At 41.1% G+C, this 143,867-nt stretch overlaps 8 protein-coding genes across 13 annotated transcripts; 5 read left to right on the plus strand and 3 right to left on the minus strand.

Annotated features, from left to right (window-relative positions):
• Positions 1-1,781: 1,781 nt before the first annotated feature.
• On the minus strand, positions 1,782-13,217 carry LOC128741752 (exostosin-3). The gene is made up of 3 exons (XM_053837766.1): positions 12,860-13,217; positions 10,202-12,793; positions 1,782-3,044 (listed from the first exon to the last, which is right to left on the minus strand). Exons 1-3 carry the CDS (start codon positions 13,010-13,012, stop codon positions 2,940-2,942), a joined length of 2,850 nt encoding a protein of 949 aa, XP_053693741.1. The 5' UTR covers positions 13,013-13,217; the 3' UTR covers positions 1,782-2,939.
• Positions 13,218-19,206: 5,989 nt separating this feature from the next.
• LOC128739854 (serine-rich adhesin for platelets-like) lies at positions 19,207-23,443 on the plus strand. Its single transcript, XM_053835355.1, has 6 exons — positions 19,207-19,396; positions 19,448-19,620; positions 19,676-20,628; positions 21,590-22,579; positions 22,773-23,086; positions 23,155-23,443. Exons 1-6 carry the CDS (start codon positions 19,263-19,265, stop codon positions 23,441-23,443), a joined length of 2,853 nt encoding a protein of 950 aa, XP_053691330.1. The 5' UTR covers positions 19,207-19,262.
• Positions 23,444-23,544: 101 nt separating this feature from the next.
• On the minus strand, positions 23,545-24,212 carry LOC128743266 (U6 snRNA-associated Sm-like protein LSm1). Its single transcript, XM_053839811.1, has 3 exons — positions 24,112-24,212; positions 23,863-24,047; positions 23,545-23,799 (listed from the first exon to the last, which is right to left on the minus strand). The coding sequence occupies exons 1-3, from the start codon at positions 24,158-24,160 to the stop codon at positions 23,629-23,631; spliced, it is 405 nt and encodes a 134-aa protein (XP_053695786.1). The 5' UTR covers positions 24,161-24,212; the 3' UTR covers positions 23,545-23,628.
• A 1,560-nt stretch (positions 24,213-25,772) lies between these two features.
• Positions 25,773-31,562, plus strand: LOC128740140 (mitochondrial proton/calcium exchanger protein). Of its 5 annotated transcripts, none has more exons than XM_053835657.1 (6): positions 25,773-26,132; positions 27,513-29,212; positions 29,274-29,516; positions 30,315-30,419; positions 30,512-30,787; positions 30,989-31,562. In XM_053835657.1, exons 1-6 carry the CDS (start codon positions 26,066-26,068, stop codon positions 31,175-31,177), a joined length of 2,580 nt encoding a protein of 859 aa, XP_053691632.1. In that variant the 5' UTR covers positions 25,773-26,065; the 3' UTR covers positions 31,178-31,562. The 5 variants fall into 5 exon arrangements, with proteins under 5 accessions (XP_053691632.1, XP_053691633.1, XP_053691636.1 ...); XM_053835658.1 differs by having other exon boundaries at positions 27,516-29,212; XM_053835661.1 differs by having other exon boundaries at positions 30,512-30,818; positions 30,989-31,100.
• A 4,083-nt stretch (positions 31,563-35,645) lies between these two features.
• LOC128739855 (dynein axonemal heavy chain 6) lies at positions 35,646-63,548 on the plus strand. Its single transcript, XM_053835356.1, is given in 15 exon segments — positions 35,646-35,842; positions 35,900-36,351; positions 36,489-36,918; positions 49,627-49,722; positions 49,782-50,087; positions 50,146-50,378; positions 50,440-52,285; positions 52,346-53,622; positions 53,681-54,278; positions 54,339-56,702; positions 58,659-58,800; positions 58,862-59,598; positions 59,658-59,924; positions 59,994-62,478; positions 63,222-63,548. Coding segments are annotated over 15 exon segments (11,757 nt in total).
• On the minus strand, positions 63,190-64,429 carry LOC128742379 (uncharacterized). Of its 2 annotated transcripts, XM_053838723.1 has the most exons (4): positions 64,169-64,429; positions 63,769-64,111; positions 63,598-63,707; positions 63,190-63,473 (listed from the first exon to the last, which is right to left on the minus strand). In XM_053838723.1, the coding sequence occupies exons 1-3, from the start codon at positions 64,359-64,361 to the stop codon at positions 63,599-63,601; spliced, it is 645 nt and encodes a 214-aa protein (XP_053694698.1). In that variant the 5' UTR covers positions 64,362-64,429; the 3' UTR covers positions 63,190-63,473; position 63,598. The 2 variants fall into 2 exon arrangements, with proteins under 2 accessions (XP_053694698.1, XP_053694697.1); XM_053838722.1 differs by having other exon boundaries at positions 63,190-63,707.
• Positions 64,430-66,677: 2,248 nt separating this feature from the next.
• On the plus strand, positions 66,678-71,877 carry LOC128741135 (uncharacterized). Its single transcript, XM_053836730.1, has 7 exons — positions 66,678-66,978; positions 67,071-67,229; positions 67,288-67,613; positions 67,812-67,935; positions 69,204-71,093; positions 71,296-71,425; positions 71,512-71,877. The coding sequence occupies exons 1-7, from the start codon at positions 66,824-66,826 to the stop codon at positions 71,536-71,538; spliced, it is 2,811 nt and encodes a 936-aa protein (XP_053692705.1). The 5' UTR covers positions 66,678-66,823; the 3' UTR covers positions 71,539-71,877.
• A 42,150-nt stretch (positions 71,878-114,027) lies between these two features.
• On the plus strand, positions 114,028-116,648 carry LOC128739857 (peroxidase skpo-1-like). Its single transcript, XM_053835357.1, has 6 exons — positions 114,028-114,082; positions 114,135-114,561; positions 114,632-115,661; positions 115,949-116,140; positions 116,233-116,422; positions 116,482-116,648. The coding sequence occupies exons 1-6, from the start codon at positions 114,028-114,030 to the stop codon at positions 116,646-116,648; spliced, it is 2,061 nt and encodes a 686-aa protein (XP_053691332.1).
• Positions 116,649-143,867: the final 27,219 nt, after the last annotated feature.

Genomic DNA, 143,867 nt, shown 5'->3' on the forward strand with positions numbered 1-143,867 from the left:
TGTCACCTAGGTGACTCGCTTTGTCATTTAGGTGACAAGGTTTGTCACTTAGGTGACAGGGGTTTGTTACCTAGGTGACACGGTTGTCAACTAGGTGTTCCCCTGTTCGGCGAAGCTTCCGTTTGATATTTGATGTCGGAACAGGAGCATTGTATAGCCCTCATGTCAACTTTGCGAACGCATCTCTTGATTCTACCAATCAAATGTTTGTATTTCGTACCTCTCTAGTTAGTTTTGTACACCAAGGAGCTCATAATCCCAAACAAATCTTCGATTGGGCGGCACCGAAGCAGATTTGTGCAGCAGGCTGCGGTTTTTGAGTACAAACGGGATCGAATGGGCATTCAGGAACGATTGTGTTTTTTGGCGTAATGATGAAGCTTCATCCAGCCAAAACACGTATTGTCCATTTGCATTATGTTTTTGTAGAAACGGGATCACAATTTTCTTCAAACATTCGTTCTGGTACACATCTTGATTGATAGCCAAACCAGAATGCTTGAATCAGGGATTAGAAAGAACCTCTCTCGGAAATGGCAATGGACAGCATCACTTTCTGTTCAAACTTATGATTAAACTTGCATTTTATGTTCGGAGATGCAGTACAACTATGCATGTATAGTATTGATCATTACCGAACATGTGCGTCTTCGAAAGAAAGAACGACTGTCGTCGTCCAAAACAAAGCATTTTACGGAATAATTTTTTGTCAACCAACGGTATTGGAATTTCAGTCGGAATCTGTTCCTTAGTGTATTCCGGGGCTCTTGACTTCTTTCGGCTGACTTTTATTCCGACTCTTTTCAATGTTTTGCCAATGTACTGGTGGGAACTTTTTTGCGGTATCCCGTTGGCTCACGGAATCCTTGTTGTTGAAGGCACGAGAAAGAGAACAAAGTCCTTATAATTTTGGCTGGCCTTCCACGACCTTGCTGGTGAGTAGTTGTTGGGGATCTTAGGATATGGTTAATAGTCGAAGCCGCAACATTTTCCCTTTTAAAGTGTTGTGCCGTACACTTTTGCCGAAATCTTTGTTCAATTCGCTTGTGTACAATGCGCTTGCGAGCGAAATGCTTCTTGTTTTGACACCATTTTGAGCGAAACTTGGTATTCATAAACAAAACAAAAAATACTGGCAGAAAGAGGAGAGAGAGAGAGAGAGAGAGAGAGAGAGAGAGCTTACACATATACACTCTCATTTCTCTCTGAGCTTCTAATTTTTTGTTGCCACCCGTTAAAACTATAGAAAGTGACTATGTTGAAGAATAAAAACGGATTTTAGAAAACAGATTTTTATTATTTTCCGGGACTATATGGCTCACGTTTTGTTTTTAAATTTAAGCCATAATCTTTTTTTTTCAAACTCCATAAACATTTTAGCTGAATAGGAACTAAATTATCCAACTGTTAATGGGCTAATAATACTCAGGCAACAAGTATTTGACAACGTTTTGGGATGTTTCGGTAACTAAAAGTCATACTACGATTTTTATTGGAATATTACTTCAGGTCAGGAATTTTGAATTTTATCGTCAATGATGGAAGGGATACTTGTTTAAAATAGGTTAATTTTCGAGGCAAATTCTACAAAAAAAATCTTATCCTTAGAAAATGTAGCAACAAATGCTTCTATGGGAAACTGATAAGCCATGGGGTGTTTTTAATTTACAGACTTATTTTATGAAGTGAAAGGCACAAATCATGGAAAGTCTTCTGTATGAGAAAGACAAAACAGTTCGATGTTTTTTCGGACAGAATTTTATTTACCTGTCTCAGTCGATAGCTTAATTGTTTATTACAATTTATATAAATGTACCTATAAAACTGGTTTAAGTGCATTATTAAAACAATTATACATTTACCCTGTTCAGGATTATACTATACCAATGGCAATTACATACATTGAAACAATCGATGTACGCGGACTTTTTAATGAAACATTTACCCCGCATATAAGTTAATACGTTATTTCTTTCAGAATGATCATATTTAAAATCTAAAACCTGTGGCTCAATCATGACTTTCAAATGTTAATGTGTGGAAATTGAATTGAATCTTACATTCCACTCAAAAACAAAAATTAGGCTTTTTAGCATAACTTCAAATACAGTATAAGGAAAAACGTTCTACGACAATTATCAAATATATCAGGCGATATTTCATCAGAAGCAGAAAACAATAGGCAGGTACAACAGAACATTTATTTGTCTGCCATTACGAACTTTGTGACTAGTACTTTATTATACCTCATTCTGAATGTCTGTTGAAAATATCTTCGATTGTTTCTTCTAGTTTGATAAGCCTATTCCCTAATGTAACCGAAGAAATTAAGCAAACTTATTGACTCACGATTATCGGTATTCCATACCTTTTTACTTGTATTATTATGCAGAGTAGGGTTGAAAATTATTTCTGTCTTTTGGTCATACATTACATGTAATCTCTTAATATGTTCAAATTTAAAACTAATCTGGCACCAGGCGAAAGGAAGCGATTAACTTTCATGAATTAAAAATGATTAAAATTTAAAATTAAAAATAATTGCCACGAGTAAAATCATTTTCTTCGTTGAGTTCTATAACGAAACTTCCTAAATTAATCTTGTACTTAAAATAATACAAGCTATCTGCGGTAAAATTATGATCGTATCTACATAGTGGATAGATACAAGATGAGTACAACTGTTTCCAACTAGAAATTAAGCCGCCATTCGGAGATACATACCTTCGTTATTTTTTGTATTTTTTTGGTAGAAATGTGCAGGCCTGTGCTCAGCATTTGGTATGCTAAAAAACGGTGTGCTAATGCTATTGCAACGGAGATCAACAAAAGAGGATCCCGATGATAAAGTGCGCAGAACGATCGTCAAAAACGGAGACGCTGTCCATGCTATGATGCTTCTAGTCCGGTCCATCGTGCGAGTGATGCTGATTGGATTCTTAGATGAATTTGAAACATTTTTGCTTGTCGTGTGGTATTCGCGTTTTGAAGAGGATGGAATCGGCCCGGTACTGTGTGTTCAATAATGGCGTGTAACCAAATACCTGCAATCGAAGAGGAATATGGTGAGTTATTTTCAATTACACTTGAGTCGCTTTTTGCGCGAGGTAAAGGTTTTAAGTTTACTATGAAATCGCGTAAAAAGCGACTTTTAGGCGACGTTTCTTATGGAAAATTATGTTAAAATTTATTTTTCAAATTTGTTGATTATTTTCGGTCAAATGATGACAGCTTTGCATTAGTTAGTTTGTATTTATGTATGTTCTGGATGGGGTTTTTATGCCCACGTGAGGATGACCTCAATTGGGCTTTTCCCCATCCAGTCCTATCCATTGAGACCATTCTGGTTGGATGAATATAAATAAATATAAATAAATAAATAAATAAATTTCTTTTTTAGTACGTGACGTTTCAGTCTACTATCCTTCCACTATCATCAGACGCTAATTAATCGGCAGGAATATTCTCCTTTGTCACATCAGTTTGCTTCTGGTGAGCTACATGCAAGTTCTGAACACATTTTTCATATCGTCCATTCAAAACAAATTTCATATGTGGCTCAGAAGCACTCAAAGTGAAGGCCGTATACTGACCGCCTTACCCATTAGAGGGTGAATAAACAGAAAATAGAAGATTAGGTATTCATTAAACTGACTAAAAAATCGATTGAAAATCCTGCTGTACGTTCCAGCAACAACGCGCTATGTTTTAAATTGTCCTGCCGGTAGGCCGGTCCTAGTGTGAATATTTCCAATACTTCACTGAATTTACACGTCAGTTTTAGTTCATGTTATCGAACACTAATTGGTAATTTTGGGTGTAATTGGCCCCATTCGTTGCGGTAATCCATTTTGTAACAAGAGCTCCTATCCTAACCTTTTTGCGGTATCAGCTTGGGTATGCGCAACCAAAGTAAAGAGGGGCTAACCAATTCCGGTAGAAACAAACGTAGCATAAGGCGCCCATGTCAGCGTCCGTTCTGTTCTAGACGGTGATTTCAATGAAACATCGTTTCCTCAATCTAGTGAGCGTCTGCATTCTATCTTGGGAGCACCTCACGACTGCGTCTAATCTGAGACCTAAAAAAGCCAAGATACCAGTCCCATCCAGTGTTGCCACATATTCATCTGTACTGGAAGGTAAAAAAATCTTTTTCATCTGTACTTTCGCTTTCAAAAATCTGTACCAAAATCTGTACCACTAAGTTTAGTTGTTGCAGGCAAAAACCTGGTTTGATAGTTTAAAAAAATACATAAATCGCAAATTACTTATTTCTATGATGATGTTTGTACATATTCTTGCTAAACTTAAACACAGACACGTTTTGTTTTGTTTGCATCCATGTCAAAAGGTGCTCCTCTATTGATTTCGAGTAATCAACCTGAAAGAACAAAAATGAGCTTTTGACACCCAAAGAAATCTGGACCTTTCTGTACTTTATGACAAAAATCTGTAAGCTGTAACGTACAGAATCTGTACCAAAAAGAATCGGAAAAATCTGTACTTTTCCAGATAAATCCTTACATGTGGCAACACTGGTCCCATCAGGAGATTCGTAGGTCTGACTCCGAAAGTTCAACATTATGTGAGATCTGTCACGAAGGCGAGAAGAGGCCCGCATTTTGCCGGAACAGTGAACCTCCACCACAGGTCGGAATGGAAATTACCCTAGGAAAGCCTAGGGAAGATAGTAATGTCCTAGCACCTTAGCTTCAAGATTTCAAACGAGAAATCGAGTTGCCAAAAACCAGCTAAGCCCCGCCGAATGGAAATGTACAAAAATCATCCCGCTACTTAAGAAGAACCATCTTAATTATATCGACCATCTTCGTTCGATTGGTCGAAAGTTTTTGAAAAGCTGTTAAAAATGCAAAGTAACTCTTTTCTATCTTCAGCGCAACTTATTTCCGAGTATCAAGCTGGATTCCGACAAGGGCAATTAACTGCTTACTAACCGCATTGCTAAGGGTATATGACGATATTGCTGTTGCGGTGGACAAGAAAGACAAGGCTGTTCTTCTGCCGATAGCAATTTCGGCAATGCGTTTGACACAATCTCTCATCATTGTCTATGTGATAAGCTTCGAACTTGTTTTTTTTTTTTTTTTGAACCGTCAGCTGTTTGCCTAGCTCAATCGTATTAGACTGGTAGGAAGCAAGCTGAGTTACGTGTGGATCTGTAATGGTTACTTCTGACGTTCCTCAAGGATCCGTTCTTGGTCCTTTGCGTTTTTCCCTGTATATCGATGATCTTCCGGGAATGCTTAGACATTGTCGTATTCAGATGTTTGCTGATGATGTCCAACTGTACTGCATCCATCCCGAATGCTCCACAGCTGTTGCTCAACTAAATGGTGATCTACAACGCGTCTCTCGGTGGGCATCTAGAAACTCGTTCATTATCAACCATATGAAGACAAAAGCCATGCTGTTTGAAACACGTCAGCATATAGATTCAACGAAATTATTAGTCTCGCTCGAAGTTTGGAAATCATCTTCCAAAGCAACCTGCGTTCGGCCAAAGCAGTATCGTATCAGTGTGAGAAAATTTGTGCTGTGCCAACGACAGGGTCTATCATACCTCTACGACAAACTGATAGCCTTACAAGGACCTCGAGTGCGAAATGTTATGGTTCCTACACACCATTGTATGGCGACATTTTCTTCGTGAGAGATGTGGTATTTTGGAATGCGCAACCTACTGAATTAAAACAAGTAGTCTCGGAAGCATTGTATAAAAGAGCTGCAAAAAGTTAATTTGAAAGTTTATAGATATTGAAGTGACTAGTTGCTAGAACTATTAGAATGTATAGTATTAGAAAATAGTTTCTTCCATTAATGACACAAAAAGACTTGTATTACGTCATGTATTGAATAAACAAACAAAGAAACATAAGGACCACCTACCAGCAGAGCATTACAATCATGGCTTTGCGGTCATCATACTTTCCATGTAACGTTCACTTGAAGTCTTAATAGCTTGCACTCATATGAAAAATCTGGCGAAAATCGGTAGGCTACGATGAGCTGGATTGTAAGGATGCCGGACGACAGTGCAACGAAAACGGTTCTCTTCAACAATCCCACCAGCACCAGGAACAGAGGCCCAACGTGCCAGATGGCTCGACCAGGCCAACAGCGATTTGCGACTTCAGAGACGCTTAGGAAATTGGAAAGAGTGACCTTAGATTGAGTTGAATGGAGACGGTTGCTTGAAACAGCACGATGCTTCAACCCTGGCTTGGGACAGTTTACGCCAGGCCATCTGGGAGGCAGATACACTAGGTGAAGATTCACTGGTTTGATGGGAACAACAACAAGCGGAGAAGAAAAGGGTTTGGGAAAATTATCTAGGCACCGCCACTTGAAAAAATCGGCCAAATAGCTACGAGTACAGAGGCAGATCTTGAGAAGGAAAAAGCGGATGGAAAAAAGACGTCGTAAACAATCCGATCTAATGACAAATGCAATTTGTATGAGAAGGTAAACCAACTTCCAAACTATCATGTGTAAGCATGAAGAGAGAATATTGATCACAAACGAGCGCGAATTAGTGGACAGTTGGAAGAAGTTCTTCCACGAACACCTGAATTGTAAGGGATGCGGGGCGGAGGCTAATCTACAAAAGGCCTATGGAAGACAGTAGTGTCCAGAATCATATCTCTAAAAGAGGTAAAACGAGAAATCGGGTTGCCGAAGCTCGGTAGAGCCGCTGGTCAAGACCGACTACCAGCAGAGCTCGTACATGACAGAGAAAGACTGAAAACGGCACTACACCAGTTAATTTTTAAAATCTGGGAGAAGACGTCATCGAAAGAGTTGTTTGTCTCATTTACAAAAATGGCTAATAAATGCCAGAGGTCTCTCATGTCTTGGAACGCAATAAACTATCACCGATAGACCATGGATTCGTAGGGAACTACCAAGCGGGTTTCATTTCAGTTGCTGTTACTACGAACCGAATTTTCTCCACTATGTAAATTCTTCAGAAATATCGGATAACATTCAACGAGTATCGTCGTCGATCGGTATCACTTACATAATATAGGAATACGGATTTCCGGACAAACTAATCTGATTAATAGAAGCCACTTTGGATCGAACCGATACTAAATACATGAAGACGAACACGTGCGCCTCCCATGGATGGTGTCCACTGCAAGGATCCTTGGGGAACCCAGTATTCTCCACTAGTCACGGCCATGACTGCCAACTTTACAACCGCTCGCACAAGTCAACTCGTCGCTGTTCGCACGACTAATTGCCGCACTTTTCCATCTCATCCTTTAATCACTTCCTCTTCACTCACTACTTCAAATATCACTCACCAAATCCCCATCTTTCATTCACCTGCTTTACTGTTGGGTGTGCGCCTATACCTGCGCTCAAGTAACAGGAAGCGTTTAAGAGCGATGTAGTAGAGAGTGGTAGTGCTCACGGCAATTCCTAAGATTGCAATGGAATCGTGACTTACACCTCGAGTTACCTTGGTCGTAAGCAGGGCTTAAAAAGGGATCGCAAGTTGAATGTGACTGCCGTGAATGCGAACTTTCCGCATTCAAACTCCGATTTTTGAACGATCATTTGCCCGTTTTTTTTAATCCAGTCAAACTGCCGCTTGCGCTGCTGCCGTCGTACAATTCATGCGGCATCTCAGCAAAAGCAAACAGTCGATCTCCCGTTTTGCTTTGCGCTTTGAGAATATAAACTGCAAACTGACTGGAAGCATACGGTGACGTATTTTTTCGATTCTCTTTTTGTCTCCAAATCGGCTGCTCACAGTAAAAGTTTGTCACCCAGACGTCGGTCCGACGCAAGCAAAATATTCGTTTGTATTGGACGGAGTCCGACCGACTTCTTCCATGCACATGTAGTGGTTGTTTTTTTGTAGTATTGAATCATACGATTGTGCGGTTGCTTTTCGTAGCGTGGTGATTGCCAGTCATTTGACTGTTTTGCAGTCATTCGCTGCTCCAAACGGTAAAGGCAACTTGATCGAAACGAAAATGTCAAAAAGTTTTAGAAGCCGTTCGTTCTGCAGCGTGCAGTCGGTGTTTGACTGAGCAAAATGCCAGTTGTGTTATGCATAGCATTCGTATTCCACCTCTAAACGGACGGTGTGAACTTGAATGCGCGTTGGTGTGACTGCGGTAGAAAAAAAGGATCGGTCGAAGCCCTGGTCGTAAGGGCCAACTTCGCACAGCTTGTATTGCTTGACTACTGTCAGCCAGTAATTCAACGCCCTCACAGTTCCGAACGCAATGATCAACCCTGCCGCATATCGGAGACGGCTTTCTGACAGGAACGTCCTGAGAACCCTCTGAATCACTGTGTGAATGGATATGTCCCGTCTGTGTTGACCCGCCTTTTTGTATTGCTCACATCCACTTTAGGCGCCACTAGAGTGGTAACTTTGCTCGCATCTGTCATCAAGTTATCCATTAACATTCCGAATTTCACAGACGTTTCCACATACGCTCTCTTCCATCGCACCAAGTCTAACTTAATCATTGCCGGCAGTTTTTTCACTAGCTACTTCAAAAGCGCTGGATTAGCAACGTGGCTTCGAAGGTTGGCAGCTTCAAGATTGTCGCATAGCTGCAGCACTGTCATACCGAAGTTGAGCAACGTATCCAGTCGTTCTGGCTTCGGCGCGTGCAAACGATGATCTTCCTCCAACAAATGTTTCTCCAGCAATTTCGGCCGTCCGTATAACCGTCCCAACGTCTCTACTGTTGATGAAACACTGTTCGGAAACATCAGCTTCGTCACCACAGCTTCTCATGCTGGGCCTTTTAAACACTTCTGGAGTCTCACAATATTTTCTCCATTCGAAAATCCACATGCAGAGTTCCCACTTACGAAACTGTTGTAAAACACTGGCTGTTTTTCTGGCTCTACCGGAAAGAGCGGAAGCTTTCTCGACCATACTTGTCGCGTAGTATAATTGACTTTTTACGGACATGTGCACAGTCAGTTAAAATATGATCACTTAGCTAACGTCCTGTGAACCTTACTAGTTCTTTTCGACACGCTACTTTTCAGTTACTTTCATACTTGCCAGCAATATAATTGAAACTATGTAAACAACTGCAGACAATCAACTGATGTAAAGCAGCAAACTGAACGCCCAAAACCTATTTTCGGATAAGACAGTCACTGATTCTTCCGTGCTTTGAGACAAGTAAGGCATCAGTTTGGAATAGTTTCTTGCAGTATATGGATACCATCAGGCAGTATCGTCTCAGCCGAGCAGAATTTGACAACGTTATATATGGGACATTTCTAGAACTAGTTTTTATCTACACACTTAAAAAATAGTACCGAGTTCGGCAAAATTTTGCTGAAATCTCAACAGCCGAACGTTCGGTAAAAATGTAGATCAGGTATCAGGTATCAAAATTTTGCCGAGCTCGGTGCTTTTATTTAAGTGTGTACAATTTTGCTGAATAAAGTTTTGCTGTAGTACCGTAACTACAAAAGATACAGCAAAACTTTATTCAGCGAAATTGTAGATAATAACTAGTTTTACAAATCTCCCTTATGTATAACTTTGTCAAATTTGGCTCGGCTGAGACGATACTGTCAAATGTATCAAAATTGAGTGCAAGTGATCGAACCATCCCTGCAATCAGGTACGAGGACAGAGTAGTCGCACACTTTTCTATAACAAAATTGTTAAATTTTTGGGACATCATATTGGTCTAGATATAGTCGAAACGAATAACCGAATAATATTGGACGGGTAAACTGTCACGTTTTTCTAAAACCTGTCGTCACGGTCCCGGAAAGTAAAAGTGTGCTTGCATGTGATTAGTTAATCGGTTAATTGTTAACAGTGCTTGATATTTGCGCCTATTCCAATTCCGACTTGCTAAATAGGATTTTGTTCCTTGCGGATCAATGCGTACAAGTTTTTTCAATCGATGGATGTAAAAATATTGAAAATCGCCCAAAAAATCACGTTCAAAAGCTGACCACTTTTCGTGTAAAGATTATCTGGATTTACATCCTATCTTGACGTAAATCGTAATCCCAAATCACAATAGTACAGAAATAATACTAAAGCGTTGCAATTTTTATGCTTTGTGTGGCGATCAGCGTAATATTGCGTTAGTTTCATTAGTAGCTCGCAATAATCTTTGAATTCAATACTTTCAAGTATAAATGAGCTCTCAAAAATTACTATAAAAATAATTACCTTTGTAAAGAAGTTGATGCATTTGTGCCGCTCCTGGAAATGTGTGTCGTCCTCACTGAGTGACACTGGACAGCCAGGACAGCGGAACGTCCATCGTGAAGTAACCTTTACCGGTGGCTTACGGGTAACATGCGAAACTAGAAAGTTCATAGCAATATCCTCGCAGTTCATATATTCATCAACTTTGTCCCGAATCGCCTGCGGCAGTGCGTATGTATACAAGTACGTGTAGTACTTATGAATGAATGCAGCTCCCGTAAGGACCATGCTCAGCTCACAGCTGTAGTTGGAATTGTAGTTCCATGCATCCAGCGTGTTAGTGTCCCACGCATGAAAACGTCCGGGAAAGCCTACAACGCGATCCCTGTGCTCACGCCAAACACGGAAGCCAAACAGAATCTCATCGTGCCTCAGGTGAGCATCGTCGTCGACAGATAGAACAGCTTCCGTTTCGATTGCGTCGAACGGAAGAAAACGATTGTTCAATGAATTTCGTGGAGCTCGAACGACATGTACTGGGACGCCAATATCAGGCCAACGCAGATCTTCCAGTGGCGGTTTTGGCGAATTCCAAACAACAATCACCTTATGTAAATAGGGCAGTCCATAAAGACGGCTGAGAGAATCCATTAAAACCTGTTCACGTTCATAAGTAAGGATCACAATTGTAAACTGCTCTCGAGGGTAATTTCCGCCAAGAGCCTCTCCAAATTCTTTGCCGGCTCCACCAGCTCCTTTGCCAATCGGTCTAAAACCCATATGCGAACCAATGAACTTTGCATCTGAGGGAAGGACTGGATCGAACGGCAACTGCGGATATAATGCGAAGGGATCTGCCCAATCGTTCCAAGCCTCACGTGATTGTATTAAAAGTGCTGTATAATTTCGTCTAAACGCGGGACTTGGATATGGTGGCTCAATCGGTCCTAACGACTCCTCCGGTTCTGTATCGAGTACTGGATCAGACTTAAGAGGGACGAAGCTTGTGTTGAATACACTATGCGCAACGATTGCAGGAACCGGCTTCGGTGGTATGCCAAGACGATCCCTCAAACTGGCAATAACCGTGTCAACTGTTGCCTGAACTGAACTTAGGTATCGTTCCCAAATAAGCCGACACTGTCGTCGCATGCTCAGAAGATCCGCATCCGGAATGGCTCGCAGCAAAAAGTGCAACTCGGTAATTCTTGCCTTTGGCAACAAAATCGCAACACGACGCCACTCAATGGTTTCAGCATACGGCAGTTCCACTTGATCGCCACCCAAAACGACTGGTATGGCCCCAGCTCTCAGTGCTTCATATAAACGTGCATTAAACAGCGTTGAACTTATACTGTTCCCACCTGGAGACAATAGTAAGGTAAACGTGGAATCTTTCAGTATAGATTTTCGAGAATTGTCTGTTCCACATAACGACCAATCCCGAACTGCCGAAGGGTTTCGTTGTTCTGTGGCAGGAATGCACTCAAACTGAAGAAGAAAACGATCCTGTGTATGTCCGGATGACATCTCTTTAAGGTGTTCAATTATAAAGTCGTCTACCGTCTCTGCTTCCTCGTCTACATGATTGAGGCTGGATTGATTTTGTTGAACATTCATTTCTCCTTGAAAACTCAACAGATATTTTCTTCTAGCTGGTAGCATAGCGCTACATTCCTGCCAGACATCACCGCCTGGAGGTCCCAAAATGGGCGGTACAATTATATCAAATCCACGTCGAAACTGACTTTCCTCAAAGCTTGACTGCACCAACATCGCTCGGCCGGTATTTATTTGACGGAATACGTTGCCCGTTCCTAAACTCAAATCGCGCCGCGCGAAGTTCAGGAGAACATGATTTCTACCATCTCCTCCCCAAAATGGCAATTGTTTCAATCGTGTGACATTTAAACTCGAGAAGGCAGGAGTCCGGACAACATTTTTTATACTACTGACACCATACCTATTATTACGTTGCATTTCTTGTTCGGCAAGGGCTTCTCCAACGAGCACCATGAATACACAAGCCTTCTTGGGGTCATTAGTCAAATGGGCATTGTATCCAAGCGTCTGTTTGATAGTTGTTTTCAAAAACCCGTCAATATCAAATCCTCGATTAACTACTGAATTCGTGTCCGGATCATACAAGAACACTGGGAATCCGGATGTCAAACTACATCGAGAATGGTCGAAACATGTACTCATCTTGCAGTCGCGCACTTGCGATGACGAAATAGGTTGATTTCTTTCCGGAATGGATACCGAAAATAACGGCTTCGGCAGTGCTAATTCAGGTGTATTCCGAAGGACTGCTTCCTGTTGAGCCACTTGAGCCTGCTCTACCGATATTTTTAGCCTTTCTAGTTCCGTTTGCTGGCGGCCCAGCTCCTGTTTGAGTTCATCTATTTTTTGATTATACAACCCAATATCGGATTGTAATTTTTGTCGTCGTGCTTCAAGGTCTCGAAGCTCGAGCGAAACCGTTCCCTTTATTCTTAGCATTTCATCTATTCTCAGCTTTAAATCTGCGGCTTTCAAGGGACTAATCTCTTCGAACGCTTCGAGCTGAGATCTTGTTCGGTGGATATCATTGTTTTGTGTATTTGTTTCGTCCTGAAATAAGACAAATGATACATAATATGTTACAATTATTCTACGATGCAAAAATAAGTTACTTACGTTAAGCAGTAGGCAGTAGAATATAAAAGATATCAGAAGCAAGCAAACTGCGATCACGATCCCTATTCTGTATAACTTCATGCGCTTCAACCAGTTACAAATACTAGTTCCGGATGTGGAACCACCTCCCATCAGTGATTCGTAATTGGCCATAATATTCTAGCTAAACTTAGAAATCATATTTAAATATAAAATTTAGCCAAGTTGTTTCGGTCGCACAAATTGCCGCTGACTACATTCAACAATTGAGCGTGTTGAAACTCCGTGATCTAGTTGAAAGAAACTAAATATATTACTACTGCAACATTTATAGATAAACACTTTTAAATTTAAAATTTTTCTGCAATTTTCAGAGATTTTCCAGCACTTTTTTATTTTATTTACATTTTTTGACAAAAGCAACCCCAACAAAAAGCATATGTGTGCACGCTGATTTTGAAAATGAATAAACCCTGGAGTAAACCCAACATTTCTAGATAGAATTAACAAAAGGGCGAATCTCGCATGTAAACACGAAAATTAGAGTAATTATAGGGCCCTATTCTGTATGTCACGTCGAGTGTCACTTTGCTCGACTAGTCGACTTTTGGTATTATGTAAGTCACACGCGACCCGACTTTGTTGAGTAACTCGACTGAGTCCACCGCCAAAAAGCTAGTGACTAAACGGTTAGCAAGTGACGCCTGAGCTAGTTTTGTTTTGGTCGTGCATTGAGCCGCTATGCTGCCCGTTTTTCTTGCACTCGACACTCGACAGTGACTGAGTCGAGCCGAGTTTCTCGTCGTGACTTACAGAATAGGGCCCATAAATATATGTCGACTAACATTTGAAAGGGGCGTATAAGCCAACTGTCAAACAGAACGAGTGAGAGTTCATTTTCCTATGCTGCTCCAGCAAAAAATAACTCTCACTCGTTCTGTTTGACAGTTGGCTTATCCGCCCCTTTCAAATGTTGGTCGACATTTTATATGACAAGCGACAAGGTAACGTGCTGATATTGACACTGCGCTTTCCCGTGCTGGTACGTTGACAATCCACAGATGACCCTACGGGAAAGCAATATCAATATCAACAATGTTGTTAGTTCGTAAAATGGTCTATGCGTATTTTCTTTCTCTTTCCTGCAAACGCGTTGGATTGGTCGTCTGCTCGATTGGAATGACACTGGCAGATAATTATCATTTCAATTTTGACATTGTCGTCTATATATATATAGTCGCTCTACAGAGAATGTAAACAAAACGGGTGAGAGTTACTTTTTGCTGGACCAGCATTAGAAAAATCAACCATCACTCTGTTTGTTACGCTTGTGACATTTGCCCTTTTGGTAATTCTATCTTCATTTTATATCTTACTTCATTAAGAGCATCTTGACCGGTGGTCTTTTTAGACGCGGATTACTTTCCACGCATTCTTTTTTATGCGTAACTATTCTGACCATCCCAAAACCCTACCTTGCGCCTCCATAAAGCCATACGACGTAAAGTTCTGTCCTTAAGTAGCTAAAAATTAAAAGTAAATAACTGCTCGGGAAAAAATAATCATAACATGAAAGTTTTCATTTGCAATAAAAGTCTCGATCAATGTGATTCTTAGGCTGTGAACCATTTCGTGAAATTTTTAACTTTTTGGTTAAAATGTGACAGTTCGATAGTTTTTTACCTTCTGTCGAAAATAACCCTGCTCGGGAGCATGGTTAGTTTTGACCAAGGTTTTGACAGTTCGATGGTTCGCTTCTGAGAGCCAATGAGATATGTACATGCGAGAAAGAGAGCTTCGACGTGTTTCACTGATTTTTCGTTGGATTTTTTTTACATTGGGATGGATGCTTATCGCATAATAAATTTGTTCAAACAACCCGGGTTGAAATGAGATGAATTTTATCTATCAAATATAAGCAAATGAACATCAAAAATTCATCCAATTTTAACTCGGACAGACTAAACCTAGGACTAAACCACCCCATCGGCAGGCAACCATGTTTTCGCTGCCAACATCTCGTGTGTGCGAAAATGAGATAGCGTGTCAGCACTGCGTTTCACTCAACTGCCAGCAGTCTGATTTGGGCCCGCTGTCAAATTTTGAGCCCAGGACATGCTGTCGCTGACGTTCACTGCAGCTCGTTATAGAGATGTCAATGGGCTGGACTAAACAATATTTTCATCCTCACCTTATACACTCTCATTGAGCAAAAAAACTATCAATCCGTCAAATATGAAATAGTTCGCATAATACATTGCACGCAGATGTCAGTGCGATTTTTTTCCTCCCAGGTTTGACAGTGTTGTGTGGTTTGTTTTGATTACTTATTCGCAAGACCCAGAAGTAAAAAACTGCAAAAAGGACAAAAATATATATTGTACAGATTTGTTATCATTTTCCTGCTTCGGAAAAGTCGGGTATTTCCGTTTTCCGCAAACAAGTGGTACGAATTACCAGTGATAAACCCACTAGCAATAAAATTAGGTTACAAAGGGAATCAAAACAAAACACACAAAAACGTCAAACCAAAGTTGAGGTTAGGCACCGTGCAAAGGTTTATTCTGAACTGATTTTAACCACTCAAGGAGAAATAACTAGAAAACTTTTAAATTTTAACCAAAAAGTTAAAAATTTCGCGAAACGAGTCACAGCCTTAGTCCTTCTAACAGTGATTTTTTAAATGAAGAAGCAAAACACAGCAAAGATTCGTTAATCGATGGTTCGTTAGTTGGGTGTTCACTAATTGGGCTATGTGACAGCTTGAATGTCAAAATTGTATGGAATTTTCGAGTTTAGAAATTTCTAACAACTGTCAGTCGGCCCAATTAGCGAATCAGCTGAAGTTCAGTCGTGACCCAATTAACGAATTCAGGCTGTATAAATAAAAAAATAGTAAATTTGTTATTAAATAAGACTAATTCCATTGTATTAAATATGGAATAAAAATATGAATAAAATTTAAATTTGTTGCACTTTTACAAGCAATAGAGCAGTGACGTGAGCAGAGATATGAAGTATACCACCACAGAGAACAGACATTTATGCTCATATAAAATATCATGTAAAAGGTGTGTAAACTTTTTAATAAGACACTAGCGACATCTCACTTCAGGTGCACCAGTTGTCCAATATCCTCGTTGCCAAATTTAATATATTGTCTTGTTATATTCTGCATATTCGAAATACTGGCTACTCTATGTAAGTTACTGTAGCAACGGCTGTAACTTTGTTTATGTTATTTATTGAACCTGGCTGAAAATCGAGAATAGAAACCAAACGACATCTCAAGATTTTATTTTATTTGATAATTACCGGAAATAGCTGTCATGTTTAGAGTTGTTCAATAATTGAACGTACCATTCGTACCGCCTGACACCATCGTGACGGCACCTGCAGCAGCCTTCTCAACTTTGAACACCTCCCAGAAACCCTTACCGCTATGAAGACTTTCGTATAGACGAACGGGTGCGAAAAGCCGCACAGAATCACTTGGAACCAAAATGCGAAAAACTTGGTTTATTTACGCAAAGATGGTTTCACAGAAGAATTAAAAAGGAATAACTCAAGCACTACTATTTTTGATAAATGTTGTTTACTTTTATTTTTGGTTCGCTATAGATTGCATAAACAACATGCTAGTGCTAGCAACGTGCCAGACATTACAAATCAAAATCAATCCTTTTAGTGATGTAAGCGCCACGTAGCGGGAGCATTACCACTTACTGTCAAAATGGCGGCTGAGCTTTTACACATGTTGCGAGATTAAGATGAATGTCTGTTCTCTGTGATACCACCACGCACACTGAAACTGTTTGCAGTAGGAATAATATCAACAACATCAATGTCCATTCATTCATTCATTCCAATGTCATGCAATGTCCAGCTAATGCCATTCTCGTCTGTGACGAAACCGCAATTTACTTTTTGGTAACTTACTGATATTGATATTGCGCTTTCCTTGTACCGTGCTTGACATTATGCAGTTACCCTACGGGAAAGCAATATTAATATCAGCCATGTCGTCAGTTCCTAAAAATGCGCACTTCTGATATCTGATAAGTTAAAGTTCCAAACACTGTGCTGCGTCACCACGTCCGTCAGCGACAGTTTTCCCATGGGTTTACTGTCAAATTGACGCTGACGGATGCCTTGACGCAGTATTCTGTTTGGGCATTATAACACGGGAATGACACTTCCTATACAAATCTGTACAAAAAAAACGCAGCCAACATAGAGCGGACCCAAGCTGACAGCTTCATAGATGAGGTCAAGCTGACAACTGAGTCGGATGTGTAAATTGCTGAATTTTGTTAGTTTTAGTTTGATTTTAAGTTTTGTATAAAAAAAATATCAACGGGCCTACGGTTTTAGCATCACATATAGCGAATTCATAAATTAACCTGGCTCAGGTCGATTAGCACTCAGTTTTAATCGAAGTGCTGGCAAAGCGTTCATAAATTAACCGAGATTGCATTTCGGTTAAACTGACAGCATTCAGTTTGAAGCACAGGTTAAAACTGTCTAGCATTACGGTTTACGGGTCGATCTGTCCGTATCGTTCATAAATTTCGGGTTCGAGTTAGCACGAACCTAGGATAATTTATGAATTCGCTAATAACCAATGCCAGGCAAGCAATAGATGCCAAATACGTAAAACTCACGACTCAAATATACATATCCAGCTTTCCACGAACGATAATGGCGGTGATTGAGCACAAGTGGGCACAATCTTTTGACATTCATTGGAGGAGCGTCGAGTTCACCCTGACGGAGTTACTATGGAAACATCCATGATTGTTTGTTGTTCGACTGTAAAAATGTAAACATCGTTAAGTTTTGCAGATCAGCGGAAGAGGAACATAATTGAACGGAAGCAAACTTTTGTGGTTTGTGGCCATAATTTCCTGAAAGCACCGGCTCAAAAAATACCCTTTTGTATTGTGCGAATTGAATACTCGCGTGCACTCAGACAAGCATTAACTTTATATTGGTCGAGCCGTAGCCAAGTTGGCCAGCGTCTCGGTCTGATAAGAAACTTTCCGTTGCGCATTTTGACGTTATTTCCGAAGTATGCGCAAACTACGAAGCCACAATCCATAAAACTTCTTATCTGTTCAATTATTCATCGTACACGAAAAGGTGGAAAATTAGCAATACGTTTCGCTTCATGTGCGAAAATTAAACAATGTTTATATTTTTACACTTGAACAACAAACAATCATGGATGTTCCCATAGTAACTCCTTCAGGGCGAACCTGATGCTCCTCCAATGAATGTCGAAAGATTGTGCCCACTTGTGCTCAATATCCGCCATTATCGTTCGTGGAAAGCTGGATAGGGTCTTTTTCTAATTCCCGTCGTAATAAGCAAAGCCATTCTAATTTTCATCATTTGCTGGATGGATTTAGTGAATACTCCAAAAGTTCTTGTGCTGGTTTGACTAAAACGCACTTACGTTCCGATCCGTGAACTTTGAAATCACTGAAAAGCGACTATTAAAGCATATTATTGAAATTACGCAACTGACTTCATTGCTAAAATTCGTCGTACCGTTTTAAAATCCGTCCAACAAAATTTTTTATCGTCCGAACTAAAAATCACAACAATGTTTACGAAGCTTACGCGCATGTGTTTGTGTAGGACGGCATGACAAATGTTATTCTACAAAATTTCTGCAGGTCAGGCAAGTTTTTCTGGCTGTAGAATAACGACAATGCAGCAACATACCCTATTTAAGTACATTTAAGTCGTGCGCAAAACTGTGAAAATGGTTAGTTTAATTCGTTTTGTGACATAGTTTTGCGTTTGCCGATTTTTTCATGTGAGCAAACGAAAATACGACGTCATATCAGCCCCCTGCCTTATAATGAACATTTTTGCTAGAAATTACTGAATTCATGGATGATATATTTGACCTAGAGTGACTATATACAGAGTGGCGCCAAGTCATCCCAAATGTATGCAATGCGGTTTTTCCAAGGTTTTTCTTTCTCTTTCCTGCATACGCGTTGGATAGGTCGTCTGCTCGATTGGAATGACACTGACAGATAATTATCATTCCAATTTTGACATTGTCGCCACTCTGTATATAGTCACTCTAATTTGACCGTGTATTTTGGGACATGACTGCTGTCAAGTAAAAATTTACCGCGGTCTGTTTTGAATTTGGTGATAGGCCTTTTGGAAATGCTGCTGTTTGACGTTTTTAATACCGTCGGTTTTTAAACCGTTTTTGAGAATTATTAATTTTTGTTTTATTACGGCTACAGTAAAAATTAACCTTACTGGTTTGAAAATATTTTATCTAGTCTTTAGAGGACTTTGTTATAATCATGCTTGTTTTGCTTCGTCGTTAAACGTTTAGAATTTATAATACTGTAAGGCTTTCTTTTTTACTTACTGTTCGACGGTTTTGTAAAATATGCTCGAAGCAGAGGAATCAGTAAGGTTGGACCAAGAGATTGCATATAAATTGCAACATGAACATCCAGAGCAGTTTGTTACACTTGTTCGAATGCATTTGTCATTCGAATTGGATTTAAATACAGATACGGAGTAAGTTAAAATTAATTAAAAATAGTTGAAATTCAATAACATTATTTTCAGGAACGATCCAACCGGCGTTGAGAAACTAAAAACAAAGAAATGGAAAGCTTTTCACAAGAAAGGAAAATCCTGTACTGCAAAATCCATCTCGCCGGAAGCCGCAAAATCTGTACTTACGAAGCAAAACATTCGCGATGTGAAACAACTTATTAATTTTCTTATTCAAGAAAAAAGTATGTTTATTTGATACTGAATTGCTTTATTGATTATAGTAATTTATTTTTGCAGATATAATCCAAGAAGGAATTTTTCGAAAAACGGGCTCTCTCAACAGACAAAATGAACTGAAAAATGGTCTAGTCCAAGGCGTAACCATTTGCCTTGAAAAAGGTGATTTTACAGCTCACGATTGCGCTAGTGTGCTCAAAAGCTTTCTAGCCGATTTGTCGGAACCACTTTTGACGGAGCATTATTACTCAGCTTATTGTCAAATGGCGCAGTTTTGTAATTCTAAAGAATCACTGGCGGTGCGGGAAGACCGTCTCCTGACTATTCTACAGTTGCTAGTTCTACTGCTGCCAAAAGAAAATAACGTTCTTCTAAAAAATATAATCGATATGCTGCACAAAACCATTCAACATGAAGCGACCAACAAAATGTCGGCAGATAATTTGGCCACCTTGTTCACGCCGCACTTGATATGTCCTCGGAAATTATCTCCAGAGGCACTGCATACCACTGCTCAGCAGATGTGCGGCATAATAAGCTTTATGATTCGAACAGGTCTCCGACTGTTTCACATCCCGCCAAGATTAGCCACAGATATTCGAGCATTTTTCGTCGAACGGAAGCGGCGAAAAACGATGTCGCCCGATCATATATTAAATGAATCAATAACCTCTGATTCAGTGGCCAATACTGTGTACACCTTCGTAGACCGGGAAAAAACGGCCGAAGCACATGTAATGAATTCAACCGATACCGCGCTAGCACAGCTCTATGCACACATTCAAAGTCTTCCTGAATCTTCACGCAAAAAGAAACTGATTAAGCAGTTCAACCGCGAGAACGGTCACGGTACCCCGCTGCAGGTACTGATGTTGAGGGAGAAAAATTCCAGCGGTTCAGCCACGTCCAAAGGACCGAAATCGATAGGGGACTCGATCAAGCGACACATCTTCCACAAGGGAATGGTTTCCAAGACACCGAAGCTAAAAAATCAAACGCCAACGTACTTTCAGGTGAGGTTTAATGTAATGGTTTTAATATTTATGTTGATTGGGTGGCCACTTGATAAGAGCAGTTGCACGTGGAAGGTGCTAACAAAAGCACATTTTCTATTCGAAATACTTGTAACCCTTAGAAAATTGACACCATCAATTATTGCTGATTGCAAGGAAAATTGTGCCATCCAAAGTGCGAAATTGCTCATAAAACTGCGATCCAGCATTAAATCGTTTCGGTATCTTCGGCGCACTTTTTCGTTACATTCCAAGCAATAACTGCGCTGAAGATACCGAAACGATCTAAGCCAAAATAGCACTTTTATGAACGATTGCGCACTTTGGATGGTAAAATTTTCCTTGCAATCTGCAATATTTTTTGAGCTTTCAGTAGAATTCTATTACTGTTTGTAATAGAACTAAACGTATTAGATTTCTCACTTCAACGTGTCATGTTTAAAATAATCTCATTTTGAGGGTTTTATACAGCGCCTCACAAGTCACAACTTATTTTCAAACAAAAATTCTTTTGACATAACATCAGACTTTTATCTTTTGACATAGAAAAATCAAGTTTTGATGCTTCATAGGAGAAGCTAAGAAAGGTTACGGTTTGAACAAATTTGCTATTTATTCTTTTTCTACCAAAAATATGTTGAGGATTTAATTGGTTTGTCACAATCTGAAAATCGTAAGTTTCAATTTATTTCCTTTCCTTTCTATGCAACAAGCAGAATTATCATGGAAATGAAAATTCTTAATATAAGAAATCATCATATGCAATATTTCCGGTTAATTATTGTTACTAAATAAAGTAACAATGTGATGAAAAGTAAGAGAAGAAAGTGGCCACCTTTTTTGATGTGTTATTTTGCTAACATCATTCTTCTATTCGCATGGCGCTCATTACGATGTCATCATTGTCACTAAAATGCATGCACCATTTCATGTCACCATCGCTTCTGTCATGCTCATCCAGACTCCAAATGGCACAGTGTCGCAAATTCCCAAGCAACGTGTTTTGTTTCAAACTCCGGTTTCCTCAGCCTCCAGTTCGCCAATTACGCTTGGCAAGCGTTGTTCCGCTGTATCCTCATCTTCGTCATCTTCTGACGGAGGACTAACTAGTTCTGAATCCGGGACGTCTTCCCCAAATAAAGGCGAACCAAGAAGTAGCAACAGCAGCATTGCCAGCACATCCACCAGCTCTTGTCGTTACGAGTCAAAGCGAAACGTTGAGTTTTCTATGGAAGGAGAAACGAAGACAAAGAAAAGTCGTATAAACTCAGATGAAACAGACGAGGAACCCTCACCTCCGGAGGATGATGAAGATTTCGTGGAACAAGAAGGAGATCATATTGGCGACACTGACGAGGATGAGCTGCGGGATGAAGGGACAACATTGAGCGATATAGAAGAAGATCGCTACTGCTCGCCGAATCTAAGTGATAGTCGATCCAAATTTAAATCAGAACCAAACTTGAGCACTATTGTGTATGAGGAAACCCGAGAACGTCCAGCCACTGGTAAGGAAAGAAAACTGTCCTTTCTTAAGAACAAACTAATAAAAGGTGTATCGATGGGTAGTTTGAGGTTACCTTTTGGCCAAGAGCATAGGTCAGGTAAAAAATCGACGAGCTCAACATCTTTGTTAAAGTGCTGCTTTGAGGATCACTTGAAAAATGCGAAGAGATCAATAGAAGGCTCATCTAGCTCAATGGCCTCTATAGCTTCATCAGACTATCGTCGGTCTAGAGAAAAGCAAAGCTCTCTGTCATCGCTGCTCTGTAAAACTCCTTCTACTGGAAGCGAAGAGTACGATGGGGCAAACATAATTAACGAGAACCATGCCAACATGGATGCAAGTGGTTGGAACGTTGGCTGTCTAACGAACACTCCAGCACTTAGTGGACGAGAATCAATGTCTCCGATAACGAAGTCTACACAACGGATGCCGAAATCGATGCAGGTTAGTAGTAACAAATGCTTTTTCATCGTTGCTTTAATGTCGATTCCTGCAAAAGTATTCATCCATACTTTTCAAAACAAAGCATAGCTTTTTCTGAGTTTTTATTTAAATGTGCTTAATTAACTAATTAAAAACGTATGTAAAAATGTTGCATGCACTGACACTACAATTCCATTTTTCCGTATATCATCAGGAATCAATTATGACTCCACGCTCTCGAAAACCCGTTATGTTGCTGGCTGGCATGAATGTCGGAGAACATCAACAAACGACCTACACCAATCATAGTAGTTTCTCTAGTTTGCGTGAAGAAGATGAAGAAGAAATAACCGATGCGGTAAATAACGTTTTGGTGGCATCTCAAAATGAACCAAATTGCATTCAAATGACCGTCGGCTCTGAAGGGAATACTGCTCTCATTCAATCATCCAATAGTTCGTCCAGCATGACTGAATCAGGGGCTTTGAATTTAAATGACGCATCAACCTCGTTGACCAGTACATTCCGGTAAGGCTTATACTGTAGTGTAAGATATTTTTTATGGAAAAGTTATAATAGGGAAATGCTTTTTACAGCGACTATCTACTAAGTCGTAGTGTTTTAACCGACAGCCCCGCTGATCTTTCGTTCTCAAGCCAGCCAGACGATTTCGACACAAGCACCGAATTGGATGATTTGAGCGAATCAAAAATGAGTGAAAGCCTGCTCTTCTGTTTAAACGGAAATGAACCTGCTAACGATGAGACTCTTATGAATCAACACAAAATTGATTCGACTGTTGATTGTTCTAACAGCAACAATAGTACGTCTGTTAACGAAATTGTGCTGTCGAGTAGAACAGCACTGGATGAAACGTCCCTATGACGTGTAACAATTTATATTGGAAATTGGTCAAATCAATTTCATTTCTCATAATTAGCAATTAATCAAATTACGGATAAATACAAACATTTATGTTTCTGATACAAAAGAAGTATATAATAAACAAAAACAATAGAATTATCCATGTTAAATGCTGTCACTTTCTAAACTATGCATCTTAAAACGTATTAAAACTCATCTTGTGTTAGTTCAGAATTCACATTGAGACCTCGTTCTTTCAATGCTTTTGCGATTAGTCGATGCTTTTCCTGCTTGGCCTCTTGCTCACGGCGTTGCGCATCCAGTATATCATCGACAGAAATCTCTTTCAAGGGTAGATTATTCTCCTTTTCTCTGTCCTAGAAAGATATATTAAAATTTAATCCATAAAGTTCAGCTAATTGCAAAACATTGTTCAGTACAATTTCGCCCAGCAGCACAACATTCTCTCCTCGTATAATGAAAACGCCACGCTGGATGTCTCCGTACTCATTGCCAACATGTATTCGCTCGATGGTCCGATGGAGCACCAGGTTGGCGAATTGATCAACGCTTCTCAAATACCCGATAAGCGTTCGACCGTCCCGCAGCAAAACCATTAGTTTTTCTGTTGATGTTTATATTGTACTAATTAGTGTAAAGATTTAATATATAACGTAAGAGATACTTGCTATCCACTTCATCCAGTAGATGAGCTGTGCCGAATAAAGGATTTTCCATTTTAATTCTGTGTTAAATTTTCCAAGATTACCGGTACCTAAATGTAAATTGTAAACAAAGTTCACAAATTTTTTACTGGAACTGGCGAAAAAAGCCTTTTACACGCAAATCGAAAACTGCTTGGTTCTTGGCAAACATTTGAAAAAGGCCAATCAAACGAGTCGGAACTACAGACGGTAGATAATCTACAGACGCGCAAAGAGAAAAATTACCAATTCGGCAACACTTTTTTTTGTTTATTTTATTTAAACAGTTTTGGCAACCAGTCAGAATTGGATCAATCTTCCTATAATCAGCAGTAAGTTGCGTGAATCGTGAGGTATGTTCCATGGAACTTCGCGAATTACGACGCATATTTTGCAAATTGAACAAGCCAATTGAATTTTTCAAAGCATTATATGATATATCGAGTGTAACTAATCCATATGTTGTTAGTAAATCAATAGTTAAAGTTTTAATATTTCAGGTAGATTACAAAACTTAGTCTTCCCTGCCTATACGAAACACAAGTTTGTTTACTTTGCTCATTTGGTGTCTCGATTTGACGGTTCGATTGGTGTTTTATGCCACGCTCTTTGCGCGTCTGTAGATTATCTACCGTCTGTAGTCGGAACCAACTTTTCAAAAGGGCTACCGAGTGAAAATATGTACACACTTAACAAAAAGCACCGAATTCGGTAAAATTTTACCGAAATCTAAACAGCTGAACGTTCGGTAAAAATTTCGATGGTGCCAATCGACGTTTACAGATCATAAGTAATGTTTGGTGCAATAAAAAATTTTACCGAACGTTCAGCTGTTTAGATTTCGGTAAATTTTACCGAATCGTTTAAGTGTGTAATATGTATGTATAAAATATATTTAAATTTGAAGTGATTAGCTTCGTGGATTGAACTTAGTTTCGCTCTGGGTTGAACTTTTTAGACGACGGGCTCGCTCGCTCTGAGTATTTTGACAGTCAACCCCGCCGCTATTAGCAATACACGGATCCAGACGAAAACGTTTGTTTATTCTTTCGATAGCATTTTTGTTTATGCTTAGATTCAACCTAGGTTCGCCCTAGTTCCAATCGAACGGCTGTCAAAACGTTTGTTTTTTCACTCAGGTTGAACTTAGTTTCACTCTGGGTTGAACTTTTGAGACGTCGGGTTCGCTCTAGGTTTTTTCACACTTTCAACCCAGCTGCAAGCAATACACGGACATCCCGAAAATGTTTTTTATTCTCCCGAAAATGTTTATTCAGTGGTCAAGTTGGAACTAACCCAAGTTAACTAACGAAAACAGTATAGACCATTTTACGAACTAATAACATTGCTGATATTGACATTGCATTCCAGTGGGGTCTTCTGTGGATTATCAAAGTACCAGCACGGGAAAGCGCAATATCAATAGCAGCAGGTTACCTTGTCGCTTGTCATATAAAATGGTCTAGCGAAATCGAGGAGATGGGTTAGGCCCTTTTGTAAAGTTGTTGTCGAATTAATTTTAACCCATTTTCGACGTAACTGCCTATCCACCGTGTACATATTATTTTGGCAGTGGGACGAAAGTGACATGTTGTACAATCAGTATTCTTTTTTCATCATGTCATCATCGTCAGTAATCTGTTCAATTTACTAAGCGTGATTCGAAGTTAGTACAGCCTAAGGAAATGGAAAATTCCTTTCGCGTTTCCTTGGAACCGAAGAAAAATTTAAGCCCCCTAAAACCACAAGAATAACTAAAACACCGTGCAGTTGAAAAGATTTATTGTTTGTGATCGATACGCTCAAACGAATTTGTTCTTTGGTGCACAATAGAAAGTAATCCAAGCAGCGTTCTTGTTTTCCCAAGGAAAGAGGAAGATTTCAGTAACTTTGTTACATGAAACAAAAGCAGTGAACTAACAAAAGCAGTATATTCAAAATGAGTGCATTTCTAAAAGCTCCAAAAACGGTGCTTGCAGTTAGCCGGCATTATCGTTACGTGGATGGTGAGTAACTAATTTCAATTTTCTAGAATGATTGCGACCGACATCTGATTTCATTTGTTTACGTAATATTTATTGGCAAGATTAAAATAAACAGTGGCATCACTTAAATATTAAGTTGGGGTTTGGTATCATTTGACCAATGTACCATCCAGAAGTACCATACCATTAAGAAACTGTAGCAAAGCAAAGGTCTGTTCTGACGTTGACACGGAACTTGGGTTAGTTAAAACCGTGCTTAAAGTTGATTGGTGCTAGCTGTGATTGTATTTGCAATCGCTTTTCCCTTTCTATGAATGTGTGGAAGTGATCTTGCGATCAGAGGCAGATTGAAGAGAAACGCTAAAAAATCGTACGATACTGTAACTGTTTTATGGTTTTGATTTTACATGATGTGATTAGTATTGTTACCACTGGTAAATGCTACGATGCCGGAAGACTAGTTCTCTTATCGTAGAACTAGTTGCGAGAACACAGCTTCAATACACATTCATTCAAGGTATAAAAATGAGTTATAAATAAGATAAAGCACAAACAGCTGAAGACAAATAAATTTAAGCACTAGTTTAGCTTCTCTTGTTCGATTGTTTAGAAATATAAGAGTGTTAGTAGACCTTTCGATATCAACCAATTTCAAGTTAGGTAAAATTTAATATTTAACTTAGAGTACCAGTAATTGTGCAACAGTTACTAACTTTTAAACCCGTGTGATTATGAATAGCAATATTTTCATTCTGTAAACGCTGAATGGGCGGTGTTCATGATGTCACTAGGTGCTATTTTACGAGTATTATTTAAATGAAATTATAAGTATAAAAAACGAAAAATTACTTTTAACTGGAAATCATACTAAGCTACATATTTTATCGTGTTAATTGCTTAGAAAACCCCAGGCCGTACCGTTATGTGAGTTAAACAGGTTTGGTTTTAGTTGATACGTTCATGACAGTCCTGCTTTACATTGCTATATCAACAGCTGTTTAGCATCAGCAAGCGAGTTTGCTTGGCGTGATGTTAGTAAACTGAGGCGATCGCGCACGCCGACGATGTATGTGAACTTTTCTCGCTTGGCAGTCAGTCAGTTGAAATAGTGTCGCCCGTGTCGCCGTAAAGTCTGTCAATCGTTGTCTTTAAAAATAATTTTTGTCGGCTAAGCGCGAACAAGTCCGAAGCAAGCTCTCAGTGATTCTTGGCGTCTACTTTAGGATGAAAGCATTTGTTGTTCTTGGCCATTTTGCCGCACCAGGAAGCTTTGGTAATCGTTTTATATTTCCCTTTAGTACTGGTTCCTAATTGGCATCTCCAATTGATGTTACTTCAAATTAACACTCATCAAAAGAATCATACTAACTTAGCTAATTCTACTTTCTATTTCTCTTAAAGCAGGTGTGCGGAACCGATTTGTCAGCTATCGAACGAAAAGGTCAGGATTATATCAGCTTAGTTATTCTGCCCTTCCTGCAAGCAGTAGGAATATTGCTGTATTGAGTGTTTCACCAACCAATACAACGTTACTAGATGCATTAGGTTATAGCTATAATAATGACGGCGCTATTAGGTGTATTTCAACGACTGCGGTGCACTTCGATCAGCCCTCGTCCAAGGTGGAGGCTACAGTACAAACAATCAAACAATCTAAAAAAGAACAGGAGCAAACCAATGAAGCTGCAACTACTGCATCTACTGTGACGAGCGCTGCTCGTGAAACGGCAGGTGCTGCTGCATCTGCTGCTGCTGTACCCTCCAGTCAGAGCCAAGTAGTTCCAGCGGCGCCGGTGAAGAAAACGCTCAAACAGCGAATATGGGCTGAAATGGTACATTACTACCATGGCTTTCGGTTATTGTTTATAGACATTAACATCAGTCGGAAACTACTTTGGCGAGTACTTAATGGTAAAACGTTAACGCGTCGCGAGCACCGGTTATTGGTGCGAACTACTTCGGATCTGTTTCGATTACTCCCATTTTCGGTGTTTATAATAGTGCCCTTCATGGAATTATTACTACCATTGGCAATCAAACTGTTTCCCGGAATGCTCCCATCGACATTCCAGACTGCAACCGAGCGGGAGGATAAAATCAAGCAGAACCTCAAAGTGAAACTAGAAATGGCTAAGTTTCTGCAGAAAACATTGGATGATATGGCTGTGACGAATAAAGAACATCGGTCACAGGCTGCGAAGGATTTCAGTGAGTTCTTTGCCAAAGTTCGTACCAGTGACAACTTCACTGTTGCTAATGAGGATATTATAAAGTACTCCAAATTGTTTGAAGATGAAATAACTTTGGATTCGTTATCCCGTCTGCAACTGCAGGCACTTTGTCGTGTGCTGGAAATGTCTCCGATTGGCACTTCAAATCTGCTTCGTTTTCAGCTTCGAATGAAATTAAGAAGTTTAGCTGCTGATGATCGAACTATTCAAAAAGAGGGAATAGAATCGTTAAACCTCTCTGAGTTGCAGGCAGCTTGTCGTGCGCGTGGCATGCGTGCTTATGGTACAACCGAAGAACGACTTCAGTCGCAATTACGCGAGTGGATCAATATGAGCCTGAACGAAAAAGTGCCACCCTCGTTGCTCCTACTTTCGCGAGCTTTGATGTTGCCGGAGAATGTGACAACTAGCGATAAGCTGAAGGCAACCATCTCATCTCTTCCTGACTCCGTGGCAACCGTCACGAAAGCTGCTATCGGCGAACGTGAAGGCAAGATCGATAACAAAACTAAAATTGAAGTCATCAAAGAGGAGGAACGCAAAATCAAAGAAGAGAGAGAAGAGGAAAAAGAAAAGCAAAAGGAAATTGCTGAAATCTTGGTGGACAAAGCGCCAATTGTTACCGAAGATACGGTCATCCATCTAAGTGAACCTGTAGTGCAAGCTAAGGTAGCTCCGGAACAACCAGCAACAGCAGCAACAGCAGCAGCAGCAGCTGAAGAGATTACTAGTAAAGACCTGGAAGCTATCGGTGATGCGTTGGGAAGCTTGAGTAAGGACAAGAAAACGTTGTTGGTCGAGAAGGAAGAAATTAAGGACTTGAAGGAGGAAATCGCTGATTACCAGGAAGATGTCCAGGAGCTACAAGAGGTAGAATTGATACTGTGAGTGGATCTTTTTCTTAACTTTTTATTTATTTTGTTTTCAACAGGTCATCACTGCTGCTCCGGGTGAAGTGAAGGTGAAGGAATCACGGGCAGCCAAAATGCTGTACAAGAAGGTTAACTCGATGATCAGTAAAATGGATACGGTGCTGGCTGATTTGGAGAAGAAAGAGCAGGAGCTGAAAGAGCAAGTAAGCGCCGCTGAAGAACAAAAATTGGAAAGCGATCCTGCATGCCAGGCTAGCGAGGAACTCGTTAGAATCGACGAATTGATGTCTGCCATCAAGAAGGTAACAACTTTTAACTTTTTAGGACTACATTGTTAATTTACTGTATTAGAATAACTTTAGGAAGTACGAGAAATGAACATGTAACGAAGAGTAGTTATTTTTTACATGCTTTTAACTGCTAATGCTAATTTTAAATGAATTTTAGAGACATTTGCATCAATTGATCAGAAATTTTTCTGATCATCAATTGATATAAAATTTTTGGAAGAATCTCCTCGTTCAAGAGGATGATTAGTTGTGTAAATCCGTCTCTTCCTTTCAATCGATTTATTCATTATTCCATTACATTATATTTAATTCATATTTAAAACATTTATGTCTTAAGCTACTGGAAAATGAATAATGAAATGATTTAATCATTATCAATACAATTTAGTGCACTTTAACGCATTCTGCATCCAAAATGCTACATTAGAAAAGCTCGAATATTTTACGGTCTCGGTCAATCATAACGAAGGTACATAGCAGCAACCTACTGTTCGCCATTTAAAATGGGGTTTATTTTTTTTTTAAATTTCTATGAAATTACGTTGGAAACTTTAAGTCGGAATAAAGCCAACTAGCATTTGTTCAGTTAATCATTTTAATTCCGGAAACCTATTTTTGAATCTTATCAACAACATTCATTAGAAAATGAATATCATGATAATTCATGCATATTCGATATTTCTCTGTTCCATCACACATTTTACATATTTCTTAAGATTTCCCATAACATAGTTGTCCTATATCACAGTATTTTTTTTATTTGGTATGTTTTATCCCATTACAACTGCGAATGTTTCATTAATATTTCAGATTCAGCAAGTCCCAGATGACTCCCGGTTAGATCAGATATCTAAAATCCTAGGAAAAATCGACGATGATCACGATGGCCACATCAAAGTAGAAGACGTTCTGAAGGTAACAACGGTTCATACATCAGCACACGAATGTGTCAATTCATCGTGTCATTGTGCTAACGGCATGGATATTTCATTTGTGCATTGTTTTAGGTTATCGAAACAATTGGCAAGGAAAACGTTCAGTTGAAAACCAAACAGCTTGACGAATTGATCGATTTGCTGGACAAGGAGGAAATCCTAGAAGCGGAGGATAAGATCGAGAAAGCTCTCATCAAGAGCCTTGAGGCCAAAGAGAAGCAAAAGGAGCAGAAGAGCAAGGAAAATGAAAAGCTGCTGGAGGTGCAGGACAAAGCGACAGATCTGTCGCTGGCTGAAAATTCTGCTGTAGATGTAGATGAAGCGAAAAAGGGATCAAAAGAAACGAAGGTCGGTCCATAAAGCCAACGCATTTGTTAAAGTGAGGATCAGTACTGTAAAAATACATTCCAGTAATTGCAATTTTCAAGAAAACATTCACATAAAAACATTAACGCACATCTAAACTGCTTCTTCCTAAATTGCTTTGATCATGTAATGAACATATAGTTGCACGATTAAAATTCTCCATGTTGCCATTTTCTTTACCAGCTGGCCGAACCAATGATCGATACGTACGTACTACAAAAAGCTGCCGAGAGGAAAAACGAGCAAATGATGTCGAATGTTACTTCGTCAGGTGATCTTGATACGAAAACGTCAGTTGACGCAGCGAATATTCCCCCAACCATTGTTGCACCACCAAAATCACCTAATTCAACGCAAAATAAAACAGTGTGATGCCGCTAGACGAATTCCCTGACCATGAACCAACACACGATAACCCTAAACAATTTACTGAAATAGTGATATGTAGATTGGACTTAGATACACCCTCCAGATTGCATAAAATGTATCGTAGAACATTTCTCCTGGGAAGAAATTATTCACGTTATAGCACGGAGGGTCTACTTGTTTGTTACCAGCATCTAAATATGTGATTGTACAGCTATTTATACGCGAGATCAACCCCAAGAAATACACGCGAAGCGCAGAGGAAACTTTAGAAAAACTAAAATAATTCATTTATAACTATAATAGCTTACGATAACAGCAGACATAATTTGTGGTATGTCTTTGAATGGTTGACAATATACCTTTGAAGGAAAAGGAAATAAAGCTTGAAGCAGATATTTAAATTGGTCTTTCTATCGTTTGATGTTAATTTGGAAAAATTGTCAATAGCCTTGTGAATAACATCGAATAAGCTACTCCACTCCAAAGCACTTCAGTATATTTTTTCAAGTAACATATTCGCTCCATTCCGTTCAGAAACATCCGGATCGACGTGTGTTATAGCATGTTGTATTCTGATTGAAGCGAAATTTCTGATCTGATCCGGGTCCGATCGCTTTGAGAATAGAGGCGTTTATTAGATTGGATTCTTTATTTCAAACGCTTTCTGCCTACGGCTGGTTCGCCTAGCTCTCAGCGAAGACTACAGAAGTCGAGACTGGGCATTCTGACAAATCGCGACGGACAGGGTTACTACGGCCTCTACGGATGACGGTGTGTGTGTGTGTGTGTGTGTACAGTCCATCGCCCGCTGACCGGTAGCGCTTTTATGTAAAAAAATTACTTGCATCCAGAACGCCCTCTACGGATGACGGTGGTAACTTTTAGGTTGTATATGTGCCATCACTCTAGCATCACAACCACGCTGACATCTTTGCCATCGTACACCAACATCACACGCATACATTCTTTTAGATGGTTGCGATCACCAACACTCATAGGCAGTAGTAGCTCCCTTGGGATAAGAGATGGCGTTAGTAGTATCGTCCTTTGCTATGTATATGTGAACCTTCTACTATGCCCAGTTTTCAGTTTTGAGTTCTGGAGTCTTCACTCTCAGCCAGGTATTGAAAGAGTTCAACAGAATAATTGTTGGGTTGGCAACATTGCTATCAGTTTACTGAGAAATATAAAAAAAATTGAAATCTTATAATGAGTTTGTGAGGGGTTACCGTTAGCAAACCAGCCCCTAATCGAATATCGTTGTTTAGTACCTTCTCTTTTGGGCAGCCGTAATGAATACATTCCGTGGCCGTACCGGTCTTCTCAGTGTTTTGACGAAGGCCACTTTCTTTGGGCATAGGCCGGCATTAAAGAAGCTTTGATAAAAGAAATGACACGTAAATCATATTCCATTCGTCGAAACCAAAAGGAATTTCAAAATAGATGAATAGATGATAGTTACTCGAGGTATCATAAACAACTGTCGATGAATACAAGAAGAAAAAAAAAAAGACTAATAAATGGTGACAAATCTCATATTATTATCAAGACACCCATTCGTTCTGACAATCTTGTTTGAAACTAGCTGATTGACCGCTCTTACTCGGGGCCCCTTTGTCTCTAAGTCACTTGTACATCTGTTATTGTAACAAAAATTCTCATAATGGAAGAAACAAATCCCTTTTTCTTCATTTGAATATGTTTACTCCCGTTTTCAGTTCCCCTCCCGTTGTCCCCCAGCCACTTGTAAATCTGTCTCCTTCTCGGTAATCCCTATAAAGCGAGATAAATCCTTTTTTACATTTTTGAACGTCCCTCTTGTTAATGGGCACCCTGTTGCGTACAGAAAAATTTTACAGCGTTATCAGTTAATTTGCAGCAGCCAGGGCGAAACTATGCTCGATGCTTTGTTCATACTTCCATCTTCAATTAGAAGTTGCACATCGTGAGGCACTTAGTGTCCGCCAGATATAACCGTTCCGACATTTACAACTACCGCTATTCTATATTTCGAACGGATTGGTATTTCAAACGAAAGTTTTTTCAAACGAAATTTCCGCCAGCAAAATCAAATGGGCAAAACATCTCGTTCGAAACAAGTCGAATGAAATAAAGATTCGTTCGAAATACAGAATAGGGGTGAACATCTTCCTTCTGGAGAAAGATGAGAGCGTCGAGCGGAAGCCAGCTCGGACCACCTGTCGGTGCTGCGCGACCGTACAGTCCAGTATAAGCAGAAGAGGAAGACTGAGAAAAGATGACCTCATCGTTGCACGCGTTGGGTTGGAAGGTCGGAGCAATCCGCCAAACGGTGACCTACTTGACGCTAGACGGCAACGACTGACAGGGGACCGGGTACTTTACGTCTCCCACTAAAAAGGTAAGCGATAATATCAAATATATCTCCCAAGCCAGGTTTCCGACGAAGGTCTTTCTGTGGTTGATCAGCCAGAGGCATGTCCAAACCATCGTTCTTTTCTTTGGGGCTTGCGATGAACAGGGAGAGACATATAGTCTGCTGGGAGTTGCCGACTTCATCAAGAAGTATCAAGCGAAGGAGGATGTGGTGATTTTTCCGGTCTGGCATCGGTTCATTAGGTAAAGAGATCACAAGAGGAGACCGGCTGAATATAAACGTTGTACCGTAGACCGTCAACCCTCCCAACGTCCCCCACCGGCGACCTATAGAAAGTTTTTGGATTAGTCTGAAACGCAGAAACTACTTCAAAAAATTCGCGGCCTTAACATTGCAGTAGCTGAACGCCAAGGCCGTAAAAAGGTGATAAACATGAGGTACATTCATCTTTTCATCGGCTATATGGCTAACACTCCGTTCAACTGCCGTAAGGCCACCCGGTAGGGCGTTGAAACATTTTTGTAGAAGGGTTAATAAACAATGGATTTAAGTATAATTTGTAGTCTTTTTATTGCCATCTGAAATTAGTCAATTTTTTATGCATATTATTAAAGTCACGATACCGCTAATGTGGCTGCCATCCTAGATATGACTTACGAATGTAGCAATTCTTACTTAGCTGTTTGGTTTGGCGCGAGAGGCGTAAATGGTAACCACTACACCGGGACTGACCCCTGGTTAAACGCACGAAATTTGTCTTTAATCGACAATATGAAAAAAGTTTTCAGGACAGATTTCCAACTATTGTGGCATCTACACTACAGCATTCTGACCATATACGTTAGCGTTATTATCTTTCAAAAATAGCAATTCAGGAAAATTGCGATAAAAATTATGCCGCGAATTTTGGTCACTCAATGTTCCTGGTGCCGGTTGGGGTGTTGAAGAGAACCATTTTCGTCGCACAGTCGTCTGACATCCTTACGACGTGTCCGGCTCAACATAGCCTACCGACTTGCGCTAGATGTGCGAAGAAAATCTCTCTAAGCAGTGCATATAGTTTGTGAATCATACGACTCCGCTACTCTTCGCTTCAGTTTGCACTCCGTCAAACATCATCCGTAGCACTTTCCATTCGAACCCGACAAATGGCGTATATGTAATCTGTAATCCGTGAGTAGCGATACAGGTTCAATTCCATAAAGATCTATCGGATCTACCATAAAGATCTTCGTACGACGGCGTATACTTCTTGATCGAACCGTTTTAAGAAAATCAATGTTTCTGCCGTGAATCGCATAGCTGTCCCATTTCTATAGGGAACTCCATAGAAAATGGGACTGATATGCGTTTCACGGCAGCTGCCGTGAATCGTATAACATTTATATAGGAAACGCCATAGAAAACGGGACGGTTATGCGATTCACGGCAGTGTAGCTCTGATAGAGTCCTGAATCTTCTTACTAGTATTGTTGTCTGCAGTTTCCAGCGATTCCAAATATGCGTCGACATCAACGATTACCGTTCATGGGAGGCGCGCATTTGTCCCCTATGAGCCTCTTCCTTTCGTGTATTTGGTCTTTGACGCATTTATTTTTATCCTATTAGATTCCGCTTCCAATCTGACATAAATTGCCTTCACCGTCGCAATTGGTTATGATCAAGGTGAGTTAACCTTGGTTATGATATCAAAGGTATTTGCAAAGAAGTAGTCTACTTGTACTGAAGATCATGTCTCTCACTGCGTTACCCGCGAATCTTTTCCTCACCGCCTGATGCACCATGAGGAGCAAAAATAAATGCTCCTAATATGTTTTTTGCATTGTATGTTATGCACATGGCTCGGAAAACCGGCACTTGTTGCTTGTTTTGGCTGAATTACGCTTCATGGTACGCCTTTCACGTTGCTATGACGAAACCGGCTTCGCAACGAATTTTGTTTTCTTTTCCAAACGGCGATTAGTTTAAATCTTTTTACTTTTACAAGTACTAAAATGATGGAAAAACAATTGAATAAAAGACTGAAGCCTAGTTTAAACCCCCCAAAAGCATTAATCAAACTACCATTATCATCAACTATCGAGTAAGAAACTTTGGGAAAAAAATTAGATAGTGATGTTAGATAACCGTCGATTTTTCAGAGACCGAAAGAAACGAATTGCAGCTCGAACTCAAAAACTTCATCAAACACTACCAATCAATATCGAGGAACTTATTGAAACGCGAGTTAGGAAATTTCGGGACAACAGTTTTATATTTCTAACCTATGCTTTCCCACGGAGTAGTGAACGTTTCGGACCATATAATTTCATGTTAGATTTTTATGTTATATGTTACAGTTATAACACTCTATTTGATTAATTTTACAGAGAAGTACCGTTCAGCAAAGTCGATAAGCACGAATACTTTACAGTTAGTCGACACGGAGTAACCTATTGGAGCGATGCAGAAAATCATTTTAGTCATTTGAACGATTGGCTCGCTGATTACGAAAAGTACAAAACACTGTCCAAGCTTAATTTCTTCCGGAATTACCGACGATCAAAAGCTTTCCGCACATGGCGTCAAAACATTAAATGGGCAAAGTTTGATGCCGCTAGAAAGACCCTGTCGGCAAGCTTATTTTTTGCAATGCCTAGACTGGCAAAGTCCTTGTTATATATGCGAGAACAGTACATGCAGTTGATCAATTTTAGATTTTTCGACGTATCCATAACGGAGAACTGGCACTTGCCGTACTTCTTTGAAACACAGATGATCACGTATGAGCAAGTCCGTGATTTGCTTATTCAGTTGAATAAAAAGCTAAAGGAAGTCCTATGTAAGTATCTCGTACAACTGAGATTTTTTATTCTGTCATTAAGGTTCATAAATCAATTAGAGAACACTAAGCTACTATGGACTTGATTTTTAAACTCTCAACTCGTAAATATGTAAATTAACTTCTTTTTTTTGCAGATGATGCTTGTTGCAGCACTCTTATAGATCGCGGGTATTCTCCTCAAGATGAGGCGATAAATTGTCCCAACAAGAAGAAAATGAAGGAACTAATGAGCTTTACCGAACGCGCCAATAAGCGAAAATTGTGCGCATTACTGACCAGATTTCTGGGATATGCCGATCACATGATGATAAATTTATTACATCAAATCCTTAGTGAATCGTTTTGCAGCCTATCTGGTGTATTTAGGAGATACGACTCCACGTCATCGGACGAAAAGGCTGCTTTTATGAACATCGAATTGTTGCTGAAACGAACGGGGATTGAGGTTGATCCATCACGGGACATAGCTGTTTCGTTTCTGGACAAAATATGCACTATGGTAATAGAATCAGTGAGAGGCATTGAAAGATTCCAAAGCGACGCATATTTTATTCTATTTACTGAGTAAGTGCAATTTAATTATTACCTATTTTGAACACTTAAAAGTAAGCAGGATGACAAAGTGCAACTTATGTATTGAGTAACTCATTTTCGGTTGAGAAATACTGAAACATTTTATTTTTATTTTTATTTTTATTTTACACTAGTTGAACCGACAAACTTCGTATACAATCTCGAGTTTTGCAAGTTTCTGAGGAGTTCAATCTTAGATGATTCATTTGGCAGTTACGTAACAATGAAAGCAAGGGTAGTTTAATAAACAAATTTGCAATTTTTCCTCACAGTAAAGCAATAATAACTCCCACCATTGCTTAGCCAGACAAAATGAAGCGGATTGCGATATTCGCCGTGATTGTAACATTTAGCCGAATACCATTTCGCAAAAAACTTTATGGAAGACCCCCTTCCTAAAGAGGGGAGGGGTTCCAATTCATCATAGAAAATCTTCTTGCCTCCAAAAAACACTACATGCCAAATTTGGTTGCATTTGCTTGATTAGTTCTCGAGATATAAGGAAATTGTATTTAATTTGTATGGCAGCCCTCCCCCCTCCTAAACAGGGGAGGGATCTCGAGTCACCATAGACAAAATTCTTGTCTGCCAAAAATTCTTACATACCAAATTTGGTTCCATTTGCTTGGTTAGTTCTTGAGTTATGCAGAAATTTGTGTTATATTTGTATGGGAGCCCCTCCCCCTCTTAGGGGGAGTACCATTTTAAAATCCGTCCATCAAAATTTTTCATCATCCGGACTAAAAATCACAATAATGTTTACGAAGGTAGCGCGCATATATTCATGTAGGACGGCATGACAATTGTTATTCTGCAAAATTTCTGCAGGTCATGCAACTTTTCCCGGCTGCAGAATAACGACAATGCGTTGCGTGAGTTATTTTCATTTTATGAATGACGGAAATTGAAACGACTAGTCGACATTTTCTTCTTCGTCGCACAAAAAAACGTAGGAAATTTGGCTGGTAGGAATTTTTTAATGAAAAAAAGCATTTGAAAAGATCTCAGCTCACTTAGATTGATCGCGTATGATAGACAATAAATTAAAATATTGGGGAATAACTAATTTTGCATTGAGTGTCATAAAAATCGCTGATAGTTTTAATAATTTGTGTTGAATAGGACGAGAATAGGCAATTATGACGAAGCAGCAGCATACCAAAGAACAGAAGTGGAAGTCCAAACGATTCGGCGATCAAAACTGGTAACAGCGTCTTTTTTGGTTTTATTTTTCTGTGGGAAGGTTTTCGCATAGAAGCGAATAACAGCAATATAAGCAGAACGCTCGCTGCCAATCGCATAGCAGCTTTCACATGCTTTCGTGTGCATTCGTATCGGTTCGTGTGTTTTCGTGGAAAAAAGTGACTCGCTAGCGCCAGGTTCGCTAGTATCTGTAGAAAGTAGCATGTACGTGTTTGGATTTCTACTTCCACTTCTGTTCTGTGAACATACCCTACTAGTTCTACAAATGCCCCATACACCACTTTTTCAAATTCTACTTGGTTGAGGTGCAGTAATCAAAAGAGCAAAATCAATGCGAAAATAGCGTGCCAAGCCTGTGCCAGTGTGGTTAGCAGCTTTTTAACCGGATTATCGTCCTATATCGTTGCGACGTATCCGATTTACCACAGTATAGTGGTGTTCTGTCATACAGTGCACATAGTTCATGATTCTCCTTCTCCAGGCATACTCCAGGGTTTTAAAATAGTTATTTTTATTGGTAACACCAGTCTTCTCGCTCACAAATTTTCGATGGGGTTGAGGTCCGTACCTTGTGGGGGCCATTTGAGCGGATTGATTCGACAAAACCTGAAAGAGACTTGGTCTTCTTGGCAGCATGCTTCGAGTCACTATCCTACTGAAATACGAACGAACAGCGAAACTTCCAGATTTTCTCGCAGGATGTTGACATAGGAATCTGCCGTCATCCCGTCAATTTTCACGTGGCTTCCCATGCTACTTCCCGAGAAACACCCCCAGACTATGACATTTCCTCTTCCATGTTTCACCTTGTGGATGTGGCGCTCCAGAAGCTTCTGACCCGACCTACACGAACCCGCCGCTTTCGGTTAAATAGCTTGAGTTTCGATTCGTCCGTCCAGAGAACCACTTTGCAGTGTTTATCTAGGCCTCCAGCTAGCTCAAGTCATTTAGCTTTGTTTGTTTTGCTGATAAATGAGCACTTCCAGTTAACTGTGCTATTCAATTTCTGTGCTACGAGATGATGACGAATAGTCAGTCCGGAACAATTTGGATAGCTAAAATGTTTCTTGGATCCCGCGGACAGTTACCTTCGGGCTTTTTTGACTTCGCGCGTAACTTTGGCGTCCATCCTCGCATCCGTTTTGCGCTTCCTGTTTCTGCCACGATCCACCACTGATCCGAACGTTTTCAGTTGCAGAATAATTTTCCCAATCGCTGCTTTGTTGATACTGTACTTCCTAGCGACAGCCTGGTATGATTCACCGTTTTGCACATCACGAACTCCCAATTTTCGGATACATAAAGGAATTGCTTTCGAAATCACTGCTTACTTACTTACTTATGTGTCCATGTCCGCCGATTCGGCAGAACAAAGGGATGAAATCAGAGATCTCCACTGCCGACAGTTACCCCTCATGGCTTTTACCTGTCGCCAGGACACGCAGGGATCACTTTGACTCAATTCACATTTATTTGACAATACCGTCTCAGCCGAGCAAAATTTGAAAAAAGTTTTATATGGGACATTTGTAGAATTAGTTATTATCTACAATTTTGCTGAATAAAGTTTTGCTGTATCTTTTGTAGTTACGGCGCTACAATGCTAGTAACTCATTAGTGACTAAATGATCGTTCACTTAGTCACTAAAGAGGTACCAGCATCGTAGCACCGTAAATACAAAAGATACAGCAATACTTTATTCAGAAAAGCTGTAGATCTTAACTAGTTCTTCAATCGTCCCATATATAACTTTTTCAACTTTGGAACGGTACTGTCAAATGAGTGGGTCAGAAGGAAAGGGGTGTAAGTGACAAAAAGTAAATTTCGAGAAAATCGAATCCAAAGTTAACATCATCTAGAAAATTCGCCAGGTTATAAAATACAAAACTGATGACGCACTATGGTTGTGTTAACTTCGCTTTATTAATTTCTATCGAAATATTGGAAAAGCGTCTTCATTTTCGGGATTTATAAGACATTTTTGAAAATGTTATTTGCACTTACACCCCTTTCTTTCTAAGTTATGCACTTGTACCTTTTTCATTCCAAGCGATTATAAGGAATTACTACTTAGAGTGAAAAAGGTGCAAGTGCATATCTTGGAATCATACCGTGGACCCCCGTTCGTTTGACCGTTTTCAATCTGAACACTTTTTAATTTGAACCCCGTTGGTTTGCCCGACGTGCAAATTAAAAATGGTTCAAATGTCATTCTCAACATGGCATTATTTGCTCATGCAGGCAATGCACATAAACACGATTTGTTTGTACTGATCTAGCATGTTTAATCAGTTACACATTCCGTTTCTCAACGATTACGATAGAAATTCGATCGGAGAATGAAATATTCACTGCTTGCCACTGCCTCAAACCACCAAAACAATAACAAAGAGCAGGGCGGTCAGTTCAAACGAGTTTCAGCATTATTAGGGTGGCCAGTTGTTTAAAGTAAAAAGTAACCCCGTTAGTTTGCATGTGGAATCGTTCAAACGAACGGGGGTCCACTGTATTACCACCATCTTCATTAAAAGGAAGGTTAGCAGACAGGCAGTAATATTTTAGGATTTTCTCGCTAATATTTTTGTATAGGCAGTATCTTACGCTACTGACTATTTAGAAAGTCTTCGGGAAGCTTGTTCAAATGACTGTCAACGTGCGGCGCTAGTTTATATGCGAACTCGTTTTATTTGCTACTAGCTGACCCGACAAACTTCGTATTGCCACAAATTAACCTGTGTTGTACATAAATCATGAATCTCGGATGATCTTTGTCACTTCTCGAGTTTTGCAAGCCCCCCAGTGGGCGGCGCTTCCGACGGCGGGTCACCGGCAACACTCGCGACCGGCTCGTCCTGAATGATCTAGTGTTACTATAGATAGTTTTTGTGGTCTTGTAATTGATTAATGTTTTATGGAAGAGTCTCGAATTTCTCGAGTTGGATTAGTTTTTGAGTTTCGCAAAAATTTCTGTTTTATTTGTATGAGAGTCCATATCCCCCTACCACAGGGATGAGAGGTCTCTAACTATCATAAAATAAATTCAAGACTCAAAAATCTCCTACATGCTAAATTTGGTTCCATTTGCTTGATTAGTACTCAAATTATAAGGAAATTTGTATTTCATTTGTATGGGAGCCCACCCTCTTAAAAGGGAAAGGGGTCGTAATACACCACAGAAAAAAAATTCTGCCATCTAAAACTCTCACATGCCAAATTTGGTTCCATTTGCTTGATTAGTTCTAAAGTTATGAGCAAATTTGTATTTCGTTTGAATGGGAGCCCCCCCCCCTCCTAAAAAGGTAAGAAGTCCTAATTCATCATGGGAAAAATGGTTGCCTCCAAAAACACCCACATGCCAAATATGGTTCCATTTGCTTGATTAGTTCTCGAATTATGAGGAAATTTGTATTTCATTTGTGTAGAAGCCCCCCCTCTTGAAGTGTGGAAGGATCCTAATTCACCGTAGAAAATATTTTTGCCTCCAAGAACCTCCACATGCCGAATTTGGTTCTATTTGCTTGATTAGTTCTCGAGTTATGGGGAAATTTGTATTTCATTTGTATTGGAGCCCCCCCTCCTAATGTGGGAAGAGGTCCTAATTCATCACAGAAAAAATTCTTGCCTCCAAAAACACCTACACGCCAAATTTGGTTCCATTTGCTAGATTAGTTCTCGAGTTATGAGGAAATTTGTATTTCGTTTGTATAGGACCCCCCCTCCTAAAGTGGGGAGGGGTCCCAATTCATCATTGAAAAAAAAAATTGTCTCCAAAAACACACACATGCCAAATTTGGTTCAATTCGCTTGATTAGTTCTCGAGTTATGAGGAAATTTGTATTTCATTTGTACAGGAGCCCCTCCTCTTAAAGTGGGGAGGGGTCCTAATTCACCATAGAAAATTTTCTTGCTCTCGAAAACCTTCACATGCCAAATTTGGTTGCATTTGCTTGATTAGTTCTCGAGTTATGAGGAAATTTGTATGGAAGTCCCCCCTCTTGAAGGGGAGAGGAGTTATAATTCCTCTTATAAAGAGGGGAGGGGTCTCAATTCACCATAGAATAAATTCTTGTCACCAAAAAAAACACCCACATGCCAAATGTTGTTCTATTTGCTTGATTAGTTCTCGAGTTAGGAGGAAATTTGTATTTCATTTGTACAGGAGCCCCCCCTCTTAGAGTAGGGAGGGGTCCTAATTCACCGTAGAAAATTTTCTTGCCCTCGAAAACCTTCACATGCCAAAGTTGGTTCCATTTGCTTGATTAGTTCTCGAGTTATGAGGAAATTTGTATGGAAGCCCCCCCTCTTAAAGGGGAGAGGAGTTACAATTCCCCTTATAAAGAGGGAGGGGTCTCAATTTACCATAGAATAAATTCTTGTCACCGAAAACACCCACATGCCAAATTTGGTTCTATTTGCTTGATTAGTTCTCGAGTTATGAGGAAATTTGTATTTCATTTGTACAGGAGCCCCCCCCTCTTAAAGTGAGGAGGGGTCCTAATTCAACATAGAAAATTTTCTTGCCCTCGAAAACCTTCACATGCCAAATTTGGTTCCATTTGCTTGATTAGTTCTCGAGTTATGAGGAAATTTGTATGGAAACCCCCCCTCTTAAAGGGGAGAGGAGTTATAATTCCCCTTATAAAGAGGGGAGGGATCTCAAATTACCCTAGAATAAATTCTTGTCACCGAAAACACCCACATGCCAAATTTGGTTCTATTTGCTTGATTAGTTCTCGAGTTATGCAGAAATTTGTGTTTCATTTGTATGGGAGCCCCCCCTCTTAGTGGGGGGAGGGGTCTCTAACCATCACTAAAACCTTTCCTGGCCCCAAAAACCTCTACTTGCAAATTTTCACGCCGATTGGTTCAGTAGTTTTTGATTCTATAAGGAACACAGGACAGACAGACAGACAGACAGACAGACAGACAGACAGACAGAAATCCTTCTTTATAGGTATAGAAGATAGCCTATAGCTCATAATCCGTGCAACCTAAGATATTATTTTCTTGGGGAAAGTTGTTTGAGTAATAGCAGGTTGCAGCCTTGCAGATGCTATAGAATTGCAAAAGAGTCTAGAAATTCGTTGATTTACTCCAACATAATGCGGAGCGTTGTGATATGGTCTACACATAATCGGCTAGCACGGAATCCAGCTTGCTGCCGCTAGAGAATAGCGTCGATCTTCTCCTGGATCCGGTTGATGTTTACCTTACAGAGTACTTTGAGAGTAATACACTGAAATGAAAAATTATCTAATATGCCATTTTTTCCGAAATTCAAATCATAATATCACATGGTAGCGTAAACTCCAACCAATGTTCCCACGGAAGCCGATTCCGATTGTACAGGACGTGAAACAATTTTGGCTAATCTATACCTATAAAAAAGGATTTCTGTCTGTCTGTCTGTCCCTATGTTCCTTTTAGAATCGAAAACTACTGAACCGATCGGCGTGAAATTTGCATGTAGGGGTTTTTGGGGCTACGGAAGGTTCTGTCTGCTCTATGTTCCTTATAGAATCGGTAACAATTGAACCGATCGGAGTGAAAATTTGCATGTAGGGGTTTTTGGTGCCAGGCAAGGTTCTTATGATAGTTAGAGATCCCTCCCCCCACTAAGAGGGGGGCTCCCATACAAATCTATGCCTATAAATAGATTTCTGACTGTCTGCCCGAATGTTCAAACAAAATTTGACATGATGGTATTTTTGGAGACAAGATTTTTCTCTATGGTGAATTGAAACCTCTCCCTACTTTACGAGGGGGGGCTCCCATACAAATGAAATACAAATTTCCTCATAACTAGAGAATTAATTAATCAAATGCAACCATATTTGGCATGTGGGTGTTTTTGGAGGCATGAATTTTTTCTATGATGAATTAGAACCTCTCGCCCTTTTTAGGAGGGGGGCTCCCATACAAATGAAATACAAATTTCCTCATAACTCTAAAAGTAATCAAGCAAATGGAACCAAATTTGGCATGTGGGGGGTTTTGGAGGCAGGAATTTTTTTTAATGGTGGTTTGTGACCCCTCACCCCTGTGGTAGGGGGATAAGGTTTATCATACAAATATAACAGAAATTTTTGTGTAACTCAAAAACTAATGGGACTCGAGAAATTTTAGACTGTTTCATAAAACATTAATCAATAACAAGACCACCAAAAACTATCAATAGTAACATTAGATAATTCAGCGCGAGACGGCCACAGGCCGCGAGTGTTGCCAGCGACCTGCCGTCGGAAGCGCCGGCCACTGCGGGGAGGCAGCCCCCCGTAGAGATCACCTCTATCTAGGTTTATTTATTTTCCTAGATCTACTGACTTCTATTACTTTCCTTCAGTTGGGTCACCCCTGCGAAATGGTAGGGTAATGTCGTTATCGTCGGGCCACTGTTATGGTCGGGCCACCACGATTTTTTCAGTTTTAGTAACTCGTGATACGTATATACAAGCAATGTAAAATTTCTTACTGTGACAGCTAACTTTTCACAATATTGTGAGTTTCAATCGTGTATTCAAAACAAGCGTACTGAATTCACTGATTGAATCAATACAAAAAAAAGTTTTGCAGGTGCAGTTAACTTTTCTTCAAGAAATGATTCATGAAATGCAATTATCGGGATAAATATTGAAAATTTATTAAGTGTGTTGTGCTCTATTCGAAGGATATTGAAAAATCCCGTCCAGTTAGGACGTAAGGGGGTAAGGGGGTAAATGCCACAAAAGCGCTTATTGTAAAGGTCGGGCCCCTTGTGTAGTCATGGTTGGGCCACCATAATTTTAAGCACAGAAGCACAATTTTCGCTAGAGAACGTCAGTCGCGGGAAATGTGATGAAATAAAGCAAAATTAGTATAATAAAAACCTAGATTGTTGTTGATTTTTCATTGCAGTAGTACACTTCGGGAAACGCGATTGTAGTAATATTGATTTTACAAGATCACCAAAAATTTCGCAAAGATGTTATTAAAAATAGGATATTTATACTTATAAGGGCCGTTGATCACGAAATTCATTCTTCTAATGTCTCTACATAGAATTTCAATACGTATTTCTTAGATTAAGAGCGGTGGCCCAACCTGTACAACGTGGCCCAAGTATGACAACATTTTTTGTCTTCACGTAAATGTCTATAACTACATTATTTTTTAAGCAATCAGTTCAAGATTTTCCAGAAATATAGCTTATTCTTAGATCTTTCCAACGATATATATAGATTTGAAAAATTCTTTTTGAAACGGAAGTTATGGGCGAATGTAAAAAGGCGGCCCAACCACGACGACATTCCCCTACTTTCTACGAAGAGATTTTCCGTGAAATGGTACATCCCGCGTAAGGTTTTTCGCGAAATGGTATTTTGCGAAACTCTATATTCCGCGTTATAGTCAACCGAGAATTGGTGTTCCGCAAAATGGTAGTTGCGAAATGGTTTGAAATGATGGCGAATATTTAAATGCTATCCGCTTTATTTAATCAGGCTAAGCAATGCGGAGAGTTGTTTTCTACTTTATTGTGAGCAAAATTTGTATATTAAAACACCCATGAACTCCCCAGAAAGTTGCAAAACTCGAGACAAAGGTCATCCGAGATTCACGATTTATGTACACACAGTTTAATATGTTGCAATACGAAGTTTGTCGGGTCAGCTAGTATCCAAAATAAATGAGAAATCGGCTAATATCCATAATGATTTCAAACCGCATACGCAGCAACCGATGCGTTCTTATTTCGCATTTTTCCATCACACATTAAAACTGATCATGTGGTGTGATGGTTTCAGACGTAAGGTTAGCAATCGCAAGGTTTTTGGATCGAATCTTGTTATTTTTTCACATTTTATTTTTCGCAACGACATTATTTTTGACTGTTTCCTTCAAATATTACTTTCATTAAGAAATGAATACTTAGATAAATATAGTGTTATAGAGAATTTTCTGATATTTTTTCGATATTATTGGGAAATAATTATTATTGTTTTCATAATTATAACAGTTAATAATATTGGCATCCAGTGAAGAGAAACAAAAGAAAGAAAAATTAAATAAATAAATATCAAAATATAAATGTTACGATTCATCATCTGATTCATCTTCGTGTGTTGGAAGCTCATACCAGTACAAGTTTTTGTCGGGAGGCAAGAGTGGAACAATTTTCTGAATGATGCCTGTCTTACGTGTCAGCTCAATTCCCTTCGGCAAAATGCGGTAATGCATAGTAGCCAATATATCGAAATTAACTGACTGCACCTTCATCAATTGATCCCTGGTGAAAATATTGCAAGACTTTGTCGGCCCGGTAAAATCTTTGGCATGTGTAAAACTATACGATCCTCTTTCAAAGATGATAAGCTTCACCTCGTTTAGTTTCGGTCGAGGTCTACCCTTGGTTGCTAGTTTACATACCATATTGCAAGTAAAAAAATCGGAAGCCTGCATCCTCACTGCGACGGATTTTTTTTTGTGCTGTGTTAACACAGTTGTAGAAGTTTTCAAACGTATCAACGTCTCCTTTAGCTTCCAATTTCATTCGCAGCTCAACAGCATGGTGGAATGAATCAGCGGACATAAACGTATGCCCGGGCTCAAAGTACTTAAATTCGATGACGTTCGTCTCGAGCATGGTCGAATTAATAAGCAGGATCAAATATACGAACAAATTCCAATTCTTATTTTGACTGCTGCAGTTATCGAGCCAAAGCACAATCTGTTTCGCAATTCGCTGAGTTTGTAGGTATTTGAGAAAGCAGCTCATGATATCAGATGCTTTTCGTCCAGAAATGGATTCGTCCAAACGAAACCATAAACTGTTCCACCCTTCGCTCCTCCGACTGAAGCAAACGTTTGATGCAGAACGTTTAGTCGTTTCGTAAATATGACGGTTTTGATGGAATCCATTCTTGGAATTTGAACCACCTGTAATGATGCAATATAATCTATGAATTTAGTATGATAAAAATGAATGTGAATATAGTTAACCTTCTGCAGGTCAACGGACCTGACGACTGCTTTTTGGTTGTTTTTGTCCTTTTGATATTCCTCGTGACATAAGCGAGCCCGTAGTTTATGATCATGCCAAAGTTGGCAAGCTTCACAAGGTTCCATTTCTGGCAAGATTTCTGATACGTTCGATTGAGTTTCATGGTTAGCTTCAGCAGCATGCTGACGGTGCATCTCATACATTTCACATTCCTCCAGTCCAAGTTTTGTAAATTTTATATTTAGGCTACGCGGTATGCTGAAGACAATAAACAATAATAAGAATATACTTGCAAACATTAAAGGGAAGACACATACCCACAGTAAAATTGATACGAACACTTTTTGTCGTCATCGGTCTGTTTTGCAATATATGCTTCAAACAAGCATCTGGCTGATAGATCCGATGGCAAGTATTTAACATTCGGGGCGTGAACTCGTCGATAATGCGATATCGCAAGTTTGTAGGCCAGAATGTCTTTTGTTATAGCGCTCTTAAGATCTTTGCTCTTCAATTGTTGTCGTAGACCCCTGTTATCAGTTGCACAATCGCTTTGGGTTTCTGTCTTAAATACGCGAGTAATAACATTACTGAAACAAAACAAATCAGTTTTTATTCAGGTATTAAATCATGAAAAACAATACCTGCTAGATTTTTCATACCTAATGGTGTTGAGAAAAAGTGGCCGCAAACACTCTTCGAGATAGACATGACATCTTCCAGATAGTATTTATATGTAAACAATTTTCTGATCTTCTCCGTGTTCACTCGCCTGCGCTTTACCCCAATTCTTAACACGTGCTTCCTGATAAATACCTTTTGTTGATATGTAGTTTTCTTCCAATAATCTCTGTTAATGCTTTGTCTAGTTTCTCTACTTATTTTTGATTTACAATCTAGACGACAGGATTAGCAGCTTCCATTAATGACGGCATGGAGTAACTGCTTCTTCCCTCTGGCTTCAAGCGCTTGAAGCACACGCTTCGTTGGCAACTTCTCCGGGGTGCACGGATTACTTGTTTCGTCATCCACTTCGTCTTCACTTGTGCTTCCGTACTGTTTTAGGTAGTTCAAAGCCATTTTGTAGACTCACTAACACGAGATAATTCACAACGTATGGACGTTAGCCAAATTTGCTCCCGAATTGTAAACTCTACTTGTGTTTATAAATGAAAAACTGGCTACTGCGTTAAAAACGTCCGGCGGAGGGAATTTGGCCACATCTATCGCTGTTTGAACTCAACGGTGTGGCTTCGGCGTGTATGAGGGGTAATATGCACATTAAACAGGTTGCCATTACCGCGTGAAACATCTTTTACAGACAAAAGTAATAAAATTGCATTTTTCTCAAGTTCATGTCGGTGGCATATTAGCCAATTTTTGGTTTATGGGCAGTACAGAGCAACGTGATGCCATGCCAGTTACCGCATTCAGTTAAGTCTCCTTTTTGAGGGACTTCAACCAATTTGTCCTACATCCAGTTCACCGGAAAAGTTGCGGTTTCCCATATATTGCTGAAAAGCTGATACATCATCTTGGCTGACAAGATAGGTCAGCTTTGGGCATCTCGGTTGAAATATAGTCTATCCCTGGCGCTCTATTGGATTTTACACTCTTGACGGCTCAATTTCAACCAGTGATGGCGCCTCCGAGTAGACGCGAGTGATTCGACGAACTGTTGGCGTCTTACGCTGCTGGTAAGAGTAATGTTCATTCTATCGCATAAGCTATTCTAAACAGTCAGTCTGTAGCTGACCAGCTCTCTTCTTTAGCGGCAACTTTGTATTTATCCTGGCACCACTAAGGCGACGAGAAATATCGTACAACAAATGGATATCATCATTGGTGGCGGCGGTTTCTCTTCGTTCGGCTTGAGAGTTAGTCCAGGCTCTCTTGTCCCGCTTACAAACTCGTTTAATACTCCTCTCCAGTTCGGCTTATTGTTGATGTCGGCTTTCGCCTCACTCCACTCGTCGATGTTCCCCCGAGATCCACTCCCTCCGCCCGCTGCACGTTTTGCCAAAGGTTTTGCCACTGGTCGTGCTGGTGGCGTTCTCGATACCGGTCCATTACCGGTTCCGATACCGGTCAACGGTTCCACGGCAATTCCGAGGCTCGGGATTCAAGTTTCGACAAAGGTCCTTTTCACCTCAGGGTCGTCGTACCATACTTACTCCTCCCATCGTTGGACATGTGCGTGCGCTGCGCATACGTATCTCAATGTGAGTCGACATCACTGCGTTCTCCTTTTTTTCAACTGAATCATATGCGATCACGTGTGCGAATGCCATCCGGTGAACCGTTTGATTCAAAACATGTCAAAATATCAAAACAAACAATCGAGAAGTCTTTCAATGGAAACTTATCAAAAACATATCGATTTTTAATATGGAAACTTTTCTGTTATTGTTTTTTTTTCAATGCAAATTGATTGGTTTTGTTGAAGAACACAAAGTAAAATATTATTGCTCTAAGTAAATGGGAAAGAAATAATATTTTGTTCATTATATTTTATTAGACCAATTATCATGGGCCGCCAGGAAGATCGCTTATGTGCAGCCGCTCCTAGCTTTGATTTTATCATAGACAGTGACATTGCATTAATCGAGAATATGTAAGTAGTATGTAATACACAAATTCAATTCAAAATAAAAACTATCACTTTTATTTTAGAGAATCCGTCAATCTGTACATTAACGCAGCATACGATGCAGTAGATCAGTACATATTGCAGTTTGACAAAATTCGTGAAAATTACCAGCAGGCATTATTGATGGATCGAAATTTAATTAGAAATGAAACCGACTTGGCCAAACTGACAGTTTTTTGTGAACGTTACAATGCGGAAATGGCAGATCTGGAGAACATACAAGAGTCTCATAAATTGGGTTTACTACAAATCAAACAAGCTACTTTTCGGGAGGAGATCATTCCCGTCTGCCAAGAGCTGTTGACTGTACTCGATGAAACATTGCCAAAGTAAATAGCATTTCTTTATCATGTTTGACTGAAATTGTTCACGAAATTTTTGTTTCAGGCTGGCAATGGAGAAAATTAATTTCGTCGAACAAAAGGGCGAGGAAATTTCAACAAAACTGTTAATTATTCCTGAAGAAACGAACCATTACATTTATTATTTCAATTTTCTCGAAATATGCCACGAGCACGTGGAAAATTTGGAGAAAGAGCTAAACTATGCATATGAAGCTTTGAAAATAATGAAAATTTACAATGTTCCATTTAGTGATGAAGATAAGGATAAATATTTAGGTAAAACTTACCGAGTTTCTTCCAAGCATGTACAATTTTGCCAGCTAAATATTTTTTTCAGATATGGAAGAACTGGTAGCTCAAATAAAGGATATCATGGTCATGAAACGGGATCAAAAGCAAGAACTAATCAACAAGTTTAACCTCTGCCTTCAGACGGATATAGCGAAGATTTTTTCCGAGGTCGAAGACATCAGCGAACAGGTTCTTCAGGAATGGCTACTGGATATCAATTCCGATCCCATGCAGGTACGCGACTGCCTGATAGATCTTTCGGAACGTCTCACTTCATGCCAACGGAAAGCTCAAGAGTACAAAAAATACCAGAAAGAATTCCGTCTCGAAGTTTCCAGATTTGATAAACTTGCTCTGGTAATTAATGAGGTTAAGTTGCGCCAAACTTTGTGGGACAGTGTGCAACAGTGGAAGGACAGCGTGGAGCTTTGGAACGAAATAAAATTTTTCGAGCTGAATGTCGAAGAAGTGGAAGCATTGAATACCAAGGTTCTCAAAAACTGCGCCATGCTTGATAAGAACTTGCCGAAAAATGAAATTATACCAAAGTTGAAGATGGAAGCAGAGGAATTTAAGGAAAAAATTCCTGTGTTGTCATATCTGAGAAATCCTGCTTTGAAAAATCGGCACTGGATTAAAATAGAGCAAATCCTGGACCGAAAGATCACCGGCGAGGAGGACGTGTTTCTACACACGTTCGAAGATGCGAACGCTTTTGAGGAGGAAAACGCAAGTGAGCTAATGGAGGTAGCCAACATGGCTAGTGCCGAATCGGGTTTGGAAACGCTGCTTAGTAAGGTGGAAAATGCGTGGAAAGAGTTGGAGTTGACTGTAGTGTCCCACAGAGATGCGCGAGATGTCTTTATCCTAGCTGGTGTAGATGAGATTCAAACGATTTTAGATGAATCGAGCATAAATGTTAGCACAATAGCCGCATCGCGACACGTGGGACCTATTAAGGCTAAAGTTGATGACTGGACAAGGCAGTTGGATTTATTTTCGCGTACTTTAGATGAATGGATGATTTGTCAGCAGTCGTGGATTTATTTGGAAGCAATATTTTCAGCACCTGACATACAACGTCAACTTCCCCATGAAACGCAGATGTTTTTGCAAGTCGACAAGAGTTGGAAAGATTTGATGCGTCGTACGCAAAAGTCCCCTATGGCTTTGAGTACTATGACGGCTGACGGAGTGCTCGAACAGCTCCAGATTAATAACGTTTTGCTGGAAAAAGTAACCCGCTGCTTGGAGGCCTATCTCGAGGTGAAACGAATGGCTTTTCCCAGGTTCTATTTCCTTTCGAACGATGAATTGTTGGAGATCTTGGCGCAGACTAAAAATCCCCATGCTGTGCAGCCTCATTTGCGAAAATGTTTTGATGCGATTGCCAGCATTGAGTTCGGAAAAAAGAAGACGGAAACAGGTGAATCCGTAACGACGAACGATATCGTAGCGATGATGTCGCCGGAAGGGGAAAGATTGACTTTTGGTGTAGGCCTGAAAGCACGAGGAGCCGTAGAAGATTGGTTATCCAAAGTGGAAGAAGCAATGTTTTTGGCAGTCAAAAGATACATGCGCCTAGGCTATCGTTGCTATCCGGCGAAAGATCGATCGTTTTGGATGCAAGAACATCCCAATCAGGTGGTGCTCACTGTATCACAGCAGCAATGGTGCTCCAATGTGCATTCGATTTTAGATGGCAAGGGGAATGTAGAAAAAAAGATGACAGCTTTCAAGGAAACACTTACAAAAAATTTAGCTATTTTAGCATCGATTGCTCGAACCAATATATCGAAACTTGTTCGTAAGGTGCTGTGTGCCTTGATTACTATCGATGTTCACGCCAAAGACTCAATTTGCCAGCTTGTTGAAAAACAGATTACAAAATCGTGAGAACATTTCCTCATACTTAATTCGAAACCTGATTTGCTAACTTTATATTATTTCAGATCCGATTTCGAGTGGTTGAAAATGCTTCGATACTATTGGGTTAGTGAGAACGATACCGTCGAAACAAAGATGGCCTCGGCGAACTTACCCTATTTTTATGAATATCTAGGAGCAGGAGGAGTTTTGGTAATTACGCCACTAACCGACCGTTGCTATCTGTGCCTGATGGGGGCCTTGCAAATGGACTTGGGAGGAGCTCCAGCTGGTCCAGCAGGTACGGGAAAAACTGAGACGACTAAAGATCTCGCGAAAGCACTTGCAATACAGTGCGTTGTGTTTAACTGTTCGGATGGATTGGATTATAAGATGATGGGAAGGTTTTTTACCGGATTGGCTCAGTCGGGTGCATGGTGCTGTTTTGATGAGTTCAATCGAATTGACATTGAAGTTTTGTCTGTGATTGCGCAGCAATTAATCACAATCAGAAATGCAAAGGCTATGAAGATGAAACGTTTTATCTTTGAAGGACGAGAAATCAAACTTAAACCATCATGTGCAGCGTTTATCACCATGAATCCAGGGTATGCGGGCAGAACAGAGCTACCGGACAATTTGAAAGCATTATTTCGTCCCATATCCATGATGGTGCCTGACTATGCTTTGATCGCTGAAGTAATTCTGTATTCTGAGGGATTTGAAGCATCGAAAGTGCTGGCTAAGAAGATGGTTCAAATGTATAAACTATGTAGTGAGCAACTGAGTCAACAAGATCATTATGATTTCGGGATGCGAGCAGTGAAAAGTGTTCTTGTGATGGCCGGAGCCTTGAAACGTGCTTCTCCCGATCAATCGGAAGACATTACACTGATTTGTGCTTTGCGGGACTCAAATCTTCCAAAGTTTCTGGCTAATGATGCTATTCTTTTCAATGGAATTTTGGGAGATTTATTCCCAGGGATCGATCTACCTGAGCCTGAAAGAGGCGATCTTCAAGCGGCGATTGAGGCTTGTATGCAGCAAAATAATTTGCAACCTGTCCCAGAACTTGTGCTTAAAGCTCTTCAACTGTACGAAACAATGGTAGTGCGCTGGGGTGTCATGTTGGTTGGCCCTACCGGTAGTGGTAAAACTAGTACATTGCATTCACTTGCTTGTGCACTACAGAAATTGTACAGTGATTTTGTAGAAGGGCCATACTACAAACCGGTGAATATACAAACGTTAAACCCGAAAGCTATCACTATGGACGAATTGTACGGTTTCGTAAATCTGGCCACAATGGAATGGAAAGATGGACTGCTGGGACTCGCTATTCGTTCTGCAGTGAACGTTTTGGGTAAGTCCAGAATAACTAATAAATCATTCTTGGGTTACAAATTACTTCCGCTTTACAGAAGAAGAACACCAGTGGGTAGTTTGTGATGGACCAGTAGACGCGGTATGGATTGAAAATCTGAACACGGTGTTGGATGATAACAAAATGCTATGTTTAGCCAACTCGGAGCGTATCAAACTTACAAGTTGGGTGCATATGGTGTTTGAAGTTCAAGACTTAGCCCAAGCGTCGCCCGCTACCGTGTCCCGTTGTGGTATGGTATACTTGGATCCGCTTCATCTGGGCTGGTCACCTTTGATTGTGTCATGGTTGGAGACTGTCGAAGAGCATCATTTAGATTTGGACTTAAAGGAGCACGTTTTGCTGCTTTTCAGGCGGTACTACGATGAAATGGTGAAGTACATCAACCGGAAATGTCGATGGAATATTCATCAAGTGAACATAAGTAAACTCACAATGATGACACAGTTATTCCTCTTACTGTTGAAGCAGACACAGAATATAAATCTTATGGAGCGAGGTGACGCTAAAAATTACATATTTAAATTATTCACCTGGTGCACGTTGTGGTCCTTTGCCGGCAATCTACTGGATGAATCAAAGATAGGCTTTGAAAAATTTCTTCGAAGTTTGTTTGACCAGGATGAAACAGCATTGTAAGTAGCTATTTGCTATGTATACTATTCATGGATAACTAAAATTAACATTCATTTCAGATTACCCGAAGGATCGCTCTGGGATTATAGAGTTAACACATCGGCGAAAATTTGGGAGAACTGGATTGCGATTCATACTCAGTTTGATTACAATCCTAACATTGCATATTTCGACCTGTTGGTTCCAACCCTGGATACTACAAAGTATGGTTTCGTAACAGAAATGCTATTTCGAAGCCAATACCCTGTTCTTTTCACCGGAGACACAGGCGTAGGAAAATCTGTACTGGCTAGAGATATTTTGAACAAATTGATGAAGGAAAGTGTAATACCGATTTTTGTGAATTTCTCAGCTCAAACCGAGAGCGCTCGTACGCAGGAAATAATAGAATCAAGACTTGAACGGCGCAAAAAGACCCTTTTGGGTGCTCCAATTAACAAAAGAATCATCATTTTCATAGACGACGTAAACATGCCAAAACTAGATGTTTACGGTAGCCAACCACCAATAGAACTACTGCGTCAGTTTTTGGATTTCCGCGGCTTATACGATCGTGAAAAAATGTACTGGAAAAGTATTGTAGACGTCACTTTGGGTGCAGCGTGTGCACCCCCGGGAGGTGGCCGAAACACATTGACGCCACGATTCATTCGCCATTTTGCTCTGTTTTCATTACCAACACCCAACAGCGATACCATGAAAACGATTTTCAAAGCAATCCTGTCCGGGTTTCTGCTCGATTTTAGCATGGCACTTCGACCACTGGCAGAGCCAATTATAGAAGCTGCTGTCTCGGTTTATGAAAGAATCTCGGAAGAGTTACTGCCCACTCCGAAAAAGTCACATTACGTGTTTAACTTGCGCGACCTTTCGAAATGTATACAAGGCGTACTTCAAGCCGATCCGTCCTCCTATGTTAATCCCGTACAGATACTTCGACTGTTCTACCACGAGTCCATGAGAATCTTCTACGATCGTTTGGTGAGCGAGCAAGATAAGTCTTATTTTACACAGCTATTGCAGGATTGCTGTGAAAAATATTTTGAAACTACGGTTGTACTGCCGGGTGAGAGCGTGCTTTTTGGTGATTTCATGATATTTGGTCAAGCATCGGAAGACCGTATTTACGAGGAAATTAAAGATTCGAAAAAACTGAAAAACATTCTCATTGACTATTTAGAGGATTATAATTCGACGGGAGGAAAGGAGATGAATTTGGTGTTCTTTGTTGACGCAATCGAACACCTTGTCAGACTGGCTCGATTACTTAGATCGGAGCGTGGAAATGGTCTGCTGGTTGGAGTTTCCGGCATGGGAAAACAGAGTTTATCAAGATTAGCCGCACACATGAATGGATACCAGTGCAATCAGATAGCACTTCGTCGAGGATATGATCATGCTTGCTTTCATGAAGACCTGAGAAAAATTTACTGGATTGCAGGAGTATTGAACAAGCCAATCGTATTTCTCATAACCGACACGCAGATTGTGCGAGAAGAGTTCATGGAAGATATAAATAACATCTTGAATTCTGGGGAAGTTCCGAATTTGTTCGAAGGTGATGAATACGAAAAGATAATTTTAAATACTAGACAGCCCTGCATTGAGAGTGGCTTTCCCAACACGACGAGAGATGGAATATTTGAATTTTTCACCAAACGTGTTCGAGCGAATCTGCATGTGATAATTTGTATGAGCCCCGTTGGAGACACATTTAGACGTCGGTGCAGGATGTTCCCCTCTTTAGTAAACTGCTGTACAATTGATTGGTTTGTAAAGTGGCCCGCCGAAGCGCTACTGACAGTAGCTGTTGGTTATTTGAAAGATGTTGCAGAAAATGATGTTCAAGGCAAACATCTCGCCCAGGTTTGTGTTATGATGCACGAAAGCGTTGAGAATATGTCGGAAAAATTCTACAGAGAAATGCGTCGGTATTACTATACTACACCAAGTAGTTATTTGCAGTTGCTTAATCAGTACCGTGTACTGGTCCACAAACGCATAGACATAATAATCCAGAAGAAGGACAGAATTGCTAATGGGTTGAGCAAAATTCTCGAAACAAACCAGGTGGTGGCTGAAATGGGAGAAGAACTGAAGCAATTCGTACCAATTTTGGAGGAAAAATCCAGAAACATGAAAGATCTATTGACTAAATTGGACAAGGATAACACAATCGCGGAGGGGGTCAAACGAAGTGTGGCCAAAGACGAAGCGGAGGCCAAAATTAAAGCTGCCGAAACTCAGGAAATTGCCGATGAAGCTGCGAAAGATTTAGAAATTGTCATGCCTACACTGAAAGCCGCACAAGATGCTCTGAAGGCGCTGAACAAGAATGACATAAACGAGTTGCGCGTGTTCCAGAAACCACCAAAACTGGTGCAGTTTGTAATGGAGGCGGTACTGATTTTACTAGGAGCTAAGTAAGTATTTTGTATAGGTTCACATATTTTTGAAAGATGCAAATGTTGAGACGTTTCTACAGAGCTGGCTAAATTAGCTTTACAAAATAGCAAAATTCGTTTTTTCAAGCATTCTTCCATGTATAGGATACACTTGATATCATTGTTAAGGAAGGGATGAAACAAAAGCTCAGTCCACAGCTATATCTTTCTTGCTAGATCATGTTTTTTTTTGCGAATTTATCAACAAGCACGAACTTATACTTGCCTGGCATATCGCCACGCCCGGTTGCAATGTAAAATTTTTATTTGGGAGGTTGCTTGAAATCCATTTTCACGTATGAATTTCGTCAAAACTTGCTCGTACAAACGTCTAACGCTTTTTGGTTACCGAATTGAAGTAGTGCCGATTCAGATGTTTACTGGCACTGTAAGACCTATAGCCCTTTCAAGCGAGGATATTCCACATGGTTTGATAGTTGGCATCGTACCTTCTAGCTATATTCCGGAGGAAGATACCACGATTAGACTTAACGTATCTGAATATTTTCCTCGTCGGCTCTCGGTCTCTAGTTCTGGTTCTTTGCCGCCTTTCCACACCTAAAAAGCAAAGCAAAGCCTTTGGATTAAACGTCTTAGACTTGACCCTTCTTTATCGACAGACTTCACGGCCGGCTGTTAGAGTACAGGACAGTTACGGGGCTAGTGCAAGAATCCTACTGACTCTATCTAGCAGCACCACCTAACCAAGATTTGAACATACAACGACTGGCTTGTTAGACCTGCATTGTACCTCGAAGCTAACTGGGCTGTTTTTCACACCTAGGATTTCCTTGTAACCCTCCAGAACATTACACACTGTTGATTTTGGCATTTTTAGCACTTTAGCTTTCTTAGACCACTCTGTATTTTCCAGGTATTTGTGCAAGATCTTTTTACGTTGTTCGAGTTCCATTCTGTACTGCTCCGCAACGTGGAAGAATGTTTTGACGAAACTTACTGGTTCATAAATATGTAAACAAAGTTATGTCAAATGGCTTCAGTTCCTAGCATAAGAGGCGTGCGATGACGCACGAGTGTTGTTCAGATTTGCTTTTAGTCAGACTTTATGGTAACAATTGGTTTTACTGATCAGCATTTCTACTCCTACTGTGTTACCTGACTCGTAACGCATATACGTTATATACGGAGGAGTGTCTCGTAACTCACAAACTTTGTGGGTTTTCGTTTAATTGATCATAAATTCGAATAGAGCATCCAAATATCAACTATATAACATAAGAAATTACATGTTTACTCCAAAAATAAAAGCATGAGAGATTTTAGAATTTCGGAAATAGGGGTTCGTTATGAGGCAGGTAACACAGTAGCTTCGTCGACGCAAATTTCCTGGTGCACCCTCGACAGGAGCTACATTTAACGCCTCTGCTTTGACTTTTGACGATCACGATGTCTAAAAGCGAGCAATTGCGGTAGAGATGTCTTCAATATCACATCGAGGCAATATATATATCTTGCCGAGCCCCCGTACCTTTTCTCACTTCCGGCAAAATCCATGCAGCGCAACAATATCGAAGTGGCGGGATTTAAGTTGATCCAATTAGGATTCCACTCGGAATATTCAACGATCTACAATTCCAAAAATCAATCGCCGTTCTTAATTTCTCGTCGTCATTGCCGGTTGTTTCAACGTCTCAGGTTTCAACAAGTATTCTCTTCTTGATCTTCGTAACAAGTTGTTTTTCACCACACTGGGTTACTAGCCTCGTGATGAGGCCTTGGGTATAGCTGGCGCATTTCATTCTTCAGAGGTTTTTCTGGAGTACAAATGCTACTTGGTTCGCTTCTCTCTAAGACACTTATGGAGGCGTCGATTCACCTTGTGGCTCTTATATCAGGATGATTTTGTAAATTCCACTATGCCCTCCACTTTCAATACAGCGTTAACAATTTTTTGTGTACCTATTCTTTTATTAGAACGGACTGGAACAGTGCAAAAGTTGTTATGGCGGATGTGAACTTTTTAAAACGACTGGAAGAATATGACAAAGAGCATATACCCGAATCAATCCTTAAGAAGCTAAAAACTTACATAGAGCATAAAGATTTCCAGCCACCGGTAAGTATAAAGGGTTGTATCAATGGGATATGTAATCTGTGGAATGTTTTCTTTGTTACAGATCATAGAAAAGGTGTCCAAAGTAGCCAAGTCGATGTGCCTGTGGGTAATAGCAGTAGAAAGGTTCGCCAAAGTCTATAAAGTGGTTGAGCCGAAAATTCAGAAACAAAAAGCCGCCGAAGAGGAACTGAATCAAGTGATGCAACTTTTGAAATCGAAACAAAATGAGCTCGCCGAAATCGAAGCGAAAATTTTAATGTTGATGGCTAATTTGGACGAAAAGAAACGCGAGATGAAGGTACTCCAGGATCACAATGACTTGACTACGACGCGCTTAAACCGAGCAGGCCGGCTGACTTCAGCTTTGGCGGATGAGGAAATCCGTTGGCGAGATACGGTACAGGAACTAACAGCTGAACAATTCGCGGTACCCGGAGATGTCCTTGTAGCTTCTGCGTATGTTGCGTATTTGGGTGCTTTTCCAATGGATTACCGGCGAGAAATTTCAAAAAGCTGGGTAGAAGAGTGCAGAAATTTGAACATCCCGAGCAGCGACCGGTTCAATCTGATTAAAATTTTGGGTGATTCGTATCAGATCAGGCAATGGAACATGTTCGGTCTGCCAAGGGACGAGATCTCGGTAGAAAACGGAATCATATCGACGCAAGGAGGCAGATGGCCTCTGATGATCGATCCCCAAGAACAAGCGAATCGCTGGGTGCGCAACATGGAAGCAGCAAACGAACTTAAAATTATAAAACTAACAGATACTAATATGATGCGAATACTGGAAATATGGTACTCAACCATCTTTGTTTTATTATTATACCATGCCATTTTTTTTTTATTATTTTCAGCATTAGACAAGGGATACCCATGCTCATAGAAGACATACAGGAAACCTTGGATCCCGTTCTGGAATCTGTTTTGCTAAAGCGGGTGTTCATACAAAATGGGAGGCCAATGATAAAACTGGGTGATGTAGATGTTGACTACGATAGTAATTTTAGATTGTACATGACAACGAAACTAGCGAACCCTCACTTTTTGCCTGAAATCTGCATTCAGGTTAGCTTGGTTAATTTCCAGGTATCGCGTGGCGGCTTGGAGGATCAACTACTTGCGTGAGTATTGTACAAAAACTCGTGTAAAACATATGTAGGTACTGTGTAATCAAGCGGTATTTTTTTCAGTGATATAATCAAGATCGAACTTCCGGAGATGGAAAAACAGCGCAGCGATCTAATCGTACGAATTAATGCCGACAAGCAGCAATTGCTTCTTTTGGAAGATAAAGTGTTGAAGCTGCTCTATAGCTCCAAAGGTAACATCCTCGATGATGAAGAACTGGTGGATGCACTGAATGAGTCCAAGGAAACTTCGATTGTCATAGCCGATCGACTTGTTGAGACAGAAAAAACGGAACAAACAATTGCCGCAACCAGAGAAAAATATCGCATCCTAGCGTCACGTGGAGCTGTTCTGTATTTTGTCGTGTCATCTTTGGCTGACATCGATCCAATGTACCAGTTTAGTTTGCGATATTTCTCACATGTTTATTGTTCCGTGATTGCGAGGCCTCATGTGAAAATGGATCTTCCGGAACGCTTGGCTAATTTACTCAATGATATCACATTTACAGTATTCGCGAATATTAGTCGCGGTTTACTGGAAAAGCACAAAACAATCTACGGATTTTTGGTGACAGTTGCCGTAAGCAAAGAGGATAAAGAGTTTACTGATGACCAATTGCATTTCATTTTGAGAGGACCTCCCAATCAGAACTTCTCAATTGCAGATAAACCCGGCTTTATGTCAGATAAGCAATGGTTTAGCTGTAGATATTTAGAAGAGAGTTTCACAAATTTCTCCGGTTTATCCGGTTGTTTGAATGAGTCTATTGAAATAGGCATCCAGGATTTCAAAGAAAACGTATCTCCCGCACTGAAGCCGACGACTTCATCTAAAGATTGGAATGCTTTACTCACTGGCGCGGAAAAGTTAATGCTTATTGCCGCATTGAAAGATGAAAGTTTAGTTATTGCGATTACCGAATTAATTCGGATTAAACTGGGTAAACAGTATACTGAGCCGCTCAAGAATACAAGTTTGCCTTCTTTGTACGAGGATATATCGCCCACGACTCCGCTTGTGTTTGTATTATCGCCTGGATCTGATCCAATGACAGCACTGATCAAGTTTGCGCAAGAGAAGGAATTTGCGGAAAAACTGTTTTCAATTTCTTTGGGTCAAGGACAAGGTCCAGCCGCAGAGGCGTTAATCGACAACGGAACAAAGCATGGCGATTGGGTGTTTCTTCAAAATTGCCATCTTGCTACTTCGTGGATGGAATCTATGGAAAAAATCGTGACCAACATTGCTATGGGTTTGCAGGCAGTCCACGACGGATTTCGTTTGTACTTATCTTCGATGCCCGTGAAAACATTTCCAATAAGTGTGCTACAAAATTCAGTTAAAGTTACAAACGAACCACCGAAAGGGCTGCGTGCTAATTTGGTTCGATCACTGGATGATTTAGACAAGAGTGGATTCGAGATGCATGCACTAGGACAACAGTGGAGAAACATGGTGTTTGGTCTTTGTATGTTTCACGGAATAATTTTAGAGCGCAGGAAATTCGGTCCACTCGGCTGGAATATAACTTATGAATTCAATGAAAGCGATCGAGAGTGTGCATTACGAACGCTAGATATCTATTGCGAGCGAGAAATAAAACTACCCATTCCTTGGGATGCTTTAGAGTACATCAATGGTGAAATCACATACGGTGGAAGAGTAACCGACAGCTGGGACCAGAGATGTTTAAGGTCGATTTTAAAAATATTTTCATCCGAAGCTATATTATCTGACGACTACCAGTATAGCGAAAGTGGATTGTACTATTGTCCAAAAGGTCGAAGCTTGGACGAGTACAAAACTTATGCCAACGATTTATCGATCCATGATCCACCGGAGCTCTTCGGAATGCATCAAAATGCGAACATAATTTTTAATAGAAATGAAACTATGTTCTTTGTTAATACGTTGCTGAGCGGTCTTAGCGGTGGCGACGCATTGGGTGAAGCTGCTTTGGCAGCAATGGACAAATTGTGCTTGGACAAAATTCAAAGCATTAGGTCAGCAGTCGCTAGAAATATCAACAGTGATAATCCCTATCCCGATCTAATGAAACGTGACAATAAGAATCGCATTCCTTCGTTGACAACTGTGCTACTGCAAGAGATAGAACGCTTTGATAGGCTACTGCAAGTAATTCACAGCAATTTGAATGACCTAGAGAAAGCCATCCAAGGCTTCGTTGTTATGTCAGAGAGCTTGGAAACAATTTATCGGGCATTCACTAACAATCAAGTTCCTCAGCTGTGGCATAGCAAAGGATTTCTATCTACAAAGTCGCTCGGCAGCTGGATTTTTGATCTGCAGCAACGGATTGACTACGTGCAGTCGTGGATTGACGATGGCCTGCCAATTTCATCATGGATCTGTGGGCTATTTTTCCCCCAATCGTTTTTAACTGGAACACTGCAGACGTATTCAAGACAGAATGATATACCCATCGATACGTTACGTTTCGATTTTGAAATAATGGGGTGTGTTCTGAACCAACAAGTTGTTTACGAACGCAGAACTAGAGGACAAAAAGTGAGTATTTGAATTGTTTTTGGTTTTACAATTACAAGTCAAACGATATACATTTACATTTTTGCTTCTAACATTTATATTTGCTTAGATTCTACCTTTTTTATCAACCCAATCTTATTACAATTTGTGTTCTAAGTTCTGATTAGAAAGTGTTTAATTATACAGTTTCGTGGCTATTAGTTATGATATTTGATTTAAATTCCAATGTTATTCCCTGGTAATATGGTTAATGAAAACAGGCGCAATAATAAAATGCATAATTTCAACCAAAAATGTAAATCATGTTAGCCAGTAGTATTGGAATACATAATGTTGTCCCCCGGTTAAACGTGAAAACGTGTTAAACCTTAAATCGACGAATAATTTCTGTTGTTAAGCTTCAGATTTTACACATCCTATTTCCCGATGAGTCGAAATTAACGAAACGAAAAATGTGCATTTAGAATTATATGTTATTTTTGCCTATTTTTATATATAAAATATTTTGAATTTAAATGCCGGTTTTTGAAATGATAGGCAGCGTGTACAAGTTTGTTAGTATGAATACAGCAATATATATAATCTGTATGTTAGAAAACGTTATAAGTACGTGTACTTACCTGAACTAACATCAATTGCATTGGACCAATGTCTATTTACACAATTTTCGTTTAAATTTATTATGGCAGTCATCTGAAACCATTATATATGGACATCATTTACTGTTTTTATGTCGATTTTATCCGTCTTTTCTATTACAGAGTAATTCCTTTTTCGAGGATCTCAAAGTTCCAGATTATGGAATATTAGTGCATGGATTGTTTGTTGAAGCAGGCCGATGGGATCCAAAAGAGGGAGGTTTGTGTGATGCCCGTCTCGGGGAGCTCGTATCAAGGCTCCCGGTAGTTTGGTTGAAACCATGCGTACAGTTGGACGTCGGAAACCGTTATGAAGCACCATTATACAAAACAAGTGTACGAGCGGGAGTATTGTCCACCACCGGTCACTCGACAAATTTTGTTCTATCGATTCTTTTGGAAACAAACAAATCTTCTGATTATTGGATTTTACAAGGGACCGCTTTAGTAACACTTATTACAGATTAATGTACACATTTTCTAATTAAATAAAATGAAAATAAACAATATTGCTTACGCTATTTGAAGCCCAACAGTGTATCAATATTAGATTCCACCTCTTTTACAGCCTTTTGTGCATGGGCAGTACTAGTAACTATTTCGTGAACCATAACTCGCTGAATTGTCCTGGAAAAGGATACACTATTATATGATTAACGTACAAAATACAATTTCAGATGCAACCTACTCAGCTTTTATTTGTAAAGCTTTGCTCTCGACATTTTTTGTTTCAACATTGTTCCGCTGATAAGGCCCAGTTCTCATTTCAGCGCAAAGATTCATAAAATGTATTTTACGGTTTTTCAACTTTAATAATTTTTCAGTTAGTGATCTTTTTTCTGCATCAAGCTCCAGCACATCAAAATAGTCTTGATGTGTAGAATTTCCAAGGGAGTTTAAATTATTATCGGTTAGTTCCAGAAACTTCTCTACCACTGGCTGTGTGAACTTCAGTATTTTCGCCTCCAGCACCCGATTTAGCATTATGCGGTCGTGATAACTTAGTTCGACATTCCGTATACTGTCTAACCCTGTAAAAAGAACTTAATTAAAATTAACCATATATTGATACTAACTTTATGTATCACCCAGAGGGAGAGAGCCATCATGTTGGTGAATACTAATTAAAGCTCTGTTTTCGACAGATAGTGAAACATCCGGTTGTTTTAAGAGTTTAATAATTAGCTCGGTTTTGAATAGTCTTTGCTGTTCTGATTTAAGTTCTTCTGACCACGAAGCATTCAAATCAGTATAAACATGTGAACCTTTTGTATCCATCATGTTTTTATTTCACTTAAATAACTTATTAACTTAAATTTGCAGCAACTAACTTATTAAAAAACTTAATGAGAGAATAGAATAGTATAATAGTAAATAACCGTCATTCACGAGCACCAGACCACAACCAAAAAACCAACGATAAAAATTTTGATTTTGTTTACGAATAACCAGAGATGCCAGATTTATTAAAAATCTATTTTGACTTTTGAGCTACTCGAAACAAAACTGCCAGAAATCCGAATCCGGATATTGGGCACAAGTGGGCACAATCTTTTGGCATTAATAAACCTTTGCACGGTGCCTAACCTCAACTCTGGTTTGACGTTTTTGTGTGTTTTGTTTTGATTTCCTTTGTAACCTAATTTTATTGCTAGTGGGTTTATTACTTGTAATTGGTACCACTTGTTTGCGGAAACCGGAAATACCCGACTTTTCCGAAGCAGGAAAATGATAACAGTTCTGTACAACATATATTTTTGCCCTTTTTGCAGTTTTTTGCTTCTGGGTCTTACGAATAAGTAATCAAAACAAACCCCACAACACTGTCAAACCTGGGAGGAAAAAAACGCACTGACATCTGCGTGCAATGCTTTATGGCTACATTCATGATTGTTTGTTGTTCGAATGTAAAAATGTAAACATTGTTCAATTTTGCAGATCAGCTAAAGAGGAACATAATTGAACGGACAAGAAGTTTTATGGATTGTGGCTTCGCAGCATTCGCAAACTTCAGGGAGAATGTCCAAATACGCAACGGAAAGTTTCTTATCAAGTCGAGATGCTCTTCGAGAACAAACTTGACAACGGCTCGACCAACATGAAGTTAATGTTTGCATTAATGTGTGATGTTTCAAATTTTTAATTCACACGATTGTGAAAAAGTATTCTAGTAAGCTAGTGCCTTCAGCAAATTATGGCCGCAAACCACCATAAAAGTTTGAATCCGTTTAGTTATGTTCCACTTCAGCTAATCTGCAAAATTAAACAATGTTTACATTTTTACACTCGAACAACAAACAATCATGGATGTTACCATAGTAACTCCGTCAGGGCGAACTAGACGCTCCTGCAATGAATGTAAAAAGAATGTGCCCACTTGTGCCCACTTGTGCCCAATATCCGCCATTATCGCTCGTGGAAAGCTGGATTGAATATTGTGAATTGCAAGGAAAATTGTACCATCCAAAGTGCGATATCGCTCATAAAAGTGCTATCGCCATCGACATCTCCATATCGAGCTGCAGTGAACGTCAGCGACAGCATGTCCTGGGCTCAAAATTTGACAGCGGGCCCAAATCAAGCTGCTGGCAGTCGAGTGAAACGAAGTGATGAAATGATATTTCATTTTCGCTCACGCTCAGATGTTGGCTGCAGAGATGCCATATTTTCTTAAAAAATGTCTGCAACTGCTCGAAAGCCGAAAAAATCGAGCAGTTTTCCGGCTACTCGAATTTTCTGGTTTAAAAATAATCTGCGAAAATCTGCACACTTTTTTATGAAGTCTGTGAAAGTTTAAAGAGCTTCGAACAAAAATCTGCACCAAAACAATAAAAGTCAGAAAAACTGCAAATAACTGCAAATTTATAATGATCTGCAAGACCGTTCCAAAAATCTGGAATTTGCAGACAAATCTGCAAGTCTGGTATCCCTGGTTGGCTGCAAAAGCATGGTTGCCTGTCGATGGGGTGATAAAAACAGACCGACTGTCACTTTGTACAGCCGTGTACTTTGCAATGAGATGCCAGAAGTGAAGACATGTCTTCATTTTGAAGACATTTTTGTTACAAAGAAGACTTTTATTTTGAAATGTCTTCACTTGAAGACATGTCTTCACCATGCAATTCAAATGGGAAAAAAATCTGGAAAGCCGGAAGAAGACATATGAAGACATTTTTCTTGATTTGTGAAGACTTTTCAAAAAATCACCTGGCATCCCTGAGTGAGAGTTCGTTTTCCTATGCTGCTCCAGCAAAAAATAACTCTCACTCGTTCTGTATGACAGTTGGCTTATCCGCCCCTTTCAAATGTTGGTCGACAATTCTAGATAGAATTAACAAAAGGGCGAATGTCGCAAATGTAAACAAAACGGGTGAGAGTTATTTTTTGCTGGGCCAGCATAAGAAAATCAACCCTCACTCGGTTTGTTTACGCTTGCGACATTCGCCCTTTTGTTAGTTCTATCTTCAATTTAAATATCACACCGATCCAATTTTTTCGTGTATAAAAGTGACATTTTAATATTCTTGACACGACGAAGCATTGTGCCACCCCTCGTGCTTCTTCTTTCTCAGTGCTTGTCAAGTCAACAGATTTTCAGAAACTGGATTTTTGGGTGGTACAATTTTTGCCAAAACAGCAATATTTTTCCATTAAACACATAAAACGTTTGTGCGGGTGTTCAAGTTACTCACAAGTAGGAAACCTTTGTGTAAAAAATACCACTGAAAGTTCAACTGAGCAAGATGCCTCGCGTTAACTTCACTCGAACGGATCGGATAGCCCAAATGTCTCAACAGGAACAGCTCATCGCTCAGAAAAGGCAACAAATTTTGGAAAAACAGCGCACACTGCAAATGGCCAAGCAGATTGTCGCAGAAGCTAGTAAAAACAATGCAAGGTAAATTGAGACATTTATAATTCCCAACTGTACTATTCTGAATTTTCACTAACCCTTATGTAATATGTTTGGAACTTCCATGTTTGCGTTAGTGTCGATGAGTCTGAGACAGATAAGTCAAGTGCAGCATTGAAGATTCCATTTAACAATGATGGATCGTTCTTAGAAAACTTTAAAAAGTTAAGCGAAAAGTTTGCGAAAACCAACGAGGATCAAAATAAACGTGTTGCTGAGGAGGAACCTTCCAATAGGTAACAAAAAAAATGTGTTGCTGAATCATTTTTATAACCTGTCGTTTATTATTTCTAGTGAAAAAAAATTTAAAGCCGACGAAACAGTGCAAATACCGATTCTTCCGCCACCCCCACCCCCAGCACCACCTGTTCCACCGTCTATTGCAGCTGTCCCCGCGGAAATAGCTTATGCCTCCTACTACAATATAGCGCATCCTCCGCCTATGATGGCGTTATTGCAACCGGCTCCATTGCCGCCCCCTATTCCCGAGGCCGTAATCGAGCCCATTCGTCCTGATGTAGCACCAGAAGTGTCTGTGGAAGTATGTCCTCAACAGCCACAACTGCAAACTCAACAACCATCGCTAGAGCCAGTTCCTGAAGTGGGTGCCGAATGTAAAGGTTAGTAGGCAAAAGTGTTCATTGTGATAGAATCGTGACGGAATGGATTTCCTATGCTTCACTGAACATTGGATATTTCTTAACAATTGAAGCCTGGCTTAAAATTGTTCAATTGGAACGTTCATTCGGTCATTTCGTTCTATCACCGTTGCTAATATGACATTGGTCTATGTTCTTTTAGTTATAATTTTTGTATAGTATTTTCAGAGAATGATAAATTACCAACGACAGTTGAAGAGTTGGTTGAATTGGTTGCCGATATCGGTGATGTTTATGAAGAAAAATTAAGTTCACGTAAAAATGACTTGCATCCATCGCTTTGGTAATTTTTTACTTATATTATGTATTTACATCTCTACTGCAATACACATATGATCACCGACAAACACCGCATGCACACATGGGAGACGGCTGAATATGTACTAGAGACGTTACCGGTGCTGCAATCCCGTAAGACCATAGAAACGGCTTCGATCACCTGCGACGGCTGGTTCAATTGTTTTATTTCGGTTGGCATATGTTTGGCGGTAAGGTAGGATTGGGAAGTATTCAGGGATTAGACCTGCTGTTTTAAATTCGGTGCAGATCAGATCAGCAGGTCGCATTTGCTTTGCATTGTGAGCATTTCTAACGTAAGACCTGTGTGCCTTACAGTAAATTGTGTTAGGATATTTTACAATTCTTATCCAGGTATCGAGCCAAATTGCGTAACAATATTTTTCTGTTTCTTTAGCTTGTATGATTTTCTAGTTCAACATCAAGTTGATGGTAAGATTTTTGGCCAGCTAATAGGCTGTATGAATAGAACAGTTTGTTTTGCATTTAAATGTCAATCTTATGGAAGAAGTGAAACTCTATTATTCATACGGCCTAATGGCAATGTTCTAATGAAAGGTTTTTAACGGAAACCTCAGCGGAAGATTTTTAAATTTTAAAATTACTGAGGGGTCGTCTTTTTATCGATTTTGTATATTAGATTGTACATGTTTAATTAAAGCAATATGCAGCCATTTTAGCAATCTTAATATAACATTCCATTAAATATAAAACGGATTTTTGTTCGGTGTTGCTCCACCGAACAACAAGTTAGAAGCATGTTCAAAAATCGGTTACATTAGGCTTGGGACAATTATTATTATATTTAAATCGAGATTCACATCTCTCCTGTGGTTTCAATTATTCAATGGATCACATTAAATTTTAGCTATGATCATAACAATATTTTAAAAGCAGCCAATGGACTTTAGCTTTGACAATTCTTTAGAAATAAATTATAATTAGGCTTTTAATTAATTGTTTAGAATATAACTTTCTTGCCGATTTGGATTATTGCATTTTTAAACGGATTGGGCTTAAAATTCAAACATAAGGTATAATAACCAATACAATTCAGCGTTATAAGAAACATTATTTCCTGTAATAAATATATTTATTATTGTATCCTTTTTCCACCGAATGCAATAGAACAAAGCGATCGCATTTATGCCGTATGGTCAATGTGTTTCAAACTATTTATTATCTGTCGTATCTGTAGTTGAAAACATTTTACCTTTGCTTTCATGCCCCATTCTACCTTTTTTCATTGTTTAGGTTCTTATTTGATAGACAGTCAGAGGCTTACAGAAACTATCGACATATGATTGTAGCAAGACTGTTTAAGACAGCCGGAATTGAGCATGCTTTGCCGCCACCACCTCAACCATTCCGCAGTGCAGGCCCGTCAGCTGTCCCAACTGTACCAAGGGATGATTCCAAATATGACCCCGAGGATGTACTGGACGATACCAATATGGACGAAGAAGTGCAAACCCTAGCCCCAGAGGACCAAGCGGCAAATGACGAGCCGATTCAGATGCAGCCAAATTATTACGGTGATGAGAAACATTTTTACGATGATAAATCTACGACAGAAACAGATTCCGATACAGAATTCGTACGGGAAGCTCGCAAACGAAACTTAAAGAATCTGAAACGGAAAACTATGAACGCCGGTAATGTGAGAGAGGATACCTCGACCGATACGGATGACGATTTTGGAGAATCTTCGGAGGGCAAGCAAGACTCTCATAGCGAAAAGGCAGGCAATTCGAGTGGTGGTGGTGGCGGTGCAAAAAATGCTAGACAAAAACACAGGAAAAAATCACGCTGGGGTGATCAGATGGAAGGAGCGGATGGCCAAGATTTTGCGAGGGATAGTAAAGGATCAGCCGATAATTCACAGAATAGTACTACAGCAAATTCTGAACTACCGTCTAGTTCTTACGGTGGCGTACAGCCCCAACAACATCAAAATTCTCGCTTGAATCCAGGTTTGTTGCAATTTGTTTTCCAATGTTTCGGCACCGTTGACGTTAGTCCCGAAAGTTGGAAAAAAGCAGAAGAGCATTTTAGAATTCGCTTGCTGTACGAAGATATGTCTAGCAAAATTCAGCTACATGAACGATTCGCTAGTAATCAATTGATGGGTAATGGTGGCAATGAACAAATAGATACCGAACAAGATCATATTCTCAATGCAGATAAAATGAATGCCGTTCTGTTGTGGATAAACGAGATCACAAAATTCTACGACCGTACTGGTGCAACCAGCTTGGAGTCATTTTTAATGCGCGATGAATATGATAGCTTTATGTGTAAATTCCGCAAGCATTCTGATAGCCAACCAAACTTTGAGGATTACAAAAAATTGAAACTCGAGCAGGCAAAAATAGTCTCAACAAACTCTCGTGGAGAGTATAGCTCAACGGATTCAGACTTTGTTAAGAATAAGCCATTAGAAACGCTTGAGGAACCTACCCAAGCTGGTGCCACCGTAAATGAAAGTGAGACAAATGCCAAACGCCGTAAGAGCCGCTGGGGTGACCAGGTTTCGATTCAAGCAACCCCAAGCTCAGCGCCTGATTGTACTACTCCCTCACAGACGTCTGGTCCTTCGTCCTCACACTATCAACCTGCAAAACTAAGCACCGTAGGCCGTAGTGACCCGGCTCTGCTGGCTTACGTTCGTCAGAATTTCGGCACAACTAATCTTTCCGAAGAAGATTGGCGGAAAGCGGAGGACCATTACAAAATAAACTTGCTTTACCAGGACATGTTGCGGAAACGGCAAGAAATTGACCGATTAGCTGCCAGCGGAAAGTTCAAGTATGAATACGATTCCGATGAGGATACGACTGGAGGAACTTGGGAACATAAGCTTCGTTCGCAGGAAATGGAGGCTACACAACTGTGGGCCAACGAACTAACGAAAAAGTCAGAAGGAAAGCACCACATTGGGGATTTTCTACCGCCTGAAGAATTGCGCAAGTTCATGGAAAAATACGACGCACAAAAGAACAATCGACAGCCCAACCTGAGCGATTATAAAGAGTACAAGCTCAAGGAGGACAACGTGGGTTTTCAAATGTTGCAAAAACTGGGCTGGAAGGAAGGTCAAGGATTAGGAGCTGACGGCAGTGGTATCGTTGATCCTATTAACAAGTAATTTTTCGCAATAATATTTGCAGTGCGACGATTTCGTGCTAAAGTAAGCCACAGTATTGAGTAAAATGCAACACTTTTAAGTTTTTGTATTGCACTCAAATTGTACGTTAAGTACATTAATGCTTTGGCTTGCTTCGCACTCACGGCGTTGTGCTGTGATAAAATAAACAGATCGATAGTATTTTACTTTCATTTACAGAGCATCGCAACGCGATAATAACCAGGGACTGGGAGTTATGCCGACAGACAATCCGGAGGTGGACGATAACGAGTACGACGCATATCGTAAGCGTATGATGCTTGCATACCGATTTCGACCAAATCCACTGGTGCGTTGGGTTTAGTTAAATATTTTCGTGCACTTTTACATCCATTCACATTCAACTCTTTTTTTTCGTTCTCTTTTCCTATTTAGAATAATCCTCGCAGGGCATATTATTGAATTTAATCAATACACACACACGCTTACACTTTCGATAATGGTGTACTACTGAATGCTGATCTGTAATAATCTGTGGCATAAAGAGTGACGGTAACAGCACCGTAAGCAAGTTGAGTTATTCCGAACTGTTAATGGCTAAGGTAATGCGCCAGTCTGTCGAACAATTCGTAGGAGTACGTACGAGTATCTGGCATTCTTGTTGTCGGTAAACCGTTCATTTTCAGAATTAATTTCCCCACAGATAATTGATTTGATTATACATACCAGCATTGCCTTTGCTGGCGTAAGAATGCATTGAATACTATTAATATTTAATAAATAGTTAATTGAAATAAACGTTTCATAGAATCATTAGAATAGTTTGCGGTTTGTTGAAAGAAAATGAATATTTCTGAAGCTCGAGAATATTGACTTCTTATCATGTTCGCCTGTTTCCAACCCCAACGTTAACATCACTTTAAATATTTCGTCTCTGTATTCGCATGCTCGGCCGTGCAGTGGTGCGAACGATGCTGCAGAATGTGAAGTAGTATTGATAGTAAATTAGTTTGAAGCTAAATTTATGTTTATCATGAGTGGTCTTGTGGCTCTGGATGAATCAATAGTACTCTTCACTTTAGTATTTTTTTCCGATGTGAACTCATCACTACAACCAGGATAGTTGATCTATTGTGATACCGCCCAGGTGTTTGCTGTATGACCTGCACTGCATTTCTTTTTGCTATTATAATCGCTATTGAATGAGCGATATGCTTATTAAATTTTATGCGTGCTTGTGTGTATTAGGGTTTACCCTTCCTTCAAAAAGCTTGATCTACTTTACCCACTTATTTCTCGCTGCCAGTACTATCCCATATTTTAGCCATCCCTGGCGAGGACTCATTCGTTCCTCTGACTAGTACACTTAACTATAGGAGGGACTTGTCACTTGTGCACTGTCAAGAGGCTTTAGTGTGTAAATATAGAATTCAGCATGAAGGAAGGGTAAATGAGGGGCCTGAGAATACCCCATGCTAAAGTCCCTTGACATCGAATGGCTTGATTCTACTAAGATTCGAACCCTTGACCACAAGCTTGTCAAAGCATTTTCGGTAACCTTGCGGCTACGAAGCCCCTCTCACTTTAGTATAAAGTACTTTCAATAGTTTCTCTTCCCAAAACCTGGATATTATCTAATGAAGTACCATTGCTAGAGGGTCTTTACCATGAGTGTACAGTTTTGCTCGTTTGTGAATAGATTTCCATCCATGTTCCTACATCTGTTCTCCTTCTGGTGTTTTTTACTACTTAGTATCGTTGTCAATTAGCTCTTCGATACTTGATCAAGTGGCTTTTCGATACTTGATCGAATTCTCCTTCGTAAAAACGCTCAGATAGTTTTTCCAACATTTGCTGACATTCTTTGTCAAATCGTGCTTTTGGGACTTATTCACCTAGTGTCGAAGTTACGGCTGCTCTAACGATCGAACGCATTATGTGGTATGCGACTTCAAAGATCGAAGCACCTAAGTCCAGAGTGATGAACTCAGTGCCTCATTCAGTAGGTACGCGTAGTTCTCGGCAACTTGCGTGCTGTGTTGTTTGGCGCACCTCGTACTAGGTAATAATCCACATCAGTGTTCACATCCCATATGGTTCGTATGGTAATAGTTTTCAAGAAAAATCGGTAGGAACGTGGTCGATTTGCTTCACTGTTTGTTGATCAAGCGATCTGGCCTCAAGCGGTGGCCTAGTGAAACGTGTGTCTGTATTTAACTTTTCTAGTAGCAAATAATTCAGCAATGGGTCAGGTATTTCGTATTCATTGCTAAATGCATCCACATCCTTTAGACTTGAAACATGAAAATATTCCAGGAACAGTCATGTACTCGACCGCCGGATTTTACTGATATTGGTCGATTTCTCTGTTATTATTTGTTCCTTGATAAACAACTGTTGAAAATCTTACATCAATTTTCTATGAAATTTGATAAACTTTCACAAGAACTTTTATATGATGTTAGTGATGGCTAAATATGTATCCATTGTTCCAGTGGGATAATTTACTTTGATTTTTTTTTTGAGTTTTTATAGTATAAACACCATATGTTGATTTAAAGTTTCAACAATACGTATCGAAATGTAATGGAAGATATTGAAAATCAAAAATGGTAACATGTTATATGGAACAGTTATGCGTCCATTGGTAAAGAACCCCAGAGTATACGAAATGATTGGTTTGATATGGAAAGCCAACAAATAGCGGACAGGAAAAATCGTTTGGAAAAATTATCTGAGTATTGCCATTAGGGAGAACTTGGCCAAATGTTGACCAGCCCGTTAATTACGATTCTGAGGAGAAGGGCCCACCAGAGGGAGGAGGGAAGTTATTACAATTATTTCGGGCTAATAACACGTGCAAGTTTTACGGGAAGGCGAACCAAACTCGTTGGGAATACACACCGAAACCTGACATGACGACGAACAAAATCGGATCATAAACGAGCGTGAGGTGGTCGACAGGTCGAAACAGTTGTTTGGTGAACACTTCAATGGTGAAGTTATAGAAGGAAGCGGAACGAAAGATAACCTACGAGTGTCCATAAAAGATAGCAATGTCCCAGCACTTGACCTCCAAGAAGTCAAACGAGAAACCGGGTTGACAAAGTAGCCGCTAAGGACCGCCTATCAGCAGAACTTGAAAAGATGGCCGAGAAGTGCTAACAACGAATCTAAATTGGGTTATTTCCGAGATATTGTGGAAGGATGGCCTCCCAGTCGGCTCCGAGGTATGACGCTGGCCTAATAAGCCAGTCGTCGTATGTTCGAATCTCGACTGGGAGAGGCTGTTAGAGTCAATAGGATCGTAGCAACTGGCCCTGCAATTGTCCTGCACTCTAACAGCTGGCTACGAAGTCTGTCGTATAAAAACAGAAGGTCAAGTTTCGATAACGGAATGTAACACCCATTTACAACAAGGGTGATCGGCTAAACGGCTGCAACTATTGCGGTATAACACTGGTAAACGCCGCCTGCATAGTGCCCTCCCAGACAGATCCTCTTACGCCGATTGTCATCGATAGCACACGGTTTCGTAGGGAATCATCAAGCGGGTTTCATGGGGCTCAGGGGGGCAACTACGGACCGAATTTTTATTTTATCACAGATCTTGCAGAAATTTCGGGAGCACAACGTACCCACTCATCACATCTTTGTTGATTCCAACGCAGCATACGATACAGTCGATCGAAAGACCAGCTATGGACGATAGTGGCACGAACATGGTGTTCCGGACAAAATAACGTGGCTAATCAGAGCCAGATTGGAGCGGGCGATGTACTTCGTGCGCATCTCGGGGACACTCTCGAGTTCCTTCGAGATACGGGAAGGCTTGAGACAAGGTGGCGGCTGGCGGCTAATCTAGTACTGCTCGACATTGCTCTTGAGGGGATGAGTTGATGAGCGGGCATCGAAATGAGAGGCACAATTTTCAGCAATGGTAGTCAACTCTTAGTCTTCGCAAATGACTTTGATGTCGTAACTTGGAACTTTGCGATGATGCTACCTGATCAGGGGCTATATATAGAGCTGCAACAGCATTGGTAGTAAAATGAGCGCTCTTTTACGCCATAACGCCATAAATACAAAAGATAAAACTAATCTTTGTTCAACAATATTGTGGACCGCTAGTCCGGTAGAACAAAGACATGAAATCAGAGATCTCCACTGCCGACGGTTACTCTCCTGGCTTGTATCTGTCATCAGCTCTCGTCTACAGTCCAGATGTCGTTGACTGCGTCGCCATGAACCTGTGTATCTGCTTCTACGCTCCGCTTCTTGCGGATTCCAATTGAGTGCTTCTCTGCAGATCTCGTTAGCTACTTTCCTCAAAGTGCTAATATAATTACCTTTCGAGGTAAATCTATCCAACTCATTTAGCTGTCTTAGTTTTTTTATCACCATCCGAAAAAAGTCCACTTTTTAATGCATACGTTAGTCTCTGACATTTACAACTTGGAAAAGTTGTTTTAAATGTTCAGTCCATCGCTTATACTATTTTGTAGGGTCAGTCAGTACCTGACCATCTCTGTCCTTTAGTGGCATCTTTGTATTTATCCTGGCATCACTAAGGTAGCGAAAAATATCGTACAACAAACGGATATCCCCATTGGCGGCGTCCGTTCCTCCTTGTTCGACTAGGGAGTTAGTCCAGGTTCTCTTGTCCCGCCTACTAGCTCGTTTAACAGCCCTCTCCAGTTCGGCGTATCGTTGACGGGCAGCTGTCTTATCCGATCTGGTTCGCACTCGCTCAATGCCGGCTTTCACCTATCTTCACTTGTCGATCTTCCTCCAAATTTCATCCGAAATCCACTTCTTCCGTTCGCTGCGCACTTTGCCGTGAGTTTCATCGCTGGTCGTGATCAGGACGTTTTTGTTGCCGGTCCATTGCCCTTCGACGGTTCCACCAGGTGGCAAAGATCCTTTTTATCTCAGGATTCTTCAATCGGCGGTCGTCGTAATGGCACCCAACTTTCTCCTCCCGTCGTAGGACATGTGCGACGCGCAAGAGCGTCTCAGCGATAACAAGGTGATGGTCGGATGCAATATCAGCGCTGCGTTTGTTACGTACGTCAAGAAGGCCCCTTCGCTATTTTCGGCTGATGGAGATGGGTCGATTTGGTTTTCTGTTCCGCTGTCGCGAAAAACCCATGTGAATTTATGTGTTGGTCTATGGGGAAAGAGTGATCCACCAATGACCATGTTATTATTACCACAAAATTCTGTAAACAGCTCCCCATTTTCCAAGTAACATTTTTGTTGTATAATAGCTTATTTAGCACTTGTTCCACGGAAATTAGCTGTACAATAGTTTAATAAGTTATTATACAACAAAAATGTTACTTGGGTTTCGCTCATCTCTCCTCTGCCATGGCCATCTTCGCTTTGAAGTCGCCCAAGTGGATTTGGCTGTCTCCATTCAGGATTTTCTAAACCACGCTGTTCAGCTGGCTGTAGAAACTCTCTTTCTCCTGTAGGTCGGCAGCTTCTGCTGGCGCATAGCACTGGATTGCTGTAAGGTTTATAACCCGTGTTCTGAATCTGGCAACGATTATTCTTTCGTTTATCGGTTCCCACTTCATCAGGGCCGCATGCGTCCCAGAACTCCTCCTTTCTCGACTAGCATTTTCACCTCGTATGCCAGAATAGAGCAGAGATGCGGAGAAAAAAGGTATCCGTATAGGGATTACAAGCGCCTTCGGTTAGAAACCAAACTCCTCCTTTCGAGTTGGAGCAAAAAACTGAATCTGAGCAAAAGTTTTGTGCAGGAAGCTAAAACACGAGCTGGATTCCGCACGTTAAAGGTTCAAAAAGCACAAAATCGCGATGAAAAACAGCCTACGGTCGCGAAAAGCAATGCTCGGAAGGTATTCAATCGAAAGCTGACAAAATCATACTGTGCCGTGGTGACGAGACCTACAGCTAAACGGACTTCAACCAGATTTCACTAGTATTTCACTGCAAAGGATGAGTTTGATGTTCCAGAGAACCTCCTAAAAAAGAAGATGTTAAAGTTTGTAACTGGATTTTTGTGAATTGGCCCGCTTACGGGAATAAAACAATGTTTAAGACCAGTAGTGTTGTTTTATTCAGGGTCTATTGTGAAACACACCCCCTCTTTTGTTCAGCGTTCGATGGCGTCGGCAGAGCTATGAGGTTAGGGCGGGTCTTCTCCACCAATCCCGTCGGCTCAGGACACCTCGCGATGGACACTGCTCCGGTTCCTGGGTAACGCGGCTCTTTGGCGGTTATCTGTGGCCTTTCCCCCACGGGTTCTCCTGGGTGGCTGGATCAACGGATGCGGTCCACGACGACCAGTGTAGCGTCCCTTCGGCACTTTGGCACTCGCGGAACAGTCCACTTCAGAATCGCTAGTCTCGGCGATGGCGTCCTACGGGTTTCCTTAATATGGCGGAAATATTCGTCACATCGTCAACTGACGTGTGTGTTTATGCTGTGGGGCGAAAAGCTCACAGAGAGCATTAAACCTGCAGTTGTTGAACGGGATGGGGGTTGATTGATGTACGGTAGGTTCGAAATAGGATAGGATGGGATCGTGATCGGTGGTTTTGGTTTGTCGTCTCCGACTCTGTTCACACTTGCCTTGTCTCCACTTTCAGTGATCCGGATTTTAGGATTCACCGGTCGGGGTGGTTATTAGGCTAGTAATAGTTCAGTCGATTCCCATCTCTTGGAATCGTTACACATGCCGTCGGCCGGGGGAAAGAAAATTTTGAACGGTTTCAGAGATGCCTTTTAAAATTTTCTGTTGTAAGAAGCCTATTCCTATAGAAGTTTGTTATTTATCCAGCAACTGGTGAAACAATGAGGGATCGAATACACAATACAAACTTGAAAATCTCTGGTGCATTACTTTAAGCTATTTTAAAAATCTGAATTATTTTGTTCCGTAAGAATGTCCGTTTTTTTCTCGGGGTCATAAGGCGTCATCGTCGTAAGACTCAGCGCTGTTTTCAAGATAATTTCCTGTTACTGACCATCAGCGTTGAAATAACTCCGGTCTTCAGCGAGGTGGATCGATTCTTACAAGAATTTTTTCGAATATAATTTTCCTCTTGTTATTTAACCTTTTTTTTTTTTTTTTATTTGTTATTTAAATTATACTTTTACTATTTACTATTTTATACTATTTACATATTTACTAAAAATTCATTCAACTTCACTAAACAGTCCATCTAATGCTTTTCTCTCGCCTGTCAAAAACTGGTGCACGTACCCTAACGAAACGCAGTACTGACGCGCGCGATGTACTCAGCCATTATCTGTCTCTGATAGCAGTGGTGAATTTCTCGGCTGACGCTTCGATCAGCGGAAGTGCGTTCGGTTACAATGTGCGTTCTTTACTTTATAGTGTGTCGCCGACTCGGCAAGATGTGTTTTTCGAAGCTGCTACAAATTCGCGGTTAAAGGTAAGAACGTGGTAAGAGTAATTTTTATTACTTTTACTGATGAAAGAAATATTTTAAAATACGGACTATTGCTGTGGTAACTACTACTTAATGGCTTGCGTCGAATCCCGGTCCTGTCCGTGAGATAGGTGCCTCTGACCGGACGGTCTATCGGACGACAATGTGGTTCCAGTAGGTACCCTCAAAGACCTAAGTGAAACCCTCATTTCATCTAGATGCGATGATTGAGTTTCCATTTTAGTAGTTAATCCTATTCTGTGCGAAAATTTTGGTTTCTGTGAGTTATTGAGTCAATAACCTTGAGAAACTAACTATAAAAGTTCCAAATTTTCAGCATCATGCTACTTTCCTTCAGCTGTTTGTGAAATAGTGATTTTGAGGTTGTGTTTGTAGTGTTGATTTGTAAAAATTTGTTATGTGTTATATGTATCTAGTGCACGTGTTTTCTGTTGTATTCTGTTTCTGTGGTGGGCTGAAGAAAATATTGTAAAATTGTGATTATACTTTGCCTGAGTTGTTTGCGGCATTCCTCGGACTGGCCATCGCTTGCTTTAACGATACAGTACGAATCAGTGATCCACTATTCGCTACTGTTGATGATCGTTAACTTTATACGTACTGATATTAATATCTTAACCTATTCTTATGTCTATTCTAATCTAGGTGCGACGGCTGTCATTACAATTAAAATTGCAAGACATCGGTGATCTGCTTACGCTGGAAAGGAAATTGTCGCCGGTATTTCCTCTTAGTGTTCGGCCGGGGAGGCGCGAACCATAGCTGTTTGTGGTTGTCGCTCGACGCTCTTTTATTGGCGACCGTAGTTAGGAATGTTATTAGGTCACCGAGCGGAGGAGGATATGCTTACTGTGCAGAGGAGTCCACGACTTGGTCTCACTCTTAGTGCTTTCACTAAGGAAAAGCCATAGCTGTGTAATGATAATCAGGTAAACGCTCTTCATCGAAAAATGTATTTGGCATTAACTAAACCTAAGTTTTTTTCCTGCATGTCCTTTAAAATGTAATTATTTTGTCCTTCCTTTCGTACTACTACTGCTTTTATTTTCCTTTTCGCGAGTTTGGCATTAAATTTCTTAGCTTTGTCAGAAAGAACAAAGTTTTTGGTAAAAACCGTTTCCCCTGGTGTAAAATCAGATACCCGGTTTGAAGATCTCAAATTGTAATACTTTGCTTGATGTTCGAATGCCTTCTTTAAGTTTTCCCTCACTATTTCCAACAGTTTCGGTGTCTGATCGATATTTTGTATTATTTTGTTTTCAGGATCCTTTTGAACGATTCCTGATTCAGCGTTGGCTCGTTCTATCGTTTCTCTTTCGGCGAACTGTTTTCCGTGTTTGATGATTTCAGTCCCGAAATTAAGGAAATATGGTGTGTATTTTGTGGAATCATTTGTGGCGGTACGGATTGCACAACCTATTTCTGGTAGCAGCTCATCCCACCGCGTATGATCTTCCCCGAGATACGAGCGTATTGTTTGTCCGATGACCCGGTTGTACCGCTCAGCCATGTTGGCTTGAGCATGATATTTTGGTGTACGAAAAGGCTCTACACCATAGTCATCTAGGAGACGTTTGTATTCTTTGCTTAAGAATTGTGTTCCGTTGTCGGAGATTATCCGCTTGGGTGTACCAAACATCAGAAAGACATTCTCCTTCAGGATTTTTACCATCCGGCTTGTTTCTGCTTGACGCATCGGGAATATTAAGCAAAATTTCGTCAGGACGTCGACAACTACAAAGATAACCGTATTTCCGTTACGCGTTCGAGGATACGGGCCACTAAAATCTATAGCGATTGTCTCCCACTTGTGAGTAGCAACCAGCTGGTTCATCATCGGAGGCACGGTATTTTGATTCGTGTCCTTACTGGTTCTGCAGACCTCGCAGTTAGAAACGTAACGTTTGATGTCCTCATCCATACGCTGCCAGTAGTAAAATGTTTTTATCCTTGCAGTGGTTTTTGGAACACCCAGATGTCCTGATATTGGCAGGTCGTGATGTTCTCTAAGGACGTCTGGAACGCAATTCCGAGGAACGACTATTCTCCATTCTTCTGCAGGTAAAAGTAATTCATTTTTGATTTTACACAGTTTCAATAGTTTTCCTTCCACTATTTTGAACTTTGGGTACATCGTTGGCTGCTCAGTGACCTTCTTCAGCATATCTGCATACCATTCATCTGTTACGTCGAGTTGTCCTGTGTGAAGTGCTTCAATTACTGCTCGTGATAGAGCATCTGGCACAACGTGTAGTTTACCTTTTCGGTGTTGGAGTTCAAAATTGTGTTCAGAAAGTCTCATGGCCCATCGTACTAGTTTTCCATTTGTGTGTTTGAAATTTACCAGCCAGAGTAGGGAAGCATGATCAGTTATTACTTTAAATCTGCTACCTTCTATATATGGACGGAATTTCTCAATAGACAGGATGACTGCTAGGCATTCTCGCTCCGTTGATGAGTACTTGCATTCTGTTGCTGATAATTTTTTGCTATAGTATGCGATCGTTACTAGGTCATCTCCCTCTCCTTGTACGAGAACGCTTCCTATCGCTCGATCTGATGCATCGCAATGGATACTGAATTGCTTTTTATAATCCGGTATTCCCAAGATTGGTGGTGTGATTAGCATCTTCTTCAGGTGTTCGAATGCAGTATTGGCCTCTGGTGTCCAGCAGAACTTCTTTAGTCTCAGTATATCGTTGATTGGCGCAGTATAGTCGGAGAAGTTTTTGATAAACCTAGAATACCAAGAAATCATACCAATAAATCGACGGATTTCTGTATGGGATCTAGGTGCAGGGTATTCTCGTACCGGTTTAGTTTTGTCTGGATCTACTGCTAGACCCTCTTCGCTTACTATGTAACCTAGAAACTTTATTGACTTTTTGCAAAATGAAGATTTTTGAAGACTAATCGAGAAGTTCGCTCTACGTAGGCGTTTTGCTACTTCGTGTAGAAGTTGTATGTGCCGTTCAAATGTATCTGTGGCGATAACAATATCGTCCAGGTCTGCTGGAACTTCTGGTTCCAGATCTGGTCCTAAAATTTGATCCATAATTCGCACCAGCGTCTGGGCACTGTTGTTGAGTCCGAACGGCATCACGCGGAATTGAAATTGACCCCTCCCAGCAACCGAAAAAGCTGTTTTTGGTCGTGAATGGGGATTTAGATTAATTTGCCAGAATGCGTCTCGAAGATCAATAGTGCTCAAAATTTTTGTCGATGTAAAGCGACCAAGAATGCGACCTATATGGTTTAATGGGTACGCATCGGGGATGGTGACACTATTTAACTTTCGGCTGTCTAGACAAAGCCTCACTCGTTGTTCATCCTTTTTGACCGCAACAATCGGAGAATTCCAGGGTGAATGGCATGGCTCTATAACTTTTAATTTCAGCATTCTATCTAACTCCACGTCCACTTTGCTTTGAACGTACGGTGAGATCGGGTGATGTCGTTGTTTGATCGGTTTTGTTTCACCTGTATCAATCGTGTGTTGGTCAACGTTTGTCTGTTGCAACGACTCTCCGTCTGCAATCTTGAATGCACTTATGACGTCGAATAGTTGTTTTTTCTGTGCCTCATTTAATTCGTGTTCGGTTGCGTTACATTTCTCTTCTATGTCGACGTTACATACTTCCAGTTCCGGCATCAAATTAAACCGTTTAACAAAGTCTACGCCTAGAATCAGTTGCTTAGGAATTGTAGGAACGATGAGGATTGGAAGGATATGTGTTGTGTCTTTGAACGTAACTGGAACTAATGAATAGCCTAATATTTTGTGTGAGGTATTATCTGCTGTACGGATATTTCTATTGAGAGGATAAATAGTAGTATTAGGGCTTAGAATTCGGTTGTAGGCAAAACCTATTAGACTGCATGTGGCACCTGAGTCGATCAGGCCCGATATTGTTCTCCCATCGAGCTTAATTTCTGTGAAAAATCTTGGATCGCTTTTGATGTGAAACAATTCGTTGATCATCTGGTCGTAGTAAACCTTAAATTGTTCTTGAGGTATTTTTGACCAAACCTCTAAGCAGAAACATGATTGCTCGTTATTTTCTAGAGTCATGGAGCGGTTAAGAACGGATTCGGGTTGACTCTTCCCCACGAATCCCCTTCTTAGTTTCCCAACGGCGTTCGGCACTTTTTGCATTCTGATGCCTTCACATCTGGGCATCCACATCTTGTGCAAAACTCCCTAGTTTGCTTCTTTGGACAATTTTTGAAATAGTGTCCTTCTTCTTTGCAGTTATAACATTCTCTTCTTTTTATTTTGACTCTTCTCTTCTCCCTTTCTGTTTCAGAAAAGGTTTTCGGTGCTGCAACTGCAACTGCTTCGACGGTCTCTTCCTCGTCTGTTTCCTCTTCCGTGTGGTACTCTTCTAGCTGCTCTTGTCGGTGTTTCGTAAAGGGTCTTCTGTTACGGTATTGGAACGAAGGTTCGGCATATGGGATTGGAAACATTTTAGTATGTCTTTTCACTAAAGTTTCAGTCGTGTCGATTTCTCTGCACTTCTTCTTTAACTCCTCGATTGATTCAATCGATTCAAATGTTAACTGCGAAAGGTATGAAGGGCACATATTTCTCCTTATCATTTGAAGTTTTTCAGCATCTTCATAGGGTGTAGCCATCTGTGCAAACAGAAATTGCATCGACGCTATATAGACGCTAAATGGTTCATCTGGTCCTTGAAGTCGATTTTCGATCTGGGATTTTAGTCGGAAATCATAATCTGCAGGCAGAAAATCCTTTTTCAGCTGCTTTTTTATTTCTCGCCATCTTAAGGCTGGTTCCATCGATAGTAGCTGTTGGTGAAGTCCACTGTACCAATGTAGTGCAGTTCCCTCGAACAGGTGCACCGCTGATTGTGCGATCTCCGCCTCTATCAATTGATCACTCTCTGCATACATTTCCACTTTCGTAATGAACTCGTTAACGCTTGGGAATCGCTTTTCTCCTGAGAATTTTTCAATATCCCACTTGGATACGGACGTAGTTCTACGGTGATTTTCTGGTCGTTGCGTGAGATTAGGTCTAGGTATTTGGTTAAGAGGAAGCATGGGTGGTGAGTGTTGGACTTGTCTGTTGTTAGAGCTGCGCATCTCCGACATAAGCGCGAGCATTTGTTGTTGCATCTGCAGCATTTGAGCGTTGAAAGACTGCTGCTTCTCGATAAAGTTTTGCATAACTGACATTGTTTTCCGGTTTTGGTTAATAGTTTGTTCCGGCAGACGTGATTCCGTGCTAAGTTTAGGTATTGTACCCGTCCGCTTGCCCTGTTGTGTATCGTTTGATGCATTTGCTTGGCTATCTGTTGCACCTTCTTCCTTGCTTTTCTGTTGATTTGATTTTGATTCTTGGGGGTTCTGAAGTTTTACTCTAGATAGCGACGCAAGCTCATCAAGTTGGCTACACTTTCGAATCAGTTCTTCTTTAGCACGCGAATATTCTTTGCTTACATCACGGACGCGTTCGAGGCGGTTAAGAATATGTATTAATCTAGAGTCAATGGTGGACAATTCATTATAGTTTGAATGGGTAGAGGGTTTTTGCAAATGGCTCTCGATAACCGACAGCTTTTGACGACAAATTTCAATTTCGGAAGACGGTTCGCGATTAGAGATTGTTGGAGTTTCCCGTTGACACGAAAACTCTTGTTTCAACATTTCGCGTAACGCGCGCGTCCTGCCGGTTGCTTGAATAATTTTCCTAATCTCGAATTCATATTCGATTTCATCTTCTAATAATTTTAACGGATCCATTTTGTTTTCTATCTAGGATATGTAACCAGGTTTTGGCAGTGATCGGTTATACAATAAACAGTGATGGGTTATTCAATAAACAAAGGTAACGAAGGAATTGAAATATTCGGCAAATTTGATTTCTAAAAATATTTATTTTATACACTTACAGATTTCCTCTTAATCGGATTGTGTATTTGACCCGATATTGGCACACAAGTCCCCGTCAGACAAAATCGGACCAACCACGGACGTTCTGTAAAGGCTTAAATTTCTCAAGCCGGTAAATCCTGCTTTACCGGAATTCTGGCACGTACCCGCTCCAACCTCACAGGCCTTGGACGCGACGAGCTGCTGAAAACCGCGGTTTGAGGTTACCGTTGTAACGCTCCGTGAAATCCCACTGGTTGGGCGCCACTGTAACTGGATTTTTGTGAATTGGCCCGCTTACGGGAATAAAACAATGTTTAAGACCAGTAGTGTTGTTTTATTCAGGGTCTATTGTGAAACACACCCCCTCTTTTGTTCAGCGTTCGATGGCGTCGGCAGAGCTATGAGGTTAGGGCGGGTCTTCTCCACCAATCCCGTCGGCTCAGGACACCTCGCGATGGACACTGCTCCGGTTCCTGGGTAACGCGGCTCTTTGGCGGTTATCTGTGGCCTTTCCCCCACGGGTTCTCCTGGGTGGCTGGATCAACGGATGCGGTCCACGACGACCAGTGTAGCGTCCCTTCGGCACTTTGGCACTCGCGGAACAGTCCACTTCAGAATCGCTAGTCTCGGCGATGGCGTCCTACGGGTTTCCTTAATATGGCGGAAATATTCGTCACATCGTCAACTGACGTGTGTGTTTATGCTGTGGGGCGAAAAGCTCACAGAGAGCATTAAACCTGCAGTTGTTGAACGGGATGGGGGTTGATTGATGTACGGTAGGTTCGAAATAGGATAGGATGGGATCGTGATCGGTGGTTTTGGTTTGTCGTCTCCGACTCTGTTCACACTTGCCTTGTCTCCACTTTCAGTGATCCGGATTTTAGGATTCACCGGTCGGGGTGGTTATTAGGCTAGTAATAGTTCAGTCGATTCCCATCTCTTGGAATCGTTACAAGTTTGCTGAGAAATTCTTGATTTGAATGCATGAATTTGTTAATGTGGAAAGCGGAGTACACCTTTCGTGACCACAGATACCCTAAATGGACTTCTTCCTCTTCTGAAGCCTCACTACCGCCCTACGATCTTCTGACCGGAACTGGCTTCATGTCATTACGCAAAGGACGTGCTGGAGTGGTAAATATAAGGCAAATAATGTGGATTTTGTGCCGAAAGATCTTAACTCCCCAAACACACCGCTGCTGCGACAGATCGAGAAATACTAGGCTATTACGAAGCAGAACTTTCTGAAACTTCCTAAAGTAGTCAAAACAATTGAAGAAATAAAGAAAGCATGAACACATTTATTTTCAGGTTGTGAAAATAAACCTCATGGGTAGAGTTAAGGCCAAAATGCGAATTTCATTTGAAAATTTAATGGCAGTCGGGTACAAACTCGAATTCTGTGTGTAGCAATTTTACCGTGGACACCCCCCACGCGCTCTTACCGTGTTCGAGCGGAAGATACTGCGGATGATATTTGGTGGAGCACAAACTAAAAGATGAGAGTTGCAGCATGGTCGGACGTACTTCCTGCATCCAGACCAGAGAGTACCTCTTTCTAGATCTATGAAATAAACTAATGCAAATCCCTGGTGTTCCCAAGTTAGCATCTACTTGCTGGATCATCATACAGGTTGTATCATCGAAGTGCTATTTGTCTATCTGGCATCCGTCGACCACCTCGCAACGTCACACAGTGCGTTGAACGTATGGGACTGCGGGACAAAAATCAAAACTGCTAGTTTTAGTCATTTTATCAAGCTAGTGTAATGTAAAAAGTAGTTTGTGATAATAGAAGCTAGTATTTGCTTAAATGTCTCAAAATATTTACATAATGGCAAAAATGTCCCAAACACCAAATTTTTATGCAAGCATTGCAAAAGTTTTTCATCATTATATGGGTTGCCGTCGGTTATATAACTAACAAATTTGTTTGTGAAAGCGGCATTTGTACTAGAAATACTTTGGTAAATTCAGCAATGCCATCTAGTGTTAGATTAAGCAGCACTCGAAGATCAACCTTGGCTGCAATTTCGGTAATCGAAAAATTTTTCTTCAGAGCATGAAAGCTTGGAAAGCTATGTTTATGGAAGACGTTTGCACTTCTAATCAAAATATAGTTTCGCACTAACAAATCTATATCTGTGAACAGGGCTAGTGTTTAAGTAATACTTAAGCCTTTTTTGCCATTCTCAGCCGTAACGGAAAAGTAAATAATAATTTTCCGTGGCATAATTTGAGACAAAGTCTGTAGCTCGACGTTCTGTTTTTGTTGGGAAATTTTTGAAAACCTTTTAATTAGATCCGCGAAACGAATTTCCAGCAGGAAAACCGTTATCATCGATTATTCGTCATTATCAACCCGAGAAACGGGAAAAATTGGCAATACTTAATACCGATTAAGTTTATTAATTTTTTAAAGACATATTTACTCGCTATGTGAAATAAAATCGTTTTGAGTTTAATTTTGAACAGTAATAGCACAAAGCTTCATAAACAGTGGTTTCTTCTAACAGGGATAACACAATAACGGAAATCTGACGGTTTATCAGTGCTTGACGTTGATCTACAAATATTGAAATATCTTGCAGAGTTGCAGGTAGTTGCAGCTAAAACCTGTTCGATCTTGTAGAGGACACTTTGAACAATTATTCTGTGTATATTTTAGCTTGGAAGTCGGTGGAACATTTTTTAAATCAGTAATCAAAGTTGGAGTTCTGTTTTTTGAAGGACAATATCTATGTCGTTTCTATGGGGCGATTTCTTAGGAGTGAGGTCAAAATGAATTCCTTATATAATCAAAATTTATTCTACTAATCTTGATTGTTATTCTCCATTTTAAAGATTTTGATTACACAAGCTATGAAACTTTTACGAGCGTGAAGAATAACCTTAAAAAATGAAAGCAAAATTTGTAAGTAAAATCCACTCTGCAACTTAACAGTTTGAACGCTTGTAATAGTAGTTGTGACGCTTTCCCAAGCAAACTAATACTTGTTTATATAGCAGAAGGCATCTATAAACAATTTTAAATACTTAGTATACCCGATTAAAAAAAAGTGAAAAATGATTTTTGTCTATGGCTCAACGCACTGTGCGTCATCAGTATTTACATAAGGTACATATGAGTGTATTCTCCTAATTTGCGTGTGCAAAGTTTGAACATGTATCTACAATTATCTTTTGTCAGAGAAGTCTATCTCTATAAATTTACCGTTCCATATTCATCCATCTATTTTACTAACAATACTCTTATCTATATGTGCAACTTCCGACACACCCACCATGCAGCAGGTGTATGTTTTTTCACGAGACTAGAATGCTTGAATGGCATTTTTGAGGCAACATTTATCGGTGACACCATAATGAAAATTAAATACAACAGATTTGGGCAGTATAACATGCTTTTATCGTTCGATAGAGCAGCATGTCAGCTAGAATTCTAACAACAGTGGGACTATGCCTTTCTAGCTAGATAGACTATAGCGATAAAATGCACTCGCCACAACAGTGAGGTTGAACGAATCGCTGCCAAAGGCTATTTGGTAAAAGTGTTTCGAAGCGTTTTGGTTAAAAGCAAAAAAATGTCCAGTGCAGAACGAGCTACTGTTTTGGTTTACTAGCTATTGTGAATGATTAGATTTTGTTCAATTTTTGTATGTTAAAACTATGTTGCACTATGGGAAAAAAGTAAAATGTCACTCTTTATTGAAAGGTTTACAGATTTATCTATTTATTGGTAAAAAATACACTGACTTATCTTAAATAATAAAAATATTGCAACTCTACTTCTCAAGGACGATGATTTTAAAAAGTTCCAGAACCAAATAAGAACCACCATAACCTAAACTTTAATGTCTTTAATCTAGTCTTTAATAAGTCGCCTTTCAATATCTTGGTAGCCTGACAACGCATAATGGTGGTACTAAGACTGATATTATGGATGATAAATAAAGCGCTCCAGAACTACCCCGAAGTTCCACTGCTTTTTATTCAGCAACTCCTATCTCTACATCCTCCTGGTACCATTCGGGATACGTTCCTTAGTGGAAATCGGGCAACCGGTGGAAACTAGGGTCGTATGCGGACAGAAAAGGGGGCACTCATGCTAAGACTGAGTGTAAACTCTTCGCCTGCAAGCCGGTTTTTGTAGGAGGTATGACTACGAAGAACCAAAGCAGAGAGTCCAAAGCTCCTATAGGAGGATGGTTTTAATAGCTGCTATACATGGCTATTATGTAAAAACTTGAATGGATAAACCCCTAATCCAAGGTGTGACACGACCCGTGCCGAAGGATAAATGGAGGAGGGGGTTCTATAAATTCTATCGTCGCAACGGAGCCTGTGGAGTACCAGGGCGTCCTCGACAGTAATTTGCCCTTGCTGCATTAAGCCGGTCACTGATGCAGTGGACGATTTCTTACCGTGCATGCTCTCTCTGCCGAAAAACAAAAAAACGAGTGAGGTGGAGATGCGAATAGGGGAGGAACAGGACTTGAACGATGCGCTAGCAGAGGTTCAGTTCTGATCCTCGTCTATCCTCAACATGCCGACTCCTTGTGAGTCGACAAACGAAGATGTGGCTCCAACTCTCTATTCACGGGTCGAGATTCACTCTGCCTGATCTCTACCTGTGTGCTGGAGGGTGGGCTGAAACAAAAGGAGAGCCGAACAGTTATGGCCAGTAGAATGGCTGTACAATCGCTCAAACAATCTAATAATATATAACGTCGAGGATGAGAGTTACTCAAAAGTCGCTGAGTCTCAATAATAGAGATCTCAGCAAGCTTACCGGTCTTGCGACAGGACAGTGTCTGAGTAAGTATCATCTTCGGAATCTCGGTTTCGTACAAGATGATATTTAACCTCGGAACACTTGCTCTGCAATCGTGAAGCACAAATAGTACGCAAACTGCAGTATCTCAAAAAGGGTAGATCTGGTTGGTGTCGCCGGTCAGGGTACTAGGTTCATAAACCTAGTCATCCCTGATTGGCACAAGTCTCGTTCCAGCTACCAGCCTGTCACTTCCTAAATAAGTGATAGGTAAGCTTGAAGTGTATATTAAAATAATAAAACGGGTCATACCACAGTAGTTCAAAATACTGGACGCAGTGGTAAGAGTACCCAACAGAAGAAAGAAAAAACTGAGACTGATATAGCCACACCGTTCAGGAAGGCCAGGGGTGCCTTTGCAGGTCTGCGAAATATTTGGCGCTCAAACCAGATCACTCTACGTACGAAAACCCGAATCTTTAATTCAAACGTTAAATCCATACTGCTGTATACCTGCGAAACGTGGTGCGTCTCAGCGAAGACAATGCAAAAACTGCAGATATATTATTCGTGCCTGGTGGCCTGGCTGGTAAACGGCTGAATAATGCGTACCGTCGGTGCGTTGTGCACGTGTAGGCATAAAATAGACCCTACAGTGGTTCATAGCCTCTTATTCAGCAACTCCTATTCCTACCTCCTCGTGGTACCAGCTGGGATACGAGCAACTTTGGTGGAGATCGGGTAACCAACCCCGGTGGAAGCCAAGGTCGTATGCTGACAGGAAAGGAGGGCTCTTTCGAGTTTCGTTGGCGAAACACACCTCCAAGAATATGGCCTTACGTAGTACCTTTTTCCAGTACAAAATCCATCACAGGTACACCTGGAGGTCACCAAATCAGACAGAATCACAGATCGACCACGTTTTGATCGACAGTCGGCACTTCTCAGACATTATCGACGTTGACTCGGACCACTACCTAGTGATGGTTAAGATGCGCCCAAGACTCTCCGTTGTGAACAACATTCGGTACCGACGCCAGCCTCGGTTAGATCTCGCGCGGCTGAAGCAGCCAGACGTCGCCGCAAACTACGCGCATTCACTCGAAGCTGCGCTGCCGGACGAGAACGAGCTGGACGAAGCCCCTCTCGAGGACTGTTGGAACACTATCAGCCATCAGCAGTGTAGCGGAGAGCTCCATCGGGCATGTGGCCCGGAATCAGCGGAACGATTGGTTTGACGATGAATGTAGGAGGATGATGGATGAAGAGAACGCTGCGCGTGCGGCGAAGATGCGCAGTGCCACACGACAGAACGTGGAAAGGCACAAACAGAAGAAGATGCAGCGAAACCAAATCTTTCGGGAGAAAAAGCGCTATCTGGAAGAGCAGGAATATGCAGAGTTGGAGCAGCTGCATCGTTCTCAAGAAACGCGAAAGTTCTACCAGAAACTGAACGGATCCCGCAAAGGCTTTGTGCCGCGAGCCCAAATGTGTCGGGATAAGACTGGCAGTATTCTGACGGACGACCGTGAGGTGACCGATAGGTGGAAGCAGCACTTCGACGAACACCTGAATGGTGCCCAGTCGGAGAGCCATGGCGGCGGGGAAAGCGATTTCGACGGTGCAACAAACGGGGAAGAAGTGCCAGCCCTAACGATAGGCGAAGTTAAGGAGGCCATCATGCAGCTAAAGAACAACAAGTCAGCTGGAAAAGATGGCATCGGAGCGGAGCTTATTAAAATGGGACCAGAAAAGCTGGCCGTTTAACTGCACCGACTAATTGCTAGAATTTGGGATAAGGAACAGCTACCGGAGGAGTGGAAAGATGGGTTTATCTGCCCGATCTATAAAAAGGGCGACAAGTTGGACTGTGAGAACTATCGAGCGATCACCGTTCTCAATGCCGCCTATAAAGTGCAGTCGCAAATCATTTTTAGCCGTCTATCACCAATTGCGAATAGATTTGTGGGAACCGGCTTCGTCGAAGGTCGGTCTACAACGGATCAAATATTTACACTGCGGCATATCCTCCAAAAGGGCCGTGAATACAGAGTTCCCATGCATCATTTATTCGTTCACTTCAAAGCCGCATGTGATACCTTCGACCGGAAAGAGCTATGGAAAATCATGGACGAGAACAGCTTCCCCAGGAAGCTCATCAAACTGATTAAATCTACGATGGATGGTACACAGTGCTGTATTCGGATTTCGGGTGGATTATCAAGTTCATTCGAATCACACAGAGGGCTTCGTCAAGGTGATGGTCTTTCATGTCTGCTGTTCAACATAGCGCTACAAGGTGTTATGAACCGAGCGGATATCAACACGCTACACAGTGCGTTGAGCCATAGACAAAAATCATTTTTCACTTTTTTTTAATCGGGTATACTAAGTATTTAAAATTGTTTATAGATGCCTTCTGCTATATAAACAAGTATTAGTTTGCTTGGGAAAGCGTCACAACTACTATTACAAGCGTTCAAACTGTTAAGTTGCAGAGTGGATTTTACTTACAAATTTTGCTTTCATTTTTTAAGGTTATTCTTCACGCTCGTAAAAGTTTCATAGCTTGTGTAATCAAAATCTTTAAAATGGAGAATAACAATCAAGATTAGTAGAATAAATTTTGATTATATAAGGAATTCATTTTGACCTCACTCCTAAGAAATCGCCCCATAGAAACGACATAGATATTGTCCTTCAAAAAACAGAACTCCAACTTTGATTACTGATTTAAAAAATGTTCCACCGACTTCCAAGCTAAAATATACACAGAATAATTGTTCAAAGTGTCCTCTACAAGATCGAACAGGTTTTAGCTGCAACTACCTGCAACTCTGCAAGATATTTCAATATTTGTAGATCAACGTCAAGCACTGATAAACCGTCAGATTTCCGTTATTGTGTTATCCCTGTTAGAAGAAACCACTGTTTATGAAGCTTTGTGCTATTACTGTTCAAAATTAAACTCAAAACGATTTTATTTCACATAGCGAGTAAATATGTCTTTAAAAAATTAATAAACTTAATCGGTATTAAGTATTGCCAATTTTTCCCGTTTCTCGGGTTGATAATGACGAATAATCGATGATAACGGTTTTCCTGCTGGAAATTCGTTTCGCGGATCTAATTAAAAGGTTTTCAAAAATTTCCCAACAAAAACAGAACGTCGAGCTACAGACTTTGTCTCAAATTATGCCACGGAAAATTATTATTTACTTTTCCGTTACGGCTGAGAATGGCAAAAAAGGCTTAAGTATTACTTAAACACTAGCCCTGTTCACAGATATAGATTTGTTAGTGCGAAACTATATTTTGATTAGAAGTGCAAACGTCTTCCATAAACATAGCTTTCCAAGCTTTCATGCTCTGAAGAAAAATTTTTCGATTACCGAAATTGCAGCCAAGGTTGATCTTCGAGTGCTGCTTAATCTAACACTAGATGGCATTGCTGAATTTACCAAAGTATTTCTAGTACAAATGCCGCTTTCACAAACAAATTTGTTAGTTATATAACCGACGGCAACCCATATAATGATGAAAAACTTTTGCAATGCTTGCATAAAAATTTGGTGTTTGGGACATTTTTGCCATTATGTAAATATTTTGAGACATTTAAGCAAATACTAGCTTCTATTATCACAAACTACTTTTTACATTACACTAGCTTGATAAAATGACTAAAACTAGCAGTTTTGATTTTTGTCCCGCAGTCCCATACGTTCAACGCACTGTGCGCTATGGCGATATTCAACAAATCTAGTCAATTCGTCTGCTTTGCCGATGACATGGATATTATCTGTGGCGGTGGCTGAACAGTACACCAGACTAAAGCGCGAAGCAGAAAACATTGGGTTAAAGGTAAATACGTCTAAAACAAAGTACATGCTGGCCAGAGAACCGAGGCCGAACGACACCGCTTGGACAGTAGTATATTCTTCGACGGCGATAAGTTTGAGGTAGTCGATGAATTTGTCTACCTTGGCTCACTGGTAACGGAGGACAATGATTCCAGCCGTGAGATCCGGAGGCGTATTATCAGCGGATGTCGTGCTTACTATGGGCTCCACAAGCAATTGCGGTCGAGCAGACTAAGTCCCCGTACAAAGTGCACCCAGTACAAGACGCTTATTAGACCGGTTGTCCTCTACGGGCATGAAACATGGACAATGCTCGAGGAGGACCTGCGAGTGCTCGGAGTTTTCGAACGACGAGTGCTAAGAACGATCTTCGGCGGCGTATAGGAAAACGGAGTTTGGAGGCGGAGGATGAACCATGAACTCGCACAGCTCTATGGCGAACCCAGTATCCAGAAGGTGACTAAAGCTGGACGGATACAATGGGCAGGGCATGTTGCAAGAATGCCGTACAACTACCCTGCAAAGATGTCGTTCGCCTCAAATCCGGTAGGAACAAGACGACCAGGAGCGCAGCGAGTAAGATGGTTAAACCAGGTGGAGCGAGATCTGGCGGGGAGTACTCGGTGTCCGAGGAATTGGAGAGCGATAGCCCTCAACCGAGTTACATGAAGAAACTTTGTTTAACAGGACGGTAAGCCACCTAAGTAAGTAAGTAAGCCTGGTGGCCTGATAACTGGATATCCAATGAAGAATTCCATCGTCCGTGTTATCAACGGCCGATAGCCACAGAAATTCGTGAACGTAGGTGGAAGTGGTGCGGACACACCTTGAGGAAAGGAGCGAATGAGGTCTGCAGAGAAGCACTCGACTGGAATCCACAAGGACAGCGTAGAAGAGGCAGACCCAGAGGCTATGGCGACGCAGCTTCGACATCCGGGCTTCGACATCCGGGCGACGCAGCCAACGACATCCGGGCTGTAGACGAGAACCTGTCCTGGCGACAGGTAAAAGCCATGGCAGGTAAACGTCAGCAGTGGAGATCTCTGATTTCATCCCTTTGTTCTGCTGGACCGGCGGACATGGACACATAAGTAAGTAATATATTAATATGTCGAGTATATAAGTACAATGTTTTTGTACCTAATATAGATATAGGATGGTATTATTGGGGCTACCATATTTTCGTGTTATGTGACCATGGCAGAGCCAATTTGTCACCACGGAATATGGAGAACCGAGGGTAGGCCCAAAATGGAAATAGGATACGGCACTAGTTCTTCAGTTAGGAAAAGGTAAATCTAAAACTTTAAAGATTAAAAAAGGACCATCGAATAAATTTTCTGAAATATTTTTGGATTATTCTGTTGTTTTTTAAAATTGACCATGAATTTTTAAAATAACTCGGTTTATTTTTACGGCAATTTTGTAAATTAACGCGTTTTGTGTATAACGTTTTTCGAATTAATTCGTGGTTTTTACAACGGTTTTTGAATTTGAGCGTTTTTTTTACGATTTTTGGATTTTAAATAGTATTTTTTCAGTGATTTTTGGTGATCTCCGCGATTTTTTAAGTTTAATTACTCAAGCCTGTATAGCATTCATTATTCAATAAAACTGGATAAATATTGGTCTGTGGCGGGGATTGCACTTAGTTCCATCAGTACAACATTCACTCTATATTGAAAGCAAGAAAATCCTCGCGAAAAAAAAAATACAATCGATGATGCCGATTGCCTGCCCGACCGATGAAACTTGTTCCATTATCTGCGAAAGATTTAGCCGCAGAAGCTTGTAAAGTTTATAAAACTTTTATTCGTTTTCGGTGAGTGATACTGCTGCTATATCAGGCTGCTGGTGAAACTTTATCCATAAATATAACCACTCTTCGTCATCTACTTGTACTGTGAGAACTTTTCTATCAGTTCGTTTTTTTTACTTTCGTAACATTCGATGGATTTGTCCTATCGCACAATAGGTTCTACCGAAGGCTTTTCGTCGCTGCCCAAGTGCATTGCAGTTTGGCAATAATGGAGGTTAGTTGATTTTTTTTGCTGGTGGCTATTATATATAATATACAATCACAATAAGTTTTTACACGATGCCAGTCGGGTAGGTAGTTTGTTGAGCGATTTACTGTGACCTTTTGAAAGAATCATCCATCCATCAATGCAATAAAGAGGTGTCTCCAAAAATATCGAATTACTTGCAACGGTGCTTATAATCTGTTCTAAATGTAATTTATTCATTACTAAATTATCAGTTCCGATTACAAATTTTTTATTGACCAGTAAGTAATGTTTGTCAATCAAACGAAACACAACGGTTCATTTTAAATATTTCTCATTGTGACAACATTCCTCGCAAATAAAATTTATTCAAGCAAAGTGCGTTGCACGTTTTTCTCCCTTTAACTAAAGTCAAACCATAGGAAACGGATTTGAATAAAACCAATTTCTACGATTTTCAGCGCAATTGAACGTTACTGTTGGAAAGTATGTGAGAATTGGCGCTTTACATCATTGACTTGGCGAAGCGATATTTTTTGAGGATAAACGAATGCGGAAAGCAGGTAGGTATAGAAAAAGAAAGATTTCATTTTGTTCGAAGGGAACATGTCGACCGATGACTGGTGAATTTGAATATTTCAACGACAGAAATTTTGGGAAGAGGAAGCTTTACAATATCAAAGTGATTGACATATTGCGTTCTATTCAAATCAATGACGATTGATAAGCTAAACAATTCGTTCGGATTTTTGACGCAGAAGCTGCCCGTAAATGAAGCAACAGATTGAAATAGTATAAAATATGCAGATGCTTCCTGAGAGTACCTACATTTTTCCCCAATAATGTAGTGTTCATGTATATACGCAATGGATAACTTTGTGTCAAATCGCTTAGAAGGTTTGAAAAAGTCATACCTTACTAATGTAGTCTAGTTTTGCTATAATAATCAAATGAGAATTAGGAGATCAACTAATCTATGAGCTCTCGTCGATAAATTGAGTTATAATGGTTGTATATTATTACTTTTGTAACTTTTACTCACAACAACATATCCGAATAAAAAACTATTCGGTATATGTAGTTACCAACCGCAGTGCCACACGTCAGAACGTGGAAAGACACAAACAGAAGAAGATGCAGTGAAACCAAATCTTTCGGGAGAAAAAGCGCAATCTGGAAGAGCAGGAATATGCAGAGTTGGAGCAGTTGCATCGTTCTCAGGAAACGCGGAAGTTCTACCAGAAACTGAACGGATCTCGCAAAGGCTTTGTGCCGCGAGCCGAAATGTGTCGGGATAAGACTGGCAGTATTCTGACGGACGATCGTGAGGTGACGGATAGGTGGAAGCAGCACTTCGACGAACATCTGAATGGCGCCCAGGCGAAAAACCATGGCGGCGGGGAAAGCGATTTCGACGGTGCAGCAAACGGGGAAGAGGTGCCAGCCCCAACGATAGGCGAAGTTAAGGAGGCCATCATGCAGCTAAAGAACAACAAGTCAGCTGGAAAAGATGGCATCGGAGCGGAGCTTATTAAAATGGGACCAGAAAAGCTGGCCGTTTGTCTGCACCGACTAATTGTTAGAATTTGGGATACGGAACAGCTACCGGGGGAGTGGAAAGATGGGGTTATCTGCCCGATCTACAAAAAGGGCGACAAGTTGGACTGTGAGAACTATCGAGCGATCACCGTTCTCAATGCCGCTTATAAAGTGCTGTCCCAAATCATTTTCCGCCGTCTATCACCAATTGCGAATAGATTTGTGGGAACTTATCAAGCCGGCTTCGCCGAAGGTCGGTCTACAACGGATCAAATATTTACACTGCGGCAAATCCTCCAAAAGGGCCGTGAATACAGAGTTCCCACGCATCATTTATTCGTTGACTTCAAAGCCGCATATGATACCATCGACCGGAAAGAGCTATGGAAAATCATGGACGAGAACAGCTTCCCCAGGAAGCTCATCAAACTGATTAAATCTACGATGGATGGTACACAGTGCTGTGTTCGGATTTCGGGTGGATTGTCATCAGTTCATTCGAATCACACAGAGGGTTTCGTCAAGGTGATGGTCTTTCATGCCTGCTGTTCAACATAGCGCTACAAGGTGTTATGAACCGAGTGGATATCAACACGCGGGGCACGATATTCAACAAATCTAGTCAATTCGTCTGCTTTGCCGATGACATGGATATTATCGGCAGAACATCTGTGGCGGTGGCTGAACAGTACACCAGACTAAAGCGCGAAGCAGAAAACATTGGGTTAAAGGTAAATACGTCTAAAACAAAGTACATGTTGGCCAGCGGAACCGAGGCCGAACGACACCGCTTGGGCAGTAGTATATTCATCGACGGCGATGAGTTTGAGGTAGTCGATGAATTTGTCTACCTTGGCTCACTGGTAACGGCGGACAATGATACCAGCCGTGAGATTCGGAGGCGTATTATCAGCGGAAGTCGTGCTTACTATGGGCTCCATAAGCAATTGCGGTCGAGTAGACTAAGTCCCCGTACAAAGTGCACCCTGTACAAGACGCTTAGTAGACCGGTTGTTCTCTACGGGCATGAAACATGGACCATGCTCGAGGAGGACCTGCGAGTGCTCGGAGTTTTCGAACGACGAGTGCTAAGAACGATCTTCGGCGGCGTACAGGAGAACGGAGTATGGAGGCGGAGGATGAACCATGAACTCGCATAGCTCTATGGCGAACCCAGTATCCAGAAGGTAACTAAAGCTGGACGGATGCGATAGGCAGGGCATGTTGCAAGAATGCCGGACAACTACCCTGCAAAGATGGTATTCGCCTCAAATCCGGTAGGAACAAGACGACCAGGAGCGCAGCGAGCAAGATGGTTAGACCAGGTGGAGCGAGATCTAGCGGAGAGTACTCGGTGTCCGAGGAATTGGAGAGCGGTAGCCCTCAACCTAGTTACATGGAGAAATTTTGCTCAACAGGCTTTGTCTTAGGACGGCAAGCCACCTAAGTAAGTAAGTAGGCGACTTTGGCTCAAACAACACGGACCTTGCACGCGTCATGGGACGCCTTGACCTAGGAGAGATGAGCGAAAACGGGCGAGCTGTTCACAGAATTGTGGTGTGATAGTTCTTAGCCCCTGCCGTTCGAAAACTCCGAGTGCTCGTAGGCCATCTTCTAGAAGTGTCCATATTTCGTGCCCGTAGAGGACAACCGGTCTAAGTAGCGTTTTGTACAGTGTGCACTTTGTACAGGGGCTCAGATTGTTCGACCGTAAGTGTTTGTGGAGTCCGTAGTCCTCGACTTCCGCTGTTAATACGCCTTTTAATCTCACGGCTGGTATTGTTGTCCTTTGTCGCCAGTGAGCTAAGGTATACGAACTCGTCGACTACCTCAAACTCACCCTCATCGATTACCACGGTATTGCTCGAGCGGGCCCTGTCGCGCTCGGTCACCCCCGCCAGCATATACTTCGTTTTAGGCGTATTTATCGCCAATCCAATTTTCTCTGCTTCGCGTTTTAGTCTAGTGTAATGATCTTCCACCGCCTCAAATGTTCTGCGGACAGCATCCACGTCGTCAGTATAGCAGATAAATTGACTGGATTTATTGAAAATCGTGCCACGCATTTCGTTCGCCGCTCGTCTTATAACACCTTCAAGCGCAATGTTCAATAGCAGGCAGGAAAGACCATCTCTTTGTCGAAGTCTCCTGCGAGGTTGGACAATCCACATTCTTACACAGCACTGGATCCCATCTATCGTAGCCATGATAAGTCTAGCAAGCTTACCTGGAAAGCCGTTTTCGTCCAAAATTTTCCATAGCTCTTGTCGGTTTACGCTATCGCTACGTTATACACGGTTTCGAAATCGATGAACAGGTGATGCGTGGGGACTCGGAATTCGCGGCACTTCTGGAGGATCTGCCGCAGGGTGAAAATTTGGTTCATTGCAGATCGACCCTCCATGATACCGGTCTGGTATCTTTCCACAAATCTATTGGCTATTAGCGATAGCCGATGGAAGATGACTTGGGACCAGTGTTGCCACATATACAGATTTATCTGGAAAAGTACAGATTTTTTGGAATTTTTTGGTACAGATTCTGTACGGTTCAGATTACAGATTTTTACCAAAAAGTACAGATGGGTACAGATTTTTCTGAGTGTCAAAAACTCATACTTTTTTCTCAGTGCTGTTTCTTGAAATCAATAGAGAAGCAATTCTTAGTATGAACGAAAACAAAATAAAACGTATTTATGTCTAAGTTTAGCAGAGATATGTGCAAACATCGTCAAACAAATAAATGATTTGAGACTCGTGCATTTTTTTGATGCTTACAAACTAAATTTTTCTATACAATAAATATTTTGAATGGTACAGATTTTTGGAAGAAAAAGTACAGATGAAAAAGATTTTTACCCCTTCCAGTACAGATGAATATGTGGCAACACTGTTTGGGACAGCACTTTGTAGGCGGCATTCGGGATAGTGATCGTTCGGTAGTTCTCACAATCCAGCTTATCGCCTTTCTTGTAGATAGAGCAGATAACCCCATCTTTCCACTCCTCCGGTAGTCATTCCGTATCCCCAATCTTGACAATCAGTTGGTGCAGACAGCCGGCCAACTTGTTCGGGTCCATTTTAATAAGTTCCGCTCCAAAGCAATCTGCTGCTTTGTTGTTCTTCAGCCGCTTGATGGCTTCTTAAACTTTCCTTACCGATGGGGGCACATCTTCGTTGCTTGCTACACCAATGTGGTCACTTCCTCCGCTATCATGGTCTTCCGCCTGTATGCCATTCAGGTGTTCATCGTAGTGCTGCTTCCACCTTCCGATCACCGCACGGTTGTCAGTCAAGATACCTCCATTTTTATATCTCCACATTTCGACCCGCGGCACAAAGCCTTTGCGAGATTCGTTGAGTCTCTGATAGAACTTCCGTGTGTCGTGAAAGCGGTACAGTTCTTTACACTCCTTCTCCTCTTTGTGGCGCTTCTTCTCCTTGAAGAGTCGGGTTTGCTGTCTCTGCTTCTGTTTGTATCGCTCCACATTCTGACGGGTGGCTCTACGCAGCATTTGTACTCGCGTTGCGTTCTTTTCAGCCAATATCTGCAGGCATTTTTCGTCAAATCCGCTTCTGTCATTCGCTACATCGATTCGGGTCACACGGCCCAGGACGTTCTCCGTTACGCTGTTAATGGCTGTTTTCACGGCATCCCAACATTCCTCAAGAGGGGCTTCATCCAGCTCACTCTCTTCCGCCAGCACGGTTTCGAGAGATAACGCGTAGTTTTCGGTGACATCCGGTTGCTTCAGTCGCGCTAGATTATACCGTGGCGGGCGCCGGTATCGTATGTTGTTTCCAACAGATAGTTTTTGACGTATCCTTACAATCACCACGTGTGATCCGAATCAATGTTAGCCCGGATAGGTCCTGACGTCGATAATGTCTGAAAAGTGCCGACCATGTATCAGAACGCGGTCGATTTGTGATTCTGTCTGGTTGGGTGATCTCCAGGTGTACCGATGGTAGAGGTTATGCTGGAAGAAGGTACTACGTATGGCCAGATTATTTGATTGAAAAAGTTTATAGCAAAGATTATATAGCTTTAAATGTTTTTATCGATAAAAATGTGTTTTCTCAACAATCATGGTATTGCTCGTTACTTCAACTGTGAAACCATGACCAGAACAGGTTGAACAGGTGGAAGCCTTTCAATATCTTGGTAGCCAGACAACGTCCGATGGTAGTACTAAGACTGTTATAGCCACATGGATCAGGAAGGCCAGGGATGCCTTTGTAGGTCTGCGGAACATTTGGCGCTCAACCAGGTCACTCTACATATGAAAACTCGAATTTTAACATCAAACGTTAAATCCGTACTGCGACAACCATTTGATTTATCGGCAAGGAAATCAAAACTCTGCTGAAGGTTAGTCGTAGTAGCATTATCTGCTGGATTTCAGTATCTCTATAAGTCCATATTGAGATCGAATTTACCGTACCCTCTACCGACCTTAATTGTTATTCGGATTATAAGGACGCTGCAGCAGAACCACTCAATTTACAGGTAAATGCGTGCAGTCTCTATTTTTATTTTGACGCTTGCTCATTAATTGTCAAACTGGAGTCCAAATAAGAGGAGCAATGCATCAAGGTTTTGTTTGTGCATCACAAAACTAACTTCCAACTAATATCAACGTAAACAAAGGGTTCGGGGAACGTTTACTGACTATCAGAAAGACTGGATCAGAAATCGAAAGTTGAATGCCGGAAGCCGTAGTAACGGCAAAAAGAGCAGACATCACTTTCAATCAGTATCCTAGCCATTCCCAGCCGGAAAGTCGACTCATAAGAAGGTAATGACTTCAAATCGCGACGATAAAAGAAAATAAGGCCTCCGGAACTCAATCCCGGAAGCCGCACATGACGATCCATGTTAAAATACGTGACGTGCATGTTAAAATACGTAAATTTACCGAATTTCTTCGAAGTGACGAATATGCAACGGTATGCTGCTAACAACGTACAGATGGTACTTAAGAACTAGAACCCTCGCAAAACGCCAGAGCTCCGCTTAATGGAGAGATATTCGGCCATCATCAAGAAAAACCATGAGAAAATCCAACAACTGTTAGAAGCTAGAAGCAATTCAAGGCAAATTTAAAGCGCACGATGAACAAAGTGGACGAGGTGGCGGTACAGAATCTGATAGCAGGAGCGGTGACCTGATGGCAAGATGGTGACTAAATATGTGACCTTATCAACTACTTCGGGTTCATCGCTCAACGGAGGCAAACGGCTCTTGAGTTTCTATTTATCATGTGTTCAGTTTAAGACGCTTTGAATTTTAGCCCATCTTAGTATTCACTTTTAGTGGATATGAAATGGGGAAAGCAAATGAGGAGCGTCTAATATAGCTCTAGCTTTCCCAAGCTCCTACTTAGCGCCTCCACGTGGCCATACCCGGTAATGCTCTATTGAGTAGCCAAGCTAGGAGGTACGATACTGGGTGGTTCCCGGCTGTCTGATCTGAAAATCGAGGTTTTGGGCAGCCGGCGGAGCCACACGACCTTGTTAATAGGTAAGCATAAAATAAGTTATTTTAATTATTTTTTTCGTTTTAGCTTATGAAGCAGCTCCTGCTATATAATGAAAACTTTGGCCAATACGAGTGTTAATACAGCACATGGATATTGGATACCAGAAGAAAAAATTAAATTAATTATTAGAAGCACTTATGGAAACCAAAAGGACGCAACTTTATTCCATTCCAAGGACTGCTGGTGAGATTGTTTTATTTTTACTCATATATACCACATTTCATAAATAAACTAGAATCGGGAAGAGGGAGGGACCATCTGAGCACTTGTTTGAAGCGGTGGGCCTAGGGAGAGTGAAACAGTCAACTTTCTAGAGTTAATCTTGGCCCGATTAACAACACATCGTGGATAATAAGCGGGCTCTTCTTCCCACCTGCTGGAGTTATTCTGCATTAAGACGGTTTATTCAACGATTGACTCAGGCGACTTAGCCGTAGGAAGGAGATTCTCTAAATTCCTGGTACGTGTAAGTGATGTTGCTTATCGACCAATTCCCTTTTGGCCCTTCATACAAGAGTTGGGAAGCATGACCAATTGTTGAATATGTTCAACTCTTTTTGATATGATAGGCTCATTGCTATGAACGGATGTTCTGCTAAGGCAGGTGGTAGTACCATATATTCATATATTCATCCTAATATCCACTTTTAGTCTCGTCTAGAATGCCTTCGCTGTCCAAAGTTTCGCGTAATAACATTGAAATCGTTGGCGTTCTCTTGAAGAAAATTGTGTCTCTTCTTGCCTTCAGTTTATCAAGGAAACCGTTCTCGAATATTATCGGCCATAGCTATTCCCGTGCGGCTGTATCATATCCTGCCCTGAAATCGATAAAAATGTAATGTGTGGGCATGTTGTACTACCGTCATTTCTGAAGAATTTGTCGGAAATCTGAGCAGTTCCCGTAAAGTTCGCCTTCTGGTACTTTCCTACGAATTCTTTAGCTATTGAAGACAGATGGATTAGGGTTTATTTATAATTCCCGTCGTAGTAAGCAAAGCCATTCTAATTTTTGTCATTTGTTGGATGGATCTAATGAATACTCCAAAAGTTCTGGTGCCGATTTGACTAAAACACACTTACCTTCCGATCCCTGAGCTTTGAAATCACTGAAAAACAACAAACAACAATGTTTACGAAGCTAATGCGCATGTATTAGTGTAGGACGGCATGACAAATGGTATCCTGCAAAATTTCTGCAGATCGTCGACATTTTCTTCTTCGTCGCATGAAAAAACGTAGGAAATTTGCTTCTTTAATGATTAACGGGAAATTAGCAATCATTAACTTTTCGTCAGAGAGCCCAGTTTCGGAAACAGTTTTTGGGCCCAAAAGCGGGATTCTGTTTATAAAAATGTAAATACTGCATTCTTCTTGCCAAACTGAACACAGCGAATATATTTTCATAAACAAAATTTTTGTTTCAAACAAAAAAACTGCTTTTGAAAATGGCAGAATCGATGACGACTAATTTCACCTTAAAAGCATTTAAGTAGATCTCAGCGCACTTTGATTGATCGCGTATGATAGACAACAAACTAAAATATTAGGGAATAACTTGTTTTGCATTGTGTGTCATAAACATGCTGATATTTTTAATAATTTGTGTTGGAAAGGACGGAAATAGGCAACTGCGACGAAGCAACAACATACCCTAATACGATTTAGAAGAAAATTTTGGAGGTGGCGGTGATCAGCTCAATGCCGCGGTAATTACCACAATCACTCTTTCAATCCATTTCCGATGGTTTCTCTTTCCCTTTCTAAATGCCTTTTCGGCGGCTTTCTAAATCATTTCCTGATCGCATTGACGCTCGAGACGAGCCGCGGCGCTACTATCGTTTTCGGGCACTTCTAGGTTAACTTTCGTTCTGTCTCCTTTCGTTATATCGCCATTGAACTGTTTACTGAAGCACTGCCGTTTTGAATTCTTCCTTCTAGTCGACCTGTGAACATTGTGTCTTTGGTGATGATTTTGACGATCTTCCTTGTGATAGCCTCAGAGCCACGTATGAACATTTCTTTATCGAGAATACGACAAATATTTTCAGAATTGCGTAATACTTGACGTTTTGTCACGATGTTTACATAATCAAAATGATAACAATTTATTTATTTCTCCCATAGAAGCCACAATTATTTTCGAGTCAGCAGCGGGAAAATTGCAGTGAGGGAATGTAAATAAATGACAGCGAACAATAAATTGCTGCTTCATAAACTTTTGGGTACGCACTGAACTGAGGTTTCTTAGCGAATTTTCATTACGTAGGTAGGTAGGTACTTACATTTGGTCGTCTCCGTGTTCCATTTATTTCGGATTTAATTTATTAAACACGTAGGGAGGCAGTGTTCAATTAATCTCAAATAAAAAGTGACGGGGAGCAAACAGTGCCAAACAATACCGGAACGAGCACTCTTTTCTTTCGCCGGTCTTTAGGATTATTTTCACCTGCCAAATTCGGGCAGATTAGAAATAAGATGTAGGTTGGTTGGTATTTTGTCGGTACCTTGGCCTACCTATAACAGAATATCACGAGCTATTGTTTTGTTATTGGTTAAAAATATATTACTGTTGATGTGATTCAATATCATAACCACAATTTCGCAAGATTGATTAACCGTACATCCGCTAGTGGCAGGTGTAATTTATTGTACATTGAATTAATTTAATTTTTTATCAATATGTAAAGCATGCCCACTTTTCATGCCAATGGTACAGTGTTTCATGTGGAATTGACTTGTTCGTAAAAACATTTGAATATCTCCTATACGTTACTTTAGCTGTAGCTCAGTTCGTTCAGTTTGTTTTGTTTGTTATAAATCAGAACGAATGCAAATTAGCTAAAGTTCGGGGGCTTTACTCTACCTTAAGCATGTAGGGAGAATGGTCGTGCAAAGGCACTGAAGAGGCACCATCATTGACGCAAAACTCGGTGCTCCACCTGCGTCGTGCCGAACATGGCCTACGGCGCCCCGCAGCATTAATTACAATTACCTAAAACATTAATTATGTCGTCCTCTTTTGGAAAGGGAATCATAGATCCTCGGCGTTGGTATTCGGTGGTAAATTTGTTCGCCTGAAAATTGTGAAAAGGTTGAATTGAGAATATACAGTTACCGAGGCCAATTAATTTTTGTTTTCTATTCACGAAATTTGTTCCTGGTTTGGAATTTTCGAGAATTGCCATTGCAATTATCTTTATGTTGATACGCACGTTATAGTTTGCGGGGTATTGTATCAATTGCATTTACATTTATATCTATGTTTAATATTATTGAGAATACTATAAGCACCTCTGCCATAATCAAATTATGCAATGCAAATTCTTAAAAATGCAAATTCTCAAACATCCACTTTCTGTTCGATTATTTCAAAGCTTTGCTGGAGTTTATAACTCAATTAAATGCCACTTGCCTGTTAATGATGGACAAATATATAAACAAAAATTATTTACCAAGATAATAGACGGTTTTATTGTTCGTCCGTTTGCAGAAATGCGTACCTACACGCATCGTCCGTTTTCAGAAATGCATGCGTGATCAAATACAATTTCTGTTTTCGCTTAGCAGTGCACTATTGACGAAGTCAATACAAAAATTGACGTGAGTAGACTACTTTTAAGCAGATTAATGTCGCATCCGGATATGATGAACGATATCCCGATATAATAAATATCTCTGCTGAAAATCTGCTCCTGCAATCTATTCCCAAATAGTTGCTTTCCAATTAAGAGCACGTTCGGAATTACTAATGCCAACATCGACTCATTCGATTGAGATAGAAACGTAACTATTTGACCGGTTTCTATGTTGACATTTTAGGCTGAAAATAATAAATCGGCTTCCGTGACTGGTGTACAATATTTTGAATGTCAAATAGGTTATAATCTAAAATCGAAATCACAATTCTAAATAATAATCATTGACTTAAGCTGCTTATCTGTAATAAAATTAGGACTTGTGTTCACAAAAAAAATTACTAAGCTTATCCTACTTTCATCCCCTTTTGGACTAAATGGATTAAAGTTAGTTTGTTTTTTTCTCAAGATAATAACCCCCTATGACACTGCAATATAAATATTTTTTGGAGCAATGCTACTACTGAATAGTTTTCGTTCTTTTACATTTTTTAAGAAAAGTTCAAGATTTCATTTTATTGAAGAATATAACAAAGCTTTAGACCCTTCAAATGTTATTCAAATGTTTTTCCAAGGTTCTTTCAGTCTCCCGTGTTTCAAACCAAAAAGTCAAAATGTCGATAGAGCCAGCTCATAATTTTGGTCCAATAAATTGTTTCCAGTGAAATGTACGATTCCGGTTTCATAAATAACACGCCGATATGGTCATTCGACCGATGAAACAGATGCAAAAATCATGTCCGTGAAAGAAACCGCAGAAGCGCATTAGAAGTTTGTTTACAGCTTTGTCCGCCCAGGATGTGATGGCTGAGTTATCTGTTGGTGTTAAAAAATTTTTATTTGATTTCAGTTCCACCTGCTAGCATGACAGTCACCGCCACACCGGTGGGCTGCGGGTAGAATTAATGCAGAAAGCCGTAAACGAAATGCGGAAAACAGGGTCAAGTTAAATCATCTACCTAAGTGAAACGCGTCAGGCAAGCCGTTACAAAACACAATGGACGGATTTTTTTGGTTTAGTATTCAATGAAAACCGTTTAATGGATCTATCGTATGAACAGAAGATTTCCCGGTGTTGAAGCTGTTTGGCAAATATGGTTGGTGTGATGGCACTGATGGCACTGCTGAGGTCACGGTTTCACCGTTCCGGCAGCTGAGTACGAATTTGGCGCGAGATGCCAAACGGAAAAGTGATGCAAGTGATTGGCAAATTCAATTTCAATGTAAATTTTTGTTGGGAAGCTACCGTTGTTGGTAGCACGATAAAAAAAGTATATTTTAGTCCGAGATCCCCGTCTGTTTCAATGCGCTACATCCGATTAATATATTTATTTTACAACTTTTTCAGTTCGTTGGAGTGAAAAGTCCGTTGTTTTAGCTTGGCAGCGGCTCACGTTTTCGGTTGTCCAATATAGACGATAGACACCTAATTGAAAAGCTAGTTACTTTAGATACCTAACAGATAAACCAGATGCTTTAGCTTCGCAGAGCATAAACTTTGACGTCAATTCGAAATGGGACTTTTTACTTTATAGTTTGTAGAACAGATTCGCTTAGGCTGAACGGCGGGTTTGGCTTTGTTAGGATATTTTCGGCATCATTAACTGAATTCCTATAAAACAGTATGAAATATGAAACTCTTTTCACTAACAAATAATCCTATTTACATCTTTGTCTCAAATGGACTTGAATTTTCTCGTCGCCAATTCGTTGAGCGTCTCGACACGCGCAAGTCGACTTCAACCAGGTCGAACCCTCTAGCACGTTGGGCCCCTCTATTCTTGGTGCCGGTGGGGTTGAAGAGAACGGACTACACTGCACAGTTATCCGGCATCCTTGCGACGTGGCCGGTCCATTGTAGTCTCCCAACTTTCGGCAGGTGTACGATGGGAATCTCTCCAAGTAGTGCCTGCAATGTCGATACACCTACGCCAATTTCCGCTATCCGTTTGTACTCCGTTAAAACTAGTCCGCCACACCTTTTGTTTAAATATAGCAAGTGCACGTATGTCTTCCGTGAGCAAAGTTAGGACTACCGGTCTGATTAGTGTTTTGTACACCGACAGCTTTGGGGTAGCAAGTGCAGACATGGGGTAGCAGGTGCACTACCCCGAGAGGACAAAGCTTGCTGGAAGCTCTGTCCAAGCTGGATGTAAGTCTGGCTAACGTGGGATCCGTCAGTACCTTTTGTAGGGGGTACAACAATCGATCATCGACACCACCTTCTGCAGCCCAACGTTGCTTGCCAACATGGGCTGGAGGGTGTCAGATGAGTACACGCATAGCGACCACCAAGCTATACGGTACACGATTGAACGACGGGCGCTACGGCCACGCGGGGTGAAGTCGACAGGGAGGAGGTGGAAAGTGAAGTCCTTCGACAAAGACCTGTTCGTTGAAGCACTCAGTGCAGAGAGCACCCGCTCGAACCTGAGTGCTCGTGAGCTGACCAACGTCCTAGTACGGGCATGTGATACCACTATGCCTAGGACGGGGCAGCCAATGAACGGTCGTCGCTCGGTATACTGGTGGAGTGATACCATTGCCCAGCTCCGTTCCAGGTGCCACAGAGCGAGAAGGCTAGCGCAGAGGGCCCGGACCGATGCAGATGCTGAAGCTCGGGGAGTTGATCTTAGAGCGGCAAGGTCGGCGCTTAAGAAGGAGGTTAGGCATAGCAAGAAATCCTGTTTCCAGGAGCTATGTCGCGATGCGGATTCAAACCCCTGGGGAGGTGCATACCAGGTGGTAATGAAAAAGATGAAGGGTACATCTGCGCCGCAGGAAACCTGCCCCCAAAAGCTGAAAGTCATCGTGGAAGGGCTCTTTCCGCAACACGATCCAGTTTGGTGGCCTCCGACCCCGTACGGTCAATCGAATGACGTTCTTAATCCGGTCACGAATGAGGAACTCATCGTAATTGCCAGGGGTTTAAAAACGAAGAAAGCGCCCGGTCCTGACGGGATTCCGAACGAGGCACTCAAAGCGGCGATCCAAGCATATCCCGATATGTTTAGAGAGACGCTTCAGAGTTGCCTAGAGGTATGCGAATTTCCAGACAAATGGAAAGTCCAAAGATTGGTGTTGCTGCCAAAGCCGGGGAAACCGCTTGGTAATCCCTCGTCGTACAGGCCAATTTGCCTATTGGACACGCTAGGCAAATTGCTAGAGCGGGTAATCCTAAACAGGCTAACGCCTGTGACGGAAAGTGATGTCGGACTGGCAAACACGCAGTTTGGCTTCCGTAAGGGGAAGTCCACTGTAGATGCCATAAAGTCCGTGGTGGAGAGGGCCGAGAAGCCTATGAAACGGAAAAGGCGTGGCGACAGGTATTATGCCATAGTCACAATCGATGTCAAAAACGCCTTTAACAGCGCTAACTGGGGTGCAATTGCGTTAGCGCTGCATAGGATGAGGGTACCGGATCATCTATGCAGGTTACTTAAGAGTTACTTCGAGAACCGGACGCTAGTGTACGACACGGCGGATGGGACGAAGGGATACAAAGTGACAGCGGGTGTTCCACAGGGTTCGATTCTCGGCCCACGCTTTGGAATACCATGTACGATGGGGTGCTGAGGCTCGAACTACCCACTGGGGTCGATATCACTGGCTTCGCCGATGATATCGTCCTTACGGTGGTAGGCGAGTTTCTAGAGGAGGTGGAAATGCTGGCATCAGACGCCATAAGCATAATAGAGGGTTGGATGGCGGGCGTCAATCTACGATTGGCCCACCATAAGACGGAAGCGGTGATGGTCAGTAACCGCAAGTCGGCCCTAGAGGGCAAAATAATCGTTGGGGGACAGGTGATTGTCTCCAAACGAAGTGTGAAGTACCTGGGTGTTATGGCAGACAACAGGTTGAACTTCACCAGCCATGTGGATTATGCTTGTGGTAAAGCGTCAACGGCGGTCCTAGCAGCAGTAAGAGATGCCTGATGGCCAGCGCTGTCATGTCGGTGCTACGGTATGGTGCACCGGCATGGGTCCCGGCTTTGGAGAGTAAGCGCAATTAGGCATGTCTGAACAAGGTGTTCAGGCTGTTGGCATTGCGCGTTGCGTGCGGCTACCGTACTATATCGTTGGATGCGATTGGGGTTCTTGCAACCATGATTCCCATATGCATCCTTCTAGGTGAGGACATTGAGTGCCATAGGCAGAGGAACGTCAGAGGCGCTAGGGACAGAGTTAGGCTGGACTCTATCAGGCGTTGGCAGGCGGAATGGGATAACACCGATCACGGCAGGTGGACCAATAGGCTGATCCAGAACATATCGTCCTGGATCGGTAGAAGACATGATGAGGTAAACTTTTTCCTTACCCAGTTTCTGTCCCCAGCGCGCATGGGGTGCCGTCGATAGGGTGGCAACGAAGGTGATAACGGAGTTGCAACGGCTAGAACGTTTGCAACGACAGGGCCTGACATAGCTTAGCTAGGGTCAGAAAGGGGCTGATTGGGCAGCCCAGGCCCTAAGTGAAGGGTAGTGGCATTATGAAGTGACAAGAGTGTTGTGTGAACCCACACTCGCAACGGTTAAGTCGGAGTGCTTAGGCACGTCCTCCCTCCTGAAGTAAAACCTAACGGTAGTTCCAGGAGGGGTTCAGGAACGGGCAGTAGAATAGTTTTTAGTAGGTAGGCGCATGTTGACACCATGTGAATCCTATTCGGCACCGTGAAGGTACTGTCTATGAAGATTTTCTCTCTGCATAAACAATATAAAAAAGGCTAGCTTTGATCAGCCGCGTCAGTTTGTCCGGAAAACCGTACTCTCGCATTATCTGCCATAACTGTTCGCGTTCAACTGTATCGCATGCTGCCCTGAAGTCCACGAAAATATGTTGCGTCGGCAAGTTGTACTACCGAAATTTCTGGAGATTTGTCCGAGACGAAAAATTTTATCTGTAGTGACTTGAGCCCTCATAAAGCCTGCCTGATACTGCCCTACGAATTCTCATGGTGTTGAGGATAGACGACGTAACAAAATCTGGGATAGCACCTTGTAGGCGGTGTTGACCAGTGTAAAGCCGCGGTAATTACAGCAATCTAGCTGACCGCCCTTTTTGAGATGAGACAAATCACACCTTCCATCCACTCCGCCGGTAGTTTCTCCTTCTCCCAAATCCTTTAAATTATGCAGTGAAGTGCCGCTGCTAGCGGTTCTTGGCATTTTTATAGAGTTCTGCTGGGAGTCGGTGTTTTCCGGCGGCTCTATTACTCTTCAACTGCCCGATTTCTCGTTCGATCTCTTCGAGATCGGAAGCCTGCACGCTGTTATTGTTACTCCTAGGTTAACCTCCGTTGTGTCTCTTTCCATTGTATCGCCCCTGAGATGCTTATCTACCTGTCGACCACCTCCCTACATATGTCAGATTTAGGTGTGTAGCCCTTACGAGTTTGGTTCACCGTCTTGTAAAACTTGCACGCGTCATTAGCCCGGAATAATTGTTCCAGGACCTCACGAACTTTGTCCTCTTTCTGGCGCTTTTTCTTCCTCAGGATCATGATCAACTCTGTGCTGTGTTATTGCTGAGGCCGGAGGGGCCTCAGCTGAGTTCACTCCAAGTCCCTGGTCGAACCACTGGGAACTGTGTAGGGGCTGGGCTCTCACGGCCTCTTCTCTGGCTAGCTCGGCTGTGAGGAGCACGAAGGCTCTCAGAGTCGGTTCCGGGTCTACTTTTCGATCAAGTAATCAAAATCACTCTACTTACTGTTCATACTACTAATTTTTATTAAATTACCTATAAACTCACTGTACTTTTCTTCTATATCTGCGGGCTCGGCCGACCGTTCACTTGACGATGACAAACGGCGAACTGCCAATGTTGTGTGGGATCTGACAGCAGCTTCAGGTATACCCAGGCCCGTCACGGCACTCGCACGTGACCTCGAAGGCGGGGTGGAACTGCTGGCCCTGCGTGGGCGTTTATCTTTTGCGGGATTTCGACTTCAAATTAACCCAGACCCGTCACCGCCTCTGGCTGGAGTGCGAGTGACCTCACAGGTGGGGTTTGTCCGCGGTTGCGGGGTAAGTTTTCCGGTTCTAACAGGATAGTTGCTTTGACTGACTGGGATTCCTTTTTTAACGGAATATATGGCAATTTATTCTCTTAACGGGATATATGGCACTGTACTACTTGACTTGCACTGTAGCACTTTAAACTTATGGAAATATATAGCAAGCTTCGAAAGTAACTCTTGCTCTGTTCGCAACTCGATCCAAAATGATCACTGCTACATTATCAGGCAAAGCCGGATCTTTTACTCGGTTCAGGATTTCACTCCACTGAACTCAACTTATGCGTCTTACGTTCGCCCTCTAGGTTTTGGTGCAGTTATGTTCGTCTTTCGTTAAGCACAGTGAGCCATTTTATCTTGCCCAATTTTAACCTCTTTTTAATTACTCGGAATGCTTATTTTATTCTTATTTTGTCCCTAATGTATATATTTTAGTCTCTAATATTTTAGATTTATTTATATTCGTTTTAATTTGTAACAGCATAATTTTAACATAATATTAATCGCATACCCAACCTAACTCTAAAATTATACAAATCAAATTCATACTGAACTCTAGTATGCTGCTGGCTCATTGCGTTTTTCTCCAATTATACCTAAGAGTGTAGGGTAAAGATGCGAAACGGTAACAGCTGTTACAGTGCAGGACAATTGCAGGGCCAGTTGCTACGATCCTATTGACACTAACAGCCTCTCCCAGTCGAGATTCGAACATACGATGACTGGCTTATTAGGCCAGCGTCATACCTCGAAGCTAACTGGGAGGAAATTCCAGACAATAACGATATCAATATTGCGCTTCATATTTTCTCAATTATCCTCAATTATGCTATTGAACGATATGTTCCTAAATGCAAATCTCCATCTGTCGAACATGGCATTTTGGCAGATTTCTATCATCTCTCGTGCATGATGGGAATCAATATCCAGCGAGTTTATTGCTACGTCCGGTATTCCAGCTTTCTTTGCCCGCTCATATTCGTGTTATATTCCAACGATGTAAACTTTTTGCTACGAGAACCCATGTTTTCCTTTGATGTTGATCTTAAGATCTATCTCGAGGTCAAAAAACTAGAAAACGCCATGTTCTGGCAACAACATTTGGTGACTTTTTCAAGTTGGTGTACGAAAATAGAATGGTGCTCAACTTTACCAAGTGTTCAATTGTATTGTTCTCTAGGAAAAAATGACCAATCCGTTCCACATTATGACCTGGGAGTCCTCCTTGAGCTCAGCTACAAGTAGCATATACACTACATCGTTGCTCGAGCGTCCCGCAGTCTTGGCCTGATTATGAGAACCGCGAAAACCTTCACTGATATACGTTGCTTGAAGAATTTGTACTGTGTGCTTGTCCGTTACACGCTCGAATATTGCTCGGCGGTCTGGAATCGGTCTGGCGGTCTCAATGGCATTGATCGGTTACAAAAAGTACAACGCAAATTCATTCGATTCATCCTCCGTCGCCTGCCATGGAACAACCCGCTTCGGCTACCAAGATACAAAGCCCACTATGCTATGCTAATCGGACTGGACACTTTAGCAACCAGGAGAAATCTGTTATAGCGGTTGTTACTTGTACAGCAATTGTTGTGGTTTATTCTGCGAACGCCATGACTGTTTACATTGAAGAAAGGTTGAAGTCACGTCACGTGCTCAGTTTATTGGAAATAGATTTCTGAAAAAATAAATGTGCACAAAATCACTGTCGAGGTAACGATCACGATAAAATTAAATTTTTAAAGAAATTTTTTTGAACATCAATGTGTAATGAAATTGCGATTTTTCAGCAAAAGCAATATACAGTACTAGATTTCTAGACAAATTTTGCACAACAACCGCGTTCGGGATATTAGCGTTAAGTAATCATTTTTAATATGATTTGGTTTTGAAGGACATTGACAGATACCTAGAAGTGTAAAAAAATGTAAAACAAAATTTTTTTTAGCAACATAACAATTCAGTATTTTGTATCACTACTTATGTCCATATAAAAATATGAAGATAATGCAGTTAAGTACTTCGAAGTAAAGTTTTTTTTGTGACGGTCTCAATCACAAAAAAATGGTTCCGCCTGTTGACAGTGTGGTGAGGTGAAAAGTATAACATACTTTCGAATTAGAATGTACGTGCCGACAAGTGCTGATAAACGTGTTTTGCGACACTATCGAACTCTTATAAAACGCGACTTTTCAGGCGCCTCCGCTTGGTTCGGAAGGGTCAACGGTCACGTAATGAACAGTTGGTTTTTATTGCTCATTGCAGCAAGGAGTGTGGCGGCTATTTACGGTATTTTTAACGGAATTCATTTCGTGCTAGTAACTTAATTTACCGATTTTAGAAAGTTTGCAGTTTCCTGAGTCTCCGGTGCATTATGACAAGTATCAGAAACAGTGTGGAATTGCAGTGCGATGTGAAACAGATATCAGTTGTCCTAGGGTTTGCGATCGTAATGAAGTCGAATCTTGGGCTCAAAAACAAGCTGCCGTACAGGTAGAAGAAAATTGCGCGCTGTCGGATAAAAAAAGTTTTTTGATTGGTGCTGATGAATTCGATTACGGGTTATTTGCCACTTGTGGATTAACTGCAGACGAGGAGATTGGTGTGAAGAATACCATTACCACGGAGATTTTTTTGCAACATCTGAGCAAACAAGGACAATGTGCCGTAAGAAACTATCTGGAAGGAAGGTGTTATAATGTAAATTCTTCACTCTCATTGGATCAGTGTCACCATAAGAAGCTGTACAAATGTGATTCAACTTATCCGTGTGTATTAACATTGACAGATTTAATAATTCAAACATTATTTACAATATTTGTTTTGATGTGATGCTAGGTTTCGTTCATATGACGGAGTGTGCAATAATTTGGGCCACGCAACTTGGGGACAAGAAGGCAATCCGTTGAAACTAGAAATTGCGCCATGTTTTGCTGACTTTATATCGCAGCCACGACTAGCTTTTGATGGGCGAGTCTTGCCAGATAATCGCCAGCTGATGTTGGATGTTCAACGGGCACTCCGTAGTGAATTTGGGCCACCTCAGCATATTGTAAACATGTTTCAAGTGATCTTTAGCGAGTTTATTCATTCGGACATCATTGGTCGAGCATTAAAGAGATCTTGTAGAAGAACAAAAGGCTTCAGAGGATGCAGAGCCGATGGAACTAGCGAAAGTCGATACAAGTCACCTTTAGCTTCTACGATCAAAGTGTTGTACAACGATTCAATTTATGGTCCCCAGAATGTCGAATGTCTTAACTTTAGCCCAATTGAAAATGCTAACGATCAGTGCAAATCGACTTATGCTACCAAGCGTAATATAGCAACAAGTTATTTGGATCTCTCCATAATCTTCGGTGATGGAAAGTACGACGCATCTGGCAAACTCGAAACGTATTATTGCCAGGCTGCCGATGTCGTTGCTAACCACAATACAAATTCCATACAGTTTTTAGCTATTGCAGGGTTATTCACGCAACTGCATAACGATTGTATTGAAAGAATGCAAGTCTGTAAGCAAAAAAGAACCATTGAAGACGTCGTGGAGCGCTGCCGTTCGTTGACGATAGCAGTCTACCAAAAAATAGTATATGAAGAGCTTTTCTTGTCACTGTTTGGTAAAGACTTTTACAAGCAGTGTAATTTCGATATAGAATACAATCCGAATCTAGAATCAGCAGTCTCGTCGATGTATGCTAATGGACCTGGTCGGTTTCAGCACGTTTGGATACCGGAGAATTTAACTTACCAACAGAAGCAATATCCATTTGACGTATTTTTCAATGATCTCGAGCGATTTGAGTGTGGCAGCGTTGTAGATGGTATGTTTGATGATCATATTTTTATTAATGGATTGTCGAACTCGGTAAGTTGTAATATACGATGGGGGTAAAAAGTTCATAGGTTGGTCGCAAATTTCAAAAGATGTTCCAAACTAAAAGTGCTTTGGTAAATTTAAACTCTAAATCGCATATATTCATCTAATTGCTGCCAAATTATTAATGATCATTTGCACCACCTAAAACTGTACCTACTAAAACATTGGAATTCAAAAATCAATCCACGAACTTTTAGTCCTCGTGTAGTTCTGAAAATTATTGTTTTTCGAACAGTTAGAATACAATTTGTATTTTTTTCGGGCGTTTTGTTAAGATGATGAATAAAATTTTCTCGAAAGATGGAGTAAGAGGACATTGCCTGCCGTGTCTCGATCTAGAACGTGGCCGTGATGCAGGAGTTTGTCCTTTGCTGTCATACAGGCATTACCTAGATACAATTAGTAATGCCCATCCACAAAAATGTTACAATTCGTTCGATGATTTAGAGGATATGTTTGACGCTGAAGTGAGTATTATCTAATTTGTTGTTGCTGCTCATATTCAAACAATTTTAAACCTGGCTTGCGATTCAAATATTTTGTTTTTATTTTATTTTAGTTGGTTGATGTGCTAAAGTCACACTTCAGTTCTCCGTTTGATATTGACCTGTTGTTTTCGATATTCGAGAGGGACCGGCCCAAAGGTACTTTGTTACCTTCAACGGTTGCATGGGCAACGTGTTTGGAGTTCAAACGGTTGAAAAGCAGTGATCGGTTTTTCTACAGCTGGAATGAGTTCCTATCGTTTGGTAAGTTTTGTCTAAATACTTGAAAAAAGCACCTACCTAATGGTTTGTTACTATTTCAGCTGCTAAGGAATTGATCGAAACAATTGATATTAAAACGTTACTTGCACTCTACGGAGGGATTGATCGTGTTCCTGTTAATCCCTTTGTTACACATTCGGATAGAGTTTCTGCCCAATATCTTCGTAATATAGTAAACAGTAAAGCTTCGACGTTTTGTTACTTATAGTGTTTTTGACCATGTGGTATATTATCAATAGCAATAAAGCATTGGAAGGTTCCTTATGATAACGCCCGCGCAGTATAATTTCTCCATCTATTTCGGTCCATGGCAGCTGATCTCCAGTTCTGCGGGCATCCAGTGCTCGTCAGATCTCGCTCCACCTGGTCTTGCCACTTCGCTCGCAGAGCCGCTCTTCATCTTGTTCTTAGCGATTCGATGCGAAAGTCTTCCGCCTGCACGCCATTCAGGTGTTCATCGTAGTGCTGCTTCCATCTTTCGATCACCGCACGGTCGTCAGTCAAACTACCCACGGCACAAAGCCTTTGCGAGATTCGTTTTGTCTCTGATAGAACACCCTTGTGTTGTCTTTGCATTCCTTCTCCTCCTGGTGGCGCTTCTTCTACTGGAAGAGTTCTTGGAGGCGGCGAAGTCGACAAGGCTTAGGCCGTTTTCTTTCGTTTGCGGGTGTGCGGTGAACCGTCCAGTCACTGGTTTGAATTCCTCCTCCAAACCAACCTAAGCATTACAGTCCCCGATGACAATTTTGACATCATGACTTGGGCAGCGGTCGTATTCACGCTCCAGCTGCGCGTAAAATTCGTCTTTGCCATCATCGCTACTTCCGAGGTGAGGGCTTTTTTTAACGAGTAGGGAAATCTGCTCAGTACCTTAGAAGATACGGCACTATCAGACACCTGAGAAGACAACTTGATATCGCGACCCGATTAATGGGGCGTGAGGACCCAGACCCACTAAAACCCTACTCGAGTCTGCAGCCTCAATCCCCCCTGGCACCACCTTATCGGTATTACTTCAGCGAGGGGTTATTGTGCTTAACGCATCCTCTTAGATAACTACTGGACTATGGTAGTTAGGCTATTTACTCGCCGTTGATCGGCTCTCCAGCGGTTTTGTAGCTCAAGTACAATCTGGGTAGCAGCCGCATTGACCGCTCCCCAGACGTCCGAGCTAGAACACATCCTTTGGACCAAGTTGTCCGGAGTAGTGTCCTGTCCGCTCACTGCCTGCATGTTGCTTCTTGCGCCCACGAAACGAGGGCATATAAAGAAAACATGTTCTGCAGTTTCTTCAACATCCACGCATTCGGAACACGCGGGGGACTCAGCATGCCCGAACTTGTGCAGATACTGTCTGAAACAACCATGCTCTGACAGAATCTGTGTCAGGTGGAAGTTGACTTCGTCGAGGCGCCTGTCGACCCACCCGGATACTTCCGGAATAAGTCGGTGTGTCCACCGGCCCTTTGTGGAATCAGACCATGCCCGCTGCCATGTGGTCATCGAGGCCGATTTTGTGGTACTCCGTATGCTTCTAGTTCCACGTTGGTTGAAACACTCAACGTCTTCACTGATGATGATGCCAATAGGCATCGTACCCGCTAAGACGCAGATTGCATCATATGAAACTGTGCGATACGCACCCGCCACTTTCAAGCACATAAGACGATAAGTACTTTCCAGCTTACCTAGGTAGCTTTTGGTTCCTAACGCCGATAACCACACCGGTCCGCCATACCTATAGACTGGACCACGTTGGCTAAAAGCCTTCGCTTGCTGCCATATACCGCAGAGCTATAAGACATCATACGAGACAATGCCGAAATAGCTGTGGAAGCCTTTTTGCAGGCATAGTCGACGTGGCTCTCAAACTTGAGTTTGTCGTCGACCATGAATCCAAGGAGTTTTAAGAACCGCGTTGACGAAATAGTGCAGTCCCCGACGCTGATATTTGCTTGCTGCACCGACTTGCGGTTGTTCACCATGACAACTTCCGTTTTATGATGCGCTAGCTCCAGTTTCCTAGAGCGCATCCAATCTTCGACAATGCTTATAGAGTGGGCAGTCGTCAACTCAACCTCTCTAATAGATTCACCGTAGACTTCCAAAGTGATATCGTCCGCAAAGCCGACAATCACCACTCCTACCGGGAACTTTAGCTTCAATGCCTCGTCATACATGACGTTACACAACACCGGGCCCAGTATGGGACCTTGCGGAACTCCTGCGTTGATTGGAACGCACTTCTGACCCTCCTCCGTGTTGTAGCATAGCACCCAATTCTGGAAATAATTTTCCAGAATCCTGTACAGCGACACCGGCACTTGGACGTTCCGAAGCGAGTTAGCTATGGAGTCCCAACAAGCGCTATTAAACGCATTTCTTACGTAGAGTGTGACAACTGCGCAATAGCGGATACCCGTCCTCTTACGCTGGATTGCCACCTCGGCTGTCTTAGTGACAGACAAGATGGCATCCACCATAGATTTGCCTTTACGGAAGCCGAATTAGTTCCGTAACAGACCGATTGTACCCTCCGTGTACTGTACGAGTCTGTTAAGGATAACCCTCTCCAGCACCTTGCCGGCAGTATCGAGCAGACAGATCGGCCTATATGACGAGGGGACACCCGGAGGTTTTCCCGGCTTCAGCAATAGGACCAGGTTCTGTCGCTTTCATCTGTCCGGGAAGTGGCCATCTTCCAGGCATCTACTCATTATTGCTAATTCAGGAGCCTCCAAAATAGCCGCTTTCATGGCCAAATTCGGGATTCCGTCTGGTCCCATTAAAGCAGCTGTTTTGGAGACACCCGAGGTGAGGGCTGTGCACGTTAATTATGCTAATTATTAAAGAATCGGCCCTTGATTCTTAATTTAGGTATACCCGGGTTTAATGGGTTCAGGAGGACATCATGCAGTTAAAGAACAACAAGTCAGCTGGGAAAGATGGCATCGGAACGGAGCTAATTAAAATGCGATCGTAAAAGCTGGTCGTCCTCACCGGCTAATTGTTAGAATTTGGGATACAGAAAAGCTACCGGAGGAGTGGAAAGATGGGGTTATTTACCCGATCTACAAACAGGGCGACAAGTTGGACTGTGAGAACTATCGAGCGATCATCGTTCTCAAAGCCGCCTGTAAAGTGCTGTCCCAAATCATTTTCCGCCGACTATCACCAATTGTTAACAAATTAGTGGGAATTTATCAAGCCAGCTTCGTCGAAGGTCAGTCTACAACGGATGAATAATTAACACTACAGCAGATTCTGCAAAAGGCTCGTGAATACAGAGTTCCCACGCACCATTTGTTCGTTGACTTCAAAGCCGCATATGATACCATCGACCGGAAAGAGCTATGGAAAATAATGGACGAGAGCAGCTTCCCCAGGAAGCTCATCAAACTATGATTAAATCTGCGATGGATGGTACACAGTGTTGTGTTCAGATTTCGGGTGGATTGTCAAGTTCATTCGAATCACTCAGAGGGCTTCGTCAAGGTGAAGATCTTTCATGCCTGCTGTTCAACATAACGCTACAAGGTGTTATGAACCAAGCGGATACCAACACGCGGGGCACGATCTTAAACAAATCTAGTCAACTCGTCTGCTTTGCCGTTGACATGGATATTGACGGCGGAACATCTGTGCACTGAAGTAAGTAAGTAAGAGTGTACAAACTTAGATTTTAAGTACATAATTTAATTAATTTTGCCTACTTCCTACCAATAATTGAGTTATTCGCTGTGACAAATAACAAAGTTTGGTTTTACTACTGCTAACTTAATATTTTTTGAAACGATGGTTCTACAATTGATGAAGGGCCGGCAACGGAAAGTAATGAAGAAGAGTTTTTTGGGAATGGAGGGGAAAGAGTGGAAAGGAAGGGGGGGTAATAGGTAGCTACGCTTAACAAGTAGTCGTTGTGACTCCTACCTTTTGTCCAATGCTGGAAGGTGCATGGGTCGAACCAAGCTATAATCTGAGATTATAAGCGGATTCGAACCCAATTGTAGAACCATTGTTTCAAAAAATATTAATATATGCCTGACCGCATTTCAAGGTCTTGACTAAAATCACGAGGTTTGGTCTACTGCTAACTTTTTGTTTAAAAAACTACTCAGTAGCTGAGTTTGTACACTTTAAGAACATTTCGGGTAAAAAGTTTTAGCTAAATCGAATCTATTTACACCCATGAATTCATTTAAGAGTGAACATAACTTCATGAACATAACTCAGGTGAGCCTTATTTAATTTGAATGTCTATTATTTGAGATTGTGATTATGTACACCTTCTGTATGCATTGAATTACACACGTGAAAATTTTTTAAATTATGGTAGCTAATAGCATTCGCAAAATCTATATATTCGCCAACGAGTCTATAAATCGACGTCATCCGAAATCGAACGAAAGTCGAATCAGAAATAAAATTGCACGGAAAAGTGAGCCTGTCAGCGGTAGTTTAATTATGCGTAGTGTGTATTGAAGAGTTAAATTGTCAGAATGATGACTTATTTCATGATATCTTGATTTATTCCAACGTGGAACGCTGCCCGTGCATGTTTACGTTTACAAGTTTACATAGCAGCATACTAGGGGATATCATTGTATCCGGAATCACTGTTTCTGCTAGTGCTAGAAAACTGATATCTTTTATTTATTATTATTTTTATAGAAATTGCTTTGTTTTAATATCTTCTTTGCAGTAGTTCATGGTAGTTGAATGGTATTATTTTCATATGTTATACTTGTTTTAAAGTAGTAACACAATTAATAAAGTTTAACAAAAAAGTATGGGAGAATCGAGATCTCTCAAGCCGATTTAATGCAACTAATTTGAGAAATTGAAGTAAAATATCACTTTAGTAACATTTATGGAAAAGCTTAGAACACAAAGGTGCAAGAACATGTAAACCAGATACCGAAACCAACATACCTATTCATTGACTCGAATCCGTTCTTCTAAAAAAATACCTTTTTAAACAGTTTGCAGCTGCAGTTCCGGAACAATACTTTCCGCTACCAGCATAATCACTGCCGCCATATCGGATCGCAACGATGAAATGGTCTGACAAAGCGCTTTTATGGTGTAATTTATGGCTGGTTGGGTAAAAGTTGAAATGAAAAAAGTGGGAAATTGTCAGGAAGGCTCTGCTCGGAATCGTTGGCTACGGTTGCTGTAGCAGCACAATTGATCGGAAAATGAATCCATTTTAATTGTTTCAAGCTCGACTTCTTCCTGGTTCCGTTAGTGGCACTGCAGCACCGTTGCATTCATCATCAATTCAGGTTGGTTGTATGCAGTAGCCGTCATGTTTGCCGGTAGTTTTAGTGGCAGTGGAACATGTGCTTCTGCGACGGGGACGATTGGTTGGCTCCGCTGGAGCTGTTGGAGAGTTTACCACTAGGACCCATTTTCTTCCAATGTGGAAACAGTAATTATGGCATTCTTGGAGCGATTATCCAGCATCACACCGGCTTTACCCTTTTCATGCTTATTCGGTTGGAAACTGGAGAATCTCTCAGATAACAGATTGCTCCATGCAACCGACTGTGTGTGAAGCGCTTGCAACAATATTTGCTTATGGCTTTGTGTGAAGCAGCATAAATTTGTCCTTTGCTGAGAAATGGGTTGTCTGCACACGAGCGGAAGTCAATGACGGATTGTAAGATTATAGAAACAATTTGAATAACTGGCAGAATATTTGAATTAGGAGATTTATCTTTCCAATTGTGTGAGTACATTCGGTGAGAACCGTAGCATAAGATGAAAATGCTTAGTACATTAATCGAGCATTGAAAGGGGTAAGGTTGGTTTGGTAGGATTGTTCCCGGGGCGGGACAAATGTTTTCTCAGCAGGAAACTTGTACAATATGGTGGTTGAGTTATAGCGAAAGTTGATTGCGTTCTATGCAAGTTTACTTAAAAATTTGAATCCACTGTATGGAAATAACCGGAAAATTAGTTTTGCTTATCCAGTTTTTTACGAGCCATAATGGCGGACATGTTCGTAATATTTGAACAGCATTTTTGACATTTCCCCAATACATCGCACGTTGTCTTTCCGCGCGTTCACGGTAAAACTAAAGGAATGTACGGAAAGAAAACGTGCGATGTATTGAGGAAATGTCAAGAATGCTGATCAAATATTACGAACACGTCCGCCATTATGGCTCGTAAAAAGCTGGATACGATGTTGTTCGCGAAGGATGTTTTCCAGTTATTTCAGATTATTTAAACTATTTTTTGATTAATTGATGTTACTGTTAGCATTGGATTTAGTTTTTATGAAAGAGCACCGTAAACTTACTTTTTGATCTCACTGAGGTCCCGTAATTTGCAACTGCGTATGAAATTTGCGCTCCGTAATATGCTAATTCTCCCGGTGGTAGTCTACGGCCATGAAGCCTGGACGTAGAAACGGTTTAGTTGACGATTTTGAGCTTAAGATCCTGCGTTCAAAATTTGCGGCATACTGGAATAAGAAATGCGGCGCAGGCGTATAAATCACGGAATATAAATAACTAGCTGACCCGGCAAACTTCGTACTGCCACCAATTGAATTAAATGCCGTAAATAGTAAATTTTGGATGTACTCAAAGTGTAGGTTAAGTTTTGTGCGTTTTTGAGAAGTTTATCTTTTGAGGGAATGGTTAATTGACTACCGGATTTTCATAGAACATCTATTTCTTACAAATGTGCTAAACCATTAGTTAGAAATGGCAATCAAAATCGTAAAATTTATTGCCAAATATACGCTAAAAACATGTGAAAAATGTTGATTTTTCAATTCTCAGTATCCAACAGTTGTGCTGAGTGTCAATTTATTTTTTGTAAAAGTAGACTCGATGTTATTATATAACGCCTAATTCCGTCTACTGCAGTTAACTGTCTAATGATATGCAATATACATTCAAAACTTTTTGAGAACAGAATCATTGCACCACCAACTATATTTTCATTGCCGCCGAAATCTATGATTGTTCTGTTCAACGCCCTCAAATGTTTTCTTTCGCCTTTGTGCATTCCCCCATTATTGATTTGAAATTTTGCATGTTCTTTTTTTACGCAAATTGTTGGTTTATTAAACATATAATTTGTTGACACTTTCGATTTCCTCTATCAAAATCAGAGCTTTGTTGTGATTGCCACCGTAATTTTTTAATTTAAATTTGATATTCATATGTATGAAATGAGAATGTCAATTAGATTCATTAGATTTTTAATTTAACTTATCAATCGATTGGTAAGAATTTATCGAATGAATTATACTCTACTGCAAGTCCTCAAACAATTACCTTTGTTAGTATATTATACCAATCCGATAGGTTTCATTATTTCTCAAAATATAATCAATGTTATTTGCTAATTTCATTTCTTGCTGGGCTCCTCAAACATACGAAAATGCAGTTAAATGTACGCCTTGTCTTAAACCCTTTTTTGTCTTCTTTATTACTTTGGTATTTCAAAACAATTTGAAACAGATTTATAATTTTATGAGCCTTTTTGCACTTTTAGAAGTCTAATCAGAAGAGAAAAGGACAAAAAATAATTAACGTTGTTTTCAATACGATTTATTCTAATGGGTTACATGTACTTTTAGTGTTAATTTATTTCAGCTAATATTCTTTTCAAGTACCTACACTTTTCAGTTAAATTTAATACATAAAGTATATTCTTCACTTGACGGTCATATAGCTTCATACCTAATTATTAGTCATAGAAACATTTGTAAACATGCATTAGAAACGCATACAACGTAGAAAGTTTCCAGTTCTGGTTAATTTCATTAATATGTTAAATGATGTGAAAGAATTAGTTTTAGACTATTAGGCTCTTTTATAAACTGAACCCCCAACGCATTATACAACATTTATTATTTTTTATATTTGCTAGCCCATAAAACTGTTTATTAGCAAGAATAAAGATTCTGTTTCAATATATGTATATTGCATACCATATTAACGGACAACTACAGCAGACGGAATTAGGCATTATCTAGAGCTATCGAATTTACTTTTACAAAAAATAAATTAACAGCCAGCTTAACTGTTGAGTGCTATAAATTGAAAAATCAATATTTTCTACATGTTTTCAATGAATATTTGGCAATAAGTTTTAGGATACTGGAAAGATTACCATTTCTAACTAAAGTTGATTTCAGATAATCGCCGCCACCGCAATGTTTGTTCGATGTAATCGATGTTTTTCAGCGAAATAAGTATGAAGATTTTTAAATACCAGTTAGTCCGGACGTTTCGAGCTACTACTGGTCTTCGCTCATCATCTGCGGACAACTTTTTCGTCCATTAGGTTCTACTAAGATAAACCAAGTAGAACCTAATGGACGAAAAAGTTGTCCGCAGATGATGAGCGAAGACCAGTAGTAGCTCGAAACGTCCGGACTAACTGGTATTTAAAAATCTTCATACTTATTTCGCCGAAAAACGTCGATTAAATCGAACAAACATTTCTAACTCAGTTTCTAAGTATTTCAGTATTCAGTATTTCTAACACAGTCGTAACGAACAGATGTTCTGTGAAAATCAGGCACTATTGACCATTCAATCAAAGTTACCCTCATCAACATATTTGTTAGCCCAGCAACGACGCTTCATATTGAATGCGACGCCGGTTGATTTGCACCGATAATAATCATAGTAGTCTAAAACATTGTCTTTGCGACGAATGGCGGGAAAAGTAAAATATCGGTTTTTTACTATTTTTCAGTTTTTCGCGAAGATTTTTAATTTTTTTTGCGTATAAACCTGACGCAAACCAAAACACATCAACTGAAAAAAGAATCATGCAATTCCGTCCTGCCGTTCTGGAGTTTATCCCTTACAAACAAACGAACCAACTTGGTTTTATTATATAGAAGAAGAAGATGTATACAAGGATACGGATATTTTGGAGCGACTAAAACACGCTCAACAAACATTTTTGTTGAATAGTAGCTTATTCAACCATTGCACAGCTAATTACCGGGTTACAAGCGATTGATAAGCTGTTATTCAACGAAAATGATTGTTGGGCGGTAGACTGCAGTGAGTTGGCCATTTAACAAGGATGCTGGAATAGAGATCCGCGAAAAAAATATTCAGCAGACACACACTGACAGACACTGATCACTTCAAGGCAGATCCTGCGCCCGTTGGATAAGCAATGTTGAAGCCCAAGCCCAACACCAACAAACGTAGATACGGTTCCTAAATTTGGCACTGATTAGTTAAGATGATTGTCACCGCAAAAGTAAAGTAAAAGTGTCAAGTGTCTGTCCCTATGTTCCTTATAGAATCGAAAACTACTGAACCGATCGGCGTGAAAATTTGCATGTAGGGGTTTTTGGGGCCAGGGAAGGTTTTCTCGATGGTAAAAGACCCCTCCCCCCACTAAGAGGGGGGGCTCCCATACAAATCTATGCCTATAAAAATGGATTTCTGTCTGCCCTATGTTCCTTATAGAATCGAAAACTGCTGAACCGATCGGAGTGAAAATTTGCATGTAGGGGTTTTTGGTGCCAGGGAAGGTTCTTATGATAGTTAGAGATCCCTCCCCCAACTAAGATGGGGGGCTCCCATACAAATCTATACCTATAAAAATGGATTTCTGTCTGCCTGCCCGAATGTTCCTTATAGAATCGAAAACTACTGAACCGATCGGCGTGAAAATTTGGATATAGGGGTTTTTGGGGCCAGGAAAGGTTCTTATGATGGCGAGAGATCCCTCCTTCCACTAAGAGGGGGGGCTCTCATACAAATGAAATACAAATTTCCTCATAACTCGAGAACTAATCAAGCAAATTGGCATGTGGAGGTTTTAAAAGGCAGAAATTTTTTCTACGGTGAAATATAACCCCTCCGCCTTTTAGAAGGGGGGCTCCCATAAAAATTAAATACTAATTTCCTCATAACTCGAGAACAAATCAAGAAAATGGGACCAAATTTGGCATGTGGGGGATTTTGGAGTCTTGAAGTTATTTTATGACCGTTAGAGACCTCTCACCCGCTTGGTTGGGGGATAAGGACTCTCATACAAATAAAACAGAAATTTTTGCGTAACTCAAAAACTAATCGAACTCGAGAAATTCGAGACTCTTCCATAAAACAATAGTCAATCACACCACAGACCACAGAAGACCTTAAAAACTATCTATAGTAACACTAGATCATTCAGGGCGAGACGGCCGCGAGTGTTGCCGGCGACCCGCCTTTGGAAGCGTCGGCTACTGAGCGTCTGGCATTTTATACTGCACGTTGTTGTTAATTAGCTTTTTGACTGCATAGGTGTTGTAAATTGGCATATAAAATTCAAATTCTTCGAGTCGGTAATTAGCTGTAAATTAGCATTGTCAGCACTATAAGAGTATGTGAAAAGCACTATAAGAAGATTAGCAGTAAAGTAGCTGTATATTTTGCCAAAATAGCATCTAAGTAGCATTTAAGGCGATTTAAATGCTTATTGGCTTGCATTTGAATAGCATTGGTGATGCCTGGGTTACCTGGGATGCTTTCATAGTTACATAACTGCAAAAAAGAATCATCTAAGGTTGAACTCCTCAGAAACTTGCAAAACTCGAGATTGTGACAAAGATTATCCGATATTCATGATTTATGTACAACACAGTTTAATTTGTGGCAATAGGAAGTTTGTCGGATCAGCTAGTTACTCATACTGGTGATTTGAACTTTCGAGTAAAAATCTGTCAAACGAACAGCATGTGGCAATACGCAAAAACTTTAAGCCCGATCTATTTGCACATAAAAGAAACAAAATCACACTGCTTTCACTATAAAGAAGGAAAAACTTTTTAAATTAACAAGGCTCAAATCCTAAATGCGTGCAAAGAAAGTGTGAGAACTTCTGTGGATGGTAGGTATATAAATAGACTTCGCTGCCAGGATGCGAGCGTGATGCAGAAGCTTAATCCGAAGTGAAAGAACAGGAACGGAAAATTAATGTAATGAAGTGGAAAGTACACTTCTGGCATCGGTGTTAGCACATTTTAGTGGATTTATGTTGTCATTCAGAAGTGCAAGTGACAGTTTAGCGTACCCGCCTCGGTGAGAGCTGGCTGTCGAGCCATGTTTACCCTGGGAGCAGATTTTCACCAGAGCCAGCAGGATTTACTTTTCCTGTGTTTGGTTTTTCGTGTAGAGATGCAAGAAGGTGACGGAAATTCAATCGTTCATTCACAAGTTTTATTAGCTTTGCAGATGGTGCATTATTTTGGTGTTTGGGTTTTGTTCCGAGATTATTGAGCTATAGGGAATTGATTATGCATGGTCATGGAGTAACTGTATTGATGCGAATCCTATGAATAACTAGTAGAAAAGTTACTTTCTATGTCATCTAGGAAGTTTTTCTTTTCGACACATTTTATCACATCATTCTATATTTTTCTATATTTTAAAACAACCACAAAATAGAAGAACCGAAGAACAATATCATTCAGCCATTCTAATTTGTTTCTTTCTATGTTCTTTCTATGAGGGGGCTGTACATTGGTTGTATTTACAATCATATGTGGTTTGATAAGTTTCATACTCTATTTCACTTTCAACGAACTACAAATTGCGTAAATCGCCTGCTTAATTCGGTGTAAATGGTAAATTTTGCGCAGCAGTAGCAAGCGCGTAAACCCAACTCTGTCAGGATCAAACGTTTTTCAGCTTATCCGTTGTTGAACGTTCTAGCAGCAAGGAAAATATTTAAATCAGTGATTTCGAGCGTAATTGAATTTTATTGCGGAACAGAGGGTAGCGTTCATGATGCACGGAAGAGAAGAAAAATAAAACAACAGCCGAAATGAGAGATTGCTTTGGAATTAGTGTTATACTCACTTGCTTGCTTGCTGGAAGCTGAATCTGTGCTTCCATTCGGAGGCCGAAGGATCACGTTTCTTTTCGCGAATGCCGGTGACCGTGCGCGGCCTGGTCTCGAGGGAAACTGGGCTAGGGAAATTTAATAATTGTGAAGCCAATTTGAAAGTGAAGAAGATACCGGGCGGAGGTTTTCCAGATTTATGTACCCACGTATATTTAAATTTTGGCCCGAGCTGCATTTGAACGTTCTCCGAGCAATAAGTACGGTTGATTGACGCCTGCTTGCCTGGCGAAGGATAGGAATTCAGAATCGATTCTTTGTGGGCAGTTGATAGAATGGCTTTGTTTTCATCTACTTTTGGATAAAAAGCTTTTGCGAGATGCGAGATTTTGCAGAATGTATTGATATTAACAAAATATTTCCCACAATAAGACGATAACAGGAAATGAATACTTGGAAATGCTGTAAACCAAAAGGAACGGCAAACGCTGTAAGGATAAAGGAGATAATTAAGCGTGTTAGAGACCCTTTCGACGAAATCCAGGGCGTTTGCTAGACAGTTCAATGTTGCACAATCTTCCATTCAGCGACTTATTAAAAAGAATTTGGCACTTTGAGCGTATAAAAACAATAAGTTCATGGATTGACAGTGAACCAAAAGGAAGCTAGAATGGTTCGATGCCAAGATCAGCTTGAGCGACTAGTTCTTGTTTTCTGATGAAAAACTGGTTTTGCTGCAAGACTCTCAAAACGAGGATCGCTTGTATACAGCGTAGTTCTCGCCTGATTTTTGAATAGGTCCTAACTACAAATGAGAAATTCTCGTTATATCTCCTCTCTTACGCTTATTAAAAGCATTTTGATCCAACTTTTCTTAACGGGATGCTAGTATATCACATTTCATTTCATGCGAAAAAGATGCGTTCAAATGTATTTGCATAATTGTGAGAAGCGTAAGAGATGAGACACAAAGAGAATCTCGTATTTGCAGTTAGGACCTAATTAAAATCAGGCCAGAGTTGTCTGCCATTCCAAAAGATAAACAGTTTAGTTTAGAGATTGCACACGACACGACACAAGTGATAATTTGAGGGTGTTAATCCTGCAAGGACAGATTATCATTCCATTTTTTAGACCAAGGGGAAATGGTCCATACTAATTTCTACATTGACAGGATTCTGTTTCAACCCATCTGTCAAAGTCTACAAAGGCCAATCTGCCAGATTGCATATCAAGCATTGGGTTTATTTGCATGGAGTTATATTAATATTTTTGAAACGGTGGTTTTACAATTGATGAAGAGATGAATGGTGTGTTTGTGTGTGGGGGGGGGGGGGGGGGGGGGTATTGGTAGCTGCGCCTAATGCCTAATCGTTGTGACTCCTACCTTTTGTCCAATGCTGGAAGGTGCATGGGTCGAACCAAGCTATAATGTGAAATTATAACCGGATTTGAACCCACAACACCCACCATGTGACTCGCTGGTACCCATGTACCTTTGAACCGCAGAAGCGCAGGACAAACACGAGGTTAGCGCTAAAAACATGAGGTTAGTCTATGGAGTTATATGCCTAATAAGATTGGAAATACTTTAATGGCCGACGATGCGTTATCGATCTTACGCCGAACGAATTATGGTCCTTCAGTACTGTCGGTCTTGAGCTACCGTTCTCCAATTCCCTAGAACACCAGCTGAACGTGCATCGTCCTCAGCAGCGCACATCTCCGACGTCTAAGGCCTCTTTCTAGTTCTCTGCTGAAAATAGTTTTAGCAGCTCTTTCATCGGGCATTCTGGCTACGTGCCCAGCCTACCGTAGCCTATCACATTGTACCACCTTCACTAAATCAGCTTATTTGCATACTTAATACAGTTCGTGGTTCTTGCGTCAGCGCCACACTCCATTTTCCATTTTGCCCCAAATATAGTTCGCAGAATTTTACGCTCAAAAACCCCAAGTACTCATCGGTCAGCTTCCATTGGCATCCATGATTCATGTTTGCGAAGGGCCATCGGAGGATTAGTGTTCTGTAGAGCGCCAGTTTTGTGCAAATTAGCAAACTATGGTACATTGACTGGCTACGTAATCCGTAGAAAGTCCGATTAGCAGCTGCAATTCGTTGTTTTACCTCGCGGCTTACATCGTTGTCGCATGTCACGAGCGTACCAATTATATGAATTCTTCCATTACTTCCAACGTCTTTTGGACTCCCACGTTCCCTGCCGGCAATCATGTACCTACTTCGTTTTAGCGGTATTCCATTTCCATTTAAAAGGGCCCTTTCTATGTGAGAAGTAAGTAAAGGGCTCTTCTACTGCTCTACGGTTGATTCCGATGATATAGACGTCATTGGCAAAGAAGCATGTAAGACTTTGTGATGATAGTTCTGTTCCTTTCCACGTTTGCTTTTCGTGTTGCATCTTCGAAGGCAATGTTGAATAGCAGGCTAGAGGGTGCATCCCCTTGCTGCAGTCCATCCAACGTCACGCAGGCGGTTTAGGTCTCACCCGCTATTCTGACGCAGGATTTTGATCCATTCAGCGTCGCAAGAATCAGCGCGATTAGTTTCGTCGGAGAACCATGTTTTAGCATTATCTACCACAGCTCATTTCGTTTGACTAAATCGTACGCTGCCTTAAAGTCCACAAACAGATGATAAGTCTCCTAGTTGTATTCCCGGAACGCAGGGTAAATATCTGATCCGTCGTGAAGCGACCTTTACAAAAAGCACCTTATAGGTAGAATTGAGCAATGTGATGCCTCGATAGTTTTTACACTCGAATCGATGTCGTTTTTTTTAAAAATAGGGCTAATGAGGCCATCCTATCACTCCGCCGGCATTTGTCAATGCCTGACCCTGACCCTGACAATGATCCGGTGGATTGCTTCGTACAGCCGCTCGCTCTCCGCGTTTAGAAGTTCAGCCGTGGTACCGTCCTTTCTAGCAGCCTTCCAGTTTTTCAGCACACTGATTGCTTTCTTAGCCTCCCCCCGTGTTGGTGACTTCATAGCTTGATTATCGCTCACAATAATTATCCTGTTCCTGCGGATCTGTGGTTTTGTCAGTAAGTAGATTGCCAGCACTATCATTGCCCACCACAGAAATGGCAAAATTGCTGCACCTCACCGTTTTGTAGAAAGTCCGTGTATCGTTGCTGGCGAATCTCTCCTCTGCGTTGGAGCGGTCGTCGATCTCGCGATTTTTTAGCAGGTGGATTCTTTTTTGCGCAGCTCTTGTCTCTTTATACCTCGCTCAAAAATGTAGCCGAAATGTAGCCGCTGTGAGCATGCGACTCCTGACCTGATTCTTTTCATCTGTCGCTCTTTGGCATTCGGCATAAAACCACTTGTTAAGCTGTCATGCCTACCACCTCTCTCGCAGTTGTTTCAATGTAACAATGGAGGTTCCTCCGCTGCCCACATATACATTTTTCACTTACTATTTACTGTTCTGCGATTCGTTGATCAAACTTTTTGGCGTATTCCACTGCTACGCCATCTGCCGTCAACCGCTGGATGTTGGAACGTAGCGTCCTCTCAGTGCGAGCATTCGACGTGTTCGACAACCTTGCGCGAATATTACACATGACGAGAGTTGTCAGAGTCGATATTTAGTTTCCGAAAAGATCGTACATCGATGACATCTTGAAAGTGTCGATCGTCAATTAAGACTTGAAAGCATATCGTTCACTAGAGTCTCCATATGGATTCCTCCGAATGTGTTTCCGAATATTCAGCCAAGGAAAGTAGGTGCTACAGATGACCATTCCTCTAGACGTGGTAATGCTTCTGAGCCCCAGACCGTTGTAATTGGTCGACAGATGAAAGCCATGTCTTCCAATGGGAGGACGGAAGAATACCTCTCTCCCGAATTGCGCATTTGCATCTCCGGTGATGACTTTCATGTCATATTTTGGTCACTCACCATTGGTCCTCTTTGCTTTTAATTCTCAACACACTTATACGGTTTTCTAGGGCTGGAATGATGCGAATCGAGCGAGAAGTCAACCATGCCTACTCGCACGCGAAAGTGTATAAGAAACATAGCATTCAACGCTTACGTCGCACACGCAGGCGTAAAAGAAAGAACCGCCGGTGCTGTGTGCAGACTTTCTGCTACCCACACACTTGCGCACGCACATCCTCATATCGTCTTTCTGCTAACCTTACTCGCGAGTTAAATAACTCCTGACGTATCAACTGCCCGTGAGGCCTAGTGGCGCACAACTACTGCATAACTTTTTCTTTTCCTCTTCATCTTCGCCCTCGATTTTACTCAAGGGCGGGAGTGCGAGCCGTCACGAGTAATCGGTATCAGCAGATCGGGCTGCAATGGCCAACGACGAGCGACGACTGTAGCTGTTAGCTAAACACACACTGGCATAAACTCGTTACAATGCATGAAGAAATTAGAGCTGGAGTCTGAAAGGGATGCTTATGCCAGCTTGTTCGTTAGAATGAGTACGCGTGTATGAGAAAATTAGGCCACATGAGTGTGGGCTTCGCAACACTAACTCGCAACTAACTGGTTGCTTCTGGTATCTTAACACTGCGGAACCGACTTCATGTTCTGCTTTCCTACCACCACTGTAGAAGATGTGGTACTTTTTTTTATTCTATATCAGAGAGGTTTTCAGCCTGCGGCTGGTTCGCCTAATGTGGTACTTGAAAGAAGCACCTGAAATAGGGGTCTGTTGCGTGAAGTCGCTTTCATCGTAACTTGACTATCGAACTTCCCGAAGAGCAGCGATTTCCACTCCGAGTTGATGTAGCTGTCGAGCGAACAAGCCAACTCGTGCCGGTTCTAGAAGAGTTCACACATTCCAGGTACCAAGTTTCTAATCGTTTCCTTGTACTTACATCTTACGTCGATTGATCCGTTTCGTATTTCCATTTTCGTTGTTCATGGTAAATGAGAGACATGGTAAATGAGCTTCAAGGTACGATAGTGGTCTAACAAGCCAGCCGTCGTACGACCGAATCTCGGTTGAGTAGTGCTGCTAGAGTCAGTAGAATCGTTGCACTAGCCCGTAATTGTCCTGTACTCTAATAACCGCCTGCGAAGTTCAACCCAAGGCGTTGTTTTTTTTGGTAAATTTCGGTATACTATCCTACCGGGGTCACGATACTTACTTTCTGCTGAGGGGTCAGCATTCGATACTCAGCCACCCGTTCCGAAACAGACGCTGTTTGAGCCGCCCCTCACATGTGGAACAGGCGCTCAAGTTAACACCTTCCAGTTCTTCTTCCCCACTATGTACATGAAGCATTTTCTAGGTATAGCTAACGATCTTCATCGTTTTACTTAGATATCCGTGGTAGGGATTTGAGAGGCCGGAGTTATGTTTGACACTCCTTCCAGGGATTCCCCTATTCTACACTCTTACCCGTTTCATTTCATAGAAATATTGAGTAGCTGATTTGGATATATTTAAACACAATTGGAAGAGATATGGAACGATATTCCTGATAACACAAGCTCGTAATAGGAAGTCCACATAAAGTCGTATGCTTATCAATTTTACATTGGAATTGCATAATGATTAGAGTATGTCAAAACAAAATGTACAATAACTTGTTTTGCAGACGTGCGTGTCGTCATATACAACTTATGGCTGTAAATTATAAAGCAGTATAAATGGTTGTAACATTTAGTTATATCTTAGTTGTATATTGTAGAATATTGAGTTGCGTGTTTCAAAAACTGTTGTATAGAAAGCAAGGCGGAATTACAAATGCTTGTCAAACGTTTTGCACGTGCATTGCCTCCACTTTGGGAGTTATATGTTATTATATGGGGTGAAGTATAACTTTTTCGTGCGGATATGATTTCGTATCTCTCCGAGTTACGGTTTGTATAACCGAGATATACAAACCAAATTGTTTGCTGGGATGTCACAAGGTAATAAGCCTTTAACTTATTTGTGCCTACACACTTATTAAAACGTTTGGTAAAGTTTGGAACAGCCGAACGTTCGGTAAAAATTTCAATGGTGCCAATCGACATTTACGGATCGTTAGTAATGTTTGACATGAAAAAAATTTTACCGAACGTTCGGCTGTTCCAAAGTTCGGTAAATTTTACTGAACTCTGTACTTTTTTTAAGTGTGTAGTAATCAAAGCCGAAGTATGTTTTAAATAAAAATTTTAAATAAGTACGGTTTCGTACACAAATAATAATCATATAGTAAAAAAATGAAGACCAATGTGCAACCATAGACTCTATTTCTAAAATTTTTTAGCACATTTAAATCGAAAGTTCTGGTTATCCATCCATAGCTTTCGCAAGGCTTTGAAATTACTGTGCAGTTGAATGTTATGAGGCATATTTGTGTCTAATTCTCTAGAATCAAGATTTCACGGTTACAACTTGTTTCACAGTATTGGAAAGGATTCTCATTGCAAGCAAAGCAAAGCCTTGACTATAACGGTCTTTAGACACTATCCTTAGCCGTTTATTAGAGTACAGGGCAACTACGGGGCTAGTGCAACGATGTTACTGATTTAAGCAGCACCGCCCAGGCGAGATTCGCACATATGATTAGTGGCTTGCTAGGCCAGTATCATACCTCGAAGCTAACTGAACGGGCGGGATTCTTATTGCTTGATATCTTAAATTCTTTTGATCTTTTGTTCCCACTTTGTTCATCAATATGATTAATTCAATTTAATAACTTTATTTTCCTTTTATATTGGCTAAATTTTGCAGCAATTTTTTAGATAATAAAAATATTCTGTAAATTTTTTGAATCGTTTTTGTTATTGTTTCCTGCAGGAAATCCAAAGTGAGATTACGGCTTTATAACGACTAATAACACAAATCAATTATTACAATTAGCGATTTAATGGTGCTGTAATCCCTTTTACAAATCATTGAAACTTACTTCCGATATTCTTTTAGCTTGCGTCTCCGATGACAGAGAACTTTATCGCAAGTGAACTGTTTTGATGAATGAGACTCTGTTCTTGGTGTTTGGGCTATTTGAATCTGTACGTGGTACAAAGGGGAGTTTGCGCCGTGATTCCCGGAGAGACCAAAACACCGAGCGGTGAGTGCGTGCTGGAAATAATTTGCTTCGAATCTCTTCTAAACAATACCAGCTCTGGTTCGAATTATATTGGGGAGAAAATGTTGTTAGTATGATTTCGGTTGTCATTGCCTCATGAATTGCTTTTACAGGAAGGAAGAATGTCCGCCTTTTAATTCAGATGCCTTGTCAACAAACAACCTTACGCAGATATGTTTTCCGTCTATCCCTGGTTTTCATCATAAGTGATTTTGTGGTTTATGGTTTTCATTTATTTCAAAGCGGCAGTTACATATAATTTGATGTATCTATTTCGGGCTTCTGACACTCGAAAACAAACTTGAACTGTTCTATTCTTTAGTTATTTACGACTGTCAATAAATTGTAGGCAATTCAATGTGACAAAAAAATGAAAAATAACTTGTTGGAACATTTTGTATGATTTCTAGCTCAGTTGTTTTTGTCGTAGGTATTAATATATTTGTGGGTGGTAGGCATTTCCGTAGCATTCTACGTTACGCCATTAATATATAATTTGTTTGATATACTTCTGTATGGAGTATGTAGTACGATGTTATTGAGGTCGTTGGCTTTTGAATTCTGAATTTGAAATTTTGAATTCTCCAGCAGAAATTACTGTACAACTCGTTTAACTGAACGAAGCCAATGTTTATAGTCGTTATATGATGAATATCAAAAAATTGTAGAATAACGATTTTTGGTAGTCGTTAATATACTTTTGGCTGGCAGTTAGAAACTCTATTTTTCACCCTTTTTTAAGGATTAAACTTACAAATCAATACCTATATGAAAAATATTGCAGAAATAATAACTGGAATGTAATTTTAATTTTTGCAGAAACTCAAGAACAACCTCTTTGAAACAGTAAATAATGTGAAATTTATTATGTTTCATGCCCCCAGCTACAACGTCTTTGTTTGTCTACTATTGTCAATTTGTTATTTGTTTTAAATCGAAGCTAGATACATTTCGCTGCTGTCTGTCTGTTTCGGCCGCGCACAATGTGAATAAGTACAGAATATATTCCACCCCTTTTTCACGCTTTCTAATTTACAGTTATGGTGCATTTTTTTTGCCAATCTCCTGTCACGATGTGGAAACGGTATCATTATGTGCCGAACAAGAGATCGCTCCAGGTCTTAATAGGAATATTCGCTGGAGCGACACGATGCACGTGTTTCCCGGTGAGTTGCATTGTATGGTACCGGTAGGTACAATCTGAGTTGGCCGTTTCAATGTCGAGTCGTCTCTCAGTGTAATTACACTTCCAGTAAAAGGCTTCGTTAATAATAGCAAGCAGCCAGAAAATAAATGATACTGACAGTTTCAGAATGAGAATAGTGAATGCTTACGAAACAAAGCCCATGAAGATCTGTATCGCAACTCCGTCATTTGACTTGCAATTTTGGAAAGGTAGTCGACTGTTATTAAAGGATTGGTGTTTCCCGAAAGAGTAGCCTTTTGTAGTAAGCATAAAGCATGTCTCTTCTGGCTGAGTTGACATAGCGGATAAGGAGGGCGAAGCTCAAGTTCATTACTTAATGTTGGATTACTTTTTCGCTGCTTTATTCGGGTAACGAATCTCCAACGTAGTATTTTATGTTTTTATGTTCATGCAATTTCAATTTTCTGGCTGAATATTAGTGCTCCGTCGTTTTCATTTGTTTTTGTTTGATTTGTGTTAAACCCATCAAATGAACCAGTTTATTTTTCTTTTGAAAGTTATTACTGGAAAACATTACTTTTATTTTAACCAGTTAACAAAAAAAGATTCTTGTTATTTTTCTGTAAATTTTAATGAATAAAATAATACAATCACAGTGCAGTACTTAACTCCGCAGCACAAATTCGAAGCTTTTAAGAAGCCTGGTAATGCGAACTTAAAATCATTGAGAACCAAAGCAGAGGGTCCAAAGACCCTAAAACGAAGGATTGTTGAGAGCAATATTGCAAATCGAGCGAGAAGAAAATGATGCTGACCTGTCCGCGAGCGAGTGTGAGAAGTAGGTATAGCATCCACTGCTTACTCCACTGTCACAAGCGTACGACACACAACCGTTGGTTTTGCTCATACTTTCTGATTTTTATTTATTTTTATTCCGACCTGAATGGTCTCAATGGATTGAATTGGATGGGGAAAAGCCCAATTGAGGCCATCCTCATGTGGGCATAAAACCCCATCATCTTTTTCACAGAACATACATAAATAAGTTACAATAGTACAAATATCACCACACTTAACTAATTTTCGTCATATAAATAAATGTCATAAACTAAAATACATATAATACAACTAAAATTCATGGTCAGCCTATAAAATTCTAGAGTTATAAATTTTTTGGTAAAATTTATGCGGCGGTTCACCGAATTCGAACAGGTACTCAACTGAAGTGAACGTACGAATACACGCAGCGATAGGTCCGTTGAAACCACCGTTGCACTGTTGTACAGTGCAGTCGAGATTGTAGCAATCCAGCAGAACGACCCGAACGTTGAGGAGCACGAAAGTCCAACAACGAAAGAATACTCGGCGAATCGATTTCCCCATTCAGCGTCTTGGCAACAAACATGGCTTGCTGGATTTTTCTCCGACGTTCAAGTGTATCAAGGGCAATAAGCTTACACCGATCAGGATAAGGTGGTAAGCTCACAGGATCATACCAGGGTAAATCACGTAATGCCAGTCGAATAAACCTCTTCTGCACTCGTTCAATTCTCAAAGTCCAGGCAAGTTGGTAAGGTGTCCAAATCAGACATGCATTTTCTAACAGTGGTCTAACCAGAGAGCAGTACAGTGCTTTTAGGCAGTATGGATCCTTAAAATCCCGTCCAATTTTGGAGATGAAACCTAGTTGTCGGGTTGCCTTCGAGATGATAGACGAGCGATTCAAAATTGAAATTAAGCTTTGCATCAAGAACAACACCCAGATCGTTGACATGCTCGACTCTTTTGAGAACATGACCATCAATGTTGTATTCAAACAGTATTGGGCTGACAATACGATGGAAAGTCATAATCTGACATTTTGCAGTACTAACGGTGAGCCAGTTCTTGTGACACCAGTTAACAAAAATATCCAGAAGATTTTGCAAATTACGACAGTCTTCAATGGATCGTACAGCTAGAAATAATTTCAGATCGTCGGCGTACACCAACTTGCATCCATCTCCAAGAAGTAATGCCACGTCGTTGAAGTACAGCGAGAACAGCAATGGCCCCATCATACTGCCTTGTGGTACACCCGATTTGTTTGAGAATGGGGTGCGGGGTGGAAAGGCATGAATTGAGCTGTATGCGAAGTGTTCGATCGCATAAATAGGAACTCAGCCATTCTATAAAATGTTGTGATGCACCAAGTCGAGAAAGTTTTCGTAGGAGTATTCGATGGTCTATTCGGTCAAACGCAGCTTTTAAGTCGGTGTAAATTACATCAATTTGAGCTTTCTGCTCTAGATACAGGATGTAAGTCGACGTGAAATCCAGCAGATTAGTGCTAACGGATCGTCCTGGCATGTTGGTCAACCAATCTATACCTTTTCTTATGCGAAAGAACAACAGAGCTTACTATTATTTCGAATAGCTTACACGACGCTGAAAGGCTGGTTATGCCACGATAGTTCCTTATATTGTTTCGGTCACCACTTTTGAAAACCGGAAACATATAAGATTGCTTCCAAATTACTGGAAATTTTCTTTGCTCAAACAATCTGTTAAAGATGCGACATAAAGGTTCCGCCAGAGCTTCAGCGCAACGATTATAAACTACTGCAGGGATCCCATCCGGACCAGCAGAAAAGGAAGTTTTCAGTTTTTTTGCAGCGTATACTATCATGTGGGGGAGAGCTGGCTTCTTCGCGAATGGTAAGTTAGATCTAAACCACTGGTTCAATGTCTCACTATATAAGCTAGCAATATTATCAACATCGTTCATTTCAAATAACGTAGCCCATTCAATACTCATAATGAACTGGGTGAAAGCAGCGAAGTCAATTTTGCGGTAGTTCAAGGCACGTGTATTATTCTCGGGCAAAAAGTGTGCTGTATTACTTCTGCTTTCAAACATCTTCGACAAGACTAGCGGGGGATGATGCGGATCAACAGGAACGAGTGGAGTATCACAAGTGTCAACCACGCAGTTTTGCTCAGCGGAACAAAAAATCAGATCGAGCACAAGATCGAGATGGTTAAGGTGATTATCCATCTGACGCAGGTTAAAAAAATCCATGCAATCTATAAGCGCCGCGCTTGCGACGGGTAAGCGGAGAGAAGTCGTGTGTGGTGATCTTGCATTAGCCCATATAATACGAGGCTGATTGAAATCGCCACAAACCAAAATGACATCACAAGCAGACTTTTTTTCACACATCCGATTCATCTGATACCGACACATTCGCGAGCACACAGCCTCGTATCGTCGTTCTGTGCAGTCCGCTCACGAAACCAACAGCTCGTGAGTTGTCAACAGGATATATGGCTGCAGATTTTGCTTTACTTCTTTTTTTCTTTTTCATGTTATGCTCTCCGATCCTCGCTGATCCGTTACATTAGGCTGATCCGAAGCACCTTTTTCTCGCGCAAGGATATCCACAAAGCCACCTGGAGATCACATGACCAACGTATAACGAACCAAATTGACCACGTTCTCATAGAGGGCCGGTTTTTCTCTAATATCACGAACGTACGCTCCCGTTGGGGTGCGGATATTGATTCTGACCTCTACCTAGTAGCAGTACATGTGCGCTCAAAGCTGTCCACCGTATACCGGACACGTCAAAGCCGCCCTCCTCGGCTGAACATCAGTCAGGCAGCTAGATAACCCGCAAGCTGCCGAGAACTACGCGTGAATACTGAATGAGGCTCTGCCTTCTTCCGAGGAGTTAGGTGTCTCAAACCTCGAAGACGGTTGGGGCAGAATACGCTCGGCCGTCGGAGAGGCACTAGGTATTGAGCCTCGGAGTACACAAAATGATTGGTTTGATGGGGAATGCCAACAAGCGGTGGAGGAGAAAAAAAATGCTTGGAAAAATTATCTAAGTATTGCCACTAGAGAGAACCTGGCCAAATACCGACGAGCTAGGAACCAGTTGACCACGATCCTGAGGAGAAAAAAGCGCCAAAAGGAGGACAGAGATCGTGAAGAATTAGAGCAACTACTCCGAGCTAATGACAAGCGCAAGTTTTATGAGAAGGTGAACCAAACTCGGAAGGTGCGCGAGGTGGTCGACAAGTGGAAGCAGTTCTTCGATGAACACCTCAATGGCGAAGTCGCAGAAGGAGGCGGAACGGAAATTAACCTATGAGCGCCCATGGAAGATAGTAATGTCCTAGCACCTGATCTCCAAGAAGTCAAACGAGAAATCGGGATGCTGAAGACCAATAAAGCCGCTGGGAAGGACCGCCTACCGGCAGATCTTTATAAACATAGCGGAGAAACGCTAGCAAAGGCTCTACACTGGGTTATTTCGAGGATTTGGGAGGAGGAAAAGCTACCGGAGGAATGGATGAAAGGAGTGGTTTGTCCCATCTACAAAAAGGGCGATCGGCTAGACTGCTGCAACTATCGTGGTATTACGCTGCTAAACGCCGCCTACAAGATACTCTCCCCGATCCTGTAACGCCGGCTGTCACCGATAGCACAAGGTTTCGTAGGGAATTATCAGCCGGGTTTCATAGGGGCTCGCGCAACTACGGACCAAATTTTTACTATCCGATAGATCTTGCAGAAAAGTCGAGAGTACAACGTGCCCACGCATCACATCTTTATTGATTTCAAAGCAGCATACGATACAGTCGATCGAGACAAGCTATGGCAGATAATGCACGAATACGGTTCTCCGGACAAACTGACGCGACTGATCAGAGCTACATTGGATCGAGTGATGTGTTTCGTACGCATCTCTGGGACACTCTCCAACGGACGGTAATCGTTGACGGCGACGAACTGGAAGTGGTAGAGGAGTTCGTGTATTTGGGATCGCTGGTGACCGTGGACAACAACACTAGTAAGGAGATCCAGCGGCGCATCCAAGCGGGAAATCGGGCCTACTTTGCCCTTCGTAAAACGCTACGATCAGGAAGCATACGCCGTCGCACAAAGCTAACAATGTACAAAACCATTATTAGACCGGTAGTTCTTTATGGACTTGAAGCCGTGACGCTGCTTACGGAGGACATACGCGCCCTTGCCGTGTTTGAGCGGAAAGTGCTGCGGACGATATTTGGCGGAATACAAACTGAAAGCGGAGAGTGGCGGAGGCGTATGCATCACGAGCTACAGGCACTGCTTGGGGAGACTCCCATCGTACGTCTAGCGAAAGTTAGTAGGCTACGGTGGGCCGGACACGTCGTAAGGATGCCGGACGACAGTGCGACGAAAATAGTCCTCTTCAACAATCCCACCGGCACCAGGAACAGGGGGCCCCAACATGCACGATGGCTCGACCAGGTCGAAAGCGATTTGCGACTTCTGAGGCGACTAGGAAATTGGCGACGAGTGGCCCAAGACCGAGTTGAATAGAGACGAGTGCTTGAAACCCACCTCGGCTCTATGCTGCTGAAGAAGAAGAAGAATGATACGCTCTCACCTGACACGCGGGTGTGAGTGCGAGCGTTCTTGAGCACTCGGTATCAACTGTTCGCGTTGCAATGACGTGCGAAAACGACAGCCGTGGGGATAACTAATTACATGCCAGCTAAATACAAGCTCATGCCAGTGTGTTCGTTAGAACGAGAACGTGTGTGTGTGAAAATTAGACCAACGAAAATTTGCTTTACGCAATCCTACGTCAATCTTTACCAATAACGTTTGAGCACGGTATTTACAGTCGGTTCTGGAAATTTGAGCGCCTTAGCGGTCATTCCAAATTTCCAAATCCCGATTGCCCACGCATCACATCTTTATCGATTTCAAAGCAGCATACGATATAGTCGATCGAAACCAGCTATGATAGATAGTGCACGAACATGGTTTCCGGATAAACTAACGCGACTGACCAGAGCCACAGTGGATCGAGTGATGTGTTTTGTGCGCATCTCGGGGACACTCTCGAGCCCCTTCGAGGGTTGACGCAACGTGACGGCTTATTTTGCATGCTGAACGGGTGGTCCGACGAGCGGGCATTAAAATGAGAGGCACGATTTGCACCAAGGATAGCCAACTCCTAGGCTTTACAGATGACCATAGCCAGGATCATGATCATAGCCAAGAACTTTGCTACGGCGGAGGCAAAAATAAATGCATCGAATACCAACGCCAGGAAAACCTCGTGCCAAGAAGCAGTACCGCGAGTGGTTGGTGCAGCCGAAATTAATCGTAATGGACGACGAGACATACAGCGGACTCAAAGCAGATCCCCGGCCTGAAGTTTTTTGTCGGCAAATCCCGCCTGGATGTTCCGAAGAAGTTCCACAAGGAGAAGGTCAACACATTTGTCAAGAAGTACTTGGTGTTGTAGGCGATGTGTGGGAGCGGCAAATTTAGCAAGCCGTATATAACGACCGGCACCATCAACGGCCAAATATATAAAGAAGAATGCCTCCAGAATCGCTTTTTGCCCTTCCTCTGGTCCCACGAAGCTGATAATCTGTTTTGGCCGGATATGGTATCGTGCCATTACGCGAAACGGGATGGAGTGGTATAAAGCCAACGATGTTGTTTTTGTGCTGAAGGAGGCAGCAGACAAATTAATCAAACTCGCCAGAAAACTCCGAAAAATAGGGAAGGTCTTCAAAAACGAATTGGGATTTTCAAAACGCGTACCTAGATGAAAGTGTGTAAGAAAGATGACGCAAGTGTTGCACCGGATTTGATGAGGCGACATCCATTTAGTACGTCACGCAAATTTTGACCAAAATTTAACCTCTTCTCCCCCCTTTGTCACATTTTGTTACTTCAGCCGCGCCTAGAAAGCCTCCTTCCTAAATTTGTAATAATTTTGTGCAAATTGTGACAGAGGGGGAGAGGGTTAAGTAAATTGTGACATCAGTTGAGAAAAAAATGAGAAGTAGTTTGTCTTAAATTTGCATATCGTTATATAATTTGCTGCAATCTTTTATCGAAAATTCTGATTGCGTGGTTGTATAAAAAATACTAAAAATAAACGAAAACAAACATGGAAAGTTTACTAGAAATGTTCTTTTTCCACGCGGTTGAATATTCCTTACCATCAGTTACGTCAGGTCTAGTTACGTCATATTTTTATACGTTAACGAACACAAAATAACATATTTCCATTTATTATTGCTAATAAGCTGCTAAAGCTTATGTAGTCCAGAAGCTGTTATTTTCGAGTTCTTTTCCTACGTGTAACTTGATTACCATTGGGTTTAGTTATTGCAGTAGGAAGGGTGTAACTACTTTCTCCTTTTCGACGTTGCTATACACACAACCAATATAGCTAGACGAAAAATAGCTCCATAAATTATTGCAATTTATTCTCCAGCATATGCGCTATCGATATAATTCATCCAAGTTTGTTTACACATATTTTCGCAGATTTTAGCATCAACACCAGTGCCGTCGAATGTCGCGAAATGCGGGTGTCAGCAGCAGCA

Source organism: Sabethes cyaneus, chromosome 3 (genome assembly GCF_943734655.1).
Source record: "Sabethes cyaneus chromosome 3, idSabCyanKW18_F2, whole genome shotgun sequence".
NCBI classification, from domain to species: Eukaryota; Metazoa; Arthropoda; class Insecta; order Diptera; family Culicidae; genus Sabethes; species Sabethes cyaneus.

What these genes read in the sequence shown, in the direction of transcription:
- LOC128739854 (XM_053835355.1), top strand. Translation starts at nt 19,263, where the DNA reads ATGCTCGAAGCAGAGGAATCAGTAAGGTTGGACCAAGAGATTGCATAT. An exon ending in AAACGCCAACGTACTTTCAG is followed by an intron (nt 20,629 to 21,589) that starts GTGAGGTTTAAT and finishes ATGCTCATCCAG; the next exon opens with ACTCCAAATGGCACAGTGTC. An exon ending in TCGTTGACCAGTACATTCCG is followed by an intron (nt 23,087 to 23,154) that starts GTAAGGCTTATA and finishes TGCTTTTTACAG; the next exon opens with CGACTATCTACTAAGTCGTA.
- LOC128743266 (XM_053839811.1), bottom strand. Translation starts at nt 24,160, where the DNA reads ATGGAAAATCCTTTATTCGGCACAGCTCATCTACTGGATGAAGTGGAT. An exon ending in TCTACTGGATGAAGTGGATA is followed by an intron (nt 24,048 to 24,111) that starts GCAAGTATCTCT and finishes AAACATCAACAG; the next exon opens with AAAAACTAATGGTTTTGCTG. An exon ending in TTGTGCTGCTGGGCGAAATT is followed by an intron (nt 23,800 to 23,862) that starts GTACTGAACAAT and finishes ATATCTTTCTAG; the next exon opens with GACAGAGAAAAGGAGAATAA.
- LOC128739857 (XM_053835357.1), top strand. Translation starts at nt 114,028, where the DNA reads ATGAACAGTTGGTTTTTATTGCTCATTGCAGCAAGGAGTGTGGCGGCT. An exon ending in AAATGTGATTCAACTTATCC is followed by an intron (nt 114,562 to 114,631) that starts GTGTGTATTAAC and finishes ATGTGATGCTAG; the next exon opens with GTTTCGTTCATATGACGGAG. An exon ending in TTAATGGATTGTCGAACTCG is followed by an intron (nt 115,662 to 115,948) that starts GTAAGTTGTAAT and finishes CGTTTTGTTAAG; the next exon opens with ATGATGAATAAAATTTTCTC.
- LOC128742379 (XM_053838723.1), bottom strand. Translation starts at nt 64,361, where the DNA reads ATGATGGATACAAAAGGTTCACATGTTTATACTGATTTGAATGCTTCG. An exon ending in TGATGGCTCTCTCCCTCTGG is followed by an intron (nt 64,112 to 64,168) that starts GTGATACATAAA and finishes TTCTTTTTACAG; the next exon opens with GGTTAGACAGTATACGGAAT. An exon ending in GCTTTACAAATAAAAGCTGA is followed by an intron (nt 63,708 to 63,768) that starts GTAGGTTGCATC and finishes ATCCTTTTCCAG; the next exon opens with GACAATTCAGCGAGTTATGG.
- LOC128741752 (XM_053837766.1), bottom strand. Translation starts at nt 13,012, where the DNA reads ATGGCCAATTACGAATCACTGATGGGAGGTGGTTCCACATCCGGAACT. An exon ending in TCTACTGCCTACTGCTTAAC is followed by an intron (nt 12,794 to 12,859) that starts GTAAGTAACTTA and finishes GTCTTATTTCAG; the next exon opens with GACGAAACAAATACACAAAA. An exon ending in GCATCAACTTCTTTACAAAG is followed by an intron (nt 3,045 to 10,201) that starts GTAATTATTTTT and finishes CTTCGATTGCAG; the next exon opens with GTATTTGGTTACACGCCATT.
- LOC128740140 (XM_053835657.1), top strand. Translation starts at nt 26,066, where the DNA reads ATGAGTGCATTTCTAAAAGCTCCAAAAACGGTGCTTGCAGTTAGCCGG. An exon ending in TGATGTCTGCCATCAAGAAG is followed by an intron (nt 29,517 to 30,314) that starts GTAACAACTTTT and finishes TTAATATTTCAG; the next exon opens with ATTCAGCAAGTCCCAGATGA. An exon ending in AGGGATCAAAAGAAACGAAG is followed by an intron (nt 30,788 to 30,988) that starts GTCGGTCCATAA and finishes TTTCTTTACCAG; the next exon opens with CTGGCCGAACCAATGATCGA.
- LOC128741135 (XM_053836730.1), top strand. Translation starts at nt 66,824, where the DNA reads ATGCCTCGCGTTAACTTCACTCGAACGGATCGGATAGCCCAAATGTCT. An exon ending in ATCGTTGATCCTATTAACAA is followed by an intron (nt 71,094 to 71,295) that starts GTAATTTTTCGC and finishes TTTCATTTACAG; the next exon opens with AGCATCGCAACGCGATAATA. An exon ending in GATTTCGACCAAATCCACTG is followed by an intron (nt 71,426 to 71,511) that starts GTGCGTTGGGTT and finishes TTTCCTATTTAG; the next exon opens with AATAATCCTCGCAGGGCATA.